The 144,179-nt window shown below is 40.2% G+C and overlaps 2 protein-coding genes and 1 pseudogene across 2 annotated transcripts in view; 2 read left to right on the top strand and 1 right to left on the bottom strand.

Moving 5' to 3' along the window:
* Positions 1-2,210: 2,210 nt before the first annotated feature.
* On the bottom strand, positions 2,211-59,239 carry LOC124722829 (molybdenum cofactor biosynthesis protein 1-like). The gene is made up of 8 exons (XM_047247951.1): positions 59,222-59,239; positions 45,063-45,283; positions 44,839-44,854; positions 40,634-40,843; positions 23,602-23,826; positions 13,089-13,234; positions 4,326-4,411; positions 2,211-2,413 (listed from the first exon to the last, which is right to left on the bottom strand). The coding sequence occupies exons 1-8, from the start codon at positions 59,237-59,239 to the stop codon at positions 2,211-2,213; spliced, it is 1,125 nt and encodes a 374-aa protein (XP_047103907.1).
* Positions 59,240-59,336: 97 nt separating this feature from the next.
* LOC124722830 lies at positions 59,337-104,480 on the top strand (annotated as a pseudogene).
* Positions 104,481-129,908: 25,428 nt separating this feature from the next.
* Positions 129,909-144,179, top strand: part of LOC124722831 (molybdenum cofactor biosynthesis protein 1-like) — an 18,125-nt gene continuing 3,854 nt past the window's right edge. Inside the window, exons 1-2 of the mRNA XM_047247952.1 lie at positions 129,909-130,034; positions 140,686-140,831. Of these exons, the coding sequence (XP_047103908.1) occupies positions 129,909-130,034; positions 140,686-140,831 (272 nt within the window). The remainder of the gene's footprint in view (positions 130,035-140,685; positions 140,832-144,179) is intronic.

Genomic DNA, 144,179 nt, shown 5'->3' on the forward strand with positions numbered 1-144,179 from the left:
ACAAAACAGAGTCAAATTTACACGGAACTTATCAGTTTGAGCCCACTTATCAATACAGCAATGCACCCTGTCTGGCCTGGACAGTGCGGGAGGATGTCGTAAAGCTGCTGCATACCCTCCTGAGAAAGGTGATCCACAACTGTTGTAACTGGACATTGCAATCATGGATACAGGCAGTGGGATGGAGTTGACGTCCATGTTGGTCCCATAATGTTCTATCGGGGACAGATATGGGGATTTTGCTGGCCACAGGAGTATATCAACATCACGCAGACAATTTAAAGAGACACATACTACATGTGGACAAGCACTGGCCTGTTGAAAAATAGCACCCAATGGCTCCCCACACCATGGGACTCCTTTGTGACCCCCCCCCCCCCCCCGCAAAATGTGGAAGAATGGGACCTCTCCCCATCTCCCCGGGTCACTGTCAAACTTCTCCACGATAGTCATTTGGAGCAGTGCAGGACTGGGACTCATTAGTGAACATAATGTGACGCCATTCATTAGCAGTCCGTACTTCTCGATCATGGTACCACTTCACATGCAGTCATTTGCTTGGGTGTTAATGGCAGCCTATGCGCAGGATGGCAATTCCATAGTCTGGCTGCTCCTAACTGCATGACACAGCATGTTGCAAGGAGTCTGTTACAGTGAACTCCTGTTTATCCGAAATGATTGGGACGGTGGCCGGTTCTGATAACGAAAATTTCAGATAAATCAGAGTCCCCCTGTTTTCATATGTGAACACTCCAAATTGCGTCAATATTGTGAAATACGATCGTAACACGTGCGTAGGGTATGTAAAACGTTACTGATACGGTTGCAATTAACCCTGCACTTTTTTACTGAAGAAATTGTGTTGACATGTTAAAAAGGCACCAAACTGTGATTGAAAACTCAAAGTTTTTAAATGCTGTATAACAAAGCTCATTTATTTTGCATTCTTACAGAAAAAATCTCCCTTATTTGGCAGCAGGAAAAAAACAGGAGTTTTAATTTTATTACCTACTCTTTTTAATAAAAAATAAACTACTGAACAAAATTATGAAACAAATCTAGAGATTACTCAAAGGAACGAAAAGTCTGTCTAGAGGAACTCTCAAGAAAAGTAAAAAAAAAAAAAACTTTTTAAGTTATGGACATAGAAGTTCTAGGATGCTTCATTAGAGTTTATTTTTTGGTAACGAAGTCACAAATGTTTTTTTTTTTTTTTTTTGTTTTTTTGCTTGAGAAACTATTGCTGCAACAATACATCTCCAATGTTGAAATCAAACTATTTCAGGATAAATCGTCTCCTCCTGTTGGCTGATGTACTCCAGGGCAGTTTGGATCACTTTGTAACAGAATGTGTGAGGAATATTTTTCTCTGATTCATCATCCGAAACATAGTCTTCTGACGCTTTATGATCAGTCACATTTTGGACGATTTCATGCTCAGTCACATGAAAAAATGCCATTTTCCATCCACTCTTCAATGTCTCTGAAGTGTGTGTCTTTACAACCAGCTTCTCCAGTAAATTCACCAAAATTATGTCAGCTTGAGTTTCGGTGTTGCCTCCTCCTTCCCACCACTTAGGTTGCCTTACGATCTAAGAGTTTTTTCCAAGACCTAACAAGAGGAAGTGGAGGAATTAGACTCCAAGCTTCAGCAATCAATGAATGACACTTAAAACATCGATTTTTTAAGAGCTTCCACAAAATCATCTGCAGCATCAATCACATCTATTAAGTATTCCAGCATCTTGCGTCTGTAATGTTTTTCCATCGCCTCAAGAATGCCTTGGTCCATCGGTTGACATAGAGATGTGACATTTTGTGGGAGAAATACAACTTTGATATCCCCATCTTGCAGATCACCTGGGTGAGAAGGAGCATTGTCCACAAGAAGTAGCGCTTTTCAAGGAAGTCCATTTCCTGCCATGTAATTTACTACAGCTGGAACAGACTCTGCCTGGAACCACTCTCTGAAGATGGCACTGTTCATACATGCCTTAAGACTGATTCGTGTACCTCAGTGGCAAAGCTGGTTGGTTGGTGTCTAAATGCTCTTGGTGTTTTGGATTTGCCAATTAAAGTAAAACACAGTTTATGATTGCCAGTGGCATTACCGCAAGCAAGGACAGTAAATATATCTTTGATTTTTTTGGATCCGGAAGCCATTTCTTCTTCTTTAGAGGCAAGGGTTTTCGTTAGCAGGATTTTGTAATTCAACCCAATTTCATCACATTTGTAAAGTCGATTGCCAGTATAACCTCCTTTGTCAATGATTGTGTGCAGTTTCTTCTTAAAATCAGCATAGCAGCTTCATCCCCAGATAATGATTTGGCACTGATGGCAATTTCATGGATGCCATGCCGCTTCTTGAAACGATCCTGCCGGCCATTACTTCCGAGGAATTCTTGCTCCTTTCCTTCAATCAGCTCATCAGCTCATTTTGACAAAGTAGAGGACCTGAAACTGACACACCTTTGGCTCTTATTTATTCGTGCCACAAAAATAATGCCTCTTCTAACTGAGGATGTGCACCTTTTCTCATTGTTTTTCAAGATTTCACTGCGCTGCCCAATGTTTGGATGGAACAAAATTTTTCAATTCCTGATCGATTTGTCTTCCGATCAGTAATTGTACTCCTACTCTGCAGCCACTTCTGTGGGTGGCTCACCGGCATCAATTCTCTGCAAAGAGTGAAGCTCTTTTTCCAACAAGATCACATTCGTTTTATGTTTCATGCCCATAGTCACGTTCAGTGTTCTTTTTACAGACACTCGACTGAGTCCTTTATGGTTTTTGGCCCCTTTTATCTCTGGACACTTTAAGGCACATAGTGGGAGCACAAAACCTCAAATCAGAAACACACAGATGCACAACTTGACAACACTCGAGATGCACTAGACAAACTTTTGACTTTTGAAACAAGGCTGTGGCAGCCATCAAATGAAAGCATTCAATACATCTATGCCATTTCCTCTGTTCTACCCAAGCCCATGTGGCAACACAACAGGGTGTTGTACGTTCACTGTTAAACACTCAGCTTTGATGTACCGACAACAAGTGGAAAGTGTTAGGCGGCGCACTCTAATTGTCGGTTTCGACAGGGCTATGTTGCGTTGCATAGAACAATACTGTATGTACTGTACTTACAAGGAGTTCCAATAGATGGCAGAGGCATGAAACCATGCAATACAAATAAGAAACACACTAGAGCTTCAACCAACACACGCACGAATTGACGATACTTGGACTTTTGACATGCACCAGTGCACTGATTAGCAGTAGATTGCCAAAAAACACCAGCAAATACTTGGCTCCAGGTGCACGCAAATTAAAACTTGTCAAGTGTCAATCTAGCTAGCCAAAAGTGTAGCTGCACGAGAGTTTACTGTACTTGTTCTCAGATGGCAGTCACAGACGTGAACAGGTTACAATGTACTCAGTACACTACACAGTGATGCTCCCTTGTAGTGGTCTGATGTAGTCAACTGGAACATTGATGATGAGTATGCCCTTACTTTCCAACATCAGGCCACTGTCAGATCCAAATACTCCAAAAATACAGATGTTGCAAGGTTTAACCAGGCGACCAAATGGACATCCACAATGAGGTTCCTTTCAAACTCTCATCAGATAATGCTGTCTCACACCAATATGCAGCACCTTCATATCCTCCAGAGTGATGATTCAACATCTGACGCTATTCGCATCCCTTATATACCACACAATGCTTGCTAAACAGCAATAAAAACAAAGAACACTAATGAATAATGAAGGAAAAGACAGCCTGTTACTTACCATAAAGAAGATACCTTAGGCTGCAGATGGGCAGAATTAAAAGACACTTACATAAAGCTTTCAGCCACAGCCTTCATCAGTAAGTAGTAATCTGTCTTTTCCAACATTGTTGATATTCCTACTGGAGTTTCCATTGTTTCAAGGACACTGATGCTTTTCTGTGAGTGTTTCCTTTATGATGTTTTCTGCATTTTAGCTTTTTTTTAAAAAAGAAAAAAAAAAGAAAGAAAGAAAGAAAGAAAAAAAGATTTGTTGCTGGAAAACTTCTGAAGTCCAATAAAGGAGTTACAACAGCCATATATGGTTATCTGGTGGACCTTGCAGAACCAAATTCTAGGGCTGAAATGTACTGTTGACCAATGGGCATTAATCAGAATGAATACTAAATAAAAAATTAAATCCAATTTTACACAAAAAACACAGGTTCTATCACTGTTGTTTTTCATTCTATTTTGCTCTTATGTTTGCTATGACTTGTTAAGCAGAAATTTTCTTTCTATCTATAGAGTTACATTTGCTGTAATGTATCTTACCTGCATGTTGTTTCTTCTTTCTTCTCACTGCTGCCCCAATCATGGCAAGCAAGTCATCCTCACTGCATTTGCTTCGTATTGCATCTCTGAAACAACAGTTAAAACACCCGTTAAACAGTACCAGGCAATTACCACACAGTGAAATGTTGGTACACTAAAAAGGAAGAAAAACTTTGCAGATATCTTCAACAGTAATCCTGTAGTCTGCAGTAGGCAACAGCAGGATAACAAACCCACTGGACAAAATGGGAAAGTCATGATAGAAGTTACTTTTATTTTTATAAATAAACAAGTATCTTACACAAATGCTCAAGAGTATACGTAAGATCTCGGGCTGAAGAGGTGGAGCAGAAAGTGACATTAGTTTTGTTGAAGAGGGAGTAGTGGAACACAGCACAATTTCTTGCAAAATGAAGCCAAATTTATTGATAAACTGTTAATTAATTGCCAAGCTCACTAATGTGACCATTTTACAACAGGTACTTACTGCTTGGAGTATATGTGAATTTTCAGGCTTGCCTGATAGATCTGTTTCAAAAACACTTTGGGTTCCCCACCAGATAACATTATGCAAGTCCCTCCCTCAATATTTCAGTGACACAACGTTTTGGCATCTTCAGGTGGTGGTGATTTCCACTATCACTGCTGCAAGATGCAACTGGCAATTTCCACGTGACAGCTTTGAAATTTATCATGTGGATGACTATGACCATCATATTTAGAATTCAGAGGATTTCATAGAATACCTGAAGATGCTTAAACTAGAACTTTCAGATCTTTTAGTTAGCTCAAATGTTGTATCATTACTTACAAAAGTGCCCCTGCAGCCCTCATTAGAGGTTATTAGCAGCAAGTTTGAGAAAGAAATTGTGGTGCTGTTTAAACATGTGCATACCTCATCCTATTTCTTATGTAACACCAACTACTTTGATCAAGTGGACAGTGTTCCCATGGGAGATCCTCTATTTCCCTTAGTAAATATCCAACATTCCTCCTTCTGGAAGAATGCTGAAGAGACATTTGTGGTGTGGCCCACATAATACAGACACTACCTATGTTCCTGCAGCATTTGCACTCGCTCCATCTGAATATTCAGTTCACTGTGGAAGTACAAAAAGATAGCAGCTTACCATTCCTGGATGTCACGGTTAGAAGAAAAGCTGACAGAACACTGGGGCATAGTCTCTACTGAAAACTGATACACGCAGAGTTATATTTGCGGTCCAAAAGTTGCCGTCACCCTGCACAATGTGGTAGTGTCTTACACTCCCTGGCACATAGAGCACACGTGATCTCAGATACCGACAGTCTGCCTGGTGAACTGTAACACCTAAGAACAGTGTTCCAGCAGAATGTTTATTCTTGTAAACAGATTTGAAATGTGTTCTGAGCAAAGCAAGTTCAGTGTAGGGATGTAAATGAAGATACTTAGACAAGCACTGCAAATGGCTTTTTTGCCATATTTCAGTGGCATGTTTTCAAAAATAGGAAGAATCGCTAAGAGAAACAGAATCAAGTGTGTTTTTCGTCTACCAGCAAAACTAAGGAATTGTTTGTGTTCAGTTAAAGACAATCTTGACCTTAGAAAACACAGATCATATATAAGATCTGATGCCATTATGGGAAATCTTATATAGGGCAGACACCTCACATTGTGCAAGAACACTGCGTTCAACAGCGCTGACAAAAATGCCACCCAGTAAATTAGTGGTAGCAGAGCACTGCCTGAATACAGGGCACCACACGTTTCCCAAGAGGACTGACATTTTATCCTCAGCATCATCACTCTAGGATTGTGTTTTTAAGAATGAGGCATGTATCCATACGATGGGCAATCTTACCAACAGGAATATGGAATTTTGATTAAGCACCTTGCAGAGAGTTAATTCAGCTTTTAACCACACGAGTGTCCAGCATTGCAGTCATTGCCCACAACACATAAGCAGAAGGCTACTATGAATGGAATTTCCATCCAACTGGGAGTGCCTGTCCACACATTCGTACTCCTGCTTCTAGCCTGACAAATTTCAATTCTGCTGTGCGAATATCACCAGCCACATCTTGCAGCAGTGATGACAGGACCCACCACTACCTGAAGATGATGAACAGTTGTGTTGGTGAAATATTGTGAGGCTTGCACAAAATTATTCAGTGGCAAATCTGAGAAGATTTGTATACTTTATTTTTCTGTGACGGAGGTAATGTGCAGCAAAATGTCATAACTTTCTGCATTTGCCTTTTTGTACATTTCAAAATACCCCAAAAATTGGTGAGAAACACTGAACATATGACGTAACCAGATGACATACCCCACAGCATGTGCAGCAGTTGGGGTTGAGTGTAAAGGAATGATTGAGCAGTGCAATACTTTCATTTGAGCAAACAGAGCAAATTTCGAAAACATTTTGTAAATATGATCTGTTGTAAATGTAGATGTTACAAAATTATTGTCCCTGCTGTAATCAAGCAAAAGCAGTTCTGATTTTGTGTTTTTTGCTTCTGTCCCTTCTCTTTTTGTTTACAGACATTAGTTAGTAAAGAAAACATAGGTCATTTAATGGCGATGATGCTATTCTGAAGTTTATATTCATCTACTTGTTATGCAATATGGTAGGTTTTCATTGTACTGTACTTTGCAAGAAATCAAGGAAACTGCAAGACGGGTAAATAAAATAATAAACTTCAATATAAATACATAATTGTTTAACACAATGAAAAAATACTGCCTGCCAGATGCAAGACTCAAATCCTGAACACCATCACTAAAGTCGCACACGTGTGTCGGTAGCCACAATGATATGAATACTTGACTTGGGTTGGGATGATCAAGTGTGACAGACCGAGAGGCTCAACCACTGCAAGCATGGCAAGGTACATCATCTGGTGACATTTGTCATTCGCTTTTGACACATTTCCCAACATTTGTATCGTATCCAACATTTATGATCCCATGTGTCTTGTATTAAATTACTTGTCTCAGGGTCATCTACAGTGCTTTGGAGGTTTTTAAATGTTAATACGCATCATCCTGTCTGTGTGTGTGTGTGTTTATATATACGAAACAAATACTAACAAAGAGATAGAGGGCCTGACCGGTACTTACCTCAGCTCAGTACAGCCGATAGATACACAAAACAGAACAGAAAATTGACGTATCCTAGCTTTCGGAACTTCGTTCCTTCATCAGGGAGGAGAGAGGGGAAAAAAGGGGAAGAAGGGAAAGTGGATTCAGTTATTCACAACCCAGGTTATGAAGCAACAGGGGAAAGGTAAACAGGGAGGGTAGCAAAGATGGAGGCATGGATGTCAGAGGGAAGCCAAAGATACTCTACTGTAATTACTGTGCCAGCTTCAAACCAAGGAGGATGAATACAGAAGTAAAGAGGCACATAGTATAAAGATAAACACAACTATGTAGGATGAAAAGATGCATGAATGGCTAAAGAGGAAAGGGAAAGAGGAGAAGACTAAAGAGTAAATGGGAGTGAGGTTGGTTAACGTAGGTTCAGTCCAGGGGGATGGCGGGATGAAAGGATGTGTTGGAGTGCAAGTTCCCATCTCCGCAGTTCCAAGGTACTGGTGTTGGGCGGGAGAAGCCAAATGGCACATATGGTGTAGCAGGTTCCTAGGTCCCTAGAATTATGCTGGAGAGCATGCTCCGCTACTGGGTATTGGACATCTCCTAGGCGGACAGTTCGTCTGTGCCCATTCATGCGCTCAGCCAGTTTAGTTGTCGTCATACCAATGAAAAAGGCTGTGCAGTGCAGGTATGTCAGTTGATAAATGACGTGTTGTCTCACATGTGGCCCTGCCTTGAGTTGTGTATGTTTTACCAGTAGCGGGGCTGGAGTAGTTGGTTGTGGGGGGATGCATGGGGCAGGTTTTGCATCGTGGTCGGTTACAGGGGTAGGAACCGCTGGGTAGAGAAGGTGGTCTGGGAATATTGTAGGGTTTGACAAGGATGTTACGGAGGTTAGGGGGTCGGCAAAAGGCAACTCTGGGTGGTGTGGGGAGAATATTGTCAAGGGATGATCTCATTTCAGGGCTTGACTTGAGAAATTCATATCCGTGGCGGAGTAATTAGTTGATGTATTCGAGGCCAGGATAATATTGGGTGACAAGGGGGATGCTTCTGTGTGGTCTGGGGGTAGTAACATTGTTGTTGGGTGGGGAGGAATGTATTGCTTGGGAGATCTGTTTGTGGACAAGGTCTGCAGGATAGTAGTGGGAGAGGAAAGCACTGATATATAATATAATACAGGGAAACATTCCAAATGGGAAAAATATATCTAAAAACAAAGATGATGTAACTTACCAAACGAAAGCGTTGGTATGTTGATAGATACACAAACAAACACACACACAAAATTCAAGCTTTCGCAACCCACAGTTGCTTCATCAGGAAAGAGGGAAGGAGAGGGAAAGACGAAAGGATGTGGGTTTTAAGGGAGAGGGTAAGGAGTCATTCCAATCCTGGGAGTGGAAAGATTTACCTTAGGGGGGAAAAAGGACAGGTATACACTCGCACACACACACACACACACACACACACACACACATATATCCATCCGCACATATACAGACACAAGCAGGGTATATGTGCGGATGGATATGTGTGTATGTGTGTGTGTGTGTGTGTGTGTGTGTGTGTGTGTGTGTGTGTGTGTGTGTGGCATACTGATCTGAACTATGCAGCCTTCAAATGGAAGTTTTTTTGATCACTCCTTATTTTGCTCCCTGCCACCTTGGCAATATGTACCGCAAATCATCAGACAGACGACCTTCCTGCATGCTTCGAGCATCCCCTGGTGCTGTTCCGAACCAATGCTAATCTTTGTAAGTGTGACGAGCAGTGTGCAGATTGCATGTTTGTATCCCACAAAGAGGTGACAGTTCCCAGTGGCATGAATGGTTACTGTTTATTGACTGTCACTGAGTTGGTGAGTCATTTGCTACATTGTGGCCCACCTGTTCGCTGCTAAAGCCATGCTAGTCAGTGGTAACCCCTGTCAATGATATCCTGTTGCCCATAGCAGTTCACTCTGCTGACTGTGGTAGTATTTTCCTTGAATAAATCTGCTTACAGTACACCTTTGACACTGTGGTACAAGAAAGCCCAATGACTACACACCCTTATAGAATAAGTGTCTCGAGCCATGGGTACCCACGATATGGCAGTGATAAAATCACCCTGTGTTCAACTGTCACACTGCAGCTGTAAGCTGCACCTCCTTTTTCAGAATACTCAGGTTTATTAATTTGAAGTAAATCAGATTTTTGAAGGAAGATTTAACAAAAAGAGCACATCCAGGAAAGGATGAAAGCATGTCTAATTAACTGGAACACAAAATTAATAATTAGTGGTGACAAAGATCCTCTGCAATAAAAAATAATGTCCACTGACTTCATGTATTAGTCTTCAAGTGACAGAATATATGTAACTGTGTCCTTCTTTAAATATTTACATATTAAACAATGGAAATTCCAGGTAGGAATATCAACAGTGCAGGGAAAGATAGATCACTATTTACCGTAAAGAAAACAAAGTTGCACACAGGCACAACACACAAGCAAGCCTACCGCACGCGCACGCATGCACGCGCACACACACAGAGAAAAAAAAAAAAAAAACTGCCAAGTCCAGCAGCTAGGGGCAAGCTGCTGGAGTTGACAGTCATATGTGTGTGACATGTGCTTGCCTGTGTGTATGAATGTGTGTGTTTCTCTGTATCTCTTTTGCTGATGAAGGCTGTGGCCGAAAGCTTTATGTAAGTGCCTCTATAATTGTGCTTGTCTACAATGTAACATGTCTCCTTTACAGTAAGCAGCAATCTATGTTTTCCTATATTTTTCATTTACACAGATGTAATTAACAAATCAGAGTCTATTTATTCCAGAGAAGTGACAGTTTGTTCATGACAGTTCAGCACAAATCTGATTTTTTATATAGAGCAAGACTACCTATAAATTATTCTGTGTGCCAGTGTTCATGCTGACTATAGGGATTCACACTGATCATGTGTAATTTGACATCTGGTCCTGTAAACTTACTTCTGCTCAACGTGAAAAATTCTCCAATCCACGTTTTGTAATTAACCTTAACATATCAAATAATGCACCCTTCAATATAACTGCTTATTGTCCACTTCCCATCACTCTATTCCCACTGTCAACCCAGCTGACCTCTACTTCTAATCCAAAAACCATGGTTGACTCAATGTTTGCTATTGCAAGCTATTGCTATTGCAACACATAAGTGCCAGAGGCACCAGTAATGATATATAATTAAAAATACTAGAAAGTAAGGCTCACCGGTTAGTTCATGCTAAGACAAACACTACAAGTGTCTAAGACACTGCGCTCTCACACAACAAGTACGAGGTCTGAATACATTCCAGTTACGATACACTAAACTATTTCATTCATGTTGGAAATATACATACTCTCTCCCCAATAAACAGAATAGTTATAACTCAATTGTTCACAAGTGTATATTATGACTCTTGCCACAGCTATGCAGTCAGTATGCCACAGGCGTGCCATAGAAAGGGATCAGGTTCAATTCCTTGTAGAGCTGGGAAATTCTGCTCGGTGGACAGACTGGAATAGGGTACACTCTGCTTGTAGTTCCAGCTGAGGAGCTACTCAAGTGAGAAGTAGTGTCTTCAACTTCTGGAAGTTGATAACAGCCTGGAGAGTTGTATACTGACCCCTTAACTCTCCATAGATATATAGTAGAGAACATCTCTCGAAGAGCATTGCGTGGTCTTCTGGGCCCAATGCAGAGTTCCTTTATCAATGTATATTGTATATCACCACTTGTACACACTCATCAGCACAGTACCATATTGTCTCTTCACGTGGCAAATTTTTATTCCCTTGTTTCCAGATCAACATTTTTCCTCTTCTTCTTCTTCTTCTTTTTTTTTCTTACTATCATTTCTTGTACCACACATATTCCACATGGTTTATGCTCACTGCTTCAATGATACTGCCCATCCTTCTCTAGTGTGCGAGTTGTCTCTGCTTTCCTGCGTGTTTGTTGGTTTAAACACCCTTGTTTCAAAAGAGAGTGACAGCTTAGATACAGTCTTGTCAACATTTTGTATTTTTATTTAGCAATTATTGTTTGAGCCTTATAGGCGAATGTCACAAGATATTGTCAACCACTGCATTCACTAGATTGGAATGGGGTTCATGGTAACTTATCAATTCATTTTTTAAGTTGCTGTTATCTTTTTCATCCTATCTTGGACTAGCTTTTCCATACTCCCACTCTATTTTACGTAGCCAAACAGTTATCTGCCCTTGCAAACTTGCTCCTTTACTACCAAGTTAACTAATACTGGGCAGCCTAACAGAAGTTCCAATATCCAGTCTTTCACCACAGTTCACCTACACACACTTTTCACTCACTGATTTTCTTTTTTCAATGTCATAAATATTTTGCTTTCACAGACTGCTGTGCTTTGAACATAAAATTGTAGGAACATCTGCCTCACATGTCAGTCTCTTTTTTTTAATTATTTATTAAAGAATATGTTCCTTGCTTATTCCTATCTGCTTCTGATACATTTCCATTCTCATTTTTATTTTGTTTTGATCCATTTCTTTTTTCTTTGATAGACAAGTCAAACAACAATGGCAATATGTTGCAGCCCCCTGTGTTTCACCCTACTTACTACGAACTTACTTTTCTTAGCTTCCACTTTTATTAGTCATTTGGTTTTTAAGATACTTAAATTAGTTGTTTGACCCTGTATTTTTATATCTTATTTTACCTTGGGTTGATAAAGGATTCCTGGTATGCTCACAAAGAGAGAGCTGATTCTTCCCGCCCCCCACCCCCCTTACCTTGTCCTGAAACAAACTTATCGCCAAGTATCTTGCAGTATTTTACCTATTATTAATCTCTTAGTCTAGTCATCAATTTAAAAGTGTCAGTTGTTGGTCCCATTGTCTAATAATTTGTACATTTATACACATGAAGTTCCAATTTTTATTTGGAACATATAGACTCTGATAATCATGAATCACAGTTCAAATGGCTCTGGGCACTATGGGACTTAACATCTGAGCCAAGGCAGGATTCAAACCTGCGACCGTAGCAGTCGCGCGGTTCTGGACTGAAGTGCCTAGAACCGCTCGGCAACAGTGGCTGGCAAATCATAGTTACCATCACATGGACAGAAATACTGTGTTAACTTTATTAAAACCTAGGGACATAGCTAAAAATGTCTTTACATAATTTCCAGTTCTGATTACTTTCCTTTAATTTAATCTCACAAATAGGTTAGTGTAACATGATGTTGACAGAGGCAAATTATATATACTCACAAATTATTTAGCTAGAGGTATCTGGTTTGTATGTCTGGGAGGGAGGAGGGTGCAAGCTGAAAACTTCAAGAAAAGATAACTCATTTCATACCTGCTGGATTTAACTGCAGTTTATCTCTTCCATATACCAACCACATACCTAATGTGCATGGCAAACAGTTTGAAAGTATTATTCTATACTCAGCATTTGGAACTATCAGTTCCTTCATGAGAGAGGAAAGAGGGATAAGTTCCTGAAGGTCTGAAAGGTCACTCGGACTCCACGACTAATGTGAGGACAAGAGGAACGAATGTGTCTATAAGAAGTTTTGGAATTTCACCTCCTGAAGGTAAAATACTGATCAGTCTGTCAGTCTTCTAGTAATTTTATGGTTTCCTCGCATGAATTTTCACTTGGACATGATTATTCTATGTTTCATCACTCACCTGAGAGATATCTCTGAATTCCCAAAGAGACACACCTCCAAATTGCCATCAGCTGTTATCCGTAAATGGTTGCATGTGCCACAGAAGTGTTCACTCATTGAGGTAATAAATCCCACGCATCCCTTGAAGCCCGGGACATGGTATGCCTGCAAAAAGAAATTGTAAGAAAATAGCTACTGCTGTTGTGAAAATACTATAAATGTGTTGCTCACCAAGTGGAGGAAGGAGAAAACGTGCATTAAGGGGAGTTTGAACACCCAATCCTGACAATGTTAAATTTAGTGACTTAACTTCCCCGTATTTCAGGAACAACTGTAGCCATTGACAAGAAACTTTTACAGGACATTAAACTATATGTTCTGAGTCTTACAATAATTGCATTTCAGCCACTGCTTTTGGAAATACAATTTTTTAATTACACAGTTAAAATTTTGTGTACTTTTTTGTATGTTATTCTAAATCATTTTATTTATACATAACATTATGTTCTTCTTTTAGTTCAGAAGACTCAGGATACATATGTTATTACTCCCTGAAAATTTGAATTCGCTACTCGAAGTAGTTTCTGAGATTTAGGGAAAAGTGCAAGAGAAAATGTAAATTTTCAGGAAGAGTTTTTAAAGTTTTAATAGACTGTAACTCAATATATGCTTAACATTTTGTTTTTAGTCACTCAGAAGCACCCTGCACCATACTGTATATCATCCTCTTGATCTTTTTTTAAGTTTTTTCTTGTTTTCTTCTTTCTGGACTCCGTAGTGGCCAACTGTGCTGCATACTCTGCTTTACCAGTGCAAACCTTGTCCATCCATTCAAATTCTCTGATGCAGTTTGCTCCAGAATTAATTCCCATATGTTGTAGCACTTTCACGCTACCAATGTTGCCATCATTAAAAGCAATAACAGCATGACTGACCCCCACTTTAGTGTCTTCATTACAAGAAAATCATTTTTTGGTCTACATCTACATCTACATCCATACTCCTCAAGCCACCTGACGGTGTAGGGTACCTTGAGTACCTCTATTGGTTCTCCCTTCTATTCCAGTCTCGTATTGTTCGTGGAAAGAAGGATTGTCGGTATGCCTCTGTGCGGGCTCTAATCTCTCTCATTTTATCCTCATGGTCTCTTCGCGAGATATACGTAGGAGGGAGCAATATACTGCTTGACTCCTCGGTGAAGGTATGTTCTCGAAACTTCAACAAAAGCCCGTACCGAGCTACTGAGCGTCTCTCCCGCAGAGTCTTCCACTGGAGTTTATCTAACATCTCCGTAATGCTTTCATGATTACTAAATGATCCTATAACGAAGCATGCTGCTCTCTGTTTGATCTTCTCTATCTCTTCTATCAACCCTATCTGATACGGACCCCACACTGCTGAGCAGTATTCAAACAGTGGGCGAACAAGTGTACTGTAACCTAATTCCTTTGTTTTCGGATTGCATTTCCTTAGGATTCTTTCAATGAATCTCAGTCTGACATCTGATTTACCGACGATCAACTTTATATGATCATTCCATTTTAAATCACTCCTAATGCATACTCCCAGATAATTTATGGAATTAACTGCTTCCAATTGCTGACCTGCTATATTGTAGCTAAATGATATGGGATCTTTCTTTCTATGTATTCGCAGCACATTACACTTGTCTACATTGAGATTCAATTGCCATTCCCTGCACCATGCATCAATTCGGTGCAGATCATCCTGCATATCAGTACAATTTTCCATTGTTGCAACCTCTCGATATACCACAACATCATCCGCAAAAAGCTTCAGTGAACTTCCGATGTCATTCACAAGGTCATTTGTGTATATTGTGAATAGCAACGGTCCTACGACACTCCCCTGCAGCACACCTGAAATCACTCTTACTTCGGAAGACTTCTCTCCATTGAGAATGACATGCTGCGTTCTGTTATCTAGCAACTCTTCAATCCAATCACGTAATTGGTCTGATAGTCCATATGCTCTTACTTTGTTCATTAAACGATTGCGGGGAACTGTATCGAACGCCTTGCGGAAGTCAAGAAACACAGCATCTACGTGGGAACCCGTGTCTATGGCCCTCTGAGTCTCGTGGACGAATAACGCGAGCTGGGTTTCACACGATCGTCTTTTTCGAAACCCATGCTGATTCCTACAGAGTAGATTTCTAGTTTACAGAAAAGTCATAATACTCGAACATAATACATGTTCTAAAATTCTACTACTGATTGACGTTAGAGATATAGGTCTATAGTTCTGCACATCTGTTCGACGTCCCTTCTTGAAAACAGGGATGACCTGTGCCCTTTTCCAATTCTTTGGAACGCTACGCTCTTGTAGAGACCTACGGTACACTGCTGCAAGAATGGGGGCAAGTTCCTTCACATACTCTGTGTAAAATTGAACTGGTATCCCATCAGGTCCAGCGGCCTTTCCTCTTTTGAGTGATTTTAATTGTTTATCTATCCCTCGGTCATCTATTTCAATATCTACCATTTTGTCATCTGTGCGACAATCTAGAGAAGGAACTACAGTGCAGTCTTCCTCTGTGAAACAGCTTTGGAAAAAGACATTTAGTATTTCGGCCTTTAGTCCATCATCCTCTGTTTCAGTACCTTTTTGGTCACAGAGTGTCTGGGCATTTTGTTTTGATCCACCTACCGCTTTGACATAAGAGCAAAATTTCTTAGGATTTTCTGCCAAGTCAGTACATAGAACTTTACTTTCGAATTCATTTAACGCCTCTCGCATGGCCCTCCTCACATTACATTTCGCTTCGCGTAATTTTTGTTTGTCTGCAAGGTGTTGGCTATGTTTATGTTTGCTGTGAAGTTCCCTTTGCTTCCGCAGCAGTTTTCTAACTCGGTTGTTGTACCACGCTGGCGTCTTTCCATCTCTTACGATCTTGCTTGGCACATACTCATCTAACGCATATTGTACGATGGTTTTGATCTTTGTCCACTGATCCTCTACACCATCTGTACTTAAAACAAAACTTTTGTGTTGAGCCATCAGGTACTCTGAAATCTGATTTTTGTCACTTTTGCTAACCAGAAAAATCTTCGTACCTTTTTTAATATTTCTATTTACGGCTGAAATCATCGATGCAGTAACCACTTTATGATCACTGATTCCCTGTTCTGCGTTAACTGTTTCAAATAGTTCGGGTCTGTTTGTCACTAGAAGGTCTAATATGTTATCGCCATGAGTCGGTTCTCTGTTTAACTGCTCAAGGTAGTTTTCAGATAAAGCTCTTAAAAAATTTCACTGGATTCTTTGTCCCTGCCACCCGTTATGAAAGTTTGAGTCTCCCAGTCTATATCCGGCAAATTAAAATTTCCACCCAGAACTATAACATGTTGGGAAAATCTACTCAAAATATTTTCCAAATTATCCTTCAGGTGCTCAGCCACAACAGCTGCTGAGCCAGGGGGCCTATAGAGACATCCAATTACCATGTCTGAGCCTGCTTTAACCGTGACCTTCACCCAAATTATTTCACATTTTGGATCTCCGTCAATTTCCTTCGATACTATTGCACTTCTTATCACTTTAAACATGCCTCCCCCTTCACTGTCCAGCCTGTCTCTCCGGTATACATTCCAATCTGAGTTTAGAATTTCATACTGTTTACATCTGGTTTCAGCCAACTTTCTGTCCCTAGTACTACGTGGGCATTGTGACCGCTTATTAATGAGAGCAGTTCTGGGACCTTTCTATAGATGCTCCTGCAGTTTACTATTAGCATATTAGTATTGTTATTCCCTGTTGCATTTTGTCTACTCCTACCTTGCTGCATCTCAGGAGGTGTCTTGTCGGGCCTAGGGAGGGAATTCTCTAACCTAAAAACCCACATGTGCACTCCACATATACTCTGCTACCCTTGTAGCGACTTCCTGCATGTAGTGCACGCGTGACCTATTCAGGGGGACCCTACATTTCGCCACCCGATAGCGGAGGTCGAGAAATTTGCACCCCAGATCTCCGCAGAATCGTCTGAGTCCCTGGTTCAAGCCTTCCACTCGGCTCCAAACCAGAGGACCACCACTATCGGTTCTGGGAATGATACTACAAATAGCTAGCTCAGATTCCACCCCGCGAGGCTTTCCGCCTTCAACAACTCCGCTAACCGCCTGTACGAACTGAGGATGACCTCTGAACCCAGACGGCAGGAGTCATTGGTGCCGACATGAGCAACAATTTGCAGTCGGGTGCACCCAGTGCTCTCTATCACTGCCGGCACGGCCTCCTCCACATCTCAGATGAGACCCCCGGCAAGCAGACAGAGTGAACACTGACCTTCTTCCCCGACCTTTTCGCTATTTCCCTAAGGGGCTCCATCACCCGCCTAACGTTGGAGCTCCCAATAACTAATAAACCCCTCCCCCCATGTGCCTGCTCGGACCTTGCTGAAGGAGTGGCCACATGTCCACTCACAGGCAGAACGGGCGATGCCACACGGCCAGCCTCCACACTGACCCTCCGCCTCGTGCGCCGCGAACGCCGCTGAACCCGCCACTCCCCTTGGGAAGAGGGTGGCCCAATCGCGCCTGGTACCCGCAAAGATGTGTCGACAGCAGGGTCAGTGGGTGAAGCATGTAACACCTGGGGTGTACCATGCAATGCACCAGACTCCCCACTGCCACTACACTCTGAGGCAGCAGCCAGAAGACGGCTAACCACGGCCATCAACACGTTCAGCTGTTCGTGAACAGTGGCCAGCTCCTCCTGTGTCCGTACACAGCAGTCTCACATCCTATCCATCCTAAGAAATCAATTTACTGTAGAGAGTTAATCAACTTATAACTAGACTGCTAATTCACTAAAGGCGGCTGATAGTTGACTAAATTGTGGTTACTAGATACTTCCTGTAGAAAACAATGAAAATAGCACTACCTGTCTCTGGACTGTATTCAAAACAAACACTAGCACTACTGGCACTATGGCTGACTAAACGGACTCTCTCTGACTGTATTCAAAACAAACACAAAATCTATGGAACACTATTACTAGCACTCGACAATTAAAGCTTCCTAAAAGCAAAAACACACGGAAGAAGAAGTGACAAGTAAGAAAAATAGAGTTAATACTTAAACTATCGTAGCTTGCTGCACAGCAGACGTGACGCAGACGGCAGTTACGATGACATTGACACTATAAGATTATTGAACGACTCATTGGGATTTTGAGTCTGACAATGCAGACACTTCTTCAATAATTCAGGATTGCCAGGTCTCTGTAAACAGGTTTTATGATATCCACAACTGCTGCTGGGATAGAATGTTTATGGCTGTATGACCTGTTTGAGTACTGGGCATTGCGGTAATTGCACCATGAACCAGATCCAGGAGGGCAAAGATGGTGTACTGGTTTATCATCAGCTGACAGTCTCTGGAAGAAGGTAGCCCATACTGCCTGCTTCATTTTCAACAAATCCTCAGTATTATTTCTAATGGCAATCTCATAATACTGTTGTAGTTCATCAATCATGTTGTCTGTCAGCCTGCTTCATATGGTCTTACCACCTGAAAGTGTCTTGTCTCTCAAACTTTGTTTCAACTTCCTCAATCTGGTACCCATCCTCTTCTGGGCATGACCAACACATTCCATTTCTGTGACAAGCTTCTCACCATAAGGCTGAGTGGCTACTACACTGTTATATGCATTTGAGTCTGCATAACTTAAGAACTTAGTGTAACACACTCGCCTTTAGTTTACAGAACGATTATAAATTTCAACAACTGCACGGGCCTCCGTACGACTAGTTGCCCTTCATAATTTCTTTCGCAAATATGCCCATCTTCATTCCCTGATTTATACTTATAACAACGTTTGGTTAAAATCTGGAAATCTATTAGCTTTCCAGTATCCACACTGGTCACTGTAGCAACAGAATTCTTAGAACTGCAGCTGCGCTTCTACCAAGTGCCCCAAAAGCTACTGATATGTCAATCATACCATCGTTTATTTCAGCAGCTTCATTTGCAGCACCCTTAATTGACTCACATGCAGCAGATTTCACAGCAGCTCCAATAAATCCTGCATACTTGTCCATTTTACAAAGTGGGCGTGGCATATACATCACGACACACATTGTTTCTGCTGCAGTGTGTCCTTTGCCAATAGCTCTCAATCCATAAAACCACCTAATATTTATTTTAAAATAATTATCTTTACACTTATCAGAACTCCAAAGTGAATGAGTATATTTACAACTGGCAGAATTAATGATAAGTTTCCTGGCTAGTCCATTTGATACCTCAATGTCTTCATGTAAACTAACTGGCCCTCCACATACATACAGCACACACATTCACATAACACCCCTGTTAGGATATGTAAATGTAGCAGAATATAACCTAACCTACCGTTTACATGAGTTTTGTTTTGAGATAACTGTGTTATCACTATGTTTCATTTTAATCTTCGAAGCACTAATGGGTGTTTCTCTAGATACTCATGAGTTTGCCAGTATTTCATTGTCTGTAACTTCACACACCACATGCTGAACACAATGTTTCTCTTTATTCAAAAATTTATTACCATGAAACCCACATTTCTTAAAAACACTTCATTTTGGAGTCATACTTTTTGAGGGATTTACCAGTCTATTCGTCACTTTTCCTCGGAAAAACGTTAGCACTTCGATATACAAAGCATGTTTATACTATGAAAAGATACGATACTATTTTTGACAGTGCTACCAATACAAACACATAATTTAATCTTTATAAAACAGCAATCCACAGCTTTCTACAGGGTGGTCCATTGATAGTGACCGGGTCAAATATCTCACGAAATAAGCATCAAATGAAAAAACTACAAAGAACGAAATTCGTCTAGCTTGAAGGGAGAAACCAGATAGCGCTATGGTTGGCCTGCTAGATAGCGCTGCCATAGGTCAAACTCATATCAACTGCATTTTTTAAAAATAGGAATTCCCATTTTTTATTACATATTCATGTAGTACGTAAAGAAATATGAATGTTTTAGCTGGACCACTTTTTTTCGCTTTGTGATAGATGGGGCTGTAATAGTCAAAAATGGTTCAAATGGCTCTGAGCACTATGGGACTTAACTTCTGAGGTCATCAGTCCCCTAGAACTTAGAAATACTTAAACCTAACTAACCTAAGGACATCACACACATCCATGCCCGAGGCAGGATTCGAACCTGCGACTGTAGCGGTCGCGCGTTTCCGGACTGTAGCGCCTAGCACCGCTCGGCCACTCCGGCCAGCTGCTGTAATAGTCACAAACATATAAGTATGTGGTATCACATAACATTCCGCCAGTGCGGACGGTATTTGCTTCGTGATACATTACCCGTGTTAAAATGTACCGTTTACCAATTGCGGAAAAGGTTGATATCGTGTTGATGTATGGCTGTTGTGATCAAAATGCCCAAGGGGCATGTGCTATGTATGCTGCTCGGTATCCTGGACGACATCATCGAAGTGTCCGGACCATTTGCTGGATAGTTACATTATTTAAGGAAACAGGAAGTGTCCAGCCACATGGAAACATCAACCATGACCTGCAACAAATGATGATGCCCTAGTAGGTGTTTTAGCTGCTGGGGCAGCTTATCCACACATCAGTAGCAGAAAAATTGCGCGAGAATTGGGAATCTCAAAAACGTCGGTGTTGGGAATGCTACATCAACATCGATTGCACCCGTACCATATTTCTATGCACCAGGAATTGCATGGCGATGACTTTGGATGTCATGTACAGTTCTGCCACTGGGCATAAGAGAAATTACGGGACGATGAAAGATTTTTTGCATGCTTTCTATTTAGTGATGAAGCATCATTCACCAACAGCGGTAACCTAAACCGCCATAATATTCACTATTGGGCAACGGAAAATCTACGATGGCAGTGACAAGTGGAACAGCAGCGACCTTGGCAGGTTAATGTATGGTGTGGCATTAAGGGAGGAAGGATAATTGGCCCCCATTTTATCGATGGAAATTTAAATGGTGCAATGTATGCTGATTTCCTGCGTAATGTTCTACCAATGTTACTACTAGATGTTTCACTGCATGACAGAATGGCGATGTACCTCCAAAATGATGGATGTCCGGCACATAGTTTGTGTGCGGTTGAAGCAGTATTGAATAGCATATTTCATGACAGGTGGATTGGTCGTCAAAGCACCATACCATGGCCCGCACGTTCACCGGATCTGACGTACCTGGATTTCTTTCTGTGGGGAAAGTTGAAGGATATTTGCTATCGTGATCCACCGACAATGCCTGACAACATGCGTCAGTGCATTGTCAATGCATGTGCGAACATTACGGAAGGCGAACTACTCACTGTTGAGAGGAATGTTGTTACACGTATTGCCAAAGGCATTGAGGTTGACAGACATCATTTTGAGCATTTATTGCATTAATGTGGTATTCACAGGTAATCATGCCGTAACAACATGCATTCTCAGAAATGATAAGTTCACAAAGGTACATGTATCACATTGGAACAACCGAAATAAAATGTTCAAATGTACCTACGTTCTGTATTTTAATTTAAAAAACCTACCTGTTACCAACTGTTCGTCTAAAATTATGAGACATATGTTTGTGACTATTACAGCGCCATCTATCACAAAGCGAAAAAAGTGGTCCAACTAAAACATTCATATTTCTTTACGTTGTTGTTGTTGTGGTCTTCAGTCCTGAGACTGGTTTGATGCAGCTCTCCATGCTACTCAATCCTGTGCAAGCTTTTTCATCTCCCAGTACCTACTGCAACCTACATCCTTCTGAATCTGCTTAGTGTATTCATCTCTTGGTCTCCCTCTATGATTTTTACCCTCCACGCTGCCCTCCAATACTAAATTGGTGATCCCTTGATGCCTCAGAACATGTCCTACCAACCGATCCCTTCTTCTGGTCAAGTTGTGCCACAAACTTCTTTTCTCCCCAATCCTATTCAATACTTCCTCATTAGTTATGTGATCTACCCATCTAATCTTCTGCATTCTTCTGTAGCACCACATTTCGAAAGCTTCTATTCTCTTCTTGTCCAAACTATTTATCGTCCATGTTTCACTTCCATACATGGCTACACTCCATACGAATACTTTCAGAAATGACTTCCTGACACTTAAATCAATACTGGATGTTAACAAATTTCTCTTCTTCAGAAACGCTTTCCTTGCCATTGCCAGCCTACATTTTATATCCTCTCTACTTCGACCATCATCAGTTATTTTGCTCCCAAATAGCAAAACTCCTTTACTACTTTAAGTGCCTCATTTCCTAATCTAATTCCCTCAGCATCACCCGACTTAATTAGACTACATTCCATTATCCTTGTTTTGCTTTTGTTGATGTTCATCTTATATCCTCCTTTCAAGACACTGTCCATTCCATTCAACTGCTCTTCCAAGTCCTTTGCTGTCTCTGACAGAATTACAATGTCATCGACGAACCTCAAAGTTTTTATTTCTTCTCCATGAATTTTAATACCTACTCCGATTTTTTCTTTTGTTTCCTTTACTGCTTGCTCAATATACAGATTGAACAACATCGGGGAGAGGCTACAACCCTGTCTTACTCCCTTCCCAACCACTGCTTCCCTTTCATGTCCCTCGACTCTTATAACTGCTATCTGGTTTCTGTACAAATTGTAAATAGCCTTTCGCTCCCTGTATTTTACCCCTGCCACCTTTAGAATTTGAAAGAAAGTATTCCAGTCACCATTGTCAAAAGCTTTCTCTAAGTCTACAAATGCTAGAAACGTAGGTTTGCCTTTTCTTAATCTTTCTTCTAAGATATTACGTATTACACGAATATGTAATAAAAAATGGGGTTCCTATTTTAAAAAACACAGTTGATATCAGTTTGAGCTATGGCAGTGCCTTATAGCAGGCCAACCATTGCGCCAGCTGGTTTCCCCCTTCGAGCTAGACAAATTTCGTTCTTTGTAGTTTTTTCGTTTGACACTTATTTCATGAGAAATTTGGCCTGGTCACGATCAATGGTCTACCCTGTATATAAAAAATTACCGATTTTATTAGGTCTTGAAGTAATGCATGTAAAAATTTTAACATTTTCAACTGGTGTAGATTATATTTTAGAAAATAAAATAAAATACTTCCCACGCAAGTTTATAAGTAATATACATATCATTTTATTTGGAAAATTGCAAATTTTATAATCAGATAAAAACCCAAAAAAGTGAAAAAGAATGTTTTCCCCTTCTAACTCCTCTTAAAGTTATGGAAATGTGCAAGCTTTCGGAGCCAGTGGCTTCTTCTTCTGGCAGAAACAATGAAGGGGAAGGAAAAGGGAAGAAAGAAAAGGCTTGTCAAGGTTTAGGAAATGGGGAGAGTTGCAGAAAAGCTGCAGAGAAACCCAGGCCAGGACAGACTTACTGAATGGGATGAGAAATATGTAACTAAACCAGTCCATCTCTCATACCACCAGCAGATGTGAAGTATTCTTGTGATTGGTAGTAAGTCATAAATATTAAATTATTTTCAATGTATGTTCATATGTAATACTGCATGTACCTTTGAGGTATCATTGGGCCCATTGGGAAGAGGATCAAAATTAGGCCACTGCTTTCTAATTATTTGGAGCATTTCATTAAATGAGACCATCTTCCCATCATTCCATTTGTTGCCGCTGAAAGGCATGTACTCAATAAATCTTACATCAACATTTTCCTCTTTTGTTAACTCCAAAAAACTGCACACTTCATCTTCATTAAAACCTCGCATTACAACACAATTTATCTGTGGAAGAAAGACACCATTAAAAACTTGGTATCAGATAAAGCATGGTTTAAACAGAGTTTGAAAGACTTTTTGATAGACAACTCATCCTACTCTATAGATGAATATCTTAACAGTGGCTGTTAGGCCAGCTTAAATAAGAATGTCTGTTAGATTTCAGTTCTGAGAGCACTTTGTCATAACAGTCAAGATTATGTATTTTTGTTTGATAAATTTATTAATAGTGCATAACAATATTTCAGTCTGACAGCGTATCAATTCTGAAAAAAAAAGCTGTTCCAGTTTGTATTGTATTCACCTAGTTTGACAATCTCCTGACAAATGATCAGGGTATTCAAATGTTTTATATTTTTTATGTTATACTTTCTGGCATGTTACTCACCCATGAGAATCATCTCATGTTTTGGGTCTTGGAACAAAAGCTGAATCTAATCTAATCTAACCTACAAAATAATGGTTCTACAAGTCTGTTGTTATATTTGTATACCTCACTGATTCTGTTAAATTAATCTTTTTCTCTCCTTTTGGAGAATGTCTGAATTTATCTTAGCATGCCAAGCTGTTAACCTTCTTAACAATTTACGAAAATTAAACTACATACATCTCCAATCTTTTTCCCCACTCCAACGCACACATCTTTTGCTGAAGGTATTATTTTAACTATTACATTAAATTAAGAAGCTTTCTTGAAACTGTGCTGCCATTTGTGAAACAAAGTTAAAAGTGTTCTCAAGATAAAAGGTCTTCACAAAAGGAGCATTTAGTATCTGTGCAGGTGGTAATACTGACAGCCTTCATATAAACAAACCCAAATGGTAGAACATCCTGCTTTACACATACACGCAATGGCAGAAAAAAGGAAAAGAGCACACCTTTCATTCAAGCATTGAATATATAAACTGATGAGACAAAACACTATGACCTCCTGTTTGATAATGTGTTTGTCCACTGTTGGAACACAATACAGCAGTGATTTTGTGTGGGACAAGTTCAACAAATTTCAGGTATGTTCCCAGCATTATGTGAGGTATGTTCCCAGCATTATGCAGCACCGCATGTGTAAGCACAGGTCATGTAATTCCCATAAATTGGAGATCAGTGGTTTCTGGGTGCAGAACTGGTATCTGATAGCATCACAGATGTATTCCATCAGATTCAGAAGGGGTGAATTTGATTCTGGCCTCGTGACACTGAAAGTCATATTGTTGAAACATGTCACCTTCATTAGAGACAGGGTGTGGACAGTGCACAATAATGTTCACACAGAACAAAGCTGTTATGGAGCCTTCAGTTACTACCACAGGACCCACAGAAGACCAGGTGAATGTCCTCCATAGCATAATATTGCTCCCACTGGCCTAAGTCTGTAGCAAAGTGCACCTTTCAAGCACCAATTCACTCTGTTGACGGTGTATGTGCACAAAACCGTCAAGCAGGTGTAATGCGAAACACGAATGATTCAACCAGATGACACATTTCTATTGATTCACTGCCCAGTCTCAATGCTCCTGAGCCACAGAAATTGTAATTCAGCAGTGTTGTCAACATGGGAACATACGGGGGTTGTCTGCAGCAGAGCCCTATGTTTAACAATGTGCAATGAATGGTGTGCTCTGAAATACTCGTGCTTCCACCAGCACTGTGTCATCAGAAGTGCCACAGAAATTAGCTTCCTCAGCCGAATGTCATCTTTTTCAAAGGAACCATCCCAGCATTTGTCTTAAATCCTTTAGGGAAATCAAGGAAAACCCAAATTTTGATGGCCCGATGGGACTCGGGTCCGTTGTCCTCTCGAAGGCAAGTCCACTGTCTGACCACTGTGGTGGCATGACCTAGTCTTAATTAAGCCAGAAAATCCTGGGAAATGCTGACATACTTATTGATTTAAGATATAACAATTTAAAACAATCCTTTCATGAATTTCACTACAATTTTCTGCTCTTTTGAAAAAAAAATTCTTTTGACTGTTTTGATGTTGTTTATTATGTTTAAATAATGATGGCAGTCTCTATAAAAGGGCAGTTTGACTTTTAAGTTTAGTTATACTGTTTTAAACTACAGCCTTCATCTATTTGTCCACCCAGAAGTGCTATAGGATATAACTTGAAGACTATGGTGAGGTGGTGGGGGACAGTCATGTGTTGAGAAGGAGGTGCTGCCAGAAATTAAGTGTGTGAGGTGACGTTATTGACACTGCATACAGGGAAAATAGAAATACTCTATTCCATATTCATTTACAATCTTCGTCTGGCCCCCATATGGTTTTACTTTTCTCCAATAAGAAAAAAGAAATTGTCAGTAACTGTCTTTATAAGGTCTTAAAAGGAAACAAACAATAGAAAATCTGGGCTGGAATAATGACCATATTATAAAAAAGATACATTGCTATTCACTGTATACAGGAGATGTTAGGTCACAGACAAGCACAACAAAAAAGACTACTAAACACATAAGCTTTCGATCAGAAAGTCTTCTTCCAAAGTGGACAAAACACACACACACACACACACACACACACACACACACACACACACACACGACCGTTGCGCATCATCATGGGAGAAACAACGGTCGTGTGTGTGTGTGTGTGTGTGTGTGTGTGTGTGTGTGTGTGTGTGTGTGTGTGTGTGTGTGGAAGGGGGGGGGGGGGGTTGCACCAAAAGCTTACGTGTTTAATAGGTGGTGTATTTTTTTTTTTTTTTCCCCTGCCTGCAACACAACATCTACACTATACAGTGAGTGCCAATCTATCATTTGATAATACTGTCGTTACCACCTTGCCAAGAGGCATATTGTGGAGTAATCCGAAGGGCTCTACTAATTTGTACAAGAGGGAGGAGAGCACAATCTCAATGTAAGTTTTTAGAAAACTGGTATGTGCATTAATTCTGCAAACCTTTCAGAAAGGACATGGTATGCATTTCATTCAGCAAGATGAGTAATAAACAATATTAGCAATACTGCATCAAATTTGTTCACTTTCATCTTTGGATTAAACATTCGATTTCAGAGAGTACAGAATTTGACAGAATCAAATTTTGGGGATATGTGGAACTGGGACAATGGCATATTTTTTACCCATTCAACAAACTAAGCACTGCTGATTGCTACTTTTATTGTGTCTGCTGCTGCAATGCATATATGAAACTGTAAGTGCAGCATCTATGATGGAATGAAATGTTATACAAATGAAACAAACAGGCACAGTGAAATAGAGTAGTATGGCTCATCATTTCGGTCTCACAGATTAGCAGGTGTTGACTTGAAAGATAATACTTAAGAAGTTGAATCCAAAGGAGAGGATGTACCGTATTTACTCAAATCTAAGCCGCACTTTTTTTCCGGTTTTTGTAATCCAAAAAACCACCTGCGGCTTAGATTCGAGTGCAAAGCAAGTGGAAGTTCTGAAAAATGTCGGTAGGTGCTGCCACAACTAACTTCTGCCGTCGAATATATGTAGCGCTACACAGGCATGCTTCGTAGGCACAAAGATAAATACTGGCGCCAAAACCTCTGTGTCAGTAAATAAATTAAGAAAAAAGGTGGAAGACAATTTTCATACATTATCCAACGAAGTAAATACAAATTCCGTATTGTTCATCTTCGAATGTAGCAGAACTTCAATGTATTACGAAAATCCGACTGGCAAGACTGTTTGGGATGTTTGTCAATATGGCCAACTCTACGTTCTGAATTTTTTCCTACCTGTGAGAAGAGATGGTTGCTAATAGGAACCTGATGAAATGTGAATCACATGCAGTATTCTCTTCATCATAAGAGTAATACGAATATAAACATTTTGCCACGTATTCTTTCATGTTTGCTGCTATCTTATTTAAATCCTGTCTGCCTAATAAACTACGAAACTAGAGTGAGACAACAGCAAACGCGGAAGGATATACATATCGTGTCATGTTTATATTCGTATTATTCTTATGCCTAATAGTGATACAGTCAGAAATGAAGCACGGCAACTGACTAGATTTTTAAATCTAAGATGACTCTAATTTCTGTGCAGAATTTGATGTACTAAAGAAGCGGCCGCAAAGATTTTCAAATGGAGGAAAAGTTTTCGCCTAACTCTCGTTCAGAACATGTTCTATCATACGCAGTCTATTATTTGGTTCTTGTTGATCATTATCAAAGAAAGCAGCAGTGTAAGTAACAAGAAATAGTAGTCTCTTGCCATTGTTCTGCTAATGAGATGATTTCTTTCTCTCTCTCTCTCTCTTTTTTTTTTTTTTAATTGTAGGCGGCGGTAGCGTGCACAAAAGCAAGCCATGCCGCGAGCGACGACAGTCCGCAAACACGCACTATCAGAATGCGACAAACAATGCATGACACAGTACAGTAATGCATTTTCAGCTTAGAGTGACATAAACGCCTATAACAAGGAAAACGGCACTTATCAGATCAAAGCAAAATAAGCAATCGATTCAAACCAGACGATGCATGTGAAAAAGGAAGGGTACCAGTATAAATACGGACGGAGCGCCCGACCCATAGCAAAGGCTACCTGGTAAAGCTTAACTGCTAAGCTTACGACTCGAACCAAACTACTGTAGCTGTATCGTCAATCATTCGACCTAAGTTGTGTCTCATATTACAATGGACCGACTTTGTTTCGATTTGGAGGTGCGGCCTAAAACTTTTCTCTCCCCTTGAACTTCGAGTCTCAAATTTCAGGTGCAGCTTAGATTCAGGAATTTTTTTTTTCCTTCCTTTATTTCGAGTCTCATTTTTCAGGTTTGAGTGCGGCTTAGATTTGAGTAAATACGGTAGGTGGTATTTCAACTAATTCTAACTATGAAATAAAACAAAGTACAGCAGGGAGCTCTGACGAATCAAAGAGCAGCAATGAAGATTCTGATGAATAGTAAAGTATGAGTTAAGAAATAAGATGCTACTGAGATCGTAAATTTTTGTTGTGTTGATGAATCTGTTAACAAACATATTCAAAAATGCACTGAAACATTGGCACATGTAGTGTTGGGAGGTGATAAACTGTCATTACTGTTAGAGGAGCTCCGTATTTCTTGCTGTTCTACTCCTACATGACACTGTATCTGAAGGTATAGAATGAATCTTCACTGGCTAGAGAAATGGGTAACACAATTTTACAAGTCTCTGCTGTCATGTAATCTCTTCAGGGAAATCATGACTGTACTAAGATTCGGTTTGTGGTTGACAAGGTCAGAGTCATTAAGAAATGCAAGGCAGCTACCATGTCAGTCCTAGAAGAGAGAGACATAGCAAACTGTCAAAGGATGTACATTCCCGGTGCATATGTTTGTGGTGATGTACTAACCAAGTAATACTGTGTGTCAGGCAGCGCATTACTCAAGAACCATCATGGAAGAATGTGGAGTGGTAATTTATGTAAAAAACAACATATCTTACAATGCATTAGATTTAAAGAGCCATTGTATAGAGCAACAAATTGAAGTATGTGGTGTTGAGATTACTGTAAATGACTTCACGGCTGTAGTGTTAGCACTGTATAGATCTCCCTCAGGGAATTTGAATGTATTTCTTGAGCACTTAGATTCTTAATTATCCATACTGTACTCAAAGTCCAAGAACTTGATAATTTCTGGTGACTTTAATGTTGATTTCCTAAATGAGAGCAATAGTAAAGCTGATTTAGTACATTTAATGGAGTCTTATAATCTGATGGCAATAGTAGATTTCCCAACTCGGGTTACTGTTAACAGTAAAAGTCTGATAGATAATATATTTATAGATAAGTCTACATGGAATGAGATCACTGTACATCCAATCCTTGGCCTTTCTGATCATGGTGGTCAATTGCTTAGGCTCAATTACATCAGTGTGTGCAACAGTTCCGAGCATTCTTGGAAATCTTTTAGGATAATAAATGAACAGGGCCTTAAAAAATTCAATGATAGCCTAAAATAGATAGACTGGAGCCGAGTTTATAGGGAAACAGATGTAAACAAAAAGTACAATTCATTTTTAAATGAATTCATGTCTGTATTTGAGTCCATCTTTCCCAAAAAAGTAGTTAGAAATAGTCATATAGGCAATGCCAAGAAGTCTTGGATCACTACAGGGATAACAACATCTTGTAGAACAAAGAGAATGTTATAAAGTTCTCTCAGGACTTGTAATGATCCAAAGAAACGACAACACTACAAACTTTACTGTAGCATTCTCAAGAAGGTTATAAATAAATCTAAAAATATGTGCATAAAATCAGAAATTGAAAGCTCAGAAAATAAAATTAAAACTATATGGAATGTAATAAAGAGGGAAACTGGCAGGACAACAGGGAACATGTCTCAGGTAGAGATTAAAACAGGGGACAGTATCATTAAGAAACCTGAGTTGGTTGCAGAAATATTTAATAACCACTTTTTGAGAGCAGCAGAGAAGACAGGCTGTAATGGTTCCATGGAAGAATCATTGTCCCTCCTACAGAAAGCTATTAGCAACAGAATCCCACAGTTATCCTTATCTCCAGTTACTGTAAGCGAAGTCATAAGAGTAATTAGATCATTAAAAAATAAAAATTCTGCTGGTGTGGACAATATTTCTAGTAAAATTCTGAAACACTGTTATAAATTTGTTAGTCCCGTCTTATGCAACATATACAATGCATCCCTACAAGATGGGATTGTCCCTGACAGACTTAAGTTGGCTGTAGTGATTCCTCTCTTTAAAAAAGGGGATAAAAGCATTGTTACAAACTATCGCCCAATATCCCTATTAACTACCTTCTCGAAAATTCTAGAAAAACTCGTGCACAGGAGGATTGTAGACCATCTCAACTACCATAGTATCTTAAGCAAAAATCAGTTTGGTTTTCGTGCCGGTCTTTGTAGTGAACAGGCAATATTCTCTTTCAGCAACCAAGTTCTGGAAGCCATTAACAAAAAAATGTCTCCAGTGGGTATTTTTTGCGATCTTATGAAAGCCTTTGACTGTGTAAACCACCAAATTCTTTGGAAAAAGGCAGAATACTATGGTTTAGGTGGTACTGTTGGCTTGCGGCTACAATCATATCTACAGGATCGGAAGCAGACTGTAATGCTAAATGGCTCTTCTGGAGAACCTGCCTCGTCTGAATGGGGCACGATAACGTGTGGTGTGCCTCAAGGCTCCGTTTTGCGCCCACTGCTTTTCCTCATCTTTATTAATGATCTTCCTCTTTGTTCTGAGACAAACAGCAAATTTACCCTGTTTTCCGATGATACCACAATTCTAATTGACGATTTGATTGATGATGATCTTGAAAAAACTACAAATACTGTTTTTAATGACATCGTAAATTGGTTCTCCTCAAATGGTCTCTCACTCAATGCAGATAAAACTCATTATATGAGGTTCCATACATCACATAGTAATACCGATGAAATTGACATAAAATGTAGAGATCAACCAATACAGAAAGTTGAAGACACAAAATTCTGGGTGCTTACATAGACAGTAAATGTAATTGGTCAGTTCACATTCTTCATCTATGTAAAAGACTTAGCTCGGCAACATTTTCATTACGGGTAATTTCTTCAGTGGCTGAAGTTGACTCTTTTAAGGTTGCCTACTTTGGCAACTTCCACTCATTGATGTCATATGCTATCATATTCTGGGGGAACCAACCACTTGCAAAAAAAGGTTTCACCATCCAAAAAAAAGCAATCAGAATAATGTGTGGGGTCCATCAAAGACACTCTTGCAGGCACTTGTTTCGGAAGATAGGTATCCTAACAACTGCCTCACAGTTTATTTTTTCCTTGCTGACCTTTGTGTGCAAAAATTATTCCATCTACCAAGACAACAGTAAATTCCATGGTTATAACACCAGAAACAAAAACAATCTACATTTAGAAATGAAACGTCTCACTCTGGTACAAAAAGGAGTTTACTACTCCAGCATTAAGTTGTTCAATGCTCTACCACTACATATCAAATGTGTTCATACAGAACTGCCAAAATTTAAACTAGTTCTCAAAGATTACCTGACAGAGAAATCTTATTATACTGTGGATGAATACCTGAAATAAAATGTATACCATCACTAAACTTATTGTGTCTAGAAGTAGTTCAATTGATTTTATTGTGCATTTGGGCATTAGCACACTTTTTGCAACAGCAGATTGGCTGTACATGTATTTACTCTTGTAGGCCTAATATCTGATTTAACTTTGTGCTCTTATCTTTAACCTTTATTTGAAACTCCTTTTTCTGTCAAACGGTTGTTATGTTGTCTAGCTGACAGTGTATCTGTTACTGTATTTATAGTATGTCTTACTTAAACTATGTACAATTTGCCATTGAATTGCCCTTGTATTTATTGTAAGTTTAAATTGAAACCTGTACAATTTGACACGTTCTATATCCTTGTGATTGACTCACTAACTGGATCTATGGAACAAGAAATAAATAAATAATTAAATAAATAAATAAATACTGAAGTGTGATCCAAGTCGCACAAATATGGCTTTAATAATAACCTCCAAACAATATGCCTCTAAGGACTCAACAAGACACAGAACACTGATGTGCACATTACAAACTAGAATCACACAGAGTGTCAGTCAGCACTGTTCCACACTTATATATGTGCGAGTCATCAGCAGATGGCACGGCAGGGACCGCGCCGCACGCTTGGCTCCCAGAGACGGAATCCAGCAGCCAGCCTGCAATGATCAGTCGGTGACCAATTTAAAGACGCATGTACGGCAACACCACTCTCGGTGCACTCACGCTGACACGTACTAGTAGCACGATACAGCAGTGATGAGTAGTAGTACCCCTCCTGTCTTGCGCGCCTTTTATCTGGCTCTACAATTTACTTTCCTAGACCCACACAAATGCCCGATCCTCCTAATTCAATTTGCCCTGCAGACTACTCAAAATTCATAAAGAAAAAGAAGCCACAATTGCACTTTGTGTGCCAGTTACTTTCCAATACATTGGCACCAGCTGATCTTATTTAAGAATACTCAACTTTCGTAGCCATACAGCACATCCTTTGCTTCCTGGCCTAAATCCAAGTTAACTCCCAGCGCCCCTGCCCCCCCCCCCCCCCACACACACACACACACACGCCGCTCCCCCCCCTCTCGCCCCCACCCAAATCAGCTAGTTGTGTGCTGTTATCTCACGTCACACCCTAGTCTATGAGTGCCCAGCTGTCTGTCGCCTGACCCCTCTACCTGTACCCCTAGCTAGCCCACAGATGGCTCCCCACTCTCCCACGAGCCACTAAATGCTTCCCTCCAAACCCCTCCCATCTCTCTCCATCTCTCACATTGCCTCAACCCACCCCATCCTACCCTACTCTAAAGCCCCACCTCACTCCAGAACACTCACCGTGGGCCAGTAAAGAGCTGGCAGTTGAGCGACCACAGCATAAGGAGACATGCGCATGTGAGTGTGTGTGTGTGTGTGTGTGTGTGTGCGCGCGCGCACATGTTTTCCCTACAGCTAGAAAAAGAAAGTGCATTCTGGAAGCTCGCCAAGCAACGTACCTTTTAGTTTGGAAGGTAGAAGGCGAGGTACTGGTGGAAGTAAAGCTGTGAGGATGGGTCGTGAGTCGTGCATGGATAGCTCAGATGGTAGAGCACTTGCCCACAAAAGGCAAAGGTCCCAAGTTTGACTCTTGGTCCGGCACACAGTTTTAATCTGCCAGGAAGTTTCATATCAGTGCACACTCCACTGCACGGTGAAAATCTCATTCTACATACCTTTTGTTCTTGTGCCTATCGATGAGACAGTGCTTCTGCCTTTTGGTGAGCCATCTCCTTTATTCCTAAATAATTCGTAATTTTCAACAGAAACTTTCCGTACGTTATTATTGCATCCTACATTACAATATGCAATTTCCACAATATGTGGTCATCTGTGAATATAATGGGGGTAACAACTGTAGGAGACCAAAAACTGACTGCAGTAAGCAAGTTCAAGTTATTGTACACTGCAGTAGTTACGCAGAGGTGAAGAGGTTCACACAGGATAAGCTAGCATGGGCAACTCCATGAAACCAATCTTCAGATGGAAGATCACAACAATAAAAACATTTGATTCAGCATACACCAGACTCCAAACAGCATACACAACCTGTATGCTCGGAAACACAGAAAATCATATTGGTTCCATCAGCAGCAAACTTCAGCCCGTAATTGTTATGGAACACTGCGGCGATCTTGTTCATTAATATAACCCAAAACTGGGGAGTAATAAGAGAGTATTGTTGTAACTTCTTATCAACCTGGTTACCAAAATACATATTAAGAAGACTGGTAAAGTGTTATTTTAAAGGGATCACTCCAAAGCGCCACGAAAGTATTTGAGCAATGTATAAAATTAGAGAATCAGTGCACAATATTGAAAGCCTATATACACTATCTATATCTGCATGACTAGTCTGTAATTCACAATTAAATGCTGGCAGAGGGTTCAGAGAACCACCCTCAACCTATTTATCTACCATTCCACCCCCCTACAGCATTTGAGGAAAACCAAACACTTCAATATTTCCGTACAAGCTCTGATTCCTCTTATTTTATTACAATGATCATTTCTCCCTATGTAAGAGGGCTCTAACAAAATATTTTCACATTCGGAGGAGAAAGTTGATGATTGAAATTTTAAGAACCTGCTCCAGCAAAATGATTTTGCTTTAATGACTGCCACCCCAATTCACATGCGATATCTGTGGCATGCACTTTCCTGTTTCCCAATAAAACAAAATGAGCTGCCCTTCTTTGAACTTTTAAATGATGTCCTCTGTCAGTCCTATCTGGTAAGGATCCCACACCATGCAGAATACTCCAAAAGAGGACAGACAAGTATAGTTGTAGATAGTCTCTTTAGTAATCATAATCTTCTAAATGTTTTACTATTAAATCACAGTCTTTTGTTTGCTTTCCCACCACATTATCTATGTGAGCATTCCAATTTAAGTTATTTGTAAATGTAATTCCTAAGTATTCAGTAGACTTCACAGCCTTTAGATCTGCGTGAATTATCATGTAACCAAAATTTAGTAGATGCCTTTTACTACTCAAGCGGATGACATAACAATTTTTATTATTTAAGGTCAGTTACCACTTTTTGCATCATATGGATAGATAGCCTAAATCATTTTGCAGTTCATTTTGATCATCTGATCACTTTACAAGACAGTAAATGATTTGCAAGACTGTAAATGATAGCATCATCTAAGAGGACTGCTCAGATTCTCTCTTAAATTGTTAATGTAGATCGGCAACAGCAGGTGGTCTGTAACACTTCCTTGAGGAATGTCAGATATCACTTCTGTTTTACTTGACGATTTTCCATCAATTTTTCTGACAGGAAACCACACATCCAGTTGCACAACTGAGACAATACTCCCTAGGCACACAATATGATTAGAAAATGCTTGTGAGGAACTGTTTCAAAAAGTCTTCTGGAAATCTACAAATATGGAATCAATTTGAGATCCTCAGTTGACAGCACTTATTACTTTGTGTGACTAAAGAGCTAGCTGTGTTTTAAAAGGTCGATATTTCTGAATCTATCTTGGCTATTTATCAATGAATCATTATCTTTGAGATAATTCATAATATTCAAACACAATATATGTTCCAAAATCCTAATGCAAATCAACATTAGTGATATGAGTCTGTTATTTAGTAGATTACTCCTCTTTTCTTTCTTGAGCATTGGTGTGACCTGAGCAACTTTTCAGTCTCTAGGTATGGATCTTTATCAAATGAGTGGCTATATATGATTTCTAATGGAGCTATTGTATCAGCATTCTCTGAAAGAAACATAACTGCTTTATGACACTGAGGAGAGCTACTACTAAGTTACTCACAGTTGCAGTTGTTCTTGATTTGAATACTGCAATATTTACTTTGTTGTCTTTGGTGAAGAAATTTCAGAAATCCGTGTTTAGTAACCCTGCTTTAGTAGCACTGTCATCAGTAACATTACCACAGCTATTGCGCAGTGAAGGTACTGGTTGTGTCTTGCCATTGGTGTACTACACATGCAACCAGAACCTCTTTGGATTTTCTTCCAGATTTCAAAACGAAGTTTCACTATGGGAACTATTAAACACATCTTGCACTGAAACCCACCCTAAGTTTCGAGCTTCAGTAAAACATCGCTAATCTTGGAGATTTTGCATTCTTTTAAACTTTGACATGCTTTTTTTCATTGCTTCTGCAGCTGAGTTTTGACATATTTTGTGCACCACCCTTTTAATTTATTTGGTATCCTTCCAATTTATTTGGTATATATCTCTTAATTTATGTTGATACTATGTATCTGAATTTAAACCATGTCTGGTCTACACTTACATAGTCAGACTTGAAGGAGTAGAGACTTAGTAGAGACCGTCTCCTTGGAAGGCATCAAGTTAATTTTTATCTGCTTTCTCATTAAATGCCCTATTGTGTAGGGCTGAAAATTAATAGAGATAAGGCAAACAGAATGTGCAAAGTAAGTGGAAATTACTCGTCTCTTCCCTGATTACAGTGCAATAGAAGATACTACAAGATGTTGACAGATTTCCATATCTCGGTAGCTTTATATGTAATAATGAGGTCACAGATGCAGAAATCACCAGCAGAACTGGAAAATCAGTCCATATGGCAATTAGGTCTGTAATATGTCAACAAATCTTTGACTGTACTCCTTTATCGTTTATATGTGTGAGACTTGGGAAATGTCAGTAAAATCAGCACACAGTCTCCATATTTTTCACCAACAATGCTAGAGATGAATTCTGAAGATGTTAACCCAACCAAGTTACAAACGATGAAGTGCTGAGAATACGACGTCTAGACAGCCTGCACAAAATTATTGTTGAAAGAAGACTGAAGATTGCAGGTTATGTTCTACACATGTAAGGTGGAAGAATCCCAAAATCAACACTGTTGTGGAAATCAATGGACAGATACAGATGTACGGGAAGACCTTTTAACACTTGGAACTTTTGCAATGAATCTTCAATACATGGACACAAACTTGGAGGAAGGTGAGAACTTGGCAGCTGATCGAGTGAACTAGTGGAAACCAGTTCCTTGTATGGTACACAGCAAATCTGAGTAAGTTAGTAAGTAAGTAAGTAAGTAAGTAAAGTAAGTACAACTGGGGATTTTGCAAAACTGTTGGATGATCCATATTATTGTCTATATTTGACACTCTTGGACTTCAACCTTTTCCTTGATGTGTATTCTTCAAATTGTGAGTTTTATGAGAAAGGTGATAGGTACTTACCAATCAGCATTCCCTCACACGAACTGACATTGTCTCTTTGTAAATTCTACTGTGCTAACAATTATCTACTGAGAATCCTCGACTAGGTCTCCGCAGCTCAAATGAGCCAGTTTCTTTTAAATTTCTGTCTTTGGCTATAATTGTCTTCCAAGTATGGTGACACAACATCCTGTCATGAAACTTTTGCCTTTACATTTGTTTACTTTTCTGGACTCTGCCTTTTTCTGCACTGTGCACTAAATACACTATGTGATTAACGCCCAATCTCCAACAGCCAATCGTGAACTGTAAACAGTTGTAAACTCTACCAGGGCACATAACAAACAATTAACATTTGTGTTTTAGTGTTCTAAGCTGTGAGGTCATCAGCGGACAAATAATTTAGTACCTATTCCTGGACAGCCGGAGTGGCCGTGCGGTTCTAGGCGCTACAGTCTGGAACCGAATGACCGCTACGTTCACAGGTTCGAATCCTGCCTCAGGCATGGATGTGTGTGATGTCCTTAGGTTAGTTAGGTTTAATTAGTTCTAAGTTCTAGGCGACTGATGACCTCAGAAGTTAAGTCGCATAGTGCTCAGAGCCATTTGAACCTATTCCTGAACAACAACTGACATGATCCAAAATATTACTTTCTTTTATTATAGCTTCACTTTTATTTTGTCTAATGATTACTAATTTCAGTATCAAATTCCATCATCAAGCCACTATATGATCAGAAAGCATAGTGTATCGTTAAAATATTGTTTAATAAACAGATTACCATTATATCATCATTCCTTAAAGTAATGTCCAAAGTGGAAGGGCAGATGATTAATTTTGAGTATATACAAAAGTCAGAGTACTGAACCGGATATGAAAGAAGGAAAACCAGAAGGGCAGTGAGAGACGGGTGCCTTCTATCACCTTACTTCCTTAATATGTTCATCAAGGAAGTAATAACAACAACAAAGAAAAGATGACAAGAATCAAAAGGTAATTTCTGGAATACTCCAAGGAAATGCGATAGGACCATTACATTTACAATGTATATAAATGATCCAGTAGAAAGTGTCAGAGGCTCCTTAATATTGTTCACAGATACTACACTTGTCCATCACAAAGTAGCAACAACAGAAGACAGTATCAATTTGCACAATGACCTGCAGAGGATTGGTGAATGATGCAGGCTCTGGCAGTTGACCCTGCACATAAATAAATGTAACATATCACACACACACACACACACACACACACACACACACACACACACACAGGAAAAGAAATCCAATACTGTCAATACTGTACAACTACACTATTAATGACAAATTGCTGGAAACAGAATCTACCATAAAATATCTAGAAGTAACTATCCAGAGCAACCTTAAAGAGGAATGACCACATAAAACAGCAATAGAAAAGCAGATGCCAGACTAAGATTCACAGGAAGAATCTTAAGTGAATGTAAATTACCTCTGTGTCCTTACCCAGTAGGACTGACAGAAGAGAGAAAGAAGATCCAATGAAGTGCGGAGTGTTTTGTCACAGGATCATTTATTCGCTGTGACATCATTACAGATATGCTCAGCAACTCTAGTGGTAGATGCCATAAGAGAGCAGTTGTGCATCACGGAAAGATTTACTACCCAAATTTCGAGAGAGTAGTTTCCGAGAAGAGTCTGACAACATAATAGTTTCTCTCATATACAATTCACGAAATGATCACGAGAAGAAAATTTGAGAAGTTAAGAGCTAATACAGAAGCGTACTGACAGTCATTCTTCCCAAGCACTGTTCACAAGTGGAACAAGGCAGAGGGGATCAGTTGGTGGCATGAGACGTACCCCCTGCCACACACAGTTAAGTGGTTTTTGGAGTATGATGTCGATATGGAAACTTAATTGCATGCATATACACTGTAGATTGACGACATCACAATAGTAAATCAGAGTAGGAACTAAATAAAATGTTTCAGGCCTTAAATCAAGAAGTGGTAAAACTAAAGCTAAAAATGAATACAAAGAAGACAAAAGTTATGGCTACAGACAAGAAAGGAGGTGGAGGTAGGACTGACACAAGAACAGGCAATGAGCAACTCAAGAAAGGAACTGAAATTCACTATCTCAGTAGCATTTTGCAAGAAAACAATCAATATTTCAAGGCATTCAAGAAAAGAAAAGCACAGGTGAAGAGTTCCTTCCAAAATAAGAAGAAGCTGCAACTGAATAAACATATCAGCTTCCACATTAAGAAAATATTTGTAAAGACCTTTGTGTGGAGTGTTCTGACACACAGATGCAAAATCTGTACATTAGAAAAGCCAAAGAAAGCTCGCCTCAAACCTGCTGAAATGTGGTTCTGGAGGAGAAGTACAAGAACTAGCTGCATTGACAGAAAAGTTAAAGGAAATAGGAGACAAGAAAGAACCACTGAAAGTTATAGGCCAGGGCAAAGCAAAATACACTGGACACTTAACTGGAGACGATAATCTTTTAAAAAACATTTCTGAAGGCAAGATCGTAGGTAAGAAAACAAGGGGATGACTGAGAACATCCTACTTAAGCAATATGATCAATGAATGGGATTTTCTTCACACATGGAGCTGAAGACAACTGCTGAAGAGAGAAAGCTGTGGCTGCAGAGACAAGGTTTAACCTTTTGGAAGAGTAAGGACAAACTAATACAAAATATGAGTCTGCATGGTAGCTACATATGGAATAAATGACAACTTCTTGTGTGCAGTCATCAAGTCACTTACCCCTGTAGGTGTCTTATCTACTAAAAGTAAAGGTCACTGTTGTGCTTTCAATAGATGTGAACTGCACCCTGAAAATGGTATGTCTAGTTTGCAGTTGTACAGAAGCTTTTTATTTTGCAAAATGGTTCAAATGGCTCTAAGCAGTATGGGACTTAACGTCTGAGGTCATCAGTCCCCCAGACTTAGAACTACTTAAACCTAACTAACCTAAGGACATCCCTGCCTGAGACAGGATTCGAACCCGCGACCGTAGCAGCAGCACGGTTCCGGACTGAAGTGCCTAGAACCGCTTGGCCACAGTGGTCAGCTTTTATTCTGCAAAGAAATTTTTGATAATAAGATGAACTGATGCTGGTACTTGCTACTGAAACCAGTAGTACTTAGACACAACAAAAGTGTGACTACAGAATTAAGAATAATTTTTCCAAACAATCGAGTATTTTTTCAAAACAACACCACAATAGAGGAAACTTATTTTAAACTAAAGACACAAAAGAAAAAAAGAGAAACTGTAAAGATCTTGAGTCTGATAAGACTCTCTTGGGAGGAAAATATAAGATATTTAATTGGTAAACTTGCAAGGCATACTTTTTTATGTTGTATAAACTATGAAACTGTTAGCATCGTCAGCTAAAATTTACTTCTTCTGTCTTAATATACCTTCCTTCACTTACAGCTGCAGTGTGGAGACAGGGGTGAGGGTGGGAGCGGTGATGGGGGCGAGGGTGAGGGCGTACTGCTTTAAAATGGTGATTCTTGTATTGATATTCTTAACAACAGATTTATATCTTTTGCTTATGAAAGTCTGCATGCGATGACAGCTGCACTAGTAATACCTTCACAGGGTCGTATTCAAGTTGCAAGGCTAGATCTATGCCAGCCATGACACGCTCCCAGCCTTTCCTCCTCGTGATCTGGTTGTAGCGTTGGGACTGCAGGGTGTCTAAGCTGATGTTCAGACCGTCAAGCCCTGCCCTCTGCAAGGCAACCAGCTGTCTTGTCAACATGAGGCCATCGGTTGTCATTAAGACACTTTTGAGATCTTTTATTTTCTTCAAGGCACCTGTGAAACAGCAAATTATTCTAAAGAAACTGAAACAAATAATTTGTAACATTGCTGCTGCATATGAAACAAACCTCCAGTTGATAAATTGAAAATACAAATTCCTTAAAAGTTAACTGTACTTTTGCCCTAATACAAAGAGATAAGAAGGGTTAATAAACTGAATTGAAGAATGCAAGTTAAGATAGCAATGAAAAAATAATTAGAGGCATGAGATCACCTACTGCAACAGGGAAATGGGAATCAATATGAACCATTACCCAGCTACTGTCAACTGATTCCATGTCTCCATGCACACTGTATAAACCACTGTGGGTTGTACGACAAAGTACATTGCTGTACCACACATTATGGTTTTTCCCCATTCAATGCTCATGTGGAGTGTGGGAAGAATGATTCTTTAAATGGTTCTGTACATGCTGTAATTAATCTTGCCTTCATGGTCCCTATAGGAGTGATACATATGCGGTTATTGTATAATCCCTAAATACCTCACTTAATACAGGTTCCTGAAATTTCATAAGTTGGGTTTTGTCATATATTTGGCGTCTACCTTCACTTGTCTGGCATTTCCAATTTTTAGTAGCTTCTTGATGCTCTCCCATGCATCAAATAAATCTATGATCAATCATGCTACACTATTTTGTATACATTCAATGTCTGCCATTAGCCTTATTTGTTATGGGTCATACTTAAGCAATATTCTAGAATGGGCCACACAAGTATTTTGTAAGCAATGTCCTCTATAGACTGATTACATTTTCCAGTATCTTACCAATGAATTGAAGTCTGCATTCTGCTTTGCCTACAAGTGAGTCTATGTCACCATTTCGTTTCATCCAGATATTTGTATGAGTTGACCAATTAAAACTGTGATTATTTGATAATGTAGTCATACAATACTGTCTTTTATTTGTTTTGTGATGTGCTCCAATTTACATTTCTGAAAACTTAAACTCAGTTGCCTATCTTTGGACCAATTTGAAATGTTATGATCTGACTCAAATTTGCGCAGATTTTTTTCAGGCAATAATTCATTATAGACAACTCTATCATCCAGGAAAAGTATGAGGCTCCTTATAATATCGTCTTCCAGAACATTAAGGTACAACATTAATATAATGGTATAAATTGCTATAACTGTATAAATAATTTTATAAGTGTGTAAAATACATTGAACTACTTGTTACAACAAAACATTGTACTGGTATACTCAGCAAGATGTTAAATCAGCAGATAGCTACATTTTATGTTCAACATTTTGTGTACAGCATATATGCTGGAAAGGATTTATACCCAAATTAAAGAAATCTGAAGAAATGGTAGGGTGTTTCTGGAAAAAAAATCCATAAAAACTCATACAGTCCAATTTGCTATTATGTCACTGTTACTGAAATATAATACAAAGTAACTGAATTCGATGAACATTCTCAGAGTGCAATATGCCTCAGAGTGAAATGCACAGTAATGTCAACATTATTTTTCAAGGCTATGTTTGTGAAAATGGATGAAAGCAAACCACACATTTTGTTCTCAATCTGCGGAAGCATTATGCACTGTGAAACACTGTACTGCTGTTCTACATAAAAGCTGTCTCATTGCCAACATCTTTCCCCTGCTGGCTGTTCTACACTTCTCATCACTGATTCAACATGTTGTAAGATATTTTATGCTGTATGACACCACAGTCCAATCTGGTTAGGATAGCATAAAAATAATATATGAATTTCAGTATTGAAACTGGAACAGCAGAACAGCTCTCATCACACTGGATATCAAATCGAGGTTGGATTACAGCCATGGGTACATCATTTCATGCTACTCAACTGTATGTCATATGTCAGAGTTCATCAACTGTAGTGGCTGGCGACTGGTGGCTGGCGACTGGTGGCATAGCCATCTCTTGGCATCCAGTGAACAGACGTTCTACACAGGTGACAGATTTGAAGAAAATGCTGGATACGGCAACAGTGGAACACTCTCTGTATCGAGGTAGCTCAGTACAGCTCAGGTGGTGTGTAGTCTTGCATTATCTTGTTAAAAGATAACATCACGGAGCCCTTGAGAATAGGGCACAGCGATAGGCCTTAACAAAACACAAATGCAATGGCTGCTGTCCAAATTACTGGCTATGTGAACCAGAGGTTGTGACATGTATCCAGTTGCACCCCATACCATCACATCACATGCTGGACCCGCATGTGAATGACAGGTACAATCTGGCCAGGTCTGTTGGCATCAGAGCCTCCACACACGAGTACATCAATTGTGACGATGTTGCAGAACCGAGACTCATCTGATACGATGACACAGTGCCATTCCTGTGTCTGGCATTGTTGTCAGTTGCACTGCTGTCGGTTCACCTCTCTCTAGAGCTGCATTAAGGGCTTGACAGTCTGTGCTGCTCCAGATGCCATCACATTGTCTGTGTGGATACTTGTCTCACTGTATACAAGCCCACTTCCTGACTAAATGTACACAACTTCACTGCAGGATCACGTACGCATGAGTGAACACTTGTCTGCCCTCTCAGGTGCTAGTTGGGTGGCACTACTGAGGCCCTGCAAGGCATTTAGCATGGTCCTCCTGAACCTACCAATTCTATGTTCGCACAAAATGAGATTCTGAGCAATGCAAGCAGCAATATACTGAAACAATAAACCAGAGCCTCAGCAGACCATGAGCCTGCCACTGCCAAATCTGGAATGCTTATAAACATTTCTCCTTCTTCCATTATGCTTAACACGGTCTTCGTGTAAACAACCAACACTGAAATAGAATTTCTGAATGAGAAACCTGCTCCATAAGCTTTTCTTGCATACAGAATATGCATGGGAGTGCTGAAAAGTAATGCCTCTGAATTTTTTATTCTGTTCTCAATATCGGTCGAGGTATGACACGTCACGCATATTACTTGGTCAACTTTCCCACTTCACTGACTCGTGGCACATCCCCCTCCCGCAAACAGATGGAGTCACAATAGGCAGCCCACTCTGACCAGAGATTGTGAATATGTCTACGGTGCACTTCGAGGAAGAGGCCCTGATGTCATCTAAATGGAAATCCATCTTCTTCTTCTTCTTCTTCTTCTGTTATGTGGATAACACACTTATCATCTGGCCTCATGGAAGAGACAAACTTCTTGACTTCTTTGTACATCTGAACTCCACACGCCACAAAATCAAATTCACTATGGAGACCAAAGAAGAAGGAAGACTACCATTCCTGCACATCATAGTCAGGAGAATAATGGACAGCACCCTGTGCCACAGCGTGTATCTGACTCTATAAAACACATAAACTCAGTTCTCCCTATGGCACTGTGAATAATTTCAATAACAAAAAGTGAGATGAATGTTGCAGCGTACATTTAATTTCCACTTTGGCTTTGCATTCAAGATCAGTCTTACCTGAGAGTGCAACATTACATCTTTGGTTAATTTAATTATATGTTCATTAGATTTTGGTTATAAGGCACGTTTTGCTGCCTAATGTTTCATCTCCAAATACTGGAAACAATCCATGGAGGAAGAGGAGTATGTAAGACATTGGTGGACCAGGTTGGCAGAATCTGAGAATTTCAATACTCTGTAGAAGACCTCAATCATTTGAAAATAACTTTCAGACCTTGTGGCTATTCTAACAGATGTACATAAGGCACTACATTCTAAAATATTTGCATCTTTCACTGAAAAACAAGCAACTAGAGGAAAAGTTCTCTTGCCATTTGTAAAAACAGTCACAGATCGCGACCTCCAAGTGCTATGAAGAGAAGGTATTGACGCAGTGCTTAAACCAAACTGAAGACCACAACAGCAGCCATACTCAAGTAAATTGCTATGCAGTAGTTTCAGTGAATTTGACAATGATGTGGCTGCTTTCATGGTGGCCCAGTCATATTGTGGGGTAGGGAATGCCAGTGACAGGGCTGGAATTGTAGGTGACAGATGGATTTTTGGCAAAGCCTTGTATCAATACCTCCTTAAATATTGAGCTGAAAAACTGTAAAAAACATTCATACAGCAAAATCACACAAAAATATTTCCTATTTCTGCAGGTATTGTGCCTTCTGTTTCTTTTTCATTACAAAAACATATTGATTCAAGTTTATAAAGTCACAACTATGTCACTGTGATTTGTGTAACACACATTCTGGAACATGTTCCAGGAATGTCAAGAAACAGACAGCTTTAAATACTTACTCTAGCTCATCTTTCAAGACTTGCATGCCAACAACAACACCATCTATCCAATCTGTTTTTATTTCACTTTCATGTAAAGATTTCTCCACAAAGGATATCATCTGCCATGTAGGCAGTGCAAGAGGAAATTCCACACTCACATTTGGGTAATCAAGTGGATTCTGTGTCTTGTCAGAACCAAGTACAATCAACCCAATTTCATCTTTACCACTGGTAAATATCTGGAAACATATTAAATGGTAAAAATAAGTTTTGTTTATAACAAGTTGTATACCAATAAAAACATCACACACAGATACTCTTTATAAAATTATTTAATTGGATAGATAAAAAATCTACTCACCAAGCAGTGGCAGAACACACACATAAAAGACTGTTGTGATAGGCAAGCGTTAGGAGCCAGTGACTCCTTCTTCAGGCTGAAGGGTTGCAGGGAAAGCAAGAAGGGTGAAGGAAAAGGACTGGAGAGGTCTAAGAAAAGGGGTAGATTTTGAGAAAGTTACCCACAACCGTGGGTCATGGGTGACTTACCGTACAGGATGAGAAGGAAAGACTAATTGTTGGGGACTGCATCCGGCAAGATTCGGAAACCTGAGAGCTTAAAGGTGGAAGACAGGGTAATATGCAAGACAGAGATTACTACTAAAACTGTACATGAGTTAATAAGAGTGAGAAGCTAAGAGTATTGTATGCAACAGCTGTGGGAGGGGGCAGTGAAAATAGATGGAAAAGACAATGAAAGATGTAGAAAGCTAAAACGGAGTGAAGCAAAGAGTAATTACAGTGAAGAAAAGCTGAGACAGGAGAAATTAACGTAAATTAAGGCAAGGTGGGTGGTGAGAACCATGGACACATTGTAGTGCTAGTTCCCACCTGCGGAGTTCTGAGAAACTGGTGTCTGGCGGAAGAATCCAGGTTTCATGTGTGGTGAGACAAGTGCCGAGGTCACGTATGCCATGTTGTAGAGCATGCTCTGCAACAGGATATTGCGAGTTTCCAGTATATACACTATGCCTGTGCCCATTTATCCTAACTGATAATTTGGTGGTAGTCATGCAGATGTAGAAAGCTGAACAGTGTTTACATAATAGCTGGTATATGACATGTGTCGTTTCTATTTTTCGCCTGATCCGCAGTTCTGGGTGACTTTCTCAAAATCTACACCTTTTCCTGGAACTCTCCAGGCCTTTTCCTTTACCCTTCTTCCTTCCCCTTCAACGCTTCTGTCTGGAGGAGCCACAGGCTCCGAAAGCTTGCCAATCACAACAGTCTTTTATGTGTATGTTCTGCTGCCGCTTGGTGAGTAGATTTTTTATCTATTCAATTAAATAATTTTATCAATAATTTATTGTTTATGTTGTTATAGTTACTCTTTATAACCTACTTAAAATACATCACGTACCCTCCTCTCCACAATTCTTCGAACACATAGTTTTGCCTTTTGTAAAAAATCACTGCGTTTCTGTATAACATACTTGGAGTCAAAGTGTCCAACATCAATTACAATTATAAACAGAAGAAAGAAAGTCATTGTATTTATTGGCAGTATTAAGCAATCAAATATTTTGAAAGAGTTCCAGTGGTATAAATTTACAATATCTTACAAATAAATATATACATTTATTCTTTAAATCAGTTCTTAGCAATAACATAATAGTATAAATTGCAGAATCAATATAGCCAATTTTAATGTAATGACTGCAATACAAATACAAAATAACAGCGGTAAGTTATAACAAATGAGAGAGAGAGAGAGAGAGAGAGAGAGAGAGAGAGAGAGAGAGAGAGAGAGAGAGAGGCATTTAGACAATGTTTCATTACAGTGTGAAACTTATTAGAATTAAAATGAAGCCATAGTGAATTATTACATTCCAAAAATAATAATTATTGTGTTCTTTCACCCCAAAATAATACTTTCATTAGGTAATATATACTTTTAATTTCAGAAATTTTTACAACAGCTCTGAACTTCACTGCTTCGACGAATTTATTACATGTGTCAATGAATGAGGGTTGATAACACTGCTTCAGTCATTCAATTGTTCGTCATGTGATATTCGCAATGTTCTTAATAACTTCTTATGTAAAGTTCTATAATCAAAAAGATAATCTACGTAAGTTTTAAAACTCACAAATCTTTAAACAACAACTTGAAAATGGGTATATCAGTATTTTGTAGATTCTAGCATTGCTAGATTTACTTTTAAATTTTAAAGTATATGAGCAGATTGAGCGACTTTCCATCCAGAAAATTTGCTGTTGGCAAGACCTCACTACGAAGAAAAATGGTCTTTCCGGAGTCAAATGCTAAAAAATACATAAATACCAGCATTGTAAGTGATACAAACAGGTATTAAGCAACGGGCATAAATATCGTTCTGCTTGACGAGAAGAAAACTAGGTAGATGAAAGAGTAAATTGGGTGTTCACTTTTCAGTTGAGATCATGTCCCCCATATGTGAAGAAAATAGCCAATATGTAAAGAGAATTACAGATAAAAAGTTTTCTAGAATGAGATTTTCACTCTGCAGCGTAGTGTGCACTGATATGAAACTTCCTGGCAGATTAAAACTGTGTGCTGGACCAAGACTCAAACTTGGTGATCGTAACCCCAGACCTGTGTTGCCGTTTTGGGAGGTAGATCTCGTATCTGGAAAGAGGAGATGACAGTTAGTGTACAATGGGCGAGCAGCTGCCATCAATTTTTGATGGTGCAGAACCCACAATAGTGGAACTGCTGCCTAGTAAAAAGGCACCTGTTACCAGTCTTACCCCACAATAGTGTATCGAATCCAGACGTAATGTCGAAGCTGATAAAAAGTCATATGAGAGAGTCCTGTAATCTAGGTGTGACTGCACCAATGCTGCATACAGCCATATCAAAGTAGAGTGGACCACACCGCGGTCGGTGTCGCTGAGGCATAGAAGAGCATTCAGGTGCGACCTACATGTCTGCTTTAGTTGACAAAGACGGGGAAGCCATGTCAACTAGGCATCAAAGACCGGTCCTAAAAAACACAATGACAGAAATGCATAATGTAGGTCATGGCAGCCAAAAAATGGATGCTATGAGTGAAAGCCCAGGATTGTGCTTGGTGTATTGCTCCCTGCATTCTGCCTCCAGCAATAGCCGTCGCGGACGAACAAAAAAGATGGGGACACCATATGTCATGCAGCTGCCGCCAGATCACTGATAGCCACAAAAAGGAGAGCGACACTCAAAACAGAACCTTGTGCAAGCCCCTTCTCCTGCAGGGGAGGATGCTACAGGAGGCACCAACCTGTACCCAAAAAGTGTGACATGGAAGAAAGTTCTGGATAAAAATCAGGAGTGGGCCATGGAGGCCCCACTCCTTTAAGGTGGCAAGGACGTTATGGCACCATGTGGTATCATAAGATATATACGCAGATCAATGAAAACTGCAACAAGGAACTGATGTTGAGCAAAAGCTGTTCAGATAGCACACTTCAAGTGGACTAAATTATCTTCAGTAGAGCGCCCTTGGCGAAAAGCACCCTGGATCGAAGCCAAAGATCCGGGGATTCAAGGACACAATACAGCCTTCGACTAACCATATGTTCAAGTAACTTGCAGGACACTGAGTAAACAATCTGGATGACAGCTGTCCGTTTGAAGAGGCAATTTATCTGATTTCAAAATTGGAATAACGGCATTTTCTCGCTACTGGGAAGAGAATTCTGCATTGCACCAGGGATGGTTAAAGAAAGGCCAGGTACATTGACAGAAAAATTTGCAACACCAAAAAATAATTAATGTAGAGTAATGAAATACCAGGAATATATTTGTTGAGACAACGTATGTAAAGTGATTAATGTTGCAAGATCAGAGATCAATGTGAGTGTGAGATAAGCCACTGCAAATGTAAATGTAAATGCTGGTACGCTGTTGTACACGTGTCATGTGTCAGTTTGTGGGATGGAGTTCCATGCCTGTTGCACTTGGTTGGCCAATATAAGGACAGTTAATGATGTTTGTGGATGGGTTGAAGCTGTCATCAGATGATGTCCAATATGTGCTCGATTGGAGGTAGAGCTGGTTATCGAGCAAGCCAAGGCAATATGTTGACACACTATAGCATGTTGGCTTACAACAGCAGTATGTGAGCAAGTGTTATCCTGTAGGAAAACACCTCCTGGAATGCTGTTTGTGAATGGCAGCACAACAGGTCAAATAACCAGACGGACATACAAATTTGCAGTCAGCATTGGTGGGATTCAGACAGACAGTTTTGTCAGTGGAAAAGCGAAAGCCATTGTCGATGCTCCAGGAGTAAAGACAATCAAGACATTGCTGAAGATGCCACTAAGTGAGACAGGTTCATAGAGAACTGCAATAGAAGGCAAAATCGTCAAAAAAAGGGAGCCGGAGATGCCCAGTGGGAGACAGGCCATTATAGGGTTAATGGCGATAGCAAAGAGAATGACACTCAGAATGGAACCCTGAGACACACCATTTTCCTGGATAAAGGTGTCCGACAAGGCAGACCCTCCATGCACCTCGAAAACTCGGTCTTTTAAAAATGTCTGAAGGAAACAGGGTAGGTGGCCACGGAAGCCCCACATGTGAAGAGTATGGAGGGTACTAACTCTCTATCAGGTGTCATAGGCCTTCTCCAAATCGAAAAACACGGCAACAGTCTGGGATTTCTGCAGAAAACCATTCTTGACATGGGTGGGCAAAATAATGAGACGGTCAACTGCAGAATGCCGTGTTGAAAGCCACACTGTGCATCCATCAAAAATTGTGAGACTCGAGCCACCATATCATCTGGGCATGAATCATATGTCCCATCACCTTACGAACACACTGGTAAGAGAGATGGAGTGGTAGCTAGAAGGAAGAGAGAGTGTGTGTGTGTGCGTGTGTGTGTGTGTGTGTGTGTGTGTGTGTGTTTTTGTGTGTGTGTGTGTGTGTGTGTGTGTGTGTGTGTGGGTGTCAGAGAGAGAGAGAGAGAGAGAGAGAGAGAGAGAGAGAGAGAGAGCTAATTTCGGCAAGGGCTGGATTTCTTAGAATCGTGAGTGTTACTGTGCTGCCTTCACTATGAGGAAGCTAGGTCACGCTCTCACTTCATCTCAATCCTCTGCCCTGGACCAGACACTGTTAACTTTCAAATGTTGCAGCACATTTCTCTTGAGGGCAAGCACTTTTTGCTTAATACGGACAACCGGACCTGGGCAGAGGGCATGTTTTCCTGCCACTGTCGTGAAGCCACTGTCATACCCACACCTAAGCCTGGTAAGGACAAACAACTTCCTTCTGGCTATCACCCACTTTGTTTACCCATGTCATGAATGGTTTTCTGTGGGAGTCCCAGACTGGCTGTGTTTTTCAATTTGGAGAAAGCCTACAACATTTGTTGGAGGACTAGTATCATTTGTACTCTCTACACATGGGGCCAACTGCCCCATCTCCTTGAGGAATTTTTAAAAGACGAGTTTTCGAAGTACGTATGGGGTCTGCCTCCTCGGACACTTTTATCCAGGAAAATGGTGTACCTCAGGGTTCTGTCCTGAGTGTCGTCGTCTTTGCTGTCGCCATTATCCCTACAATGGCCTGTCTCCTGCCGGGCATCTCCAGCTCTCTTTTTGTTGACAATTTTGCTATCTACTGCTGTTCTCCATGAACCTGTCTCATTGAGTGGTGTCTTCAGCAATGTCTCGGTCGTCTTTACTCACGCAGCATCGACAGTATCTTTCGTTTTTCTACTGACAAAAACATTTGTATGAATTTCTGGCAGCACAGCTGGTTTCTCCCACCATTTTTACATCTTGGGCCTGTTGCTCTTCCATTCATTGACACTACAAAATTCCTGAGGCTCCTGCTTTATACAAAACTATCTTGGTCCTCCCACTTCATGCTCCCTGCAGCTTTTTCGATGGGTGTGAACCCTTCACAATCTTGGCTTTGTGCGGCAGCCCATCTTCACCTTGACCTTCATTCACTTTCTAAAGGCACTGCACCAGGCTCAGTCTATTGCCTTCAGTTTCATGACCTATGCATGGAATTTTGCAATAGTATCTTTGTGTACACTGGTGGCTCTTGGACTGACCATGGTGTCGGGTGTGCCTTCAACGTCAACCAACATTTTTTGGTACTGACTTCCAGCACATTGCTCAGTATTTACAGCAGAGCTCTTCACCCTGTATCAGATCATGGAGTACATCTGGTGACATACTCTTTTCAACTGTGTCACTGCTCAGACTCTCTTGGCACCCTTCAAAGCCTCTGTGCACTGTAGACTGTCCATCCCTTAGTGCACCGGTTCCAGGAAAGCTTCCACTTGCTCACTTTTTATGGAGCCACTGTGATGTTTATGTGGGTTCCAGGTCATATCGGTCCAAGAGGTTGCTGATACTGCTGCCAAAGCTGCATTCCTCGTACTTCAGCCAATAATTCTTGCATTCCCTCTGATGATCTCTTGTTGCTTTCTGTCAGGAGGTGATGTCACTTTGGCATCGCCACTGGTCCTCCATTCATAGGAATAAGCTCTGGGTTATTAAGCCTCTCCCAGTGGCTTGGACAACCACCTCTCAGTCCTCCTGTGGCGAGGAGGTCATTTTAACTAGGTTGCATATTGGGCACTGCCTTTTTAGTCATCACCATTTGTTAAGTGGTGCTCCCCTACTACTTTGTGCACATTGCACCCAACTTTTAACTGTCTGCCGTTTCCTGAGGGGATGCCCTTTTTTTTTTTACCATTTACATTCCCGTTTGGGTTTGCCATCTGAGTTATTGTCCGTTTTAGTGAACAATGCGTGGGCTGTCGACTGTGTTTTACTTTTTATCAGTTGTAGCAATATGGTGAAGGCCATTTAATTTTTAGTTCTGGGCCTCCATTTCCCTATTGCGTACTTCATAGACCTTTCTCCACGTCCCTGTTTGTAGCTGTCCTCTCTTCTGTCATTAAACGTTGACATGTAGTCATTTTTAACTCCTCTCTTCATCTTTGTGTTTCACAGTTTTGGCATGGACACATATGACCCTAGGTGTTTTTGCGCCCTAAAACAAAATGGGGGAGAAATACAAAGCCCTTACATTCTTTTGTCGACTTATGTCTTTACCTCCCCTTGAGACCTCAAAATTTGTCGGGGAAAAATTCTAAAACGTGTCTGTGGAATCAGAGAAATATCAGGGAATTTCACTTGGAGAAACTTGTGGCAACCCTGATTTCAGGTTTTTATATATGGAAATTATTTTTGCTTCTAGTATTGCAGTTCTGAATTGCTGAGTTCATCTTAAACTAACTCTTGTTATTAATCACAAATACCATTAGGGAATATAACTTCTATAGGCATGTAAGTGTGAGAATCCATGGGTCCCTGAAGAAGCTTTTTCAACATGTAGAATAAATATTTTTTTCCGCTTAGCTGAAGTACCTCAGAAGATTATGCCATATGAGTAAACTGAGTGAAAGTGTGTTAGCAATCCTTTGTCCAGTTTGATACAGTAAGAGATTTCTAAGCACAAAATGGGCGGAACTGAGCTTCTCGGTTAGCTGACTCACATGATGGTCTCACACGTGAGTGGTATCTGCATACCCAGGAACTTAGAACACGGGAGCCTAACTGCCCATTTATCCCTGCTTTTGATATTCGTATCTGTAAGTCACTTTTATTTCTTTAGAACTGCACAATACAAGTTTTTAGGCATTAAGCTTGTACCTGTGGATCAGTACAAGCCTGTTCTGTTATTCTCCTGGATGTTTCTGGTATGGATGAGTTTAGATCTTGCATCAATAAGTTTGTGACACTGCAAAACATTAGAGTTTTTCCAAAGCCCTCCAGTGCCCCAAGTAAATCATTTTTGTGGACTTGGCAGCAAACACTGTGTGCCACACCATATTTTATGTTCTCCCTTTTTGAGTTTAATCTTATTCCTGTCTTATCATTTGTTAATGTGACCTTCCATTTTCTGTAGTTAAAGTACAACTCAATCCATGCAAGGGGAGGACTTTTAATGCCATACTATTTTAGCTCCCCCTCACAGAATTTTTTAATCTAAACAGTCAAAGGCTTTGGCAAGACGACAGAGGGGATAATTTCCACTATTTAATTCTACTGGAAATGAATTTGTGAGATATTATGTTGGATTCTCAGTATAGAAGCCTTTACAGAAGTCAAACTGTGTTGTTAAAAAGTTATTCTCTGAATGGTGGTTCACCATTCTAAGTGGATTTAGGTTGAAATCCTATGCAGAGATGAAGAGGCTTACAAAGGCTGGAATAGGCTGGTGAGATGCACCAAAGCAGTAGTTGGATGAAGACCACAACAGCAGACTTCAACTCAGTTTATTGATGGAAATCCAGCTCTTGCCGAAATTAGCTCTCTCTCTCTCTCTCTCTCTCTCTCTCTCTCTCTCTCTCTCTGACACCCACACACACACACACACACACACACACACACACACACACACACACACACAAAAACACACACACACACACGCACACACACACACACACACACACTCTTCCTTCTAGCTACCACTCCATCTCTCTTACCAGTGTGTTCGCAAGGTGATGGGACATATGATTCATGCCCGGATGATATGGTGGCTCGAGTCTCACAATTTTTGATGGATGCACAGTGTGGCTTTCAACACGGCATTCTGCAGTTGACCGTCTCATTATTTTGCCCACCCATGTCAAGAATGGTTTTCTGCAGAAATCCCAGACTGTTGCTGTGTTTTTCGATTTGGAGAAGGCCTATGACACCTGCTAGAGAGCTAGTACCCTCCATACTCTTCACATGTGGGGCTTCCGTGGCCACCTACCCTGTTTCCTTCAGACATTTTTAAAAGACCGAGTTTTCGAGGTGCATGGAGGGTCTGCCTTGTCGGACACCTTTATCCAGGAAAATGGTGTGTCTCAGGGTTCCATTCTGAGTGTCATTCTCTTTGCTATCGCCATTAACCCTATAATGGCCTGTCTCCCACTGGGCATCTCCGGCTCCCTTTTTTTTGATGATTTTGCCATCTATTGCAGTTCTCTATGAACTTGTCTCACTTAGTGGCATCTTCAGCAATGTCTTGATTGTCTTACTCCTGGAGCATCGACAATGGCTTTCGCTTTTCCACTGACAAAACTGTCTGTCTGAATCCCACGAACGCTGACTGCAAATTTGTATGTCCGTCTGGTTATTTGACCTGTTGTGCTGCCATTCACAAACAGCATTCCAGGAGGTGTTTTCCTACAGGATAACACTTGCTCACATACTGCTGTTGTAAGCCAACATGCTATAGTGTGTCAACATATTGCCTTGGCTTGCTCGATAACCAGCTCTACCTCCAATCGAGCACATATTGGACATCATCTGATGACAGCTTCAACCCATCCACAAACATCATTAACTGTCCTTATATTGGCCAACCAAGTGCAACAGGCATGGAACTCCATCCCACAAACTGACACATGACACGTGTACAACAGCGTACCAGCATTTACATTTACATTTGCAGTGGCTTATCTCACACTCACATTGATCTCTGATCTTGCAACATTAATCACTTTACATACGTTGTCTCAACAAATATATTCCTGGTATTTCATTACTCTACATTAATTATTTTTTGGTGTTGCAAATTTTTCTGTCAATGTACCTGGCCTTTCTTTAACCATCCCTGGTGCAATGCAGAATTCTCTTCCCAGTAGCGAGAAAATGCCGTTATTCCAATTTTGAAATCAGATAAATTGCCTCTTCAAACGGACAGCTGTCGTCCAGATTGTTTACTCAGTGTCCTGCAAGTTACTTGAACATATGGTTAGTCGAAGGCTGTATTGTGTCCTTGAATCCCCGGATCTTTGGCTTCGATCCAGGGTGCTTTTCGCCAAGGGCGCTCTACTGAAGATAATTTAGTCCACTTGAAGTGTGCTATCTGAACAGCTTTTGCTCAGCATCAGTTCCTTGTTGCAGTTTTCATTGATCTGCATATATATCTTATGATACCACATGGTGCCATAACGTCCTTGCCACCTTAAAGGAGTGGGGCCTCCATGGCCCACTCCTGATTTTTATCCAGAACTTTCTTCCATGTCACACTTTTTGGGTACAGGTTGGTGCCTCCTGTAGCATCCCCCCCTGCAGGAGAATGGGCTTGCACAAGGTTCTGTTTTGAGTGTCGCTCTCCTTTTTGTGGCTATCAATGATCTGGCGGCAGCTGCATGACATATGGTGTCCCCATCTTTTTTGTTCGTCCGCGACGGCTATTGCTGGAGGCAGAATGCAGGGAGCAATACACCAAGCACAATCCTGGGCTTTCACTCATAGCATCCATTTTTTGGCTGCCATGACCTACGTTATGCATTTCTGTCATTGTGTTTTTTAGGACCGGTCTTTGATGACTAGATGACATGGCTTCCCCATCTTTGTCAACTAAAGCAGACATGTAGGTCGCACCTGAATGCTCTTCTATGCCTCAGCGACACCGACCGCGGTGTGGTCCACTCTACTTTGATATGGCTGTATGCAGCATTGGTGCAGTCACACCTAGATTACAGGAATCTCTCATATGACTTTTTATCAGCTTCGACATTACGTCTGGATTCGATACACTATTGTGGGGTAAGACTGGTAACAGGTGCCTTTGGACTAGGCAGCAGTTCCACTATTGTGGGTTCTGCACCATCAAAAATTGATGGCAGCTGCTCGCCCATTGTTCCCTAACTGTCATCTCCTCTTTCCAGATACGAGATCTACCTCCCAAAACGGCAACACAGGTCTGGGGTTACGATCACCAAGTTTGAGTCTTGGTCCAGCACACAGTTTTAATCTGCCAGGGAGTTTCATATCAGTGCACACTATGCTGCAGAGTGAAAATCTCATTCTAGAAAACTGTTTATCTGTAATTCTCTTTACATATTGGCTATTTTCTTCACATATGCGGGACATGGTCTCATCTGAAAAGTGAAAGCAAGCCTGTAAAAGAAAGGGGGGGGGGGGCAGTTCTCAATTCTTGAGCAGTGACCCTCTTGGTTTTTTTTTTTTTTTTTTTTTTTTTTTTTTTTTTTTAAAAACCTTTGCAATTTGGGTGAGTTTATGTTCAATCCTTGCACCCAATTTACTCTTTCATCTACCTACTTTTTTTTCTCGTCAAGCAGAACGATATTTATGCCCGTTGCTTAATACCTGTTTGTATCACTTACAATGCTGGTATTTATGAATTTTTTTTGCATTTGACTCCGGAAAGACCATTTATCTTTGTAGTGAGGCCTTGCCAACAGCAAATTTTCTGGATGGAAAGTCGCTCAATCTGCTCATATACTTTAAAATTTAAAAGTAAATCTAGCAATGCTAGAAAGTATACAAAATACTGATATACCCATTTTCAAGTTGTTGTTTAAAGATTCGCGACTTTTAAAACTTACGTAGATTATCTTTTTGATGATGGAACTTTACATAAGAAGTTATTAAGAACATTGCGAATATCACATGACGAACAATTGAATGACTAGAGCAGTGTTATCAACCCTCATTCATTGACACATGTAATAAATTCATCGAGGCAGTGAAGTCCAGAGCTGTTGTAAAAATTTCTGAAATTAAAAGTGTATATTACCTAATGAAAGTATTATTTTGGGGTGAAAGAACACAATAATTATTATTTTTGGAATGTAATAATTCACTATGGCTTCATTTTAATTCTAATAAGTTTCACACTGTAATGAAACATTGTCTAAATGCCTCTCTCTCTCTCTCTCTCTCTCTCTCTCTCTCTCTCTCTCTCTCTCTCTCTCTCTCTCATTTGTTATAACTTACCGCTGTTATTTTGTATTTGTATTGCAGTCATTACATTAAAATTGGCTATATTGATTCTGCAATTTATACTATTATGTTATTGCTAAGAATTGATTTAAAGAATAAACGTATATATTTATTTGTAAGATATTGTAAATTTATACCACTGGAACTCTTTCAAAATATTTAATTGCGTAATACTGCCAATAAATACAATGACTTTCTTTCTTCTGTTTATAATTGTAATAGATGTTGGACACTTTGACTCCAAGTATGTTATACAGAAATGCAGTGATTTTTTACAAAAGGCAAAACTATGTGTTCGAAGAATTGTGGAGAGGAGGGTACGTGATGTATTTTAAGTAGGTTATAAAGAGTAACTATAACAACATAAACAATAAATTATTGATAAAATTATTTAATTGAATAGATAAAAAATCTACTCACCAAGCGGCAGCAGAACATACACATAAAAGACTGTTGTGATTGGCAAGCTTTCGGAGCCTGTGGCTCCTCCAGACAGAAGCGTTGAAGGGGAAGGAAGAAGGGTAAAGGAAAAGGCCTGGAGAGTTCCAGGAAAAGGTGTAGATATTGGGAAAGTCACCCAGAACTGCGGATCAGGCGAAAAATAGAAACGACACATGTCATATACCAGCTATTATGTAAACACTGTTCAGCTTTCTACATCTGCATGACTACCACCAAATTATCAGTCAGCATAAATGGGCATAGGCATAGTGTATATACTGGAAACTCGCAATATCCTGTTGCAGAGCATGCTCTACAACATGGCATACGTGACCTCGGCACTTGTTTCACCACACATGCCACCTGGATTCTTCCGCCAGACACCAGTTTCTCAGAACTCCGCAGGTGGGAACTAGCACTACAACGTGTCCATGGTTCTCACCACCCACCTTGCCTTAATTTACGTTAATTTCTCCTGTCTCAGCTTTTCTTCACTGTAATTACTCTTTGCTTCACTCCGATTTAGCTTTCTACATCTTTCATTGTCTTTTCCGTCTATTTTCACTGCCCCCTCCCACAGCTGTTGCATACAATACTCTTAGCTTCTCACTCTTATTAACTCATGTACAGTTTTAGTAGTAATCTCTGTCTTGCATATTACCCTGTCTTCCACCTTTAAGCTCTCAGGTTTCCGAATCTTGCCGGATGCAGTCCCCAACAATTAGTCTTTCCTTCTCATCCTGTACGGTAAGTCACCCATGACCCACGGTTGTGGGTAACTTTCTCAAAATCTACCCCTTTTCTTAGACCTCTCCAGTCCTTTTCCTTCACCCTTCTTGCTTCCCCTGCAACCCTTCAGCCTGAAGAAGGAGTCACTGGCTCCAAACGCTTGCCTATCACAACAGTCTTTTATGTGTGTGTTCTGCCACTGCTTGGTGAGTAGATTTCTTATCTATCCAATTAAATAATTTTATAAAGAATATCTGTGTGTGATGTTTTTATTGGTATACAACTTGTTATAAACAAAACTTATTTTTACCATTTAATATGTTTCCAGATATTTACCAGTGGTAAAGATTAAATTGGGTTGATTGTACTTGGTTCTGACAAGACACAGAATCCACTTGATTACCCAAATGTGAGTGTGGAATTTCCTCTTGCACTGCCTACATGGCAGACGATATCCTTTGTGGAGAAATCTTTACATGAAAGTGAAATAAAAACGGATTGGATAGATGGTGTTGTTGTTGGCATGCAAGTCTTGAAAGATGAGCTAGAGTAAGTATTTAAAGCTGTCTGTTTCATGACATTCCTGGAACATGTTCCAGAATGTGTGTTACACAAATTACAGTGACATAGTTGTGACTTTATAAACTTGAATCAATATGTTTTTGTAATGAAAAAGAAACAGAAGGCACAATACCTGCAGAAATAAGAAATTTTTTTGTGTGATTTTGCTGTATGAATGTTTTTTACAGTTTTTCAGCTCAATATTTAAGGAGGTATTGATACAAGGCTTTGCCAAAAATCCATCTGTCACCTACAATTCCAGCCCTGTCACTGGCATTCCCTACCCCACAATATGACTGGGCCACCATGAAAGCAGCCACATCATTGTCAAATTCACTGAAACTACTGCATAGCAATTTACTTGAGTATGGCTGCTGTTGTGGTCTTCAGTTTGGTTTAAGCACTGCGTCAATACCTTCTCTTCATAGCACTCGGAGGTCGCGATCTGCGACTGTTTTTACAAATGGCAAGAGAACTTTTCCTCTAGTTGCTTGTTTTTCAGTGAAAGATGCAAATATTTTAGAATGTAGTGCCTTATGTACATCTGTTAGAATAGCCACAAGGTCTGAAAGTTATTTTCAAATGATTGAGGTCTTCTACAGAGTATTGAAATTCTCAGATTCTGCCAACCTGGTCCACCAATGTCTTACATTCTCCTCTTCCTCCATGGATTGTTTCCAGTATTTGGAGATGAAACATTAGGCAGCAAAACGTGCCTTATAACCAAAATCTAATGAACATATAATTAAATTAACCAAAGATGTAATGTTGCACTCTCAGGTAAGACTGATCTTGAATGCAAAGCCAAAGTGGAAATTAAATGTACGCTGCAACATTCATCTCACTTTTTGTTATTGAAATTATTCACAGTGCCATAGGGAGAACTGAGTTTATGTGTTTTATAGAGTCAGGTACACGCTGTGGCACAGGGTGCTGTCCATTATTCTCCTGACTATGATGTGCAGGAATGGTAGTCTTCCTTCTTCTTTGGTCTCCATAGTGAATTTGATTTTGTGGCGTGTGGAGTTCAGATGTACAAAGAAGTCAAGAAGTTTGTCTCTTCCATGAGGCCAGATGACAAGTGTGTTATCCACATAACAGAAGAAGAAGAAGAAGAAGAAGAAGAAGATGGATTTCCATTTGGATGACATCAGCGCCTCTTCCTCGAAGTGCACCGTAAACATATTCACAATCTCTGGTCAGAGTGGGCTGCCTATTGCGACTCCATCTGTTTGCGGGAGGGGGGTGTGCCACGAGTCAGTGAAGTGGGAAAGTTGACCAAGTAATATGCGTGACGTGTCATACCTCGACCGATATTGAGAACAGAATAAAAAATTCAGAGGCATTACTTTTCAGCACTCCCATGCATATTCTGTATGCAAGAAAAAGCTTATGGAGCAGGTTTCTCATTCAGAAATTCTATTTCAGTGTCGGTTGTTTACACGAAGTCCGTGTTAAGCATAATGGAAGAAGGAGAAATGTTTATCAGCATTCCAGATTTGGCAGTGGCAGGCTCATGGTCTGCTGAGGCTCTGGTTTATTGTTTCACTATATTGCTGCTTGCATTGCTCAGAATCTCATTTTGTGCGAACATAGAATTGGTAGGTTCAGGAGGACCATGCTAAATGCCTTGCAGGGCCTCAGTAGTGCCACCCAACTAGCACCTGAGAGGGCAGACAAGTGTTCACTCATGCGTACGTGATCCTGCAGTGAAGTTGTGTACATTTAGTCAGGAAGTGGGCTTGTATACAGTGAGACAAGTATCCACACAGACAATGTGATGGCATCTGGAGCAGCACAGACTGTCTAGCCCTTAATGCAGCTCTAGAGAGAGGTGAACTGACAGCGGTGCAACTGACAACAATGCCAGACACAGGAATGGCACTGTGTCATCGTATCAGATGAGTCTCGGTTCTGCAACATCGTCACAATTGATGTACTTGTGTGTGGAGGCTCTGATGCCAACAGACCTGGCCACATTGTACCTGTCATTCTCATGCGGGTCCAGCACGTGATGTTATGGTATGGGGTGCAACTGGATACATGTCACAACCTCTGGTTCACATAGCCAGTAATTTGGACAGCAGCCATTGCATTTGTGTTTTATATTATTTTTATGCTATCCTAACCAGATTGGACTGTGGTGTCATACAGCATAAAATATCTTACAACATGTTGAATCAGTGATGAGAAGTGTGGAACAGCCAGCAGGGGAAAGATGTTGGCAATGAGACAGCTTTTATGTAGAACAGCAGTACAGTGTTTCACAGTGCATAATGCTTCCGCAGATTGAGAACAAAATGTGTGGTTTGCTTTCATCCATTTTCACAAACATAGCCTTGAAAAATAATGTTGACATTACTGTGCATTCACTCTGAGGCATATTGCACTCTGAGAATGTTCATCGAATTCAGTTACTTTGTATTATATTTCAGTAACAGTGACATAATAGCAAATTTGACTGTATGAGTTTTTATGGATTTTTTTTCCAGAGACACCCTACCATTTCTTCAGATTTCTTTAATTTGGGTATAAATCCTTTCCAGCATATATGCTGTACACAAAATGTTGAACATAAAATGTAGCTATCTGCTGATTTAACATCTTGCTGAGTATACCAGTACAATGTTTTGTTGTAACAAATAGTTCAATGTATTTTACACACTTATAAACTTATTTATACATTTATAGCAATTTATACCATTACATTAATGTTGTACCTTAATGTTCTGGAAGACGATATTATAAGGAGCCTCATACTTTTCCTGGATGATAGAGTTGTCTATAATGAATTATTGCCTGAAAAAAATCTGCACAAATTTGAGTCAGATCATAACATTTCAAATTGGTCCAAAGATAGGCAACTGAGTTTAAGTTTTCAGAAATGTAAATTGGAGCACATCACAAAACAAATAAAAGACAGTATTGTATGACTACATTATCAAATAATCACAGTTTTAATTAGTCAACTCATACAAATATCTGGATGAAATGAAATGGTGACATAGACTCACTTGTAGGCAAAGCAGAATGCAGACTTCAATTCATTGGTAAGATACTGGAAAATGTAATCAGTCTATAGAGGACATTGCTTACAAAATACTTGTGTGGCCCATTCTAGAATATTGCTTAAGTATGACCCATAACAAATAAGGCTAATGGCAGACATTGAATGTATACAAAATAGTGTAGCATGATTGATCATAGATTTATTTGATGCATGGGAGAGCATCAAGAAGCTACTAAAAATTGGAAATGCCAGACAAGTGAAGATAGACGCCAAATATATGACAAAACCCAACTTATGAAATTTCAGGAACCTGTATTAAGTGAGGTATTTAGGGATTATACAATAACCGCATATGTATCACTCCTATAGGGACCATGAAGGCAAGATTAATTACAGCATGCACAGAACCATTTAAAGAATCATTCTTCCCACACTCCACATGAGCATTGAATGGGGAAAAACCATAATGTGTGGTACAACAATGTACTTTGTCGTACAACCCACAGTGGTTTATACAGTGTGCATGGAGACATGGAATCAGTTGACAGTAGCTGGGTAATGGTTCATATTGATTCCCATTTCCCTGTTGCAGTAGGTGATCTCATGCCTCTAATTATTTTTTCATTGCTATCTTAACTTGCATTCTTCAATTCAGTTTATTAACCCTTCTTATCTCTTTGTATTAGGGCAAAAGTACAGTTAACTTTTAAGGAATTTGTATTTTCAATTTATCAACTGGAGGTTTGTTTCATATGCAGCAGCAATGTTACAAATTATTTGTTTCAGTTTCTTTAGAATAATTTGCTGTTTCACAGGTGCCTTGAAGAAAATAAAAGATCTCAAAAGTGTCTTAATGACAACCGATGGCCTCATGTTGACAAGACAGCTGGTTGCCTTGCAGAGGGCAGGGCTTGACGGTCTGAACATCAGCTTAGACACCCTGCAGTCCCAACGCTACAACCAGATCACGAGGAGGAAAGGCTGGGAGCGTGTCATGGCTGGCATAGATCTAGCCTTGCAACTTGAATACGACCCTGTGAAGGTATTACTAGTGCAGCTGTCATCGCATGCAGACTTTCATAAGCAAAAGATATAAATCTGTTGTTAAGAATATCAATACAAGAATCACCATTTTAAAGCAGTACGCCCTCACCCTCGCCCCCATCACCGCTCCCACCCTCACCCCTGTCTCCACACTGCAGCTGTAAGTGAAGGAAGGTATATTAAGACAGAAGAAGTAAATTTTAGCTGACGATGCTAACAGTTTCATAGTTTATACAACATAAAAAAGTATGCCTTGCAAGTTTACCAATTAAATATCTTATATTTTCCTCCCAAGAGAGTCTTATGAGACTCAAGATCTTTACAGTTTCTCTTTTTTTCTTTTGTGTCTTTAGTTTAAAATAAGTTTCCTCTATTGTGGTGTTGTTTTGAAAAAATACTCGATTGTTTGGAAAAATTATTCTTAATTCTGTAGTCACACTTTTGTTGTGTCTAAGTACTACTGGTTTCAGTAGCAAGTACCAGCATCAGTTCATCTTATTATCAAAAATTTCTTTGCAGAATAAAAGCTGACCACTGTGGCCAAGCGGTTCTAGGCACTTCAGTCCGGAACCGTGCTGCTGCTACGGTCGCGGGTTCGAATCCTGTCTCAGGCAGGGATGTCCTTAGGTTAGTTAGGTTTAAGTAGTTCTAAGTCTGGGGGACTGATGATCTCAGACGTTAAGTCCCATACTGCTTAGAGCCATTTGAACCATTTTGCAAAATAAAAAGCTTCTGTACAACTGCAAACTAGACATACCATTTTCAGGGTGCAGTTCACATCTATTGAAAGCACAACAGTGACCTTTACTTTTAGTAGATAAGACACCTACAGGGGTAAGTGACTTGATGACTGCACACAAGAAGTTGTCATTTATTCCATATGTAGCTACCATGCAGACTCATATTTTGTATTAGTTTGTCCTTACTCTTCCAAAAGGTTAAACCTTGTCTCTGCAGCCACAGCTTTCTCTCTTCAGCAGTTGTCTTCAGCTCCATGTGTGAAGAAAATCCCATTCATTGATCATATTGCTTAAGTAGGATGTTCTCAGTCATCCCCTTGTTTTCTTACCTACGATCTTGCCTTCAGAAATGTTTTTTAAAAGATTATCGTCTCCAGTTAAGTGTCCAGTGTATTTTGCTTTGCCCTGGCCTATAACTTTCAGTGGTTCTTTCTTGTCTCCTATTTCCTTTAACTTTTCTGTCAATGCAGCTAGTTCTTGTACTTCTCCTCCAGAACCACATTTCAGCAGGTTTGAGGCGAGCTTTCTTTGGCTTTTCTAATGTACAGATTTTGCATCTGTGTGTCAGAACACTCCACACAAAAGTCTTTACAAATATTTTCTTAATGTGGAAGCTGATATGTTTATTCAGTTGCAGCTTCTTCTTATTTTGGAAGGAACTCTTCACCTGTGCTTTTCTTTTCTTGAATGCCTTGAAATATTGATTGTTTTCTTGCAAAATGCTACTGAGATAGTGAATTTCAGTCCCTTTCTTGAGTTGCTCATTGCCTGTTCTTGTGTCAGTCCTACCTCCACCTCCTTTCTTGTCTGTAGCCATAACTTTTGTCTTCTTTGTATTCATTTTTAGCTTTAGTTTTACCACTTCTTGATTTAAGGCCTGAAACATTTTATTTAGTTCCTACTCTGATTTACTATTGCGATGTTGTCAATCTGCAGTGTATATGCATGCAATTAAGTTTCCATATCGACATCATACTCCAAAAACCACTTAACTGTGTGTGGCAGGGGGTACGTCTCATGCCACCAACTGATCCCCTCTGCCTTGTTCCACTTGTGAACAGTGCTTGGGAAGAATGACTGTCAGTACGCTTCTGTATTAGCTCTTAACTTCTCAAATTTTCTTCTCGTGATCATTTCGTGAATTGTATATGAGAGAAACTATTATGTTGTCAGACTCTTCTCGGAAACTACTCTCTCGAAATTTGGGTAGTAAATCTTTCCGTGATGCACAACTGCTCTCTTATGGCATCTACCACTGGAGTTGCTGAGCATCTCTGTAATGATCTCACAGTGACTAAATGATCCTGTGACAAAACACTCCAGACTTCGTTGGATCTTCTTTCTCTCTTCTGTCAGTCCTACTGGGTAAGGACACAGGGGTAATTTGCATTCACTTAAGATTGTTCCTGTGAATCTTAGTCTGGCATCTGCTTTTCTATTGCTGTTTTATGTGGTCATTCCACTTTAAGGTTGCTCTGGATAGTTACTTCTAGATATTTTATGGTAGATTCTGTTTCCAGCAATTTGTCATTAATAGTGAAGTTGTACAGTATTGGATTTCTTTTCCTGTGTGTGTGTGTGTGTGTGTGTGTGTGTGTGTGTGTGTGTGTGTGTGTGTGTGTGATATGTTACATTTATTTATGTGCAGGGTCAACTGCCAGAGCCTGCATCATTCACCAATCCTCTGCAGGTCATTGTGCAAATTGATACTGTCTTCTGTTGTTGCTACTTTCTGATGGACAAGTGTAGTATCTGTGAACAATATTAAGGAGCCTCTGACACTTTCTACTGGATCATTTATATACATTGTAAATGTAATGGTCTTATCACATTTCCTTGGAGTATTCCAGAAATTACCTTTTGATTCTTGTCATCTTTTCTTTGTTGTTGTTATTACTTCCTTGATGAACATATTATGGAAGTAAGGTGATAGAAGGCACCCGTCTCTCACTGCCCTTCTGGTTTTCCTTCTATCATATCCAGTTCAGCACTCTGACTTTTGTATACACTCAAAATTAATCATCTGTCCTTCCACTTTGGACATTACTTTAAGGAATGATGATATAATGGTAATCTGTTTATTAAACAATATTTTAACGAAACACTATGCTTTCTGATCATATAGTGGCTTGATGATGGAATTTGATACTGAAAGTAGTAATCATTAGACAAAATAAAAGTGAAGCTATAATAAAAGAAAGTAATATTTTGGATCATGTCAGTTGTTGTTCCAAACAACAGCACATCAGGAATAGGTTCAAATGGCTCTGAGCACTATGCGACTTAACTTCTGAGGTCATCAGTCGCCTAGAACTTAGAACTAATTAAACCTAACTAACCTAAGGACATCACACACATCCATGCCGGAGGCAGGATTTGAACCTGTGAACGTAGCGGTCACTCGGTTCCAGACTGTAGCACCTAGAACCGCACGGCCACTCCGGCTGTCCAGGAATAGGTACTAAAATTATTTGTCCGCTGATGACCTCACAGCTTAGAACACTAAAACACAAATGTTAATTGTTTGTTATGTGCCCTGATAGAGTTTACAACTGTTTACAGTTCACGATTGGTTGTTGGAGATTGGGCGTTACTCACATAATGTATTTAGTGCACAGTGTAGAAAGAGGCAGTTTCCAGAAAAGTAAACAAGTGTAAAGGCAAAAGTTTCATGACAGGATGTTGTGTCACCATACTTGGAAGACAATTATAGCCAAAGACAGAAATTTAGAAGAAACTGGCTCATTTGAGCTGCGGAGACCTAGTCGAGGATTCTCAGTAGATAATTGTTAGCACAGTAGAATTTACAAAGAGACAATGTCAGTTCGTGTGAGGGAATGTTGATTGGTAAGTACCTATCAGCTTTCTCATAAAACTCACAATTTGAAGAATACACATCAAGGAAAAGGTAGAAGTCCAACAGTGTCAAATCTAGACAATAATATCGGTCATCCAACAATTTTGCAAAATCCCCAGTTGTACTTACTTTACTTAATTACTTACTTACTAACCTACTCAGATTTGCTGTGTACCATACAAGGAACTGGTTTCCACTAGTTCACTCGATCAGCTGCCAAGTTCTCACCTTCCTCCAAGTCCATGCATTGAAGATTCATTGCAAAAGTTCCAGGTGTTAGAAGGACTTCCTGTACATCTGTATCTGTCCATTGATTTCCACAACAGTGTTGATTTTGGGATTCTTCCACCTTACATGCGTAGAACATAACCTGCAATCTTCAGTCTTCTTTCAACAATAATTTTGTGCAGGCTGTCTAGACGTTGTATTCTCAGCACTTCATCGTTTGTAACTTGGTTGGGTTAACATCTTCAGAATTCATCTCTAGCATTGTTGGTGAAAAATATGGAGACTGTGTGCTGATTTTACTGACATTTTCCAAGTCTCACACATATAAACGATAAAGGAGTACAGTCAAAGCTTTGTTGACATATTACAGACCTAATTGCCATATGGACTGATTTTCCAGTTCTGCTGGTGATTTCTGCATCTGTGACCTCATTATTACATATAAAGCTACCGAGATATGGAAATCTGTCAACATCTTGTAGTATCTTCTATTGCACTGTAATCGGGGAAGAGATGAGTAATTTCCACTTACTTTGCACATTCTGTTTGCCTTATCTCTATTAATTTTTAGCCCTACACAATAGGGCATTTAATGAGAAAGCAGATAAAAATTAACTTGATGCCTTCCAAGGAGACGGTCTCTACTAAGTCTCCACTCCTTCAAGTCTGACTATGTAAGAGTAGACCAGACATGGTTTAAATTCAGAGAAATAGTATCGACATCAATTAAGAGATATATACCAAATAAATTGAAAGGATACAAAATAAATTAAAAGGATGGTGCACAAAATATGTCAAAACTCAGCTGCAGAAGCAATGAAAAAAAGCATGTAAAAGTTTAAAAGAATGCAAAATCTCCAAGATTAGCGATGTTTTACTGAAGCTCGAAACTTAGGGTGGGTTTCAGTGCAAGATGTGTTTAATAGTTCCCATAGTGAAACTTCGTTTTGAAATCTGGAAGAAAATCCAAAGAGGTTCTGGTTGCATGTGTAGTACACCAATGGCAAGACGCAACCAATACCTTCACTGCGCAATAGCTGTGGTAATGTTACTGATGACAGTGCTACTAAAGCAGGGTTACTAAACACGGATTTCTGAAATTTCTTCACCAAAGACAACAAAGTAAATATTGCAGTATTCAAATCAAGAACAACTGCAACTGTGAGTAACTTAGTAGTAGCTCTCCTCAGTGTCATAAAGCAGTTATGTTTCTTTCAGAGAATGCTGATACAATAGCTCCATTAGAAATCATATATAGCCACTCATTTGATAAAGATCCATACCTAGAGACTGAAAAGTTGCTCAAGTCATACCAATGCTCAAGAAAGAAAAGAGGAGTAATCTACTAAATAACAGATTCATATCACTAGTGTTGATTTGCATTAGGATTTTGGAGCATATATTGTGTTTGAATATTATGAATTATCTCAAAGATAATGATTCATTGATAAATAGCCAAGATAGATTCAGAAATATCGACCTTTTAAAACACAGCTAGCTCTTTAGTCACACAAAGTAATAAGTGCTGTCGACTTGGGATCTCAAATTGATTCCATATTTGTAGATTTCCAGAAGACTTTTTGAAACAGTTCCTCACAAGCATTTTCTAATCATATGGCGTATTGTCTCAGTTGTGCAACTGGATGTGTGGTTTCCTGTCAGAAAGGTCACAGTTCATAGTAATTGATGGAAAATCGTCAAGTAAAACAGAAGTGATATCTGACATTCCTCAAGGAAGTGTTATAGACCACCTGCTGTTGCTGATCTACATTAACAATTTAAGAGAGAATCTGAGCAGTCCTCTTAGATGATGCTATCATTTACAGTCCTGCAAATCATTTACTGTCTTGTAAAGTGATCAGATGATCAAAATGAACTGCAAAATGATTTAGGCTACCTATCCATATGATGCAAAAAGTGGTAACTGACCTTAAATAATAAAAATTGTTATGTCATCCGCATGAGTAGTAAAAGGCATCTACTAAATTTTGGTTACATGATAATTCACGCAGATCTAAAGGCTGTGAAGTCTACTGAATACTTAGGAATTACATTTACAAATAACTTAAATTGGAATGCTCATATAGATAATGCGGTGGGAAAGCAAACAAAAGACTGTGATTTAATAGTAAAACATTTAGAAGATTAGGATTACTAAAGAGACTATCTACAACTATACTTGTCTGTCCTCTTTTGCAGCATTCTGCATGGTGTGGGATCCTTACCAGATAGGACTGACAGAGGACATCATTTAAAAGTTCAAAGAAGGGCAGCTCATTTTGTATTATTGGGAAACAGGAAAGTGCATGCCACAGATATCGCATGTGAATTGGGGTGGCAGTCATTAAAGCAAAATCATTTTGCTGGAGCAGGTTCTTAAAATTTCAATCATCAACTTTCTCCTCCGAATGTGAAAATATTTTGTTAGAGCCCTCTTATATAGAGAGAAATGATCTTGTAATAAAATAAGAGAAATCAGAGCTTGTACGGAAATATTGAAGTGTTTGTTTTTCCTCAAATGCTGTAGGGGAGTGGAATGGTAGATAAATAGGTTGAGGGTGGTTCTCTGAACCCTCTGCCAGCATTTAATTGTGAATTACAGACTAGTCATGCAGATATAGATAATGTAGATAGGCTTTCAATATTGCGCACTGATTCTCTAATGTTATACATTGCTCAAATACTTTCGTGGTGCTTTGGAGTGACCCCTTTAAAATAACACTTTACCAGTCTTCTTAATATGTATTTTGGTAACCAGGTTGATAAGAAGTTACAACAATACTCTCTTATTACTCCCCAGTTTTGGGTTTTATTAATGAACAAAATCGACACAGTGTTCCATATCAATTACTGGCTGAAGTTTCCTGCTGATGGAACCAATATGATTTTCTGTGTTTCTGAGCATACAGGTTGTGTACGCTGTTTGGAGTCTGGTGTATGCTGAATCAAATGTTTTTATTGTTGTGATCTTCCATCTGAAGATTGGTTTCATGGAGTTGCCCATGCTAGCCTATCCTGTGTGACCCTCTTCACCTCTGCATAACTACTGCAGCGTACAGTAACTTGAACTTGCTTACTGCAGTCAGTTTTTGGTCTCCTACAGTTGTTACCCCCATTATATTCACAGATGACCACATATTGTGGAAATTGCATACTGTAATGTAGGATGCAATAATAACGTATGGAAGGTTTCTGTTGAAAATTACAAATTATTTAGGAATAAAGGAGATGGCTCACCAAAAGGCAGAAGCACTGTCTCATCGATAGGCACACGAACAAAAGATATGTAGAATGAGATTTTCACTGTGCAGTGGAGTGTGCACTGATATGAAACTTCCTGGCAGATAAACACCGTGTGCCGGACCAAGAGTCGAACTTGGGACCTTTGCCGTTCGTGGGCAAGTGCTCTACCATCTGAGCTATCCATGCACGACTCACGACCCGTCCTCACAGCTTTACTTCCGCCAGTACCTCGCCTTCTACCTTCCAAACAAAGGTACATTGCTTGGCGAGCTTCCAGAATGCACTTTCTTTTTCTAGCTGTAGGGAAAACATGCGCGCGCGCCCACGCGTGCGCGCACACTCACACACACACACACACACACACACACGTTCTCACATGCGCATGCATGTCTCCTTATGCTGTGGTCGCTCAACTGCCAGCTCTTTACTGGCCCACGGTGAGTGTTCTGGAGTGAGGTATGGCTTTAGAGTGGGGTAGGATGGGGTGGGTTGAGGCAATGTGAGAGATGGAGAGAGATGGGAGGGGTTTGGAGGGAAGCATTTAGTGGCTCGTGGGAGAGTGGGGAGCCATCTGTGGGCTAGCTAGGGGTGCAGGTAGAGGGTTCAGGCGACAGACAGCTGGGCACTCATAGACTAGGGTGTGACGTGAGATAACAGCACACAACTAGCTGATTTGGGGGGGGGAGAGGGGGGGGAGTGGCGTGTGTGTGGGGGGGGGGGGGGGAGGCAGGGGGGCTGGGAGTTAACTTGGATTTAGGCCAGGAAGCAAAGGATGCGCTGTATGGCTACGAAAGTTGAGTATTCTTAAATAAGATCAGCTGGTGCCAATGTATTGGAAAGTAACTGGCACACAAAGTGCAATTGTGGCTCCTTTTTCTTTGTGAAAGAAGAAAAGAGACAGAAATCGTCTCATTAGCGAAACAATGGCAAGAGACTACTATTTCTTGTTACTTACACTGCTGCTTTCTTTGATAATGATCAACAAGAACCAAATAATAGACTGTGTATGAGAGAACATGTTCTGAACGAGAGTTTGTTTCATTTGTATAACATTTTATTCCATCATAGATGCTGCACTTACAGTTTCATATATGCATTGCAGCAGCAGACACAATAAAAGTAGCAATCAGCAGTGCTTTGTTTGTTGAATGGGCGAAAAATATGCCACTGTCCCAGTTCCACATATCCCCAAAATTTGATTCTGCCAAATTCTGTACTCTCTGAAATCGAATGTTTAATCCAAAGATGAAAGTGAACAAGTTTGATGCACTATTGCTAATATTGTTTATTACTCATCTTGCTGAATGAAATGCATACCGTGTCCTTTCTGAAAGGTTTGCAGAAGTAATGCACATACACACACACACACACACACACACACACACACACACACACACACACATGCGCGCAAATGCAAATCACACATACATGACCACTGTCTCTGGCTGCTAGGGCCAGACTGGGAGCAACTGCGCATCATGGGAGAAACAATGGTCATGTGTGTGTGTGTGTGTGTGTGTGTGTGTGTGTGTGTGTGTGTTTGTCCACTTTGGAAGAAGACTTTCTGATCGAAAGCTTACGTGTTTAGTAGTCTTTTTGTTGTGCTTGTCTGTGACCTAACATCTCCTGTATACTGTGAATAGCAATGTATCTTTTTTATAATATGGTCATTATTCCAGCCTAGATTTTCTATTGTTTGTTTCCTTTTAAGACCTTATAAAGACAGTTACTGACAATTTCTTTTTTCTTATTGGAGAAAAGTAAAACCATATGGGGGCCAGAATTAGATTGTAAATGAATATGGAATAGAGTATTTTTATTCTTCCTGTATGCAGTGTCACACTTCATTTCTGGCAGCACCACCTTCTCAACACATGACTGTCCCCCACCACCTCACCATAGTCTTCAAGTTATATCCTATAGCACTTCTGTGTGGACAAATAGATGAAGGATGTAGTTTAAAACAGTATAACTAAACTTAAAAGTCAAACTGCCCTTTTATAGAGACTGCCATCATTATTTAAACATACTAAACAATATCAAAACAGTCAAAAGAAATTTTTTTTCAAAAGAGCAGAAAATTGTAGTGAAATTCATGAAAGGATTGTTTTAAATTGTTATATCTTAAATCAATAAGTATGTCAGCATTTCCCAGGATTTTCTGGCTTAATTAAGACTAGGTCATGCCACCACAGTGGTCAGACAGTGGACTTGCCTTCGAGAGGACAACGGACCCGAGTCCCATCGGGCCACCAAAATTTGGCTTTTCCTCGATTTCCCTAAATGATTTAAGACAAATTCTGGGATGGTTCCTTTAAAAAAGATGACATTCGGCTGAGAAAGCTAATTTCTGTGGCAGGTCTGATGACACAGTGCTGGTGGAAGCACGAGTATTTCAGAGCACACCATTCATCGCACATTGTTAAACATAGGGCTCTGCTGCAGACAACACCTGTATGTTCCCATGTTGACAACACTGTTGAATTACAATTTCTGTGGCTCAGGAGCATTGAGATTGGGCAGTGAATCAATAGAAATGTGTCATCTGGTTGAATCATTCATGTTTCGCATTACACCTGCTTGGCGGTTTTGTGCAGATACACTGTCAACAGAGTGAATTGGTGCTTGAAAGGTGCACTTTGCTACAGACGTAGGCCAGTGGGAGCAATATTATGCTATGGAGGACATTCACCTGGTCTTCTGTGGGTCCTGTGGTAGTAACTGAAGGCTCCATAACAGCTTTGTTCTGTGTGAACATTATTGTGCACTGTCCGCACCCTGTCCCTAATGAAGGTGACATGTTTCAACAATATGACTTTCAGTGTCACGAGGCCAGAATCAAATTCACCCCTTCTGAATCTGATGGAATACATCTGCGATGCTATCAGATACCAGTTCTGCACCCAGAAACCACTGATCTCCAATTTATGGGAATTACATGACCTGTGCTTAGACATGCGGTGCTGCATAATGCTGGGAACATACCTCACATAATGCTGGGAACATACCTGAAATTTGTTGAACTTGTCCCACACAAAATCACTGCTGTATTGTGTTCCAACAGTGGACAAACACATTATCAAACAGGAGGTCATAGTGTTTTGTCTCATCAGTTTATATATTCAATGCTTGAATGAAAGGTGTGCTCTTTTCCTTTTTTGTACCATTGTGTGTGTGTGTGTAAATAAGGATGTTCTACCATTTAGGCTTGTTTATATGAAGGCTGTCAGTGTTACCACCTGCACAGATACTGAATGCTCTTTTTGTGAAGACCTTTTATCTTGAGAACACTTTTAAAGTTGTTTCACAAATGGCAGCACAGTTTCAAGAAAGCTTCTTAATTTAATGTAATAGTTAAAATAATACCTTCAGCAAAAGATGTGTGCGTTGGAGTGGGGAAAAAGATTGGAGATGTATGCAGTTTAATTTTTGTAAATTGTTAAGAAGGTTAACAGCTTGGCATGCTAAGATAAGTTCAGACATTCTCTAAAAAAAGAGAAAAAGATTAATTTAACAGAATCAGTGAGGTATACAAATATAACAACAGACTTGTAGAACCATTATTTTGTAGGTTAGATTAGATTAGATTCAGCTTTTGTTCCAAGACCCAAAACATGAGATGATTCTCATGGGTGAGTAACATGCCAGAAAGTATAACATAAAAAATATAAAACATTTGAATACCCTGATCGTTTGTCAGGAGATTGTCAAACTAGGTGAATACAATACAAACTGGAACAGCTAATATTTTCAGAATTGATACGCTGTCAGACTCAAACATTGTTATGCACTATTAATAAATTTATCAAACAAAAAGTACATAATTTTGACTGTTATGACAAAGTGCTCTCAGAACTGAAATCTAACAGACATTCTTATTTAAGCTGGCCTAACAGCCACTGTTAAGATATTCATCTATAGAGTCTTTCAAACTCTGTTTAAACCATGCTTTATCTGATACCAAGTTTTTAATGGTGTCTTTCTTCCACAGATAAATTGTGTTGTAATGCGAGGTTTTAATGAAGATGAAGTGTGCAGTTTTGTGTAGTTAACAAAAGAGAGTAATGTTGACGTAAGATTTATCGAGTTCATGCCTTTCAGCGGCAACAAATGGAATGATGGGAAGATGGTCTCATTTAGTGAAATGCTCCAAATAATTAGAAAGCAGTGGCCTAATTTTGATCCTCTTCCCAATGGGCCCAATGATACCTCAAAGGTACGTGCAGTATTACATATGAACATACACTGAAAATAATTTAATGTTTATGACTTACTACCAATCACAAGAATACTTCACATCTGCTGGTGGTATGAGAGATGGACTGGTTTAGTTATATATTTCTCATCCCATTCAGTAAGTCTGTCCTGGCCTGGGTTTCTCTGTAGCTTTTCTGCAACTCTCCCCATTTCCTAAACCTTGACAAACCTTTTCTTTCTTCCCTTTTCCTTCCCCTTCATTGTTTCTGCCAGAAGAAGAAGCCACTGGCTCCGAAAGCTTGCACATTTCCGTACCTTTAAGGGGAGTTAGAAGGGGAAAATATTCTTTTTCACTTTTTCGGGTTTTTATCTGATTATAAAATTTGCAATTTTCCAAATAAAATGATATGTATATTACTTATAAACTTGCGTGGGAAGTATTTTATTTTATTTTCTAAAATATAATCTACACCAGTTGAAAATGTTAAAATTTTTACATGCATTATTTCAAGACCTAATAAAATCGGTAATTTTTTATATACAGGGTAGTCCATTGATCATGACCGGGCCAAATATCTCACGAAATAAGTGTCAAACGAAAAAACTACAAAGAACGAAATTTGTCTAGCTGGAAGGGAGAAACCAGCTGGCGCAATGGTTGGCCTGATATAAGGCACTGCCATAGCTCAAACTGATATCAACTGTGTTTTTTAAAATAGGAACTCCATTTTTTATTACATATTCGTGTAATACGTAAAGAAATATGAATGTTTTAGTTGGACCACTTTTTTCGCTTTGTGATAGATGGCGCTGTAATAGTCACAAACATATGGCTCATAATTGTAGACGAACAGTTGGTAACAGGTAGGTTTTTTAAATTAAAATACAGAACGTAGGCACATTTGAACATTTTATTTCGGTTGTTCCAATGTGATACATGTACCTTTGTGAACTTATCATTTCTAAGAACGCATGCTGTTATGGCGTGATTACCTGTGAATACCACTTTAATGCAATCAATGCTCAAAATGATGTCTGTCAACCTCAATGCCTTTGGCAATACGTGTAATGACATTCCTCTCAACAGTGAGTAGCTCGCCTTCCGTAATGTTCGCACATGCATTGACAATGCACTGACGCATGTTGTCAGGCATTGTCGGTGGATCACGATAGCAAATATCCTTCAACTTTCCCCACAGAAAGAAATCTGGGGACATCAGATCCGGTGAACGTGCGGGCCATGGTATGGTGCTTTGACGACCAATCCACCTGTCATGAAATATGCTATTCAATACTGCTTCAACCGCACGCAATCTATGTGCCGGACATCCATCATGTTGGAAGTACATCGCCATTCTGTCATGCAGTGAAACATCTTGTAGTAACATTGGTAGAACATTACGCAGGCAATCAGCATACATTGCACCATTTAGATTGCCATCGATAAAATGGGGGCCAATTATCCTTCCTCCCTTAATGCCACACCATACATTAACCTGCCAAGGTCGCTGCTGTTCCACTTGTCACTGCCATCGTAGATTTTCCGTTGGCCAATAGTGCATATTATGGCAGTTTAGGTTACCGCTGCTGGTGAATGATGCTTCATCGCTAAATAGAATGCATGCAAAAAATCTTTCATCATCCTGTAATTTCTCTTGTGCCCTGTAGCAGAACTGTACATGACGTTCAATGTCATCGCCATGCAATTCCTGGTGCATAGAAATATGGTACGGGTGCAATCGATGTTGATGTAGCATTCTCAACACCGACGTTTTTGAGATTCCCAATTCTTGCGCAATTTGTCTGCTACTGATGTGTGGATTAGCTGCCCCAGCAGCTAAAACACTTACTAGGGCATCATCATCTTTTGTTGCAGGTCGTGGTTGGTGTTTCACATGTGGCTGGACACTTCCTGTTTCCTTAAATAATGTAACTATCCGGCGAATGGTCCGGACACTTCGATGATGTCGTCCAGGATACCGAGCAGCATACATAGCACACACCCCTTGGGATTTTGATCACAATAACCATACATCAACACGATATCGACCTTTTCCGCAATTGGTAAACGGTCCAATTTAACACGGGTAATGTATCACGAAGCAAATACCGTCCGCACTGGCAGAATGTTATGTGATACCACATACTTATATGTTTGTGACTATTACAGCAGCTGGCCAGAGTGGCAGAGCAGTGCTAGGCACTACAGTCTGGAAACGCGCGACCGCTACAGTCGCAGGTTCGAATCCTGCCTCGGGCATGGATGTGTGTGATGTCCTTAGGTTAGTTAGGTTTAAGTATTTCTAAGTTCTAGGGGACTGATGACCTCAGAAGTTAAGTCCCATAGTGCTCAGAGCCATTTGAACCATTTTTGACTATTACAGCCCCATCTATCACAAAGCGAAAAAAGTGGTCCAGCTAAAACATTCATATTTCTTTACGTACTACATGAATATGTAATAAAAAATGGGGATTCCTATTTTTAAAAAATGCAGTTGATATGAGTTTGACCTATGGCAGCGCCATCTAGCAGGCCAACCATAGCGCCATCTGGTTTCTCCCTTCAAGCTAGACGAATTTTGTTCTTTGTAGTTTTTTCATTTGATGCTTATTTCGTGAGATATTTGACCCGGTCACTATCAATGGACTACCCTGTAGAAAGCTGTGGATTGCTTTGTTATGATGGTTAAGTTATGTGTTTGTATTGGTAGCAGTGTCAAAAATAGTATCGTATCTTTTCATAGTATAAACATGCTTTGTATATCGAAGTGCTAACGTTTTTCCGAGGAAAAGTGACGAATAGACTGGTAAATCTCTCAAAAAGTATGACTCCAAAATGAAGTGTTTTTAAGAAATGTGGGTTTCATGGTAATAAAATTTTGAATAAAGAGAAACATTGTATTCAGCATGTGGTGTGTGAAGTTACAGACAATGAAATACTGGCAAACTCATGAGTATCTAGAGAAACACCCATTAGTGCTTCGAAGATTAAAATAAAACATAGTGATAACACAGTTATCTCAAAACAAACCTCATGTAAACGGTAGGTTAGGTTATATTCTGATATATTTACACATCCTAATAGGGATGTTATGTGAATGTGTGTGTTGTATGTATGTGGAGGGCCAGTTAGTTTACATGAAGACATTGAGGTATCAAATGGACTAGCCAGGAAACTTATCATTAATTCTGCCAGTTGTAAATATACTCATTCACTTTGGAGTTCTGATAAGTGTAAAGATAATTATTTTAAAATAAATATTAGGTGGTGTTATGGATTGAGAGCTATTGGCAAAGGACACACTGCAGCAGAAACAATGTGTGTCGTGATGTATATGCCACGCCCACTTTGTAAAATGGACAAGTATGCAGGATTTATTGGAGCTGCTGTGAAATCAGCTGCATGTGAGTCAATTAAGGGTGCTGCAAATGAAGCTGCTGAAATAAACGATGGTATGATTGACATATCAGTAGCTTTTGGGGCACTTGGTAGAAGTGCAGCTGCAGTTCTAAGAATTCTGTTGCTACAGTGACCAGTGTGGATACTTGAAAGCTAATAGATTTCCAAATTTTAACCAAATATTGTTATAAGTATATGTCAGGGAATGAAGAAGGGCATATCTGTGACAGAAATTATGAAGGACAACTAGTCGTACGGAGGCTTGTGCAGCTGTTGAAATTTATAATCGATCTGTAAACTAAAGGGGAGTGTGTTACACTAAGTTCTTAGGTTAGACAGACTCAAATAAATATAACAGTGTAGTAGCCACTCAGCCTTATGGTGAGAAGCTTATCACAGAAATGGAATGTGTTGGTCATGTCCAGAAGAGGATGGGTACCAGATTGAGAAAATTGAAACAAAGTTTGAGAGACAAGAAACTTTCAGGTGGTAAGACCATAAGAAGCAGGCTGACAGACAACATGATTGATGAACTACAACAGTATTATGAGATTGCCATTAGAAATAATACTGAGGATTTGTTGAAAATGAAGCAGGCAGTATGGGCTACCTTCTTCCAGAGACTGTCAGCTGATGATAAACTAGTACACCATCTTTGCCCTCCTGGATCTGGTTCATGGTGCAATTACCGCAATGCCCAGTACTCAAACAGGTCATACAGCCATAAACATTCTATCCCAGCAGCAGTTGTGGATATCATAAAACCTGTTTACAGAGACCTGGCAATCCTGAATTATTGAAGAAGTGTCTGCATTGTCAGACTCAAAATCCCAATGAGTCGTTCAATAATCTTATAGTGTCAGTGTCATCGTAACTGCCGTCTGCGTCACGTCTGCTGTGCAGCGAGCTACGCTAGTTTAAGTGTTAACTCTATTTTTCTTACTTGTCACTTCTTCTTCCATGTGTTTTTGCTTTTAGGAAGCTTTAATTGTCGAGTGCTAGTAATAGTGTTCCATAGATTTTGTGTTTGTTTTGAAAACAGTCAGAGAGAGTTCGTTTAGTCAGCCATAGTGCCAGTAGTGCTAGTGTTTGTTTTGAATACAGTCCAGAGACAGGTAGTGCTATTTTCATTGTTTTCTACAGGAAGTGTCTAGTAACCACAATTTAGTCAACTATCAGCCGCCTTTAGTGAATTAGCAGTCTAGTTATAAGTTGATTAACTCTCTACAGTAAATTGATTTCTTAGGATGGATAGGATGTGAGACTGCTGTGTACGGACACAGGAGGAGCTGGCCACTGTTCGCGAACAGCTGAACGTGTTGATGGCCGTGGTTAGCCGTCTTCTGGCTGCTGCCTCGGAGTGTAGTGGCAATGGGGAGTCTGGTGCGTTGCATGGTACACCCCAGGTGTTACATGCTTCACCCACTGACCCTGCTGTTGACACATCTTTGCGGGTACCGGGCGCGGTTGGGCCACTCTGTTCGCAAGGGGAGTGGCGGGTTCAGCGGCGTTTGTGGCGCACGAGGCGGAGGGTCAGTGTGGAGGCTGGCCGTGTGGCATCGTCCGTTCTGCCTGTGAGTGGACATGTGGCCACTCCTTCAGCAAGGTCCGAGCAGGCACATGGGGGGGGAGGGGTTTATTAGTTATTGGGAGCTCCAACGTTAGGCGGGTGATGGAGCCCCTTAGGGAAATAGCAGAAAAGTCGGGGAAGAAGGTCGGTGTTTACTCTGTCTGCTTGCCGGGGGTCTCATCCGAGATGTGGAGGAGGCCGTGCTGGCAGTGATAGAGAGCACTGGGTGCACCCGACTGCAAATTGTTGCTCATGTCGGCACCAATGACTCCTGCCGTCTGGATTCAGAGGTCATCCTCAGTTCTTACAGGCAGTTAGCAGAGTTGGTGAAGGCGGAAAGCCTCGCGGGGTGGAATCTGAGCTAACTATTTGCAGTATCGTTCCCAGAAACGATAGTGGTCCTCTGGTTTGGAGCCGAGTGGAAGGCTTAAACCAAGGGCTCAGACCACTCTGCGGAGATCTGGGGTGCAAATTTCTCGACCTCCGCTATCGGGTGGAGAAATGTAGGGTCCCCCTGAATAGGTCATGTGTGCACTACATGCAGGAAGCAGCTACAAGTGTAGTGGAGTATGTGTGGAGTGCACATGTGGGTTTTTTAGGTTAGAGAATTCCCTCCCTAGGCCCGAAAAGACACCTCCTGAGATGCGGAAAGGTAGGAATAGACAAAATGCAACAGGGAATAACAATATTAATGTGCTAATAGTAAACTGCAGGAGCGTCTATAGAAAGGTCCCAGAACTGCTCTGATTAATAAACGGTCACAATGCCCACATAGTACTAGGGACAGAAAGTTGGCTGAAACCAAATGTAAACAGTAATGAAATTCTAAACTCAGATTGGAATGTATACCGCAGAGACAGGCTGGACAGTGAAGGGGGAGGCATGTTTAAAGCGATAAGAAATGCAATAGTATCGAAGGAAATTGACGGAGATCCGAAATGTGAAATAATTTGGGTGAAGGTCACGGTTAAAGCAGGCTCAGACATGGTAATTGGATGTCTCTATAGGCCCCCTGGCTCAGCAGCTGTTGTGGCTGAGCACCTGAAGGATAATTTGGAAAATATTTCGAGTAGATTTGCCCACCATGTTATAGTTCTGGATGGAGATTTTAATTTGCCGGATATAGACTGGGAGACTCAAACTTTCATAACGGGTGGCAGGGGCAAAGAATCCAGTGAAATTTTTTAAGAGCTTTATCTGAAAACTACCTTGAGCAGTTAAACAGAGAACCGACTCGTGGCGATAACATATTAGACCTTCTAGTGACAAACAGACCTGAACTATTTGAAACAGTTAATGCAGAACAGGGAATCAGCGATCATAAAGCAGTTACTGCATCGATGATTTCAGCCGTAAATAGAAATATTAAAAAAGGTATGAAGATTTTTCTGGTTAGCAAAAGTGACAAAAATCAGATTTCAGAGTACCTGACGGCTCAACACAAAAGTTTTGTTTTAAGTACAGATGGTGTTGAGGATCAGTGGACAAAGTTCAAAATCATCGTACAATATGTGTTAGATGAGTATGTGCCAAGCAAGATCGTAAGAGATGGAAAAGCGCCAGCGTGGTACAACAACCGAGTTAGAAAACTGCTGCGGAAGCAAAGGGAACTTCACAGCAAACATAAACATAGCCAACACCTTGCAGACAAACAAAAATTACGCGAAGCGAAATGTAATGTGAGGAGGGCCATGCGAGAGGTGTTAAATGAATTCGAAAGTAAAGTTCTATGTACTGACTTGGCAGAAAATCCTAAGAAATTTTGCTCTTATGTCAAAGCGGTAGGTGGATCAAAACAAAATGTCCAGACACTCTGTGACCAAAAAGGTACTGAAACAGAGGATGATGGACTAAAGGCCGAAATACTAAATGTCTTTTTCCAAAGCTGTTTCACAGAGGAAGACTGCACTGTAGTTCCTTCTCTAGATTGTCGCACAGGTGACAAAATGGTAGATATTGAAATAGATGACAGAGGGATAGAGAAACAATTAAAATCACTCAAAAGAGGAAAGGCCGCTGGACCTGATGGGATACCAGTTCAGTTTTACACAGAGTATGCGAAGGAACTTGTCCCCCTTCTTGCAGCAGTGTACCGTAGGTCTCTACAAGAGCATAGCATTCCAAAGAATTGGAAAAGGGCACAGGTCATCCCCGTTTTCAAGAAGGGACGTCGAACAGAAGTGCAGAACTGTAGACCTATATCTCTAACATCGATCAGTTGTAGAATTTTAGAACATGTATTATGTTCGAGTATTATGACTTTTCTGTAAACTAGAAATCTACTCTGTAGGAATCAGCATGGGTTTCGAAAAAGACGATCGGGTGAAACCCAGCTCGTGCTATTCGTCCACAGGACTCAGAGGGCCATAGACACGGGTTCCCAGGTAGATGCTGTGTTTCTTGACTTCCGCAAGGCGTTCGATACAGTTCCCCGCAATCGTTTAATGAACAAAGTAAGAGCATATGGACTATCAGACCAATTATGTGATTGGATTGAAGAGTTGCTAGATAACAGAACGCATCATGTCATTCTCAAGGGAGAGAAGTCTTCCGAAGTAAGAGTGATTTCAGGTGTGCTGCGGGGGATTGTCGTAGGACCGTTGCTATTCACAATATACATAATTGACCTTGTGAATGACATCGGAAGTTCCTTGGGCCTTTTTGCGGATGATGCTGTGGTATATTGAGATGTTGCAACAGTGAAAAATTGTACTGAAATGCAGGATGATCTGCAGCGAATTGATGAATGGTGCAGGGAATGGCAATTGAATCTCAATGTAGACAAGTGTAATGTGCTGCGAATACATAGAAAGAAAGATCCCATATTGTTTAGCTACAATATAGCAGGTCAGCAATTGGAAGCAGTTAATTCCATAAATTATCTGGGAGTATGCATTAGGAGTGATTTAAAATGGAATGATCATATAAAGTTGATCGTCGGTAAATCAGATGCCAGACTGAGATTCAGTGGAAGAATCCTAAGGAAATGCAATCCGAAAACAAAGGAATTAGGTTACAGTACACTTGTTCGCCCACTGTTTGAATACTGCTCAGCAGTGTGGGATCCATACCAGATAGGGTTGATAGAAGAGATAGAGAAGATCCAACAGAGAGCAGCATGCTTCGTTATAGGATCATTTAGTAATCGTGAAAGTGTTACGGAGATGTTAGGTAAACTCCAGTGGAAGACTCTGCAGGAGAGACGCTCAGTAGCTCGGTACGGGTTTTTGTTGAAGTTTCGAAAACATACCTTCACCGAGGAGTCAAGCAGTATATTGCTCCCTCCTACGTATATCTCGCGAAGAGACCATGAGGATAAAATGAGAGAGATTAGAGCCCGCACAGAGGCATACCGACAATCCTTCTTTCCACGAACAATACGAGACTGGAATAGAAGGGAGAACCAATAGAGGTACTCAAGGTACCCTACACCGTCAGGTGGCTTGAGGAGTATGGATGTAGATGTAGATGTAGACCAAAAAATGTTTTTCTCGTAATGAAGACACTAAAGTGGGGGTCAGTTATGCTGTTATTGCTTTTAATGATGGCAACATTGGTAGCGTGAAAGTGCTACAACATATGGGAATTAATTCTGGAGCAAACTGCATCAGAGAATTTGAATAGATGGACAAGGTTTGCATTGGTAAAGCAAAGTATGCAGCACAGTTGGCCACTACGGAGTCCAGAAAGAAGAAAACAAGAAAAAACTTAAAAAAGATCAAGAGGATGATATACAGTATGGTGCAGGGTGCTTCTGAGTGACTAAAAATAAAATGATAAGCATATATTGAGTTACAGTCTATTAAAACTTTAAAAACTCTTCCTGAAAATTTACATTTTCTCTTGCATTTTTCCCTAAATCTCAGAAACTACATCGAGTAGCGAATTCAAATTTTCAGGGAGTAATAACATACGTATCCTGAGTCTTCTTAACTAAAAGAAAATCATAATGTTATGTATAAATAAAATTATTTAGAATAACATACAAAAAAGTACACAAAATTTTAACTGTGTAATTAAAAAATTGTATTTCCAAAAGCAGTGGCTGAAATGCAATTATTGTAAGACTCAGAACATATAGTTTAATGTGCTGTAAAAGTTTCTTGTCAATGGCTACAGTTGTTCCTGAAATACGGGGAAGTTAAGTCACTAAATTTAACATTGTCAGGATAGGGCGTTCAAACTCCCCTTAATGCACGTTTTCTCCTTCCTCCACTTGGTGAGCGACACATTTATAGTATTTTCACAACAGCAGTAGCTATTTTCTTACAATTTCTTTTTGCCGGCATATTATGTCCCGGGCTTCAAGGGATGTGTGGGATTTATTACCTCAATGAGTGAACACTTCTGTGGCACGTGCAACCGTTTACGGATAACAGCTGATGGCAATTTGGAGGTGTGTCTCTTTGGGAATTCAGAGATATCTCTCAGGTGAGTGATGAAACATAGAATAATCGTGTCCAAGTGAAAATTCATGTGAGGAAACCATAAAATTACTAGAAGACTGACAGACTGATCAGTATTTTACCTTCAGGAGGTGAAATTCCAACTTTATCCCTCTTTCCTCTCTCATGAAGAAACTGATAGTTCCAAATGCTGAGTATAGAATAATACTTTTAAACTGTTTGCCATGCACATTAGGTATGTGGTTGGTATATGGAAGAGATAAACTGCAGTTAAATCCAGCAGGTATGAAAGGAGTAATCTTTTCTTGAAGTTTTCAGCTTGCACCCTCCTCCCTCCCAGACATACAAACCAGATACCTCTAGCTAAATAATTTGTGAGTATATATAATTTGCCTCTGTCAACATCATGTTACACTAACCTGTTTGTGAGATTAAATTAAAGGAAAGTAATCAGGACTGGAAATTATGTAAAGACATTTTTAGCTATGTCCCTAGGTTGTAATAAAGTTAACACAGTATTTCTGTCCATGTGATGGTAACTATGATTCGCCAGCCACCGTTGCCAAGCGGTTCTAGGCGCTTCAGTCCAGAACCGCGCGACTGCTACGGTCGCAGGTTTGAATCCTGCCTTGGCTCAGATGTTAAGTCCCATAGTGCCCAGAGCCATTTGAACTGTGATTCATGATTATCAGAGTCTATATGTTCCAAATAAAAATTGGAACTTCCTGTATATAAATGTACAAATTATTAGACAATGGGACCAACAACTGACACTTTTAAATTGATGACTAGACTAAGAGATTAATAATAGGAAAAAAACTGCAAGATACTTTGGCGATAAGTTTGTTTCAGGACAAGGTACGAGGGGTGGGGGGTGAGAAGAATCAGCTCTCTCTTTGTGAGCATAACAGAAATCCTTTATCAACCCAAGGTAAAATAAGATATAAAAATACAGGGTCAAACAATTAAGTATCTTAAAAACCAAATGACTAATAAAATTGAAAGCTAAGAAAAGTAAGTTCGTAGTAAGTAGGGTGAAACACAGGGGGCTGCAACATATTGCCATTGTTGTTTGACTTGTCTATCAAAGAAAAAAGAAATGGATCAAAACAAAATAAAAGTGAGAATGGAAATGTATCAGAAGCAGATAGGAATAAGCAAGGAACATATTCTTTAATAAATAAAAAAAAAACTGACATGTGAGGCAGATGTTCCTACAATTTTATGTTCAAAGCACAGCAGTCTGTGAAAGCAAAATATTTATGACATTGAAAAAAGAAAATCAGTGAGTGAAAAGTGTGTGTAGGTGAATTGTGGTGAAAGACTGGATATTGGAACTTCTGTTAGGCTGCCCAGTATTAGTTAACTTGGTAGTAAAGGAGCAAGTTTGCAAGGGCAGATAACTGTTTGACTACGTAAAATAGAGTGGGAGTATGGAAAAGCTAGTCCAAGATAGGATGAAAAAGATAACAGCAACTTAAAAAATGAATTGTTAAGTTACCATGAACCCCATTCCAATCTAGTGAATGCAGTGGTTGACAATATCTTGTGACATTCGCCTATAAGGCTCAAACAATAATTGCTAAATAAAAATACAAAATGTTGACAAGACTGTATCTAAGCTGTCACTCTCTTTTGAAACAAGGGTGTTTAAACCAACAAACATGCAGGAAAGCAGGGACAACTCGCACACTAGAGAAGGATGGGCAGTATCATTGAAGGAGTGAGCATAAACCGTGTGGAATATGTGTGGTACAAGAAATGATAGTAAGGAAAAAAAAAGAAGAAGAAGAAGAAGAGGAAAAATGTTGATCTGGAAACAAGGGAATAAAAATTTGCCACGTGAAGAGACAATATGGTACTGTGCTGATGAGTGTGTACAAGTGGTGATATACAATATACATTGATAAAGGAACTCTGCATTGGGCCCAGAAGACCACGCAATGCTCTTCGAGAGATGTTCTCTACTATATATCTATGGAGAGTTAAGGGGTCAGTATACAACTCTCCAGGCTGTTATCAACTTCCAGAAGTTGAAGACACTACTTCTCACTTGAGTAGCTCCTCAGCTGGAACTACAAGCAGTGTGTACCCTATTCCAGTCTGTCCACCGAGCAGAATTTCCCGGCTCTACAAGGAATTGAACCTGATCCCTTTCTATGGCATGCCTGTGGCATACTGACTGCATAGCTGTGGCAAGAGTCATAATATACACTTGTGAACAATTGAGTTATAACTATTCTGTTTATTGGGGAGAGAGTATGTATATTGCCACCGTGAATGAAATAGTTTAGTGTATCGTAACTGGAATGTATTCAGACCTCGTACTTGTGTGAGAGCGCAGTGTTTTAGACACTTGTAGTGTTTGTCTTAGCATGAACTAACTGGTGAGCCTTACTTTCTAGTATTTTTAATTATATATCATTACTGGTGCCTCTGGCACTTTTGTGTTGCAATAGCTTGCGATAGCAAACATTGAGTCAACCATGGTTTTTGGATTAGAAGTAGAGGTCAGCTGGGTTGACAGTGGGAATAGAGTGATGGGAAGTGGACAATAAGCAGTTATATCGAAGGGTGCATTATTTGATATGTTAAGGTTAATTACAAAATGTGGATTGGAGAATTTTTCACGTTGAGCAGAAGTAAGTTTACAGGACCAGATGTCAAATTACACATGATCAGTGTGAATCCCTATAGTCAGCATGAACACTGGCACACAGAATAATTTATAGGTAGCCTTGCTGTATATAAAAAATCAGATTTGTGCTGAACTGTCATGAACAAACTGTCACTTCTCTGGAATAAATAGACTCTGATTTGTTAATTACATCTGTGTAAATGAAAAATATAGGAAAAGGTAGAGTGCTGCTTACTGTAGAGGAGACATGTTACATTGTAGACAGGCACAATTAAAAAGGCACTTACACAAAGGTTTCGGCCACAGCCTTTATCAGCAAAAGAGATACAGAGAAACACACACATTCATACACACAGGCAAGCACATGTCACACACATATGACTGCCAACTCCAGCAGCTTGCCTCTAGCTGCTGGACTTGGCAGTTTTTTTTTCTCTGTGTGTGTGTGCGTGCGTGTGTGCACACGCGGTGTGCTTGCTTGTGTGTTGTGCCTGTGTGCAACTTTGTGTTCTTTATGGTAAATAGTGATCTATCTTTCCCTGCACTGTTGATATTCCTACCTGGAATTTCCATTGTTTAATCAGTGTAAATAAGAAGGGCACAGTTACATATATTCTGTCACTTGAAGACTAATACATGAAGTCAGTGGACATTATTTTTTATTGCAGAGGATCTTTGTCACCACTAATTATTAATTTTGTGTGCCAGTTAATTAGACATGGTTTCATCCTTTCCTGGATGTGCCCTTTTTGTTAAATCTTCCTTCAAAAGATCTGATTTACTTCAAGTTAATAAACCTGAGTATTCTGAAAAAGGAGGTGCAGCTTACAGCTGCAGTGTGACAGTTGATCACAGGGTGATTTTATCACTGCCATATCCTGGGTACCCATGGCTCGAGACACTTATTCTATAAGGGTGTGTAGTCATTGGGCTTTCTTGTACCACAGTGTCAAAGGTGTAATGTGAGCAGATTTATTCAAGGAAAATACTACCACAATCAGCAGAGTGAACTGCTATGGGCAACAGGATATCATTGACAGGGGTTACCACTGACTAGCATGGCTTTAGCAGTGAACAGGTGGGCCACAATGTAGCAAATGACTCACCAACTCAGTGACAGTCAATAAACAGTAACCATTCATGCCACTGGGAACTGTCACCTCTTTGTGGGATACAAAGATGCAATCTGCACACTGCTCGTCGCAGTTACAAAGATTAGCATTGGTTCGGAACAGCACCAGGGGATGCTCGAAGCATGCAGGAAGGTCGTCTGTCTGATGATTTGCGGTACATATTGCCAAGGTGGCAGGGTGCAAAATAAGGAGTGATCAAAAAACTTCCATTTGAAGGCGGCATAGTTCAGATCAGTATGCCACACACACACACACACACACACACACACACACACACACACACACACACACATACACACATATCCATCCGCACATATACCCTGCTTGTGTCTGTATATGTGCGGATGGATATATGTGTGTGTGTGTGTGTGTGTGTGTGTGTGTGTGTGTGTGTGTGTGTGTGTGTGTGCGAGTGTATACCTGTCCTTCCCCCCCCCCCCCCCCCTTCCCCCCCCGCCCCCTAAGGTAAGTCTTTCCACCCCCAGGTTTGGAATGACTCCTTAACCTCTCTTAAAACCCACATCCTTTCGTCTTTCCCTCTCCTTCCCTCTTTCCTGATGAAGCAACTGTGGGTTGCGAAAGCATGAATTTTGTGTGTGTGTTTGTTTGTGTGTCTATCAACATACCAATGCTTTCGTTTGGTATGTTACATCATCTTTGTTTTTAGATATGTTTTTCCCATTTGGAATGTTTCCCTGTATTATATTATATATCAGTGCTTTCCTCTCCCACAACTATCCTGCAGACCTTGTCCACAAACAGATCTCCCAAGCAATACATTCCTCCCCACCCAACAACAATGTTACTACCCCCAGACCACACAGAAGCATCCCCCTTGTCACCCAATATTATCCTGTCCCAAATACATCAACTAATTACTCCGCCACGGATATGAATTTTCAAGTCAAGCCCTGAAATGAGATCATCCCTTGACAATATTCTCCCCACACCACACAGAGTTGCCTTTTGCCGACCCCCTAACCTCTGTAACTTCCTTGTCAAACCCTACAATATTCCCAGACCACCTTCTTTACCCAGCGGTTCCTACCCCTGTAACCGACCCTGATGCAAAACCTGCCCCTTGCATCCCCCCACAACCAACTACTCCAGCCCCGCTACTGGTAAAACATACACAACTCAAGGCAGGCCCACATGTGAGACAACACGTCACTTATCAGCTGACATGCCTGCACTGCACAGCCTTTTACATTGGTATTACGACAACTAAACTGGCTGAGCGCATGAATGGGCACAGACGAACTGTCCGCCTAGGAGATGTCCAATACCCAGTAGCGGAGCATGCCCTCCAGCATAATTCTAGGGACCTAGGAACCTGCTACACCATATGTGCCATTTGGCTTCTCCCACCCAACACCAGTACCTCGGAACTGCGGAGATGGGAACTTGCACTCCAACACATCCTTTCATCCCGCCATCCCCCTAGACTGAACCTATGTTAACCAACCTCACTCCCATTTACTCTTTAGTCTTCTCCTCTTTCCCTTTCCTCTTTAGCCATTCATGCATCTTTTCATCCCACATAGTTGCGTTTATCTTTATACTATGTACCTCTTTACTTCTGTATTCATCCTCCTTGGTTTGAAGCTGGCACAGTAATTACAGTAGAATATCTTTGGCTTCCCTCTGACATCCATGCCTCCATCTTTGCTACCCTCCCTGTTTACCTTTCACCTGTTGCTTCATAACCTGGATTGTGAATAACTGAATCCACTTTCCCTTCTTCCCCTTTTTTCCCCTCTCTCCTCCCTGATGAAGGAACGAAGTTCCGAAAGCTAGGATACGTCAATTTTCTGTTCTGTTTTGTGTATCTATCGGCTGTACTGAGCTGGCCAGGCCCTCTATCTCTTTGTTAGCATTTGATTCATATACATAAACACACACACACACACACACACACACACACACACACACACACACACACACACACACACGCACACACACAGACAGGGTGATGCGTATTATCATTTAAAAACCTCCAAAGCACTGTATATGACCCTGAGACAAGTAATTTAATACAAGACACATGGAATCACAAATGTTGGATACGATACAAATGTTGGGAAATGTGTCAAAAGCGAATGACAAATGTCACCAGATGATGTACCTTGCCATGCTTGCAGTGGTTGAGCCTCTCGGCCTGTCACACTTGATCATCCCAACCCAAGTCAAGTATTCATATCATTGTGGCTACGGACACACATGTGCGACTTTAGTGATGGCATTCGGGATTTGAGTCTTGCATTTGGCAGGCAGTATTCTTTCATTGTGTTAAACAATTATGTATTTATATTGAAGTTTATTATTTTATTTACCGGCCTTGCAGTTTCCTTGATTTCTTGCAAAGTACAGTACAATGAAAACCTACCATATTGCATAACAAGTAGATGAGTATAAACTTCAGAATAGCAGCATTGCCATTAAATGACCTATGTTTTCTTTACTAACTAATGTCTGTAAACAAAAAGAGAAGGGACAGAAACAAAAAACCCAAAATCAGAACTGCTTTTGCTTGATTACAGCAGGGACAATAATTTTGTAACATCTACATTTACAACAGATCATATTTACAAAATGTTTTCGAAATTTGCTCTGTTTGCTCAAATGAAAGTATTGCACTGCTCAATCATTCCTTTACACTCAGCCCCAACTGCTGCACATGCTGTGGGGTATGTCATCTGGTTACGTCATATGTTCAGTGTTTATCACCAATTTTTGGGGTATTTTGAAATGTACAAAAAGGCAAATGCAGAAAGTTATCACATTTTGCTGCACATTACCTGCGTCACAGAAAAATAATGTATACAAATCTTCTCAGATTTGCCACTGAATAACTTTGTGCAAGCCTCACAATATTTCACCAACACAACTGTTCGTCATCTTCAGGTAGTGGTGGGTCCTGTCATCACTGCTGCAAGATGTGACTGGTGATATTCGCACAGCAGAATTGAAATTTGTCAGGCTAGAAGCAGGAGTACGAATGTGTGGACAGGCACTCCCAGTTGGATGGAAATGCCATTCATAGTAGCCTTCTGCTTATGTGTTGTGGGCAATGACTGCACTTCTGGACACTCGTGTGGTTAAAAGCTGAATTAACTCTCTGCAAGGTGCTGCATCAGGTCATACATCGGAGGATCTGGTTTCTACTGTGTTAATTTCATAGCAGTCAGTGCTGGATTCTGGGCAGTCCTTAGTCAAAATTCCATATTCCTGTTGGTAAGATTGCCCACCGTATGGATACATGCCTCATTCTTAAAAACACAATCCTAGAGTGATGATGCTGAGGATAAAATTTCAGTCCTCTTGGGAAACGTGTGGTGCCCTGTATTCAGGCAGTGCTCTGCTACCACTAATTTACTGGGTGGCATTTTTGTCAGCGCTGTTGAACACAGTGTTCTTGCACAATGTGAGGTGTCTGCCCTATATAAGATTTCCCATAATGGCATCAGATCTTATATATGATCTGTGTTTTCTAAGGTCAAGATTGTCTTTAACTGAACCCAAACAATTCCTTAGTTTTGCTGGTAGACGAAAAACACACTTGATTCTGTTTCTCTTAGCGATTCTTTCTATTTTTGAAAACATGCCACTGAAATATGCCAAGAAAGCCATTTGCAGTGCTTGTCTAAGTATCTTCATTTACATCCCTACACTGAACTTGCTTTGCTCAGAACACATTGCAAATCTGTTTACAAGAATAATCATTCTGCTGGAACACTGTTCTTAGGTGTTACAGTTCACCAGGCAGACTGTCGGTATCTGAGATTACGTGTGCTCTATGTGCCAGGGAGTGTAAGACACTACCACATTGTGCAGGGTGATGGCAACTTTTGGACCACAAATATAACTCTGCATGTATCAGTTTGCAGTAGAGACTATGCCCCAGTGTTCTGTCAGCTTTTCTTCTAACCGTGACATCCAGGAATGGTAAGCTGCTATCTTATTGTACTTCCACAGTGAACTGAATATTCAGATGGAGCGAGTGCAAATGCTGCAGGAACATAGGTAGTGTCTGTATTATGTGGGCCACACCACAAATGTCTCTTCAGCATTCTGCCAGAAGGAGGAATGTTGGATATTTAGTAAGGGAAATAGAGGATCTCCCATGGGAGCACTGTCCACTTGATCAAAGTAGTTGGTGTTACATAAGAAATAGGATGAGGTATGCACATGTTTAAACAGCATCACAATTTCTTTCTCAAACTTGCTGCTAATAACCTCTAATGAGGGCTGCAGGGGCACTTTTGTAAGTAATGATACAACATTTGAGCTAACTAAAAGATCTGAAAGTTCTAGTTTAAGCGTCTTCAGGTATTCTATGAAATCCTCCGAATTCTAAATATGATGGTCATAGTCATCCACATGATAAATTTCAAAGCTGTCACGTGGAAATTGCCAGTTGCATCTTGCAGCAGTGATAGTGGAAATCACCACCACCTGAAGATGCCAAAATGTTGTGTCACTGAAATATTGAGGGAGGGACTTGCATAATGTTATCTGGTGGGGAACCCAAAGTGTTTTTGCAACAGATCTATCAGGCAAGCCTGAAAATTCACATATACTCCAAGCGGTAAGTACCTGTTGTAAAATGGTCACATTAGTGAGCTTGGCAATTAATTAACAGTTTATCAATAAATTTGGCGTCATTTTGCAAGAAATTGTGCTATGTTCCACTACTCCCTCTTCAACAAAACTAATGTCAGTTTCTGCTCCACCTCTTCAGCCCGAGATCCTATGTATGCTCTTGAGCATTTGTGTAAGATACTTGTTTATTTATAAAAATAAAAGTAACTTCTATCATGACTTTCCCATTCTTGTCCAGTGGGTTTGTTATCCTGCTGTTGCCTACTGCAAACTACAGGATTACTGTTGAAGATTTCTGCAAAGTTTTTCTTCCTTTTTAGTGTACCAACATTTCACTGTGGGTAATTGCCTGGTACTGTTTAATGGGTGTTTTAACTGTTGTTTCAGAGATGCAATACGAAGCAAATGCAGTGAGGATGACTTGCTTGCCATGATTGGGGCAGGAGTGAGTAGAAAGAAGAAACAACATGCAGGTAAGATACATTACAGCAAATGTAACTCTATAGATAGAAAGAAAATTTCTGCTTAACAAGTCATAGCAAACATAAGAGCAAAATAGAACGAAAAACAACAGTGATAGAACCTGTGTTTTTGTGTAAAATTGGATTTAATTTTTTATTTAGTATTCATTCTGATTAATGCCCATTGGTCAACAGTACATTTCAGCCCTAGAATTTGGTTCTGCAAGGTCCACCAGATAACCATATATGGCTGTTGTAACTCCTTTATTGGACTTCAGAAGTTTTCCAGCAACAAATCTTTTTTTTTTTTCTTTCTTTCTTTCTTTTTTTTCCTTTTTTTAAAAAAAGCTAAAATGCAGAAAACATCGTAAAGGAAACACTCACAGAAAAGCATCAGTGTCCTTGAAACAATGGAAACTCCAGTAGGAATATCAACAATGTTGGAAAAGACAAATTACTACTTACTGATGAAGGCTGTGGCTGAAAGCTTTATGTAAGTGTCTTTTAATTCTGCCCATCTGCAGCCTAAGGTATCTTCTTTATGGTAAGTAACAGTCTGTCTTTTCCTTCATTATTCATTAGTGTTCTTTGCTTTTATTGCTGTTTAGCAAGCATCGTGTGGTATATAAGGGATGTGAATAGCGTCAGATGTTGAATATCACTCTGGAGGATATGAAGGTGCTGCATATTGGTGTAGACAGCATTATCTGATGAGAGTTTGAAAGAAACCTCATTGTGGATGTCCATTTGGTCGCCTGGTTAAACCTTGCAACATTTGTATTTTTTGAGTATTTGGATATGACAGTGGCCTGATGTTGGAAAGTAAGGGCATACTCATAATCAATGTTCCAGTTGACTACATCAGACCACTACAAGGGAGCATCACTGTGTAGTGTACTGAGTACATTGTAACCTGTTCACGTCTGTGACTGCCATCTGAGAACAAGTACAGTAAACTCTCGTGCAGCTACACTTTTGGCTAGCTAGATTGACACTTGACAAGTTTCAATTTGCGTGCACCTGGAGCCAAGCATTTGCTGGTGTTTTTTTGGCAATCTACTGCTAATCAGTGCACTGGTGCGTGTCAAAAGTCCAAGTATTGTCAATTTGTGCGTGTGTTGGTTGAAGCTCTAGTGTGTTTCTTATTCGTATTGCATGGTTTCATGCCACTGCCATCTATTGGAACTCCTTGTAAGTACAGTACATACAGTATTGTTCTATGCAGCGCAACATAGCCATGTCGAAACTGACAATTAGAGCGCGCCGCCTAATACTTTCCACTTGTTGTCGGTACATCAAAGTTAAGTGTTTAACAGTGAACATACAACACCCTGTTGTGTTGCCACGTGGGCTTGGGTAGAACAGAGGAAATGGCATAGATGTATCAAATGCTTTCATTTGATGGCTGCCACAGCCTGGTTTCAAAAGTCAAAAGTTTGTCTAGTGCATCTCGAGTGTTGTCAAGTTGTGCATCTGTGTGTTTCTGATTTGAGGTTTTGTGCTCCCACTATGTGCCTTAAAGTGTCCAGAGATAAAAGGGGCCAAAAACCATAAAGGACTCAGTCGAGTGTCTGTAAAAAGAACACTGAACGTGACTACGGGCACGAAACATAAAACGAATGTGATCTTGTTGGAAAAAGAGCTTCACACTTTGCAGAGAATTGATGCTGGTGAGCCACCCACAAAAGTTGCTGCAGAGTAGGAGTACAATTACTGATCGGAAGACAAATCGATCAGGAATTGAAAAATTTTGTTCCATCCAAGCATTGGGCAGTGCAGTGAAATCTTGAAAAACAGTGAGAAAAGGTGCACATCCTCAGTTAGAAGAGGCATTATTTTTGTGGCACGAATAAATAAGAGCCAAAGGTGTGTCAGTTTCAGGTCCTCTACTTTGTCAAAATGAGCTGATGAGCTGATTGAAGGAAAGAAGCAAGAATTTCTCGGAAATAATGGCCGGCAGGATCGTTTCAAGAAGCGGCATGGCGTTCATGAAATTGCCATCAGTGCCAAATCATTATCTGGGGATGAAGCTGCTATGCTGATTTTAAGAAGAAACTGCACGCAATCATTGACAAAGGATGTTATACTGGCAATCAACTTTACAAATGTGATGAAACTGGGTTGAATTACAAAATGATGCCAACGAATCCCTTGCCTCTAAAGAAGAAGAAATGGCTTCCGGATACAAAAATATCAAAGAAAGATTTACTGTCCTCGCTTGCAGTAATGCCACTGGCAATCATAAACTGTGTCTTACTTTAATTGGCAAATCCAAAACACCAAGAGCATTTAGACACCAACCAACCAGCTTTGCCGCTGAGGTACACGAATCAGTCTTAAGGCACGTATGAACAGTGCCATCATCAGAGAGTGGTTCCAGGCAGAGTTTGTTCCAGCTGTAGTAAATTACATGGCAGGAAATGGATTTCCTTGAAAAGCGCTACTTCTTGTGGACAGTGCTCCTTATCACCCAGGTGATCTGCAAGATGGGGATATCAAAGTTGTATTTCTCCCACAAAATGTCACATCTCTATGTCAACCGATGGACCAAGGTATTCTTGAGGCGATGGAAAAACATTACAGACGCAAGATGCTGGAATACTTAATAGATGTGATTGATGCTGCAGATGATTTTGTGGAAGCTCTTAAAAAATCGATGTTTTAAGTGTCATTCATTGATTGCTGAAGCTTGGAGTCTAATTCCTCCACTTCCTCTTGTTGGGTCTTGGAAAAAACTCTTAGATCGTAAGGCAACCTAAGTGGTGGGAAGGAGGAGGCAACACCGAAACTCAAGCTGACATAATTTTGGTGAATTTACTGGAGAAGCTGGTTGTAAAGACACACACTTCGAAGACATTGAAGAGTGGATGGAAAATGGCATTTTTTCATGTGCCTGAGGATGAAATCGTCCAAATTGTGACCGATCATAAAGTGTCAGAAGACTATGTTTCTGATGCTGAATCAGAGAAAAATATTCCTCACACATTCTGTTACGAAGTGATCCAAACTGCCCTGGAGTACATCAGCCAATAGGAGGAGACGATTTATCCTGAAATAGTTTGATTTCAACGTTGGAGATGTATTGTTGCAAGAATAGTTTCTCAAGCAAAAAAACAAAAAAAAAAATAAGACATTTGTGACTTCGTTACCAAAAAATAAACTCTAATGAAGCATCCTAGAACTTCTATGTCCATAACTTAAAAAGTTTTTTTTCTTTACTTTTCTTGAAAGTTCCTCTAGACAGACTTTTCGTTCCTTTGAGTTATCTCTAGATTTGTTTCATAATTTTGTTCAGTAGTTTATTTTTTATTCAAAAGAGTAGGTAATAAAATTAAAACTCCTGTTTTTCCTACTGCCAAATAAGGGAGATTTTTTCTGTAAGAATGCAAAATAAACGAGCTTTGTTATACAGCATTTAAAAACTTTGAGTTTTCAATCATAGTTTGGTGCCTTTTTAACATGTCAACACAATTTTTTCAGTAAAAAAGTGCAGGGTTATTTGCAACGGTATCAGTAACGTTTTACATACCCTACGCACGTTTTACGATTGTATTTCGCAATATTGATGCAATTTGGAGTGTTCACATGCGAAAAAAGGGGGACTTTGATTTATCTGAAATTTTCGTTATTGGAACCGGCCACCGTCCCGATCATTTCGGATAAACAGGAGTTCACTGTAATAGACTCCTTGCAACATGCTGTGTCATACAGCTAGGAGCAGCCAGACTATGGAATTGCCGTCCTGCGCATAGGCTGCCATTAACACCCAAGCAAATGACTGCATGTGAAGTGGTGCCACGATCGAGAAGTACGGACTGCTAATGAATGGTGTCACATTATGTTCACTAATGAGTCCCAGTCCTGCACTGCTCCAAATGACTATCGTGGAGAAGTTTGACCGTGACCAGGGGAGATGGGGAGAGGTCCCATTCTTCCACATTTGGGGGGGGGGGGGGGTCACAAAGCAGTCCCATGGTGTGGGGAGCCATTGGGTATGACTTCAGGTCACGGCTTGTAATGGCCGAGGGAACTCTGATGGTACAGCAGTGTGTAATAGTATTGTGGTGCTATTTTTCAACGGGCCAGTGCTTGTCCACATGTAGTATGTGTCTCTTTAAATTGTCTGCATGATGTTGATATACTCCTGTGGCCAGCAAAATCCCCATATCTGTCCCCGATAGAACATTATGGGACCAACATGGACGTCAACTCCATCCCACTGCCTGTATCCACGATTGCAATGTCCAGTTACAACAGTTGTGGATCACCTTTCTGAGGAGGGTATGCAGCAGCTTTACGACATCCTCCCGCACTGTCCAGACCAGACAGGGTGCATTGCTGTATTGATAAGTGGGCTCAAACTGATAAGTTCTGTGTAAATTTGACTCTGTTTTGTTATGACTGAAATAACATTACATACGTTCTAAATTCGCTATGTTTCAATTTGTTTTCTCCCCACCTTCTGAGTGTCTCACTTTTTTTCAAGCAGTGTAATTTAAGACAGACATAAGAATATGAAAATGGGATGGCATATCACATTGCTATTCAACTATACCCCTAAGAAAATTGTAAGATAATGGAGAAGAGGAGGTGCACTATTACACTGACTAGAACGTAAACTTAAAGATAGAATTATATTGTGTAACCTACACCGATGACATAATACTAATTGACAAAAACATCACTGATGTGCTAAAGCAATTTGAAATATTAAGGGAGCAAGCTAGGAAAATTAGACTACTAATTTCACATGGAGAAAAAATTCTTGGCTGATACCAAAATGGCACTGGGTGAACTTATATAGGCAATGACATAGTATTCGGTGTTAAAGAGTTTAAATAGTTAGGTGAAAAAGACCACTGAACATCATAATGAAAAGAAGGCCATAGAATCCAGACTTCAGAAAATACAAACTGTCTCTCAGTTAACTAAAAGTATTTTTCCTGGAACTCTAAAATCTAACATTGTACAACAGTGATCAAATTAGAATTTCTTTATGCATGAGAGAGACTCTTTGTCCAACACAAGACATGAAAACAGCAAGAATGTAAAATTGTAGTAAAAATCTTAGGTCCAAGAATAAAAGATGGAATACATCACACAGAACCCAGTGTGAAATCTCCAGGCAAAATCCTAAAAACTCTTGTTACAATGTGTCTCCAAAGAATCCAACTTGTGGGACATACAGAAAGAATGTATCCAAACAGGCAGCTCATTGGATTCCCACATACTTGAAAAATAAGATCCAACTGATGAAAACAAACAGGAAGAGACCTTAAGAAATTGGAATCACCCCATTTACAGTATTCTGATGTAGTGATGAGTCACACAGAGTGCAGTTTCACAGTAGCTTGATCGATGCTTGTACTTGTGTGTGTAGTATATGCAAGTGTGTACAGCGTCTCTTCTGGTGTACACACAATATGCTAATTTAGTGGCCGAGCAGTAAACCGGATCCCTACTCGGTTCCAGTGTGCTGTGCTAATTATTCTTCTTCACTTGACATTTATGCTTGGAGCTGCAAGAGAGGCCATTTTCCAGATAATGCCACAAAAACAACAAATTCTCAGATATCAGTTTAACTTACACTCTTCAACATCATAGACAACATTTCACATTAATATGTTGCAGAACACTAGATTAGTGTTAAAATTGCCAGAGTAAACATTGTTCTCCATGTGACAGATTGTCACCCGACGTCCAAAATCGATAAATTTTATATCTCTGCACAGACAAGCAGCTGGTTGCTCATTGTCATCTGTGGTGCTAATCAATGGGTCGAGCTCGTTGCTGGCACAGCGCCACCACAGAGTAAGTGGCCCCTCATCCCAGCAGGTGGCGATGTTTTAACACCCGTATAGCTCCCCAGACTTACCGCGTCTGTGGATAACTCCGTCTCTGCACAGAACTTCACACATTTCCCACACAGTGGGCCCTCGTGTCTTTTACACACAATAAATCTTCAAACTTATTTCATTGGCTAAGTTAAATTTCGAGTGTGACATGCTATTTCGTAAAAAATAGCAAACGGTAGACATGGATGTTATTGTGACTCTTTCCTAAGGCAACATTTGTGTATTACACTTGTAGAAGTGCACTGCAACATAAAACAGTAGACCGTAAGTTCAAACAATGGAAACTCCAGGTTGGAATATCAGCAGTGTAGGAAAAGAAGAAGAAGCTAATTACCATAAAGATGGCACATTAAAATGCAGACAGGCACAGTTAAGACACTTACACATAAGCTTTTGGCCACAACCTTCATCAGAAAAAGAAATAGAAATACACACCATTCATTCACACAAGCAAGCACACCTCACACACACATGACCGCCGACTCCGACAACTCAGATCAGAATGCTAGTCTGTAAGTTTGCTACACAATAAAATAATTATTCTGAGCTACAAGAAAAATGGATTCAAAGAACTAAACTGCTTGAAGAGAAAAAAGGGAAGGTCCCTGAAGCAACATAGTTTCACGAGTGTGCATACCAGTGGTAAATTATGAGAGTCGCAACTCTCTGAAATGGATACAAAGGCCACCAGATTGCATTAGCTTTGTTTGTGTCTCGGATTGTTACCATGAATGGTAGGAGCTATAAGAGATGTGAAGAGTGTAAGATGTTGAGTGATCCCTGTGAAGGGCACAGATGCCCTGTACTTCTGTGAGTCAGCATTATCAGCACATAACAAAATTTGAAGGGGCCTAATTGTGTGTCTCCATTTGCCAGGCTGGTTGAATTATGCAATATGCAGATTTGTGAGACATTCAGATGTGGTAGTGGCCCCATGTTGGACTGCTTGGGAACGTAAGGGCAGCGTGCTTGTCAGCAAGCTTCCAGTTGACCGTGTCTGACGAGCCCATGGGAGAATTGCTGTAATGTACGTCAAGCACATTGTAACCCTTTCACACCTGCACCTGTCATGTGATCAGCAGTGAGTCACATTCTGCAAGACCCACGATGACAGTTGTCAGTGAGTATGACAACGACACAGGGAGAGGGCGTGTGGGGCAGCATTGGATATGACTTCAGGTCACTCTGACAGCACAGCAGTATGTCATGGACATCCTACATCCTCATTTGCTACCTCCATGTCCAACGGAGTTACAAGAGACAGAGCAGTGAAAACATATCCAGTTGTTGACTCACAAAACGGTTTTGAGGTGTGACGCATGTAGTCTTAAGTGAATCATTCATACAAAAAGAAAAGAAGAAGAAGCTAAAGTCAGAATGTGAAAAAACTGGAGAATGGAATAGATATTTGAAGACTTCACACTTGAAGCTCCCAGTTTTCCTATTGTGAAAGTGCCTTTGTGACCATATGCATTTCACTGACGATAAACCTTTTTTTCCCCCCCTGGGTCTTGGCTCCATATTTTTTCATCCTGTTGAGTCAGAATACTTGCATAGTATTTGTGAGGTATTGTTTCAGTCTTGCAAGCTAATCTAAAATACAAATCCCTTTTGCATCCTAGAAAACAATGACCACTCTTTCTCTCCGATGAAGTCACCTTGGCTATTTTTGTGCAACTGCTGTTTCATTTCAGTCATCTCTCATCCACGGGAACAGATTGGTGCATAGAATCAGTTGTGTGTCAGATTGTCCCAAATTGTTTTTCACATTAGGTTGTAGTCAGGCTTCAACAGACATGCCACTCACTTTCTGGTACGGCCACGGCATCAACTGTTTTGCACATCTCTTTAATTACTGATCTTGCAATATCACACTGTGTTCTTTCTCAGCATTTTCATATTTGATTGTAATTCTAGGAAGTTGTTCATGAGTCATCTTACAGAGACATATGCCACATATGAATTCAGCCACCCATTCCTTAACTGTTGACTATGAAGGAACTCCCCCCACAAACCATGGACCTTGCCGTTGGTGGGGAGGCTTGCGTGCCTCAGCGATACAGATGGCCGTACCGTAGGTGCAAGCACAACGGAGGGGTATCTGTTGAGAGGCCAGACAAACAAGTTTTTCCTGAAGAGGGGCAGCAGCCTTTTCAGTAGTTGCAGGGGCAACAGTCTGGGTGATTGACTGATCTGGCCTTGTAACATTAACCAAAATGGCCTTGCTGTGCTGGTACTGCGAACGGTTGAAAGCAAGGGGAAACTACAGCCGTAATTTTTCCCGAGTACATGCAGCTCTACAACTTGACTAGAAGAAGAGATCGGTTGGTAGGACATGTTTTGAGGCATCAAGGGATCACAAATTTAGCATTGGAGGGCAGCATGGAGGGTAAAAATCGTAGAGGGAGACCAAGAGATGAATACACTAAGCAGATTCAGAAGGATGTAGGTTGCAGTAGGTACTGGGAGATGAAGAAGCTTGCACAGGATAGAGTATCATGGAGAGCTGCATCAAACCAGTCTCAGGACTGAAGACCACAACAACAACAACATGAAGGAACTGACTCCTAATAAGTAAGATGATGCCTGTAGAAAAGTACAACAAAACAGTAATCTCAAAAAAGGACAGGATAGACAGTACATTCTGTAGGACATATTAAAAATGATTGGTAAAAGAGACTTGGTGTGTTAAATGCAGCTTTTGATTAAATGATAATTGAATTGGATAGATAAACAATATACTCGCTAAGTGGTGGCAGAACACACACATAAAAGAAGATTATAATTAGGCGAGCTTTCAGAGCCAGTAGCTCATTCTTGAGGCAGAAGGGTTGAAGTGGAAGGAAGAAGGGTGAAGGATAGGTCTAGGAAAAAATGTAGATTTTGAGAAAGTTACCCAGAACTGCAGATCAGGGGAGACTTTCCAGATGGGATGAGAAGGAAAGACTGATTCCACATCTACATACATACTCCACTAGCCACCATATGGTGCATGGCAGAAGGTACCCTGTCTCACTACAATAGTCTGAATAAAATTACTTGATAGTTGACATCAATCACTTGCTGCAACAATGTTGCCACATTCGCTACCAGCTACCGTTTGGTTACAGGTGACAACAAACAAGCGGCTCACTTCACAAATTATGTTAAATGTTTAACACAGAGCAATTTTTCTAGTGGCTGGTGCAAGGTATGTCAGAAATGTTGGATACTCTGTTGACTATTGATTTAAAGTGACCAGTGACTGAACTGGGGAAGACGACCCGTTTTGTATCCCTGACTGTAAACTTGTGTCCTAACCCAGCCGAGAAAATTGTGGTCAACAGTCTGCAGCAGTACTAATATCATGATCGCTTTGTTCATGGCGATTAAAGCTAACCCTTAAGGGTAAACTCAAGACAACAAAAACTCAATTTCAGGGCTGAAAGCAAACTGAAATTTCTCCATGTCATTTGTTACCTGTAACTATCCTTACACTAGCTGCACATGCTGACATGTTAGAAACCAGTGAACAGCCCGTGTGGGCACTTGTTCGTGGATTATAGATGACAGAGGCAGATTCCAAATGAAGAAATAATGACAGGAAGAAAAATGAGACCAAACAGAACAGTCAAAACAATGATGAAAAATGATGCAGCAAAGTATTAAAAATAAAAAAAATACATTTAAACCAATTAATTGAATGAAAATAATAATCACACTCTTTTGGTTAGATTTAGAAATAAAAATTTTGCTACATTGATGAGATTCAAACCTATGACATGCTACACATTAGATTAATCTGCCAACCATTGTGCTATGCCACAGCACTGCATGAAGTATTTATATATGTGAATGTAATGACCCAGTTGCAACTATGAATTGCAACCTTAAAAATTTCAGTTTCATGCAGTGTAGTGAAAAGCTTATCTAATGTAAGATGATCTCTGTGAATATGATAACTATATGTATGATACTGAATTACACCTTGTGCTGAGTTATTCGGTAGTGTTTGGTTAGTGCTATGAATGAAATGTGTGTCTTTCATTAGCATTGTTAATGTGTGTTGTTTTTGGTGTAGTTATCGCGTGTCATGAAATACATAATAAAAGTGTCGGGCTCATAATTCTGGATAAAAATACATCAAGAAAGAATGCTGAACCAGGAATTGGAAGTGACTGGCCAATTTTGGTGGAGTTTGGCAACAGCAGACAGTTCAAGTGTGACGCTGACTACTCTTATTGGCGTTTGAAGTGCCAACTATCAAGTAATTTTAATTCGACTGTAGTCAGTTCCTTTCCCATTCCATCTGCCAATCGAGTGAGGAAAAAGTGAATGTCTATATGCCTCTCTACGAGTCCTAATTTGTTGTCTCTTATCTTCGTGGTCCTTATGCGTAATGTATGTTGGTGCAAGCAGAATTGTTCTGCAGTCAGCACAGTGTTCCTCAAAATCCCTCCAGGGATTCCTATTTGAGTTCCAGAAACATCTCCATAATACTTGTATGTTGTTGTTTCAACCTACTGTTAACAAATCTAGTATCCTGCCTCTGAATTACCTCAATGTCTGCTTTAATTCGACCCCTTGCGGATCCCAGACACTCAAACTGTACTCAAGAAGAGATCACACTAGCATCCTATATGTGATGTCCATCACAGCTGAGCCACACTGCAGTAAAATCCACCCAACAAACGAAAGATGATTATTCGCCTTCCCTACCATGACCCTCACAAGTTTGTTCCATTTCATATCACATTGCAACGTTATGTCCAGATATTGAAACAATATGACTTCTTCATTCATGACACTACTAATGCTGGATTCTGGCATTATGGATTTGTTTTTCCAACTCATCTGCAGTAACTTATATTTTTCTACATTTAGGGTTAGCTGTCATTTATCACACCAACTGGGAACTTTGTCCAAGTCATCTTTTATCCTCCAAAATCACTCAACAATGACACCTTCCATACACCACAACATCATCAGCAAACAACCACAGATTACTGTCCACTTTGTCCATCAGATCAGTTATGCACATAGAAAATATGAGTAATAGCGCTCCTATCACACATCTCTGGAACGATCCTAATGATACCCTAGTCACTGATGGACACTCACCGTCAGGATAATGTAGTGGGTTCTATTACTTCAGAAGTCTTTGAGCCACTCACATGTCTGGGAACCTATTCCATGTGCTTGTACCTTTCTTAAGAGTCTGCAGTGAGGCACTATGTCAAATGCTTCTCGGAAATCAAGAAATATGGAATCTGGGTTTGTGAATTTTGTGATGGCAAAGTTAGAGGAGCAATGCATCTGCATTAAATTTTGCGTGAAACTCAAGAAAACCTTTACAGAGACACACCAAATGATGCAGGGAGCCTATAGCGATGAGTGCTTAAGCCATACTTGGTGTTATGTATTATTCACACGTTTTAAAAATGGCTTTACAAAAGTCAAAAATGATCCTTGTTCAGGACGCTCTTAGATGTCCCCTGATGACGCTTGTGTCAGGAACGTCAGCGAAATTGTGAGTTCCAGTCGAAGATTCACTGTCCGAGAGATTGTAGAAGAATGTAACATTTCAATTGGATCATGTTATGAAATGACACAGCATCTTGGAATGCATTGTGTTGCCGCCAAGTTCATTCCACGGCTCATGAGTCAAGACCAAAAAAACTTTTTGGATCTCACAAATGAGAATGAGATGTTCCTTGCGAGAATAGTATGACCCCTGCAGACTTCTTTTTATTTCCAAAGTTGAAAAGGATGAAGTTTTGCAATGGTAGATGAGATAAAAGAAAATTCGCAAACGGCAGTTTATGCAACCCAGCAAGAGGTGTGTCAAGACTGCTCCTGGAAGTGGAAATGATATTGGGAGCAGTGTATCAATTGTGGAGGAGAGTATTTCAAAGGAGACAATCCATAGTAACTAAAAGATAAGCATAGAAAATTTTGTGGACTAAGTTCTGGAATTTTTTGAACAGACGTCATATGACAAAAGGGCATGCTGAGTTGCCCATGAGCGATGCTTTGTACTGATTTGTGGACATAAACTTATTGGTCTCTATGAAACTGATTAGATTCAAACCCAGAATATGTTCATGAATTCTGCAGCAAACTGATGTTACGGGAATTGGTCTGTAATTTCGCGAGTCTGTTCTTTCGCCCTTTCCCTGTTGCTTCATAACCTGGGTTGTGAGTAACTGAATCCACTTTCCCTTCTTCCCTTTTTTCCCCTCTCTCCTCCCTGATGAAGGAACAAAGTTCCGAAAGCCAGGAATGTAAATTTTCAGTTCTGTTTTATGTGTATCTATCGGCTGTACTGAGCTGAGGTAAGTACTGGCCAGCCCCTCTATCTCTTTGTTAGTATTTGTTTCACATCTTATATGAGATTTTCCATTAATCATTTATGTTTGTATAAGCATTTATTAAATTTAAAAAGTTGGATTTCATATGTTAATACAAAAGATAATGTTTTGCATTGCAGGCATGATGAACCTGTCAAAGATGAAGAATCGGCCAATGATTCTTATTGGAGGATAACAATACGTATAACTTAAACTTGAGATTCTTGAAAATAAAGCTAGTCAGCATTTCTTAACAGTACTGATTGATGAGCAAAGTCTTAGTGGACATTTGTATAAAATTGTCATAGGTGTTATTTACAAGAAGAGTAAATAGTTTCAATAGGAATGTGGTGAGACATTTAACAAATGTCATGACCACACATTAATAGGACCTTATAACACTACCATTATGATATTAGTATGCTTTTACGTAAATAACAGAAACCCTGTCTCTATGTTGTCACATATAACCCTCTTACTAAAATTTAGTTTAGTTTCCAAATAAAATACACTATGGAAGGATAGTCCTGTTTATAGGAAAAGATAATCAATAGAGTTATCCTTCTTACAGGATTTACCGTGTGTTGCGTCTAATGGATAAGTAAATTGGACTATTCACTCCTTTTCCTAAGATCTTACCCAGTGGCTAGATAGAAACACAGTATGAATATATACTGAATATATACTGAAGCTAGGACAACTCATTTCCAAGTTCATTTAGTGGTTTAAAACATGTACTTAATGGTCACCAACCTATCCTGGCAATGAAATAGTGAAGTATTGGAGAAGCAGAAATTTGAATTTTGCCTACTTTCTTGCTACTGTTTAGTTTGGCTCTTCAAATAAATTACACCACTTAAACAATTTTGGGCTACATCTTTATACATTATGTTTTTAAAAAAGAAAAAGCCCAGTAGATAACTTCAAGGAAGGTAAAAAAAATTAGCCGGGGTGGGGGGGACAACCCTTAGAAAAGCACTTTCCATAATCAAGAAACTTAAATACTTAGACACTAAAGCACACACTTTTTAACTGAACATTTCACTTAAAGAAAACCTCTTTCTTGGTGGAATTTACTTTCAAAAGCTATTATTCTTTGAACTAATTCTGTATAGCCATCTAACAGGTTCTAGTAACTTGGCTTCACTCTGATTAAATTTTATGTAAGCAAACTATAATACTTTGCAATAGTTATGAAAAAATTTTTAATATTTACACTAAAGCAATTTAAATGGTGCCTCTTTATATTAACTTGGCACTTCAAAAGTCTGTAAAACAGGACACTCGGATTAATCAAACACCAGGAAGGAACCCTATACAGATGTATGATTAGGATGAAATAACAGGGTGAGCCAGTTTCCGTAAAGTTCAAGAATGATTATTAAAACACAGTTTAAATTAATGGTTCATGCTGTACAAAGGTAAAAATAGAAAAAAATCTTATCTGGTGGTTGTAGGCTTGGGTGTGGCGAACAGCTATGACGGCTACACTACCCACACTACGGCCTGCAAGTTTCTTGCTGTATGGGCTCAATTTCTCTTCTTGGCTTCATTCAGTTTTACATACAGTAGCTCAACAACTCGCAGCTATGCTGTAAGCTGTTTGCAGTCTTCAACCGAGGCATTTTTATGGAAATTTACAGGCAAAGCTTCTGCTCCACAAAGGAGTTACATCAATCACTGCTGCCTACAAACTGTGTGACTTACTTCCCGCACTTGCTCAAGGTAGCACGCCAATTCGCCTTTCGCACCTTTTCCACTCCCCACAACCATTTTCGTTTCAAACAAAAGCACGCTGGCTTTTACATAACACCTATTTCTTACATTGTTCCTAAGCATGACCATTTCTTAAATTGTCAAATTTACATCAACATGAACAATTTATACACACAAATATTTTTAAATACAAAATGTTATCAAAACATTATTTAGACCCTTGGTATCCTTTGTAGAGGACTTGGGCAGGTTTGTCCCATCCTAGTACACATTATTTTGTTACTTCCATTCAGATATTCCATTTAGCTACATCTACAATAATTCCCAATGTTCTGCCTTTTGAGGTGTCCAGTGCGTGTTGCTCTCCACTTCCTGGGTGTATTGTATCGAGTTAGTTTTTTCAAATTTCCATGTGGGTTTATCAATGTATTTTGTAACTGATATTTCAGCACCAATGATAACTTTTGTGAGCCAATGTACACTCCTTGAAAAATGTTTCAGTACTACTATTGAGTGATTCAGTGGTAATTTGTTCTCATCAGTGGAAAAGATGGATGGGTCAGGTTTTGTATCAGTTTCCACCTGCCTGCCCAAAACGTTTTAAATTCCTTGGCATCAAACTTAGATAATATCTTGTGTGTTGATCCATTCGAACAATGGTTCTCTATTTTTGTCTCTATTTATGTATCTCCGGGTTGTGTTTTGGAATTAAAATCTTAAACATATACGTGCTGTCTAGTTGCTGTGTGTAAGACTAGTGTCAGACACTTTCCGTTAGGTGATTTGTGGACTGATGTAATAACCAGGCCTTTGAGTTTTATCCTAATTACTTCTACATCACTAATTTTCTGACAGCTTAAGCCAGCATAATCCAAGAGCTGTTTCTTTTTTCATTTATTGTGGATGCACCTAACAATTGAGAGGAGTATTGATATTGCTTTATATTGCATAATCTTGCATGTAGCTGCTGAATTATCACCTAAATGCATTTCCTATAGAGCTATAATACTGATGGCATGCTCATCATCTAATTTGCTTTGGTAACTGCATTTGTCACTTGTTAATCCTACGTTAATTTGCATAATATGGACACCTTGCCTGATAATTTTTGACTGTAAGCTCTGAGAAGTGCTGGACCATCTTTTGTGTAGAGTTTTTGCTGGCTGCTCCTGCAGTCACACTGCCTTGGTGCACCATCTCGGGGGTTGTCTACATGCCACACAACAGTCTTTTTGGTGTCCAGTGTGAATGATTCACTGGTAAATATCCTGTCCCATACACTTTTGCTTGTAGACAATACTTCTGTGTTAGCTGAAAATAGAAACCCTGAGCCAGGAAGCAGTAGTCTCAGTACCTCAGAGAATTAGTTTCAGGTAAAGTATATGGATCTAACATATCTAAAATGCACATGGTTTAGTTTGGAAACCACACAAACACCCAAATGTACACACCCGCACTAGCTGCAGGGGGGGGGGGGGGGCAGAGTGATTGGAGAAGACAGTACATGGTCTGAATGGGAAAAGATTGGTGTGTACAGAAGAGAAAAGGTAAAGTGATACAGTGGGAAACAAATTAGCAGAGGTTTAGGTCAGGTGGATGGCACTAGATGTGCTGGAGAGACAATTTCCACCTGTGTAGTTCAGAGAAACTTGCACTGGAAGGGAATATCCAAATGGTATGTCTAGTGAAGCAGTTGTTGAAGTGGTGTACAGCCTCTTGGCAACTGGAATGTCAAGTCTGTGGTTTGCCACAGTTTGGTGCTAGACATTACTGTGAGTGAACAGTTGGTTACTTGTCATCCCTACATGGAAAATTGTAAGGTAATTGCAGCATAGCTGATTTTTAACAGGTTGCTTTTGCACATGATCGTGCCTTTTATATGGTGGGAGATGCCTGCAACTGGACTGCTGTAGGAGGTGGTGGGTGGATTTGTGGGACAGGTCTTGCACCTGGGTCACTCACAGGATTAGGGGCGGACAAGGATGTTCTCTAGATTGTGCGGGCAGTGGAACACTACTTTGCAGGAAGTGGGTAGTATCTTGAGTACAGTATACCCCATCTGAGATAGTCAAAGCCCCAGTGAAGAATGTGGTTGAGCTTTTCAAGGCCTGGGTGATTAGATGAGTGCTGACCATTGTCTGGTTAACAGGGTTACAGGTGTGAGATGAGGAGATGGCACGGGAGATCTATTTATGAATGAGACGGATAGGATACTGTGGCTCTGGTAGTGCTATTGCCATATTTAGACAACTCTTGCTTTCCACTGGGGATAGTGAGTCCACGTGCGACAAGGCTGTATGAAAGAGACTTTTTGACATAGAATGGGTGACAGCTGTCAAAGTGGAGGGAGGTACTGTTGGTGGTTGGTCCACTTGACATGTGTTTATGGATATCGACGTCTAGTGATATGGCGCATTGAGTTGAGAATAATCGGGTTAAGATGATTTGGGAGTAGGTTTTTAGGTTATGGAAGAAGCAGTCTATACCATGAGTCCAGATCATGAAAATGTCTCAATTGCTCTGAATCAGACAAGGGGTTTTAGGTGTTGACTGCATAGGAAGGACTTCTGATGGCCGATAAAAAAGTTGGTATAGGATGGCACCATGCAAGTACCCATGGCAGTACTACAGATTTGTTTGTACAGGGATAATCGCTTAAAACCTGCACCACAAACATTGCATAAATGGAAAGTGCTATTGATGTGTGGTTTTCACACGATGGATTGGTAGTTGGGGGCTTATGCTAGTAACCAACCAACAGATTGTAGTGATATTAGAAAGTGCATTTTTTGTGCAAACATACACTTTTTTAAATGAAACTATGCCTATTGGTATTAACTAAAAGTAGGGTAAATTAGTCTATCAGGGGTGTTTGGGGCAGGAGTCTAGTGTGAGCCATTCACGAGATATCATATTTCGAAAAGTTCCCACGCCAACACTTGTACATTAGCTGAGGTAGCACACACCAAAGAACAGTCCAAGTCCATACACTAGTTATGTGGATTGTGACCAGTAATGAGACAATTGACCATCACAGGCTGTGTTCAAAATGACCACTGGCAGCAACAGTATATGCTCCCATTCTGGTATGGAAAGACTGCTGCACACATACCAGTATTTCAGCAGGGACAATCCGACAGGCTGCAGTAATACATCATTGCATATCATCAGATGTAGTTGGTATGCCCTTGTAGACAGTATTTCAGCTTTCCCCATAGAAAAAAAGTCTGCAGGCATGAAATTTGGTGAATGGGTCAACCGAGATACAGATCCTCTGCATCCAATCTAATGATTTGTAAACAGTTTGTGAAGCCATGTTGTACTCCGTGCACTGTGGGTTGTACAGCCATCATATTGGTACCACAAGTTGCTCCTAGTCTGCAGAGGAATCTCTTCTAGCATCCGTGGAAGATGATTTGTTAGGAGGCTGTGATACTTGTGCACATTCAGTGTTCTTTCTAAGAAAAATGGGCCTATGAGCTGATGGTTCACTGCCCCACACCACACGTTTACACTCCAAGGATGCTGACATTCCACCTGCCACAGCCAAAGAGAATTGTTAACAGACCAATTGTGCTTATTTCAGCACTTTAGCAGGCCACGATTGTTAAAATTTCCTTCACCACTAAACAAGATACATGATACATCTGGAGTATCCTGTCTTAATGCCCATGTATGGAAGTTAACACAATTCTCTTGATCAATTCCATGCAGCTCTTTATAGAAAGGGATAAACCTATGTCAATGGAGAATGCATAGGACACTTGCCCGATTAATGCCATTTCCACATGCGATTGTGCAAGAGGTAACATGTGGATCAACTACTTGTTTCATCTGTTATGTTGCTAAGATTTAGGCTATGACTTCCATATAACTGGTTGAAGAGGTTGATAAATGATTGCCGAGATGCTTGACATTTATTGGTATTTATTGCCGCATATACTGTAGAAGAATGAACTGCATTCTTCGTACACTCTCCATACACCATGAGCATGTCACCTTTTTCTGCGTTGGTAAATCCCATCGTCCACTCACGACCTACTGATTGGACTGTCACGCACTTACTGACTTGCAAGTCACAATGAACTCGAGGAACACACACGCAAACACACTGCAAGGAAACAACATCATACCTAGCAACTACCCACACACACAAACACACTGTAAGCAAACAACATCATACCTAGCAACTACCCACACACACAAACACACTGTAAGCAAACAACATCATACCTAGTAACTACCCAGATTGAGTGGCACAAACTAGTATTGGTGTGGAAACTTTTAAAAATACTGTATCTCATTGACAACTTGTACTAGAATCCTGCAACAAACCCCACTGACATTCTGATTTACCATATTTTTAGTTTGTTAATGTCAGTAAGCACAGTTTCATTTAAAAAGTGTACATCTGCACAAGAAAGGATTTTTACAATCTGATGATTGGGTAACAATAATGAGTCCCTGACTACCAATCCATTCTGTCAAAGCCGCAAATCAATAGCACTTCATACTTGTGGTGCGAGCTTTAGGCATTTCACCCTGTGACTTGGTCTTCAAAAGTGAAATAATTTTAGGTCAGGATGTGATTGGGTAAGGGGATTAGGAAAGAGGTGATGGGTTTGGTATCAGGAGGATGTTTGGAAAGTGAGGCCATGGGCATGGGGGATGTTGCATCCATAGTAACCAGCAAGGAGTCATGTGGTAGCAAAACAGGAACTGCAGAAAGGCGGTGAAGGAAGTGAGCATTGTCTTCACTGTAGGATGGGAGGTTACAGACAATGGTTTGCATGTGATGTTCAGTGGGAGGATTGTACCCAGCCACAGTTGGACAAGTGGAGAGACCTGTGTAGTTGGGTTTGTGTAGTTTTCATGGGATGGACTTAAGGTCTTGGAGAGCTGCTGGAGTCTTGGAATTCTAGGATGTGATCATGGTTGTAAGGTTTGTATGCAGAGGTGTTAGAAAGTTGGTGAAGACTCTCAGCCACATAGTCACTATGATTCATGAACACTGTGATGAAGCTTTTATCTGTGGAAAGATGATAAGGCACGGATTAATTTACAGGATATGGGTAGCTGTGTGTTACATAGGAGTGATGTTGGTCTCATTAGGGAGGATTTAGGAAAGGAAAGTAAGGCCGGGTTAGAAGTGACGAATTCCTGAAAGATAACCAAGAGATGACTGGCTGGAAGGGGAGGTTCAGGGTAGGAGGGAGGCTGGAACTGTTTTAAGCAAGGTTCTATGTGAGGTTTTTGTTGGCTGTTATTAGTGGGATGCATCATCATCATCATTTAAGACTGATTATGCCTTTCAGTGTTCAGCCTGGAGCGTAGTCTTGATCTATTTCTACAGTTTTTATACCCCTTCCCTTCCAACACACACACACATTAGCCACCAAGGAAGAGCCTACAGCTTTGATTCAACCCCCCCCCCCCCCCCTTCCAGTCATACCCTCATACCTCCCTAATGCACATTGAAGAAATTTCCACTACAGAGATTAGGTAAGGAAAGAAGGTCCTTTACAAGTCCAGCACACTTGAATTTAGGTTTTGGGCTAAAGGTGAGGCCTTTAGAAAGTACCAAGACCTCTGCAGGGCTAAGAGTTGTGGCAGAAAGGTTGACAACAGTTTTACAGGATTGGTGTTTAGGATGTATATATCCCATGGAGGATGGAGGAATTCGTTGCGATTGTGGAAGATGGAGTATTGAACAAAGCATAGTTAGGGAGGTATGAGGGTATGACTGGGGGGGGGGGGGGGGTTTGAATCAAAGCTGTAGGCTCTTCCTTGGTGGCTAGTGTGTGTGTGTGTGTGTGTGTGTGTGTGTGTGTGTGTGTGTGTGTGTGTGTGTGTTGGAAGGGAAGGGGTATAAAAACTGTAGAAGTAGATCAAGACTTCACGACAACTAGCAGGTTTAAATGGGTGGGTGTTGTAATAGATATGTGGAGGTGGAGGTGATGAGGCTTGCACAGGATAGATTAGTATTGAGAGCTGCAGCAAACCAATCTTCAGACTACCACAGCAACAACAAAAAGGTCATAAGATGGAAACAATTTTGCATTGTAGTATCTCCCTCTGTTTCCACTCCATGTAGTTTTCACTTGTGGTAATGTGGCGTGTGTACAGAGATTTATCGGGTGTTATTATTTTTTATTGTACTGTATTAACAGGATTTATCAAGAGTGGTGATAACATCAATTTGTGACAATAAATCTTTGTCATGTGCAATCTATAATACTGTTGTTCCATTTGTAATAAACAATTTCTTTGATGCTGTTTTCCCAAATAAGCCTAAATTTTACTGTTATTCACATGGACAGAGGCAGAGTAAGACATGGGAGATAACTTCAGCTGATCTTCGAAGATCAGTTTCTTGAGACAGAGACAGTGTCATTATTATTATTGTTATTGTTATTGTTATTATTATTATATTGAATTATTGTTAATTAATACCCCCTTAAGGAGAGCAGTAAAGCACCATCAATTTTGAAGGCTTTTTTTCTGTCTCTTTCGTTTGTCTTTCAAAAACTTCTCATATATTCATTGTGATTCTTCTTCCTCTCTTCTGTAGCGTTCTTCCCCATTTTCTTCTCTTTCAATATCTGCTGAAATTTCTGTTTTCCAGTTTTTTACTCTGTATTTTTTCCTGTCTGTGATGTCTTCTGTGGAGATGTTTAGTTTCTTGAGGTCCTCCATGGTTTCCTATACCCAGTTGTTTTTCCCTTTATTAGTCATAACAATATAAAAAATATTCTTGGTAAGTCTGTTTTTGTGCATAATTTGTATGTGTCTCTAGAACCTTGTCCTTCTTTACCTGGTGTTGTTTTTAATCCTCTGTTTGTATTTGTACAGTTCTTTTGTCAATATGTTTATTCAGATCCCCTCTCTCTGAACTGGCCTGTAGATCTTTCCTTCTGTTTTTCCATCTCTTTGATTTTTGTTCTTCCCTTCATTGCTGTTGTTCTGAGGTGTACAAGGCCTGTGGTAACTACTGTACTACAGTGTCTTAATTTGGCATTGATGGAAAAACTTCTTTTGTTATAATTGTTCGATATAAGTCTGAATACCTTATGTAGTTTTGTGATTCTTTTTTCATTGGATGTTGAGTTCAGTCCCATTTTCTGTGTAATCTCTTCCAGGCACTGGAAACTTCCTTCATGTGATATCTTTCCATACTTTGTTACCAGTGGGTGTCTGTCTCTTTACATTGTGTCAATGTACAAGTTTTTTTCATGTGAGATTTGTAGTCCCGTTTTGACTGAGATTTGATAAAGAGTTTGTAGAGCTTTTTTGTCTTCTTTTCTGTTATTTGCTCTACAACATGGCATACATGACCTCGGCACTTGTTTAACCACACATGCCACCTGGATTCTTCCACCAGACACCAGTTTCTCAGAACTCCGCAGGTGGGAACTAGCACTACAACGTGTCCTTGGTTCTCACCACCCACCTCACCTTAATTTACGTTAATTTCTCCTGTCTCAGCATTTCTTCACTGTAATTACTCTTTGCTTCACTCCGTTTTAGCTTTCTACATCTTTCATTGTCTTTCCCGTCTATTTTCACTGCCCCCTCCCACAGCTGTTGCATACAATACACTTAGCTTCTCACTCTTATTAACTCATGTACAGTTTTAGTAGTAATATCTGTCTTGCATATTACCCTGTCTTCCACCTTTAAGCTCTCAGGTTTCTGAATCTTGCCCAATGCAGTCCCCAACAATTAGTCTTTCCTTCTCATCCTGTACAGTAAGTCACCCATGACCCACGGTTCTGGGTAACTTTCCCAAAATCTACTCCTTTTCTTAGATCTCTCCAGTCCTTTTCCTTCACCCTTCTTGCTTCCCCTGCAACCCTTCAGCCTGAAGAATGAGTCACTGGCTCCAAACGCTTGCCTATCACAACAGTCTTTTATGTGTGTGTTCTGCCACTGCTTGGTGAGTAGATTTTTTATCTATCCAATTAAATAATTTTATAAAGAGTATCTGTGTGTGATGTTTTTATTGGTATACAACTTGTTATAAACAAAACTTATTTTTACCATTTAATATGTTTCCAGATATTTACCAGTGGTAAAGATGAAATTGGGTTGATTGTGCTTGGTTCTGACAAGACACAGAATCCACTTGATTACCCAAATATGAGTGTGGAATTCCTCTTGCACTGCCTACATGGCAGATGATATCCTTTGTGGAGAAATCTTTACATGAAAGTGAAATAAAAACAGATTGGATAGATGGTGTTTTTGTTGGCATGCAAGTCTTGAAAGATGAGCTAGAGTAAGTATTTAAAGCTGTCTGTTTCATGACATTCCTGGAACATGTTCCAGAATGTGTTTTACACAAATTACAGTGACATAGTTGTGACTTTATAAACTTGAATCAATATGTTTTTGTAATGAAAAAGAAACAGAAGGCACAATACCTGCAGAAATAGGAAATTTTTTTGTGTGATTTTGCTGTATGAATGTTTTTTACAGTTTTTCAGCTCAATAATTAAGGAGGTATTGACACAAGGCTGTGCCAAAAATCCATCTGTCACCTACAATTCCAGCCCTGTCACTGGCATTCCCTACCCCACAATATGACTGGGCCACCATGAAAGCAGCCACATCATTGTCAAATTCACTGAAACTACTGCATAACAATTTGCTTGAGTATGGCTGCTGTTGTGGTCTTCAGTTTGGTTTAAGCACTGCGTCAATACCTTCTCTTCATAGCACTCGGAGGTCGCGATCTGCGACTGTTTTTACAAATGGCAAGAGACCTTTTCCTCTAGTTGCTTGTTTTTCAGTGAAAGATGCAAATATTTTAGAATGTAGTGCCCTATGTATATCTGTTAGAATAGGCACAAGGTCTGAAAGTTATTTTCAAATGATTGAGCTCTTCTACAGAGTATTGAAATTCACAGATTCTTCCAACCTGGTCCACCAATGTCTTACATACTCCTATTCCTCCATGGATTGTTTCCAGCATTTGGAGATGAAACATTAGGCAGCAAAACATGCCTTATAACCAAAATCTAATGAACATATAATTAAATTAACCAAAGATGTAATGTTGCACTCTCAGGTAAGACTGATCTTGAATGCAAAGCCAAAGTGGAAATTAAATGTACGCTGCAACATTCATCTCACTTTTTGTTATTGAAATTATTCACAGTGCCATAGGGAGAACTGAGTTTATGTGTTTTATAGAGTCAGATACACGCTGTGGCACAGGGTGCTGTCCATTATTCTCCTGACTATGATGTGCAGGAATGGTAGTCTTCCTTCTTCTTTGGTCTCCATAGTGAATTTGATTTTGTGGTGTGTGGAGTTCAGATGTACAAAGAAGTCAAGAAGTTTGTCTCTTCCATGAGGCCAGATGACAAGTGTGTTATCCACATAACAGAAGAAGAAGAAGAAGAAGAAGAAGAAGAAGATGGATTTCCATTTGGATGACATCAGCGCCTCTTCCTCGAAGTGCACCGTAGACATATTCACAATCTCTGGTCAGAGTGGGCTGCCTATTGCGACTCCATCTGTTTGCGGGAGGGGGGTGTGCCACGAGTCAGTGAAGTGGGAAAGTTGACCAAGTAATATGCGTGTCGTGTCATACCTCGACCGATATTGAGAACAGAATAAATAATTCAGAGGCATTACTTTTCAGCACTCCCATGCATATTCTGTATGCAAGAAAAAGCTTATGGAGCAGGTTTCTCATTCAGAAATTCTATTTCAGTGTTGGTTGTTTACACGAAGTCCGTGTTAAGCATAATGGAAGAAGGGGAAATGTTTATCAGCATTCCAGATTTGGCAGTGGCAGGCTCATGGTCTGCTGAGGCTCTGGTTTATTGTTTCACTATATTGCTGCTTGCATTGCTCAGAATCTCATTTTGTGCGAACATAGAATTGGTAGGTTCAGGAGGGCCATGCTAAATGCCTTGCAGGGCCTCAGTAGTGCCACCCAACTAGCACCTGAGAGGGCAGACAAGTGTTCACTCATGCGTACGTGATCCTGCAGTGAAGTTGTGTACATTTAGTCAGGAAGTGGGCTTGTATACAGTGAGACAAGTATCCACACAGACAATGTGATGGCATCTGGAGCAGCACAGACTGTCAAGCCCTTAATGCAGCTCTAGAGAGAGGTGAACTGACAGCGGTGCAACTGACAACAATGCCAGACACAGGAATGGCACTGTGTCATCGTATCAGATGAGTCTCGGTTCTGCAACATCGTCACAATTGATGTACTCGTGTGTGGAGGCTCTGATGCCAACAGACCTGGCCAGATTGTACCTGTCATTCTCATGCGGGTCCAGCATGTGATGTGATGGTATGGGGTGCAACTGGATACATGTCACAACCTCTGGTTCACATAGCCAGTAATTTGGACAGCAGCCATTGCATTTCTGTTTTGTTAAGGCCTATCGCTGTGCCCTATTCTCAAGGGCTCCGTGATGTTATCTTTTAACAAGATAATGCAAGACTACACATCACCTGAGCTGTACTGAGCTACCTCGATACAGAGAGTGTTCCACTGTTGCCGTATCCAGCATTTTCTTCAAATCTGTCACCTGTGTAGAACGTCTGTTCACTGGATGCCAAGAGATGGCTATGCCACCAGTCGCCAGCCACCAGTCACCAGCCACTACAGTTGATGAACTCTGACATATGACATACAGTTGAGTAACATGAAATGATGTACCCATGGCTGTAATCCAACCTCGATTTGATATCCAGTGTGATGAGAGCTGTTCTGCTGTTCCAGTTTCAATACTGAAATTCATATATTATTTTTATGCTATCCTAACCAGATTGGACTGTGGTGTCATACAGCATAAAATATCTTACAACATGTTGAATCAGTGATGAGAAGTGTAGAACAGCCAGCAGGGGAAAGATGTTGGCAATGAGACAGCTTTTATGTAGAACAGCAGTACAGTGTTTCACAGTGCATAATGCTTCTGCAGATTGAGAACAAAATGTGTGGTTTGCTTTCATCCATTTTCACAAACATAGCCTTGAAAAATAATGTTGACATTACTGTGCATTCACTCTGAGGCATATTGCACTCTGAGAATGTTCATCGAATTCAGTTACTTTGTATTATATTTCAGTAACAGTGACATAATAGCAAATTGGACTGTATGAGTTTTTATGGATTTTTTTTCCAGAGACACCCTACCATTTCTTCAGATTTCTTTAATTTGGGTATAAATCCTTTCCAGCATATATGCTGTACACAAAATGTTGAACATAAAATGTAGCTATCTGCTGATTTAACATCTTGCTGAGTATACCAGTACAATGTTTTGTTGTAACAAATAGTTCAATGTATTTTACACACTTATAAACTTATTTATACATTTATAGCAATTTATACCATTACATTAATGTTGTACCTTAATGTTCTGGAAGACGATATTATAAGGAGCCTCATACTTTTCCTGGATGATAGAGTTGTCTATAATGAATTATTGCCTGAAAAAAATCTGCACAAATTTGAGTCAGATCATAACATTTCAAATTGGTCCAAAGATAGGCAACTGAGTTTAAGTTTTCAGAAATGTAAATTGGAGCACATCACAAAACAAATAAAAGACAGTATTGTACGACTACATTATCAAATAATCACAGTTTTAATTGGTCAACTCATACAAATATCTGGATGAAATGAAATGGTGACATAGACTCACTTGTAGGCAAAGCAGAATGCAGACTTCAATTCATTGGTAAGATACTGGAAAATGTAATCAGTCTATAGAGGACATTGCTTACAAAATACTTGTGTGGCCTATTCTAGAATATTGCTTAAGTATGACCCATAACAAATAAGGCTAATGGCAGACATTGAATGTATACAAAATAGTGTAGCATGATTGATCATAGATTTGTTTGCTGCATGGGAGAGCATCAAGAAGCTACTAAAAATTGGAAATGCCAGACAAGTGAAGATAGACGCCAAATATATGACAAAACCCAACTTATGAAATTTCAGGAACCTGTATTAAGTGAGGTATTTAGGGATTATACAATAACCGCATATGTATCACTCCTATAGGGACCATGAAGGCAAGATTAATTACAGCATGCACAGAACCATTTAAAGAATCATTCTTCCCACGCTCCACATGAGCATTGAATGGGGAAAAACCATAATGTGTGGTACTACAATGTACTTTGTCGTACAACCCACAGTGGTTTATACAGTGTGCATGGAGACATGGAATCAGTTGACAGTAGCTGGGTAATGGTTCATATTGATTCCCATTTCCCTGTTGCAGTAGGTGATCTCATGCCTCTAATTATTTTTTCATTGCTATCTTAACTTGCATTCTTCAATTCAGTTTATAACCCTTCTTATCTCTTTGTATTAGGGCAAATGTACAGTTAACTTTTAAGGAATTTGTATTATCAATTTATCAACTGGAGGTTTGTTTCATATGCAGCAGCAATGTTACAAATTATTTGTTTCAGTTTCTTTAGAATAATTTGCTGTTTCACAGGTGCCTTGAAGAAAATAAAAGATCTCGAAAGTGTCTTAATGACAACCGATGGCCTCATGTTGACAAGACAGCTGGTTGCCTTGCAGAGGGCAGGGCTTGACGGTCTGAACATCAGCTTAGACACCCTGCAGTCCCAATGCTACAACCAGATCACGAGGAGGAAAGGCTGGGAGCGTGTCATGGCTGGCATAGATCCAGCCTTGTAACTTGAATACGACCCTGTGAAGGTATTACTAGTGCAGCTGTCATCGCATGCAGACTTTCATAAGCAAAAGATATAAATCTGTTGTTAAGAATATCAATACAAGAATCACCATTTTAAAGCAGTACGCCCTCACCCTCGCCCCCATCCCCGCTCCCACCCTCACCCCTGTCTCCACACTGCAGCTGTAAGTGAAGGAAGGTATATTAAGACAGAAGAAGTAAATTTTAGCTGACGATGCTAACAGTTTCATAGTTTATACAACATAAAAAAGTATGCCTTGCAAGTTTACCAATTAAATATCTTACATTTTCCTCCCAAGAGAGTCTTATGAGACTCAAGATCTTTACAGTTTCTCTTTTTTTCTTTTGTGTCTTTAGTTTAAAATAAGTTTCCTCTATTGTGGTGTTGTTTTGAAAAAATACTCGATTGTTTGGAAAAATTATTCTTAATTCTGTAGTCACACTTTTGTTGTGTCTAAGTACTACTGGTTTCAGTAGCAAGTACCAGCATCAGTTCATCTTATTATCAAAAATTTCTTTGCAGAATAAAAGCTGACCACTGTGGCCAAGCGGTTCTAGGCACTTCATTCTGGAACCGTGCTGCTGCTACGGTCGCGGGTTCGAATCCTGTCTCAGGCAGGGATGTCCTTAGGTTAGTTAGGTTTAAGTAGTTCTAAGTCTGGGGGACTGATGACCTCAGACGTTAAGTCCCATACTGCTTAGAGCCATTTGAACCATTTTGCAAAATAAAAAGCTTCTGTACAACTGCAAACTAGACATACCATTTTCAGGGTGCAGTTCACATCTATTGAAAGCACAACAGTGACCTTTACTTTTAGTAGATAAGACACCTACAGGGGTAAGTGACTTGATGACTGCACACAAGAAGTTGTCATTTATTCCATATGTAGCTACCATGCAGACTCATATTTTGTATTAGTTTGTCCTTACTCTTCCAAAAGGTTAAACCTTGTCTCTGCAGCCACAGCTTCCTCTCTTCAGAAGTTGTCTTCATCTCCATGTGTGAAGAAAATCCCATTCATTGATCATATTGTTTAAGTAGGATGTTCTCAGTCATCCCCTTGTTTTCTTACCTACGATCTTGCCTTCAGAAATGTTTTTTAAAAGATTATCATCTCCAGTTAAGTGTCCAGTGTATTTTGCTTTGCCCTGGCCTATAACTTTCAGTGGTTCTTTCTTCTGTCCTATTTCCTTTAACTTTTCTGTCAATGCAGCTAGTTCTTGTACTTCTCCTCCAGAACCACATTTCAGCAGGTTTGAGGCGAGCTTCCTTTGGCTTTTCTAATGTACAGATTTTGCATCTGTGAGTCAGAACACTCCACACAGAGGTCTTTACAAATATTTTCTTAATGTGGAAGCTGATACGTTTATTCAGATGCAGCCTCTTCTTATTTTGGAAGGAACACTTCACCTGTGCTTTTCTTTTCTTGAATGCCTTGAAATATTGATTGTTTTCTTGCAAAATGCTACTGAGATAGTGAATTTCAGTTCCTTTCTTGAGTTGCTCATTGCCTGTTCTTGTGTCAGTCCTACCTCCACCTCCTTTCTTGTCTGTAGCCATAACTTTTGTCTTCTTTGTATTCATTTTTAGCTTTAGTTTTACCACTTCTTGATTTAAGGCCTGAAACATTTTATTTAGTTCCTACTCTGATTTACTATTGCGATGTCGTCAATCTGCAGTGTATATGCATGCAATTAAGTTTCCATATCGACATCATGCTCCAAAAACCACTTACCTGTGTGTGGCAGGGGGTACGTCTCATGCCACCAACTGATCCCCTCTGCCTTGTTCCACTTGTGAACAGTGCTTGGGAAGAGTGACTGTCAGTACGCTTCTGTATTATCTCTAACTTCTCAAATTTTCTTCTCATGATCATTTCGTGAATTGTATATGAGAGAAACTATTATGTTGTCAGACTCTTCTCGGAAAAAACTCTCTCGAAATTTGGGTAGTAAATCTTTCCGTGATGCACAACTGCTCTCTTATTGCATCTACCACTGGAGTTGCTGAGCATATCTGTAATGATGTCACAGCGACTAAATGATCCTGTGACAAAACACTCCGCACTTCATTGGATCTTCTTTCTCTCTTCTGTCAGTCCTACTGGGTAAGGACACAGGTAATTTACATTCACTTAAGATTCTTCCTGTGAATCTTAGTCTGGCATCTGCTTTTCTATTGCTGTTTTATGTGGTCATTCCACTTTAAGGTTGCTCTGGATAGTTACTTCTAGATATTTTATGGTAGATTCTGTTTCCAGCAATTTGTCATTAATAGTGTAGTTGTACAGTATTGGCAGTATTGGATTTCTTTTCCTGTGTGTGTGTGTGTGTGTGTGTGTGTGTGTGTGTGTGTGTGTGTGTGTGATATGTTACATTTATTTATGTGCAGGGTCAACTGCCAGAGCCTGCATCATTCACCAATCCTCTGCAGGTCATTGTGCAAATTGATACTGTCTTCTGTTGTTGCTACTTTCTGATGGACAAGTGTAGTACCTGTGAACAATATTAAGGAGCCTCTGACACTTTCTACTGGATCATTTATATACATTGTAAATGTAATGGTCCTATCGCATTTCCTTGGAGTATTCCAGAAATTACCTTTTGATTCTTGTCATCTTTTCTTTGTTGTTGTTATTACTTCCTTGATGAACATATTAAGGAAGTAAGGTGATAGAAGGCACCCGTCTCTCACTGCCCTTCTGGTTTTCCTTCTTTCATATCCGGTTCAGTACTCTGACTTTTGTATATACTCAAAATTAATCATCTGCCCTTCCACTTTAGACATTACTTTAAGGAATGATGATATAATGGTAATCTGTTTATTAAACAATATTTTAAAGATACACTATGCTTTCTGATCATATAGTGGCTTGATGATGGAATTTGATACTGAAATTAGTAATCATTAGACAAAATAAAAGTGAAGCTATAATAAAAGAAAGTAATATTTTGGATCATGTCAGTTGTTGTTCCAAACAACAGCACGTCAGGAATAGGTTCAAATGGCTCTGAGCACTATGCGACTTAACTTCTGAGATCATCAGTCGCCTAGAACTTAGAACTAATTAAACCTAACTAACCTAAGGAAATCACACACATCCATGCCCGAGGCAGGATTCGAACCTGCGAACGTAGCGGTCATTCGGTTCCAGACTGTAGCGCCTAGAACCGCACGGCCACTCCGGCTGTCCAGGAATAGGTACTAAATTATTTGTCCGCTGATGACCTCACAGCTTAGAACATTAAAACACAAATGTTAATTGTTTGTTATGTGCCCTGGTAGAGTTTACAACTGTTTACAGTTCACAATTGGCTGTTGGAGATTGGGCGTTAATCACATAGTGTATTTAGTGCACAGTGCAGAAAAAGGCAGTGTCCAGAAAAGTAAACAAGTGTAAAGGCAAAAGTTTCATGACAGGATGTTGTGTCACCATACTTGGAAGACAATTATAGCCAAAGACAGAAATTTAAAAGAAACTGGCTCATTTGAGCTGCGGAGACCTAGTCGAGGATTCTTAGTAGATAATTGTTAGCACAGTAGAATTTACAAAGAAACAATGTCAGTATGTGTGAGGGAAGGTTGATTGGTAAGTACCTATCAGCTTTCTCATAAAACTCACAATTTGAAGAATACACATCAAGGAAAAGGTAGAAGTCCAACAGTGTCAAATATAGACAATAATATGGATCATCCAACAGTTTTGCAAAATCCTCAGTTGTACTTACTTTACTTACTTACTTACTTACTTACTAACTTACTCAGATTTGCTGTGTACCATACAAGGAACTGGTTTCCACTAGTTCACTCGATCAGCTGCCACGTTCTCACCTTCCTCCAAGTTTGTGTCCATGCATTGACAATTCATTGCAAAAGTTCCAAGTGTTAAAAGGTCTTCCTGTACATCTGTATCTGTCCATTGATTTCCACAACAGTGTTGATTTTGGGATTCTTCCACCTTACATGCGTAGAACATAACCTGCAATCTTCAGTCTTCTTTCAACAATAATTTTGTGCAGGCTGTCTAGACGTCGTATTCTCAGCACTTCATTGTTTGTAACTTGGTTGGGTTAACATCTTCAGAATTCATCTCTAGCATTGTTGGTGAAAAATATGGAGACTGTGTGCTGATTTTACTGACATTTCCCAAGTCTCACACATATAAACGATAAAGGAGTACAGTCAAAGCTTTGTTGACATATTACAGACCTAATTGCCATATGGACTGATTTTCCAGTTCTGCTGGTTATTTCTGCATCTGTGACCTCATTATTACATATAAAGCTACCGAGATATGGAAATCTGTCAACATCTTGTAGTATCTTCTATTGCACTGTAATCGGGGAAGAGATGAGTAATTTCCACTTACTTTGCACATTCTGTTTGCCTTATCTCTATTAATTTTCAGCCCTACACAATAGGGCATTTAATGAGAAAGCAGATAAAAATTAACTTGATGCCTTCCAAGGAGACGGTCTCTACTAAGTCTCTACTCCTTCAAGTCTGACTATGTAAGTGTAGACCAGACATGGTTTAAACTCAGAGAAATAGTATCGACATCAATTATGAGATATATACCAAATAAATTGAAAGGATACCAAATAAATTAAAAGGGTGGTGCACAAAATATGTCAAAACTCAACTGCAGAAGCAATGAAAAAAAGCATGTCAAAATTTAAAAGAATGCAAAATCTCCAAGATTAGCGATGTTTTACTGAAGCTCGAAACTTAGGGTGGGTTTCAGTGCAAGATGTGTTTAATAGTTCCCATAGTGAAACTTCGTTTTGAAATCTGGAAGAAAATCCAAAGAGGTTCTGGTTGCATGTGTAGTACACCAATGGCAAGACGCAACCAATACCTTCACTGCGCAATAGCTGTGGTAATGTTACTGATGACAGTGCTACTAAAGCAGGGTTACTAAACACGGATTTCTGAAATTTCTTCACCAAAGACAACAAAGTAAATATTGCAGTATTCAAATCAAGAACAACTGCAACTGTGAGTAACTTAGTAGTAGCTCTCCTCAGTGTAATAAAGCAGTTATGTTTCTTTCAGAGAATGCTGATACAATAGCTCCATTAGAAATCATATATAGCCACTCATTTGATAAAGATCCATACCTAGAGACTGAAAAGTTGCTCAGGTCACACCAATGCTCAAGAAAGAAAAGAGGAGTAATCTACTAAATAACAGACTCATATCACTAATGTTGATTTGCATTAGGATTTTGGAACATATATTGTGTTTGAATATTATGAATTATCTCAAAGATAATGATTCATTGATAAATAGCCAAGATAGATTCAGAAATATCGACCTTTTAAAACACAGCTAGCTCTTTAGTCACACAAAGTAATAAGTGCTGTCGACTGGGGATCTCAAATTGATTCCATATTTGTAGATTTCCAGAAGACTTTTTGAAACAGTTCCTCACAAGCATTTTCTAATCATATGGCGTATTGTCTCAGTTGTGCAACTGGATGTGTGGTTTCCTGTCAGAAAGGTCACAGTTCATAGTAATTGATGGAAAATCGTCAAGTAAAACAGAAGTGATATCTGACATTCCTCAAGGAAGTGTTATAGACCACCTGCTGTTGCCGATCTACATTAAGAATTTAAGAGAGAATCGGAGCAGTCCTCTTAGATGATGCTATCATTTACAGTCTTGCAAATCATTTACTGTCTTGTAAAGTGATCAGATGATCAAAATGAACTGCAAAATGATTTAGGCTACCTATCCATATTATGCAAAAAGTGGTAACTGACCTTAAATAATAAAATTTGTTATGACATCCGCATGAGTAGTAAAAGGCATCTACTAAATTTTGTTTACATGATAATTCACGCAGATCTAAAGGCTGTGAAGTCTACTGAATACTTAGGAATTACATTTACAAATAAGTTAAATTGGAATGCTCACATAGATAATGCGGTGGGAAAGCAAACAAAAGACTGTGATTTAATAGTAAAACATTTAGAAGATTAGGATTACTAAAGAGACTATCTACAACTATAGTTGTCTGTCCTCTTTTGGAGTATTCTGCATGGTGTGGGATCCTTACCAGGTAGGACTGACAGAGGACATCATTTTAAAGTTCAAAGAAGGGCAGCTCATTTTGTATTATTGGGAAACAGGAAAGTGCATGCCACAGATATCGCATGTGAATTGGGGTGGCAGTCATTAAAGCAAAAGCATTTTGCTGGAGCAGGTTCTTAAAATTTCAATCATCAACTTTCTCCTCCGAATGTGAAAATATTTTGTTAGAGCCCTCTTACATAGGGAGAAATGATCATTGTAATAAAATAAGAGAAATCAGAGCTTGTACGGAAATATTGAAGTGTTTGTTTTTCTTCAAATGCTGTAGGGGAGTGTAATGGTAGATAAATATGTTGAGGGTGGTTCTCTGAACCCTCTGCCAGCATTTAATTGTGAATTACAGACTAGTCATGCAGATATAGATAATGTAGATAGGCTTTCAATATTATGCACTGATTCTCTAATTTTATACATTGCTCAAATACTTTCGTGGCGCTTTAAAATAACACTTTACCAGTCTTCTTAATATGTATTTAGATAACCAGGTTGATAAGATGTTACAACAATACTCTCTTATTACTCCCCAGTTTTGGGTTTTATTAATGAACAAAATCACCGCAGTGTTCCATAACAATTATGGGCTGAAGTTTCCTGCTGATGGAACCAATATGATTTTCTGTGTTTCTGAGCATACAGGTTGTGTACGCTGTTTGGAGTCTGGTGTATGCTGAATCAAATGTTTTTATTGTTGTGATCTTCCATCTGAAGATTGGTTTCATGGAGTTTCCCATGCTAGCCTATCCTGTGTGACCCTCTTCACCTCTGCATAACTACTGCAGCGTACAATAACTTGAACTTGCCTACTGCAGTCAGTTTTTGGTCTCCTACAGTTGTTACCCCCATTATATTCACAGATGACCACATATTGTGGAAATTGCATATTGTAATGTAGGATGCAATAATAACGTACGGAAAGTTTCTGTTGAAAATTACGAATTATTTAGGAATAAAGGAGATGGCTCACCAAAAGGCAGAAGCACTGTCTCATCGATAGGCACATGAACAAAAGGTATGTTGAATGAGATTTTCACTGTGCAGTGGAGTGTGCACTGATATGAAACTTCGTGGCAGATTAAAACTGTGTGCCGGACCAAGAGTCAAACTTGGGACCTTTGCCTTTCGTGGGCAAGTGCTCTACCATCTGAGCTATCCATGCACGACTCACAACCCGTCCTCACAGCTTTACTTCCACCAGTACCTCGCCTTCTACCTTCCAAACTAAAAGGTACGTTGCTTGGCGAGCTTCCAGAATGCACTTTCTTTTTATAGCTGTAGGGAAAACATGCGCACACACACACACACACACACACACACACACACACACACACACACACACGCGCGCATGTCTCCTTATGTTGTGGTCGCTCAACTGCCAGCTCTTTACTGGCCCACGGTGAGTGTTCTGGAGTGAGGTGGGGCTTTAGAGTGGGGTAGGATGGGGTGGGTTGAGGCAATGTGAGAGATGGAGAGAGATGGGAGGGGTTTGGAGGGAAGCATTTAGTGGCTCGTGGGAGAGTGGGGAGCCATCTGTGGGCTAGCTAGGGGTGCAGGTAGAGGGGTCAGGCGACAGACAGCTGGGCACTCATAGACTAGGGTGTGACGTGAGATAACAGCACACAACTAGCTGATTTGGGGGGGGGGGGGGGAGAGGGGGGGGGAGTGGCGTGTGTGTGTGGGGGGGGGGAGGCAGGGGGCTGGGAGTTAACTTGGATTTAGGCCAGGAAGCAAAGGATGTGCTGTATGGCTACGAAAGTTGAGTATTCTTAAATAAGATCAGCTGGTGCCAATGTATTGGAAAGTAACTGGCACACAAAGTGCAATTGTGGCTCCTTTTTCTTTGTGAAAGAAGAAAAGGGAGAGAAATCGTCTCATTAGCGAAACAATGGCAAGAGACTACTATTTCTTGTTACTTACACTGCTGCTTTCTTTGATAATGATCAACAAGAACCAAATAATAGACTGTGTATGAGAGAACATGTTCTGAACGAGAGTTTGTTTCATTTGTATAACATTTTATTCCATCATAGATGCTGCACTTACAGTTTCATATATGCATTGCAGCTGCAGACACAATAAAAGTAGCAATCAGCAGTGCTTAGTTTGTTGAATGGGTGAAAAATATGCCACTGTCCCAGTTCCACATATCCCCAAAATTTGATTCTGCCAAATTCTGTACTCTCTGAAATCGAATGTTTAATCCAAAGATGAAAGTGAACAAGTTTGATGCAGTATTGCTAATATTGTTTATTACTCATCTTGCTGAATGAAGTGCATACCGTGTCCTTTCTGAAAGGTTTGCAGAAGTAATGCACATACACACATACACACACACACACGCACACACACACACACACACACACACACACACACACACACACACACACACACACACATTCGCGCAAATGCAAATCACACATACATGACCACTGTCTCTGGCTGCTAGGGCCAGACTGGGAGCAACTGCGCATCATGGGAGAAAAAACGGTCATGTGTGTGTGTGTGTGTGTGTGTGTGTGTGTGTGTGTGTGTGTGTGTGTTTTGTCCACTTTGGAAGAAGACTTTCTGATCGAAAGCTTACGTGTTTAGTAGTCTTTTTGTTGTGCTTGTCTGTGACCTAACATCTCCTGTATACTGTGAATAGCAATGTATCTTTTTTATAATATGGTCATTATTCCAGCCTAGATTTTCTATTGTTTGTTTCCTTTTAAGACCTTATAAAGACAGTTACTGACAATTTCTTTTTTCTTATTGGAGAAAAGTAAAACCATATGGGGGCCAGAATTAGATTGTAAATGAATATGGAATAGAGTATTTTTATTCTCCCTGTATGCAGTGTCACACTTCATTTCTGGCAGCACCACCTTCTCAACACATGACTGTCCCCCACCACCTCACCATAGTCTTCAAGTTATATCCTATAGCACTTCTGTGTGGACAAATAGATGAAGGATGTAGTTTAAAACAGTATAACTAAACTGCCCTTTTATAGAGACTGCCATCATTATTTAAACATACTAAACAATATCAAAACAGTCAAAAGAAATTTTTTTTCAAAAGAGCAGAAAATTGTAGTGAAATTCATGAAAGGATTGTTTTAAATTGTTATATCTTAAATCAATAAGTATGTCAGCATTTCCCAGGATTTTCTGGCTTAATTAAGACTAGGTCATGCCACCACAGTGGTCAGACAGTGGACTTGCCTTCGAGAGGACAATGGACCCGAGTCCCATCGGGCCACCAAAATTTGGCTTTTCCTCGATTTCCCTAAATGATTTAAGACAAATTCTGGGATGGTTCCTTTAAAAAAGATGACATTCGGCTGAGAAAGCTAATTTCTGTGGCAGGTCTGATGACACAGTGCTGGTGGAAGCACGAGTATTTCAGAGCACACCATTCATTGCACATTGTTAAACATAGGGCTCTGCTGCAGACAACCCCTGTATGTTCCCATGTTGACAACACTGTTGAATTACAATTTCTGTGGCTCAGGAGCATTGAGATTGGGCAGTGAATCAATAGAAATGTGTCATCTGGTTGAATCATTCATGTTTCGCATTACACCTGCTTGGCGGTTTTGTGCAGATACACTGTCAACAGAGTGAATTGGTGCTTGAAAGGTGCACTTTGCTACAGACGTAGGCCAGTGGGAGCAATATTATGCTATGGAGGACATTCACCTGGTCTTCTGTGGGTCCTGTGGTAGTAACTGAAGGCTCCATAACAGCTTTGTTCTGTGTGAACATTATTGTGCACTGTCCGCACCCTGTCCCTAATGAAGGTGACATGTTTCAACAATATGACTTTCAGTGTCACGAGGCCAGAATCAAATTCACCCCTTCTGAATCTGATGGAATACATCTGCGATGCTATCAGATACCAGTTCTGCACCCAGAAACCACTGATCTCCAATTTATGGGAATTACATGACCTGTGCTTAGACATGCGGTGCTGCATAATGCTGGGAACATACCTCACATAATGCTGGGAACATACCTGAAATTTGTTGAACTTGTCCCACACAAAATCACTGCTGTATTGTGTTCCAACAGTGGACAAACACATTATCAAACAGGAGGTCATAGTGTTTTGTCTCATCAGTTTATATATTCAATGCTTGAATGAAAGGTGTGCTCTTTTCCTTTTTTGTACCATTGTGTGTGTGTGTAAATAAGGATGTTCTACCATTTGGGCTTGTTTATATGAAGGCTGTCAGTGTTACCACCTGCACAGATACTGAATGCTCTTTTTGTGAAGACCTTTTATCTTGAGAACACTTTTAAAGTTGTTTCACAAATGGCAGCACAGTTTCAAGAAAGCTTCATAATTTAATGTAATAGTTAAAATAATACCTTCAGCAAAAGATGTGTGCGTTGGAGTGGGGAAAAAGATTGGAGATGTATGTAGTTTAATTTTCGTAAATTGTTAAGAAGGTTAACAGCTTGGCATGCTAAGATAAATTCCCACATTCTCTAAAAAGAGAGAAAAAGATTAATTTAACAGAATCAGTGAGGTATACAAATATAACAACAGACTTGTAGAACCATTATTTTGTAGGTTAGATTAGATTAGATTCAGCTTTTGTTCCAAGACCCAGAACATGAGATGATTCTCATGGGTGAGTAACATGCCAGAAAGTATAACATAAAAAATATAAAACATTTGAATACCCTGATCATTTGTCAGGAGATTGTCAAACTAGGTGAATACAATACAAACTGGAACAGCTAATATTTTCAGAATTGATACGCTGTCAGACTGAAACATTGTTATGCACTATTAATAAATTTATCAAACAAAAAGTACATAATCTTGACTGTTATGACAAAGTGCTCTCAGAACTGAAATCTAACAGACATTCTTATTTAAGCTGGCCTAACAGCCACTGTTAAGATATTCATCTATAGAGTAGGATGAGTTGCCTATCGAAAAGTCTTTCAAACTCTGTTTAAACCAAGCTTTATCTGATACCAAGTTTTTAATGGTGTCTTTCTTCCACAGATGAATTGTGTTGTAATGCGAGATTTTAATGAAGATGAAGTGTGCAGTTTTGTGGAGTTAACAAAAGAGTAAAATGTTGATGTAAGATTTATCGAGTACATGCCTTTCAGCGGCAACAAATGGAATGATGGGAAGATGGTCTCATTTAGTGAAATGCTCCAAATAATTAGAAAGCAGTGGCCTGATTTTGATCCTCTTCCCAATGGGCCCAATGATACCTCAAAGGTACGTGAAGTATTACATATGAACATACATTGAAAATAATTTAATGTTTATGACTTACTACCAATCACAAGAATACTTCACATCTGCTGGTGGTATGAGAGATGGACTGGTTTAGTTACATATTTCTCATCCCATTCAGTAAGTCTGTCCTGGCCTGGGTTTCTCTGCAGCTTTTCTGCAACTCTCCCCATTTCCTAAACCTTGACAATCCTTTTCTTACTTCCCTTTTCCTTCCCCTTCATTGTTTCTGCCAGAAGAAGAAGCCACTGGCTCCGAAAGCTAGCACATTTCCGTAACTTTAAGGGGAGTTAGAAGGGGAAAACATTCTTGTTCTTTTTTTCGGGTTTTTATCTGATTATAAAATTTGCAATTTTCCAAATAAAATGATATGTATATTACTTATAAACTTGCGTGGGAAGTATTTTATTTTATTTTCTAAAATATAATCTACACCAGTTGAAAATGTTAAAATTTTTACATGCATTACTTCAAGACCTAATAAAATCGGTAATTTTTTATATACAGGGTAGTCCATTGATCGTGACCGGGCCAAATATCTCACGAAATAAGTGTCAAATGAAAAAACTACAAAGAACGAAATTTGTCTAGCTTGAAAGGGGAAACCAGCTGGGCAATGGTTGGCCTGCTATAAGGCGCTGCCATAGATCAAACTGATATCAACTGTGTTTTTTTAAATAGGAACCCCATTTTTTATTACATATTCGTGTAATACGTAAAGAAATATGAATGTTTTAGTTGGACCACTTTCTTCGCTTTGTGATAGATGGCGCTGTAATAGTCACAAACATATGTCTCATAATTTTAGACGAACAGTTGGTAACAGGTAGGTTTTTTAAATTAAAATACAGAATGTAGGTACATTTGAACATTTTATTTCGGTTGTTCCAATGTGATACATGTACCTTTGTGAACTTATCATTTCTAAGAACGCATGCTGTTACGGCGTGATTACCTGTAAATACCACATTAATGCAATAAATGCTCAAAATGATGTCTGTCAACCTCAATGCCTTTGGCAATACATCTAATCACATTCCTCTCAACAGTGAGTAGTTCGCCTTCCGTAATGTTCGCACATGCATTGACAATGCACTGACGCATGTTGTCAGGCATTGTCGGTGGATCACGATAGCAAATATCCTTCAACTTTCCCCACAGAAAGAAATCTGGGGACGTCAGATCCGGTGAATGTGCGAGCCATGGTATGGTGCTTTGATGACCAATCCACCTGTCATGAAATATGCTATTCAATACTGCTTCAACTGCACGCAAACTATGTGCCGGACATCCATCATGTTGGAAGTACATTGCCATTCTGTCATGCAGTGAAACATCTTGTAGTAACATTGGTAGAACATTACGCAGGAAATCAGCATACATTGCACCATTTATATTGCCATCGATAAAATGGGGGCCAATTATCCTTCCTCCCTTAATGCCACACCATACATTAACCTGCCAAGGTCGCTGCTGTTCCACTTGTTGCTGCCATCGTAGATTTTCCGTTGGCCAATAGTGCATATTATGGCGGTTTAGGTTACTGCTGTTGGTGAATGATGCTTCATCGCTAAATAGAACGCATGCAAAAAATCTTTCATCGTCCCGTAATTTCTCTTGTGCCCTGTGGCAGAACTGTACATGACGTTCAAAGTCATCGCCATGCAATTCCTGGTGCATAGAAATATGGTACGGGTGCAATCGATGTTGATGTAGCATTCTCAACACTGACGTTTTTGAGATTCCCAATTCTTGCGCAATTTGTCTGCTACTGATGTGTGGATTAGCTGCCCCAGCAGCTAAAACACCTACTAGGGCATCATCATTTGTTGCAGGTCGTGGTTGGTGTTTCACATGAGGCTGGACACTTCCTGTTTCCTTAAATAATGTAACTATCCGGCAAATGGTCCGGACACTTCGATGATGTCATCCAGGATACCGAGCAGCAGACATAGCACACGCCCCTTGGGCATTTTGATCACAATAGCCATACATCAACACGATATCGACCTTTTCCGCAATTGGTAAACAGTCTATTTTAACACGGGTAATGTATCATGAAGCAAATACCGTCCGCACTGGCGGAATGTTATGTGATACCACATACTTACATGTTTGTGACTATTACAGCAGCTGGCTGGAGTGGCCGAGCGGTGCTAGGCACTACAGTCTGGAAATGCGCGACCGCTACGGTCGCAGGTTCGAATCCTGCCTCGGGCATGGATGTGTGTGATGTCCTTAGGTTAGTTAGGTTTAAGTAGTTCTAAGTTCTAGGGGACTGATGACCTCAGAAGTTAACTCCCATAGTGCTCAGAGCAATTTGAACCATTTTTGACTATTACAGCCCCATCTATCACAAAGCGAAAAAAGTGGTCCAGCTAAAACATTCATATTTCTTTACGTATTACATGAATATCTAATAAAAAAATGAGGATTCCTATTTTTAAAAAATGCAGTTGATATGAGTTTGACCTATGGCAGTGCCATCTAGCAGGCCAACCATAGCGCCATCTGGTTTCTCCCTTCAAGCTAGACGAATTTTGTTCTTTGTAGTTTTTTCATTTGATGCTTATTTTGTGAGATATTTGGCCCGGTCACTATCAATGGACCACCCTGTAGAAAGCTGTGGATTGCTTTGTTATGATGGTTAAGTTATGTGTTTGTATTGGTAGCAGTGTCAAAAATAGTATCGTATCTTTCCATAGCATAAACATGCTTTGTATATTGAAGTGCTAACGTTTTTCCGAGGAAAAGTGACGAATAGACTGGTAAATCTCTCAAAAAGTATGACTCCAAAATGAAGTGTTTTTAAGAAATGTGGGTTTCATGGTAATAAATTTTTGAATAAAGAGAAACATTGTGTTCAGCATGTGGTGTGTGAAGTTACAGACAATGAAATACTGGCAAACTCATGAGTATCTAGCGAAACACCCATTAGTGCTTTGAAGATTAAAATGAAACATAGTGATAACACAGTTATCTCAAAACAAACCTCATGTAAACGGTAGGTTAGGTTATATTCTGATACATTTACACATCCTAATAGGGATGTTATGTGAATGTGTGTGCTGCATGTATGTGGAGGGCCAGTTAGTTTACATGAAGACACTGAGGTATCAAATGGACAAGCCAGGAAACTTATCATTAATTCTGCCAGTTGCAAATATACTCATTCATTTTGGAATTCTGATAAGTGTAAAGATAATTATTTTAAAATAAATGTTAGGTGGTTTTATGGATTGAGAGCTATTGGCAAAGGACACACTGCAGCAGAAACAATGTGTGTCATGATGTATATGCCACGCCCACTTTGTAAAATGGACAAGTATGCAGGATTTATTGGAGCTGCTGTGAAATCTGCTGCATGTGAGTCAATTAAGGGTGCTGCAAATGAAGCTGCTGAAATAAACGATGGTATGATTGACATACCAGTAGCTTTTGGGGCACTTGGTAGAAGCGCAGCTGCAGTTCTAAGAATTCTGTTGCTACAGTGACCAGTGTGGATACTGGAAAGCTAATAGATTTCCAGATTTTAACCAAACATTGTTATAAGTATAAATCAGGGAATGAAGAAGGGCATATCTGTGACAGAAATTATGAAGGACAACTAGTCGTACGGAGGCCTGTGCAGCTGTTGAAATTTATAATCGATCTGTAAACTAAAGGCGAGTGTGTTACACTAAGTTCTTAGGTTAGGCAGACTCAAATGCATATAACAGTGTAGTAGCCACTCAGCCTTATGGTGAGAAGCTTATCACAGAAATGGAATGTGTTGGTCATGTCCAGAAGAGGATGGGTACCAGATTGAGGAAGTTGAAACAAAGTTTGAGAGACAAGAAACTTTCAGGTGGTAAGACCATAAGAAGCAGGCTGACAGACGAAATGATTGATGAACTACAACAGTATTATGACATTGCCATTAGAAATAATACTGAGGATTTGTTGAAAATGAAGCAGGCAGTATGGGCTACCTTCTTCCAGAGACTGTCAGCTGATGATAAACCAGTACACCATCTTTGCCCTCCTGGATCTGGTTCATGGTGCAATTACCGCAATGCCCAGTACTCAAACAGGTCATACAGCCATAAACATTCTATGCCAGCAGCAGTTGTGGATATCATAAAACCTGTTTACAGAGACCTGGCAATCCTGAATTATTGAAGAAGTGTCTGCATTGTTAGACTCAAAATCCCAATGAGTTGTTCAATAATCTTATAGTGTCAGTGTCATCGTAACTGCCGTCTGCGTCACGTCTGCTGTGCAGTGAGCTACGCTAGTTTAAGTATTAACTCTATTTTTCTTACTTGTCACTTCTTCTTCCGTGTGTTTTTGCTTTTAGGAAGCTTTAATTGTCGAGTGCTAGTAATAGTGTTCCATAGATTTTGTGTTTGTTTTGAATACAGTCAGAGAGAGTCCGTTTAGTCAGCCATAGTGCCAGTAGTGCTAGTGTTTGTTTTGAATACAGTCCAGAGACAGGTAGTGCTATTTTCATTGTTTTCTACAGGAAGTGTCTAGTAACCACAGTTTAGTCAATTATCAGCCGCCTTTAGTGAATTAGCAGTCCAGTTATAAGTTGATTAACTCTCTACAGTAAATTGATTTCTTAGGATGGATAGGATGTGTGACTGCTGTGTACGGACACAGGAGGAGCTGGCCACTGTTCGCGAACAGCTGAACGTGTTGATGGCCGCGGTTGGCCGTCTTCAGGCTGTTGCCTTGGAGTGTAGCGGCAGTGGGGAGTCTGGTGCGTTGCATGGTACACCCCAGGTGTTACATGCTTCACCCACTGACGCTTCTGTCGACACATCTTTTTGGGTACCGGGTGCGGTTGGGCCACCCTCTTCCCAAGGGGAGTGGCGGGTTCAGCGGCATTCGCGGCGCACGAGGCGGAGGGTCAGTGTGGAGGCTGGCCGTGTGGCATCGCCCATTCTGCCTGTGAGTGGACATGTGGCCACTCCTTCAGCAAGGTCCGAGCAGGCACATGGGGGGAGGGGTTTATTAGTTATTGGGAGCTCCAACGTTAGGCGGGTGATGGAGCCCCTTAGGGAAATAGCGGAAAGGTCGGGGAAGAAGGTCAGTGTTCACTCTGTCTGCTTGCCAGGGGACTCATCCGAGATGTGGAGGAGGCCGTGCCGACAGTGATAGAGAGCACTGGGTGCACCCGACTGCAAATTGTTGCTCATGTCGGCACCAATGACTCCTGCCGTCTGGGTTCAGAGCTCATCCTCAGTTCGTACAGGCGGTTAGCGGAGTTGGTGAAGGCGGAAAGCCTCGCGGGGTGGAATCTGAGCTAGCTATTTGTAGTATCGTTCCCAGAACCGATAGTGGTCCTCTGGTTTGGAGCCGAGTGGAAGGCTTAAACCAGGGGCTCAGACGATTCTGCGGAGATCTGGGGTGCAAATTTCTCGACCTCCGCTATCGGGTGGAGAAAAGTAGGGTCCCCCTGAATAGGTCATGCGTGCACTACATGCAGGAAGCGGCTACAAGGGTAGCGGAGTATGTGTGGAGTGCACATGTGGGTTTTTTAGGTTAGAGAATTCGCTCCCTAGGCCCGACAAGACACCTCCTGAGATGCGGCAAGGTAGAAGTAGACAAAATGCAACAGGGAATAACAATATTAATGTGCTAATAGTAAACTGCAGGAGCATCTATAGAAAGGTCCCAGAACTGCTCTGATTAATAAACGGTCACAATGCCCACATAGTACTAGGGACAGAAAGTTGTCTGAAACCAGATGTAAACATTAATAAATTCTAAACTCAGATTGGAATGTATACCGCAGAGACAGGCTGGACAGTGAAGGGGGAGGCATGTTTAAAGCGATAAGAAGTGCAATAGTATCGAAGGAAATTGATGGAGATCCGAAATGTGAAATAATTTGGGTGAAGGTCACGGTTAAAGCAGGCTCAGACATGGTAATTGGATGTCTCTATAGGCCCCCTGGCTCAGCAGCTGTTGTGGCTGAGCACCTGAAGGATAATTTGGAAAATATTTCGAGTAGATTTGCCCACCATGTTATAGTTCTGGGTGGAGATTTTAATTTGCCGGATATAGATTGGGAGACTCAAACTTTCATAACGGATGGCAGGGGCAAAGAATCCAGTGAAATTTTTTAAGAGCTTTATCTGAAAACTACCTTGAGCAGTTAAACAGAGAACCGACTCGTGGCGATAACATACACTCCTGGAAATTGAAATAAGAACACCATGAATTCATTGTCCCAGGAAGGGGAAACTTTATTGACACATTCCTGGGGTCAGATACATCACATGATCACACTGACAGAACCACAGGCACATAGACACAGGCAACAGAGCATGCACAACGTCGGCACTAGTACAGTGTATATCCACCTTTCGCAGCAATGCAGACTGCTATTCTCCCATGGAGACGATCGTAGAGATGCTGGATGTAGTCCTGTGGAACGGCTTGCCATGCCATTTCCACCTGGCGCCTCAGTTGGACCAGCGTTCGTGCTGGACGTGCAGACCGCGTGAGACGACGCTTCATCCAGTCCCAAACATGCTCAATGGGGGACAGATCCGGAGATCTTGCTGGCCAGGGTAGTTGACTTACACCTTCTAGAGCACGTTGGGTGGCACGGGATACATGCGGACGTGCATTGTCCTGTTGGAACAGCAAGTTCCCTTGCCGGTCTAGGAATGGTAGAACGAGGGGTTCGATGACGGTTTGGATGTACCGTGCACTATTCAGTGTCCCCTCGACGATCACCAGTGGTGTACGGCCAGTGTAGGAGATCGCTCCCCACACCATGATGCCGGGTGTTGGCCCTGAGTGCCTCGGTCGTATGCAGTCCTGATTGTGGCGCTCACCTGCACGGCGCCAAACACGCATACGACCATCATTGGCACCAAGGCAGAAGCGACTCTCATCGCTGAAGACGACACGTCTCCATTTGTCCCTCCATTCACGCCTGTCGCGACACCACTGGAGGCGGGCTGCACGATGTTGGTGCGTGAGCGGAAGACGGCCTAACGGTGTGCGGGACCGTAGCCCAGCTTCATGGAGACGGTTGCGAATGGTCCTCTCCGATACCCCAGGAGCAACAGTGTCCCTAATTTGCTGGGAAGTGGCGGTGTGGTCCCCTACGGCACTGCGTAGGATCCTACGGTCTTGGCGTGCATCCGTGCGTCGCTGCGGTCCGGTCCCAGGTCGACGGGCACGTGCACCTTCCACCGACCACTGGCGACAACATCGATGTACTGTGGAGACCTCACGCCCCACGTGTTGAGCAATTCGGCGGTACGTCCACCCAGCCTCCCGCATGCCCACTATACGCCCTCGCTCAAAGTCCGTCAACTGCACATACGGTTCACGTCCACGCTGTCGCGGCATGCTACCAGTGTTAAGGACTGCGATGGAGCTCCGTATGCCACGGCAAACTGGCTGACACTGAGGGCGGCGGTGCACAAATGCTGCGCAGCTAGCGCCATTCGACGGCCAACACCGCGGTTCCTGGTGTGTCCGCTGTGCCGTGCGTGTGATCATTGCTTGTACAGCCCTCTCGCAGTGTCCGGAGCAAGTATGGTGGGTCTGACACACCGGTATCAATGTGTTCTTTTTTCCATTTCCAGGAGTGTATTAGACCTTCTAGTGACAAACAGACCTGAACTATTTGAAACAACGCAGAACAGGGAATCAGCGATCATAAAGTGGTTACTGCATCAATGATTTCAGCCGTAAATAGAAATATTAAAAAAGGTACGAAGATTTTTCTGGTTAGCAAAAGTGACAAAAATCAGATTTCAGAGTACCTGACGGCTCAACACAAAAGTTTTGTTTTAAGTACAGATAGTGTTGAGGATCAGTGGACAAAGTTCAAAACCATCGTACAATACGCATTAGATGAGTATGTGCCAAGCAAGATCGTAAGAGATGGAAAAGAGCCAGCGTGGTACAACAACCGAGTTAGAAAACTTCTGCGGAAGCAAAGGGAACTTCACAGCAAACATAAACATAGCCAACACCTTGCAGACAAACAAAAATTACGTGAAGCGAAATGTAATGTGAGGAGGGCCATGCGAGAGGCATTAAATGAATTCGAAAGTAAAGTTCTATGTACTGACTTGGCAGAAAATCCTAAGAAATTTTGCTCTTATGTCAAAGCGGTAGGTGGATCAAAACAAAATGTCCAGACACTCTGTGACCAAAAAGGTACTGAAACAGAGGATGATGGACTAAAGGCCGAAATACTAAATGTCTTTTTCCAAAGCTATTTCACAGAGGAAGACTGCACTGTAGTTCCTTCTCTAGATTGTCACACAGATGACAAAATGGTAGATATTGAAATAGATGACAGAGGGATAAAGAAACAATAAAAATCACTCAAAAGAGGAAAGGCCGCTGGACCTGATGGGATACCAGTTCAGTTTTACACAGAGTATGCGAAGGGACTTGTCCCCCTTCTTGCAGCAGTGTACCGTAGGTCTCTACAAGAGCATAGCATTCCAAAGAATTGGAAAAGGGCACATGTCATCCCCGTTTTCAAGAAGGGACGTCGAACAGAAGTGCAGAACTATAGACCTATATCTCTAACGTCGATCAGTTGTAGAATTTTAGAACATGTATTATGTTTGAGTATTATGACTTTTCTGTAAACTAGAAATCTACTCTGTAGGAATCAGCATGGGTTTCGAAAAAGACGATCGTGTGAAACCCAGCTCGCGCTATTCGTCCACGAGACTCAGAGGGCCATAGACACGGGTTCCCAAATAGATGCTGTGTTTCTTGACATCCGCAAGGCGTTCAATACAGTTCCCCGCAATCGTTTAATGAACAAAGTAAGAGCATATGGACTATCAGACCAATTATGTGATTGGATTGAAGAGTTTCTAGATAACAGAACGCAGCATGTCAGTCTCAATGGAGAGAAGTCTTCCGAAGTAAGAGTGATTTCAGGTGTGCTGCAGGGGCATGTCATAGGACAGTTGCTATTCACAATGTACATAAATGACCTTGTGAATGACATCGGAAGTTCACTGAGGCTTTTTGCGGATGATGCTGTGGTATATCGAGAGGTTGCAACAATGGAAAATTGTACTGAAATGCAGGATGATCTGCAGCGAATTGATGCATGGTGCAGGGAATGGCAATTGAATCTCAATGTAGACAAGTGTAATGTGCTGCGAATACATAGAAAGAAAGATCCCATATCATTTAGCTACAATATAGCAGGTCAGCAATTGGAAGCAGTTAATTCCATAAATTATCTGGGAGTATGCATTAGGAGTGATTTAAAATGGAATGATCATATAAAGTTGATCGTCGGTAAATCAGATGCCAGACTGAGATTCGTTGGAAGAATCCTAAGGAAATGCAATCCGAAAACAAAGGAATTAGGTTACAGTACACTTGTTCGCCCACTGTTTGAATACTGCTCAGCAGTGTGGGATCCGTACCAGATAGGGTTGATAGAAGAGATAGAGAAGATCCAACAGAGAGCAGCATGCTTCGTTATAGGATCATTTAGTAATCGCGAAAGCATTACAGAGATGTTAGATAAACTCCAGTGGAAGACTCTGCAGAAGAGACGCTCAGTAGCTCGGTATGGGCTTTTGTTGAAGTTTCGAGAACATACCTTCACCGAGGAGTCAAGCAGTATATTGCTCCCTCCTACGTATATCCCGCGAAGAGACCATGAGGATAAAATGAGAGAGATTAGAGCCCGCACAGAGGCATACCGACAATCCTTCTTTCCACAAACAATACGAGACTGGAATAGAAGGGAGAACCAATAGAGGTACTCAAGGTACCCTACACCGTCAGGTGGCTTGAGGAGTATGGATGTAGATGTAGATGTAGACCAAAAAATGATTTTCTCGTAATGAAGACACTAAAGTGGGGGTCAGTTATGCTGTTATTGCTTTTAATGATGGCAACATTGGTAGCGTGAAAGTGCTACAACATATGGGAATTAATTCTGGAGCAAACTGCATCAGAGAATTTGAATGGATGGACAAGGTTTGCATTGGTAAAGCAAAGTATGCAGCACAGTTGGCCACTACGGAGTCCAGAAAGAAGAAAACAAGAAAAAACTTAAAAAAGATCAAGAGGATGATATACAGTATGGTGCAGGGTGCTTCTGAGTGACTAAAAATAAAATGTTAAGCATATATTGAGTTACAGTCTATTAAAACTTTAAAAACTCTTCCTGAAAATTTACATTTTCTCTTGCATTTTTCCCTAAATCTCAGAAACTACTTCGAGTAGCGAATTCAAATTTTCAGGGAGTAATAACATACGTATCCTGAGTCTTCTTAACTAAAAGAAAAACATAATGTTATGTATAAATAAAATTATTTAGAATAACATACAAAAAAGTACACAAAATTTTAACTGTGTAATTAAAAAATTGTATTTCCAAAAGCAGTGACTGAAATGCAATTATTGTAAGACTCAGAACATATAGTTTAATGTGCTGTAAAAGTTTCTTGTCAATGGCTACAGTTGTTCCTGAAATACGGGGAAGTTAAGTCACTAAATTTAACATTGTCAGGATAGGGTGTTCAAACTCCCCTTAATGCATGTTTTCTCCTTCCTCCACTTGGTGAGCAACACATTTATAGTATTTTCACAACAGCAGTAGCTATTTTCTTACAATTTCTTTTTGCAGGCATACCATGTCCTGGGCTTCAAGGGATGTGTGGGATTTATTACCTCAATGAGTGAACACTTCTGTGGCACGTGCAACCGTTTACGGATAACAGCTGATGGCAATTTGGAGGTGTGTCTCTTTGGGAATTCAGAGATATCTCTCAGGTGAGTGATGAAACATAGAATAATCGTGTCCAAGTGAAAATTCATGTGAGGAAACCATAAAATTACTAGAAGACTGACAGACTGATCAGTATTTTATGTTCAAGAGGTGAAATTCCAAAACTTCTTATAGACACATTCGTTCCTCTTATCCTCACATTAGTCGTGGAGTCCGAGTGACCTTTCAGACCTTCAGGAACTTATCCCTCTTTCCTATCTCATGAAGGAACTGATAGTTCCAAATGCTGAGTATAGAATAATACTTTTAAACTGTTTGCCATGCACATTAGGTATGTGGTTGGTATATGGAAGAGATAAACTGCAGTTAAATCCAGCAGGTATGAAATGAGTAATCTTTTCTTGAAGTTTTCAGCTTGCACCCTCCTCCCTCCCAGACATACAAACCAGATACCTCTAGCTAAATAATTTGTGAGTATATATAACTTGCCTCTGTCAACATCATGTTACACTAACCTATTTGTGAGATTAAATTAAAGGAAAGTAATCAGGACTGGAAATTATGTAAAGACATTTTTAGCTATGTCCCTTGGTTGTAATAAAGTTAACACAGTATTTCTGTCCATGTGATGGTAACTATGATTCGCCAGCCACCGTTGCTGAGCGGTTCTAGACGCTTCAGTCCAGAACCGCGCGACTGCTACGGTCGCAGGTTTGAATCCTGCCTTGGCTCAGATGTTAAGTCCCATAGTGCCCAGAGCCATTTGAACTGTGATTCATGATTATCAGTGTCTATATGTTCCAAATAAAAATTGGAACTTCATGTGTATAAATGTACACATTATTAGACAATGGGACCAACAACTGACACTTTTAAATTGATGACTAGACTAAGAGATTAATAATAGGAAAAAAACTGCAAGATACTTGGCGATAAGTTTTTTTCAGGACAAGGTAAGGTGGGTAGGGGGTGGGAAGAATCAGCTCTCTCTTTGTGAGCATAACAGAAATCCTTTATCAACCGAAGGTAAAATAAGATATAAAAATACAGGGTCAAACAATTAATTTAAGTATCTTAGAAACCAAATGACTAATGAAATTGGAAGCTAAGAAAAGTAAGTTCGTAGTAAGTAGGGTGAAACACAGGGGGCTGCAACATATTGCCATTGTTGTTTGACTTGTCTATCAAAGAAAAAAGAAATGGATCAAAACAAAATAAAAGTGAGAATGGAAATGTATCAGAAGCAGATAGGAATAAGCAAGGAACATATTCTTTAATAAATAAAAAAAAAAAAAAAACTGACATGTGAGGCAGATGTTCCTACAATTTTATGTTCAAAGCACAGCAGTCTGTGAAAGCAAAATATTTATGACATTGAAAAAAGAAAATCAGTGAGTGAAAAGTGTGTGTAGGTGAATTGTGGTGAAAGACTGGATATTGGAACTTCTGTTAGGCTGCCCAGTATTAGTTAACTTGGTAGTAAAGGAGCAAGTTTGCAAGGGCAGATAACTGTTTGACTACATAAAATAGAGTGGGAATATGGAAAAGCTAGTCCAAGATAGGATAAAAAAGATAACAGCAACTTAAAAAATGAATTGATAAGTTACCATGAACCCCATTCCAATCTAGTGAATGCAGTGGTTGACAATATCTTGTGACATTCACCTATAAGGCTCAAACAATAATTGCTAAATAAAAATACAAAATGTTGACAAGACTGTATCTAAGCTGTCACTCTCTTTTGAAACAAGGGTGTTTAAACCAACAAACACGCAGGAAAGCAGGGACAACTCGCACACTAGAGAAGGATGGGCAGTATCATTGAAGGAGTGAGCATAAACCGTGTGGAATATGTGTGGTACAAGAAATGATAGTAAGGAAAAAAAAAGAAGAAGAAGAAGAAGAGGAAAAATGTTGATCTGGAAACAAGGGAATAAAAATTTGCCACGTGAAGAGACAATATGGTACTGTGCTGATGAGTGTGTACAAGTGGTGATATACAATATACATTGATAAAGGAACTCTGCATTGGGCCCAGAAGACCACGCAATGCTCTTCGAGAGATGTTCTCTACTATATATCTATGGAGAGTTAAGGGGTCAGTATACAACTCTCCAGGCTGTTATCAACTTCCAGAAGTTGAAGACACTACTTCTCACTTGAGTAGCTCCTCAGCTGGAACTACAAGCAGTGTGTACCCTATTCCAGTCTGTCCACCGAGCAGAATTTCCCGGCTCTACAAGGAATTGAACCTGATCCCTTTCTATGGCACGCCTGTGGCATACTGACTGCATAGCTGTGGCAAGAGTCATAATATACACTTGTGAACAATTGAGTTATAACTATTCTGTTTATTGGGGAGAGAGTATGTATATTGCCACCGTGAATGAAATAGTTTAGTGTATCGTAACTGGAATGCATTCAGACCTCGTACTTGTGTGAGAGCGCAGTGTCTTAGACACTTGTAGTGTTTGTCTTAGCATGAACTAACCGGTGAGCCTTACTTTCTAGTATTTTTAATTATATATCATTACTGGTGCCTCTGGCACTTTTGTGTTGCAATAGCAATAGCTTGCAATAGCAAACATTCAGTCAACCATGGTTTTTGGATTAGAAGTAGAGGTCAGCTGGGTTGACAGTGGGAATAGAGTGATGGGAAGTGGACAATAAGCAGTTATATCGAAGGGTGCATTATTTGATATGTTAAGGTTAATTACAAAACGTGGATTGGAGAATTTTTCATGTTGAGCAGAAGTAAGTTTACAGGACCAGATGTGAAATTACACATGATCAGTGTGAATCCCTATAGTCAGCATGAACACTGGCACACAGAATAATTTATAGGTAGCCTTGCTGTATATAAAAAATCAGATTTGTGCTGAACTGTCATGAACAAACTGTCACTTCTCTGGAATAAATAGACTCTCATTTGTTAATTACATCTGTGTAAATGAAAAATATAGGAAAACATAGATTGCTGCTTACTGTAAAGGAGACATGTTACATTGTAGACAGGCACAATTAAAAAGGCACTTACAAAAAGCTTTCGGCCACAGCCTTCATCAGCAAAAGAGATACAGAGAAACACACACATTCATACACACAGGCAAGCACATGTCACACACATATGACTGCCAACTCCAGCAGCTTGCCCCTAGCTGCTGGACTTGGCAGTTTTTTTTTCTCTGTGTGTGCGTGCATGCGTGTGTGCGCACGCAGTGTGCTTGCTTGTGTGTTGTGCCTGTGTGCAACTTTATTTTCTTTACGGTAAATAGTGATCTTTCTTTCCCTGCACTGTTGATATTCCTACCTGGAATTTACATTGTTTAATCAGTGTAAATAAGAAGGACACCGTTACATATATTCTGTCACTTGAAGACTAATACATGAAG

Source organism: Schistocerca piceifrons, chromosome X, assembly GCF_021461385.2.
Source record: "Schistocerca piceifrons isolate TAMUIC-IGC-003096 chromosome X, iqSchPice1.1, whole genome shotgun sequence".
NCBI lineage: Eukaryota > Metazoa > Arthropoda > Insecta > Orthoptera > Acrididae > Schistocerca > Schistocerca piceifrons.

What these genes read in the sequence shown, in the direction of transcription:
- LOC124722829 (XM_047247951.1), bottom strand. An exon ending in AATTCAGAGATATCTCTCAG is followed by an intron (nt 4,412 to 13,088) that starts GTGAGTGATGAA and finishes CTGTTGTTTCAG; the next exon opens with AGATGCAATACGAAGCAAAT. An exon ending in AAAGAAGAAACAACATGCAG is followed by an intron (nt 2,414 to 4,325) that starts GTAAGATACATT and finishes AGCTGATTGAAG; the next exon opens with GAAAGGAGCAAGAATTCCTC.